General features: G+C 44.4%; 1 protein-coding gene across 1 annotated transcript; it reads right to left on the reverse strand.

The window, feature by feature from the left end:
* Positions 1–12,497: 12,497 nt before the first annotated feature.
* Positions 12,498–119,164, reverse strand: LOC147718297 (nicotinamide N-methyltransferase-like). The gene is made up of 2 exons (XM_086967184.1): positions 118,938–119,164; positions 12,498–14,159 (listed from the first exon to the last, which is right to left on the reverse strand). Exons 1-2 carry the CDS (start codon positions 119,162–119,164, stop codon positions 13,724–13,726), a joined length of 663 nt encoding a protein of 220 aa, XP_086823310.1. The 3' UTR covers positions 12,498–13,723.
* Positions 119,165–144,179: the final 25,015 nt, after the last annotated feature.

Consider the following 144,179-nt stretch of genomic DNA (forward strand, 5'->3'; position numbering starts at 1 on the left):
ACCCAAACACCACTGCCCTACACTAAACCCTAAAACACTACTCCCTACATTACACAAACCCCACTGCAGTACCCTAAACCCTAAAACACTACCCCCTACACTACACAATTACCACTGCACTACCCTAAACCCTAAAACACTACCCCAAGCATGACCCCCTACAGTACACAAACACCACTGTACTACCCTAAACCCTAAAACACTACCCCCAGCAGAAACCCACAAACACTACACAAACAACATTGCACTACCATAAACCCTAAATCTACCCCCAGCATGACCCCCTACACTACCCAAATACCACTGCACTGCCCTAAAAACAAAATCTACCCCCAGCACGACCCCTACACTACCCAAACACCACTGCACTACCCTAAACCCTAAAACACTGCCCCAGCACGACCCCTACACTACACAAACACCACTGCAGCACCCTAAACTTTAAATCTACCCCCACCATGACCCCTACAATACACAAACACCATTGCACTACCCTAAACCCTAAATCTACCCCCAGCACGACCCCATATACTACACAAACCTAGCTGCACTACCATAAACCCTAAAACACTACCCCCAGCATGCCCGCTACACTACACAAACACCACTGCATGACCCTAAAACACTACCCCCAGCATGACCCCTACACTATCCAAACACCACTGTGCTACCCTAAACCCTAAATCTACCCCAGCACAAACCCCTACACAAACCAAACACCACTGCACTACCATAAATCCTACAACACTACCCCATACACTACACAAACACCACTGTACTACCCTAAACCCTAAAACACTACCCCCAGCACGACCCCCTACACTACACAAACACCACTGCACTACCCTAAAACCTCAACCCTCATTCTACCACCAGCAAGACCCCCTACACTACCCATTCATGACTGCACTACCCTAAACCCTAAAACACTATCCCCGCTCGACACCAACACTACCCAAACACCATTGCACTACCTTAAACCTCAAATCTACCCCAGCAGGACCCCTTACACTACCCAAACATTACTCCAGAACAACCCAATATACTACACAAACACCCCTGCACCACCCTAAACTCTAAATCTACCCCCAGCACGACCCCCTACACTACATAAACACAACTGCACTACCCTAAACCATAAATCTACCCCCAGCATGACCCCCTACACTATACAAACACCATTGCACTACCCTAAAACACAACCCCCAGCACAACCCCTACATTACACAAACACCACTGCACTTCCCTGAACCCTAAAACTCTACCCACTGCATGACCCCCTACACTACCAAAACACCACTGCACTTCCCTAAACCCTAAATTAACCCCCAGTACGAATGCCTACACTAATCAAACACATCTGCACTACCATAAACACTAAAACACTACCCCATACACTACACAAATACCACTGGACTACCCTAAACCCTAAAACACTACCCCCAGCATGACCCCCCACACTACACAAACACCACTGCACAACTCTAAACCCTAAATCTACCCCCAGCACAACTCCCTACAATACCCATTCACCACAGCACTACCCTAAACCCTAAAACACTACACCAGCATGACCCCCTACACTAAACAAACACCATTGCACTACCCTAAACGTTATATCTACCCCAGCACAACCCCTTTGACTACAAAAACCCCACTGTACTACCCTAAAAACTATCTCAGCACGACCCCCTACACTACACAAACACCACTGTACTGCCCTAAAATCTAAATCTACCCCCAGCACGACCCCCTACACTATTTAAAAACACTGCACTACCCTAAACACTAAATCTACCCCCAGTGCAACCCCCTATACTACACACACACCATTGCACTGCCATAAACCCTAAACCCTAAAACACAACCCCCAGCACGACCCCTACATTACACAACCACCACTGCACTTCCCAAACCCCTGAAATACTACCCCAAGCATGACCCCCTATACTACCCAAATACCACTCCACTCCACTACCCTAAACCCTAAACCCTAAAACACTATCCCCAGTACAGCCCCATACACTACACAAATACCACATCACAACCCTAAACCCTAAAACACTAACCCTGGCAAGGCCCCCTACACTACCCAAACACTACTGCACTACGCTAAACCCTACAACACTACCCCTAGCACACACCCTATACTACCCAAACATCACTGTGCTAACCTAAACCCTAAAACACTACCCCAGGCACGACCCCCTACACTACCCAAACACAACTGCCCTGTGGTGTGTTTTAAGTTGAGGAAATAATTCCTCTTCAATCTTGAGGGTCCCTGGGGGGCAACTAGCCCACCAGGTTCCTCCACTATGTGCCAGGAAGCTGCGTTGCACAGAGGTGTTCTGAGGCCACGCCCCTTTTTACACCTCTCTGCAACGCCGCTCTGTGGAGCTTACTGGAGGTAGCTGGTGAGCTAGTTGCACCCCAGGGACCCTCAGTATTCAAGGGGAATTAATCCCCAAACTTAAAACGCTCCATGGGGTGCACTTGCACAGTGGTGAAGGGAGGGGGCAGGGCCTGAGATCACGTGTTCAAACACACCCTGTAGCGTGTTATAAGTTGGGGAATTAATTCCTTGTCAATCCTGAGGGTCCCTGGGGGCCAACTGGCCCACCAGGTACCTTCAGTAAGTAAAAAGGGGTGTGGCCTCCGAACACCTCTCTGCAATGCAGCCTCCTGGCGCATACTGGAGGTACATGGTGGGAATTAATTCTCCAACTTTAAATGCACCAGAGGGCGTGGTTGCAGTCATATCATCTCAGGCCACGCCCACTCCCTTCACCACTGTGCAAACGCACCCTGTGGCGCGTTTTAAGTTGAGGAATTAATCCAGTATGCGCCAGGGAGCTGTGTTGCAGACAGGTATTCAGAGACAACGCCCCTTTGTGCAACGCTGCTCTGTGGCGCTTACTGGAGGTACCCAGTGGGCTAGTTTTACCCTAGGGACCTTTAGGATTGAAGGGTCTTAATCTCTCAACTTAGAACGGTGACAAGGTGTGTTTACCCAATGATAAAGGGAGGGGACTGGGCCTGACTTGATGTGTGCAAACACGCCCTGTGGCGCGTTGTAAGTTGGGGAAAAAATTCCACTTCAAACCTGAGGGACCGTGGGGGCCAAGTAGCCAAGCAGGTGCTTCCAGGAAGCACCACCGTGCTGCGTTGCAGAGAGGTGGTGCAGGCCGTGCCCCTTTTTTACATCTCTCTGTTACGCAGCTCGGTGGCGCTTACTGGATGTACGACGAATTCCGATTTAATTACCTGTTATCAGGTGAGACCTCAGTGCTGCATCTTTGAGCCCAGTACTGATCCTGAAAAGTAATTCTAACCATACTTACCAGTAACTTGTATTTCCTTCCATAGGAATCCATTGTCTGGTTTTCACCAGAAAAGTTTCCAAGTGTTGATTTTCACAAACTCATATATTCCTTAAAAATCGCCTGTATGACTTAACCGCATTCTTTCAACTGTTTTCAGGAGAAGCATCAGTGCTGGATCCAGGATCCACCACTGAGTAAGAAAAAGTAACGATAACACTACTTACCTGCTAAGTGAATTTCGATCAGACCTGTCTAAAACAACATTAGACAGACAGTGGGAACTAGGTCAGAGGATGGAGGGGTTCAGGGCCCTGGGTGCAACGGTGCAGATGAGGTTCCCCGCATTTTTGAGGGTGATGTTTAACAACAAAATGCATAATGTCCGTTCCCGCCTCGAGGCAGATGAATTATTAGCCTCCATCAGGGACTATGGACGGTTAGACCCTGGATCCTAGATTCCAGATAATTTCCAGCTAATTTCTAGGGCTCCCAGCATTATTTCTGCGATATCTTTTTGTTTTTTCCGTGACATTTACAAGGTGAAAACCCTCATGTATAGATATTGTAGATAGATGCTACAATTACCTTGTATACATTAAACCTAACTAGTGGGGATTCTCTTGGATCGGATCAATTAGTAGTTGTACACTCTGTAAATGTATTAAAGAGAAACACACACACATATATATGGATAGATAGGCGGAAAAAAAGGGAAAAAAATATATATAATAAAAAAAAAAATGAGGGAAACATAAGGAAAATAATAATCACCTCAAATAGACATAAAAAATTAAATAAATAAATAAAAAACAAATAAAAAACAAGGAAAAACTAATCCAATAAAAAGTCTGGGAATTGAAATCATACTATAAGAGAAGGGCTACTATGCCCAGGCGTCTACTGCCGGTCCTTTAGCGTACACTTATATGTCAGCATGGCCTTTCCAGCTTTTAATGAGCTTATACTATCGGCAATCTATACAATCACTTTTGCACGCTAGACAAATAGGGCAGGGGTAGAGATTCTGTCAGACGACGTAAATCTGGCTATTCATCTAGCCAGGGAAAGCAAGGGGGGGTTCTCCAAGGGAGGGGGATGAAGGGGGGAAAATAAAAAAGAGTCCTCATATGCTCGTTCCTGTTCCTTTTGACTTGAAATCCTGTTTTTCCAAAAGTATTGCACAGCTTTTTGAAATGAAGAGTTTTCTAGGCACTATAGGTGACCTAGTGAGAAGGTATAGGAAGAAGTCATGACTGGGTTACAATTTTTAACCTGGAATGTTAATGGCCTGCGTGTGAGGGGTAGGAGGCATCGAATTATATGGTCATCATCATCCAGGAGACCCATTTACTTAAACCTGAGGTGAATGAAATGCTTAGGAAGCTTAAGTGGGTAGACACGTTTTTATGCACAGACCACAAGACCAACACACGTGGGATCCTCATCATTTTTAAAAAACAAGCAAAGGCTCAGATTATAGACACTCAGGAAGATCTCAGTGGGAGATGGCTTATAGCCAAAATACTGTTAGGTGGTAGACCTTATACCCTGGTAGGGTACTATGGTCCAAATATAGATGATCCCTTACACCTGAATAAAATCCAGAACCACTTGATCACCTATCAGGGTCCGGTGATATGGGTAGGTGATTTCAACCTGGTTCTAAATCCATCCTTGGACAAGTCCCCTAACTCTAGAGCAGTGACTCATTCAAACTCTAGGCAGACCCTGTTAGCAATTATGACAACTTTAGGACTTGCGGATGTATGGAGGGAGAGAGCTGGTAACATCTTGGGGGTTTCTTTCCGGAACCTCAAATACAATCACAAATCCAGAATAGATTATGCCCTTTTTAGCTACAGTCTTAAAGATTCTGTCAAGGACCTACTTTACTTGCCATCGCACCTTTCAAACCATTCTGCTATCTGTTTTACTCTAACCCTTTCCCAGCAGTCAAGACACCCTTCTTGGTCGTTTGACCGGTCAATTCTTCTAGAAGAGGAAGAATCTAGCTTTCTCATCACGCAGACCACCTTGTTCTTGGAACTAAATTTAAACTCTGTGAAGATTGCAACAGTATGGGACACATTAAAAGCTTATCTAAGGGGGTGTATAACTAACCAAGCCTCCTATAGAGCAAAAAAATATATAGAAGCTATTGCAAATATCGAACAAGAGTTAGCAATTATAGATCACCAAAGTGGTTCCAACGTTCCATCCAAGGTAGATCAAAAGAGAAGGGAGGAGTTAAAAATAGACCTAGAAAACCTACTTCAAAGCAGAGTGACTAAGAGGTGGGAAGCTAGCAAGCTTCAACACCTCGAATACGGAGAGGCTGCAGGCAAGGTGTTGGCCTGGAAAATTAAATCGGACCAGGCCAAAACATACATCAGGGAAATTAAGGTGGCGGGGGAAGCGACTGTTAGAACTTCACTCTCGGGAATCGGATGTGCCTTCCATAAATTCTTCAGGGATATCTATAAGGAGGAGATTACTGAGGATATAGTGGCCCAGGAGAATTGGTTAGACAAGACTGAACTACCCTCCTTTTGCACCAGAACAAAGGGATAGCCTGGACCAAGAAATATCAGAATTAGAAGTCTGTAATGCCATCAATCGACTAAAACGAGGGAAGGCGGCGGGACCAGATGGTTTACCAGGGGAGCTATACCGTGTTCTCGGCCCCGCGATTATTCCAACCTTAAGCAGCCTTTTTAATGATATCTTTATGAAAGGCGCAGTCCCTCCCGAGTCGTGGAAGAAGGCGACCATAGTCCTAATACCTAAACCAGGAAAGGATCCGTCTGATTGTGGGTCATATCAACCAATCTCGCTCCTCAATGACGATTATAAAATCTTTGCTGCAATTCTTTCAAAGCGCCTGGGGGGCGAGATTGGGTCGATAATACACGACGACCAGAAGGGCTTCATACAAGGGCGTCAGCTGGCAGATCTTACTTATGATCTGATCGGCACAATTGACATTGCCTCAACCTTCTCTCTCCCTCTGGGTGTCCTGACCTTAGATGCCACCAAAGCTTTTGACCGTGTCAACTGGTCTTACCTGATAGCTGTCATGAGAAAGTTTAGGTTTGGGGAAAGGTTTTCTCGAACAATTAGCCTCCTGTATAGGGATCCAAAAGCCAGGCTCATTATCAACGGCATCTGCACCGAACCTTTTGAGATTAAGAGAGGCACTAGGCAGGGCTGCCCGATCTCCCCGCTCCTCTTTAATATTTACATAGAACCCTTCGTGCAGGTTCTCAGAGAAGAGCCTAATATTCTACCATTTGAATTTGGGGGGTGGGGGAAGCGGGTAGGACTATATGCCGACGACATTCTTGTTTACACAACCAACCCTGTAGAAGCATTCCCCATCGTTGTAAAAAGAGCAAAGGAATTCGGGCGGATTTCCGGATACGAAATTAACGAGGGAAAGACAGAGATCATGACATGGAACTTAGACAATGTAAACCTTTCAGTGTCCTCTTCCATGCGATACTTGGGCATAAAGATCACCCAGGATATCAGTAAATTAGCTCATACTAATTTAGATCGGGTCTCTCGAGAATGCAGGGCACTACTAAAATCTTGGTCCTTATTCCCCTTAACGCGACTAGTCTGATAAAAATGTCCATCCTCCCGAAATATACGTTTATTTTTAACTCCATTCCGTTAACCTTCGATAAAAAGCAGGTTACAAAATGCCAGCAAGAAATCAATTCCTTCATTTGGAAGTACAAAACAACTAGACTTGCATGGAAGAAACTTAGGAGGAGGAGGGAAAAGGGAGGGTTAGCATTGCCGGATCTCCCATACTACGCTTGGGCCTTTCAACTGACCCACTCAAGGACGTTGTTAAAAGTTCCATCAGACTCCTCAAATGTGAGAATGTTCAAAGCCATGCTGGTTGGGGCCAATCTGCCACTAGATAGGTTCATGTTTAAATTTGGTGACCAGAGATTTTTAAAAAAAGTAAGATTAAAGACTCTACTATCCCTGGTAAAGGACTGGGTGCAAATAAATTTATAAAAATAAATTTCGCCCCGATATAGGACTCCCCAGGGCTCCCACCATGCTTGAATGACAGTCTAGCAGTCCCTATCAAGGAAGCTGAGATTTACAGATGGGGCGAACTTCTTGCAGGAGGAAAGTTGGTGGAGTGGGATAACTTATATGATAAGGCTGGTCCCGGTTTAACTAGATTCAAATACTTGCAACTCGTCAGCTGGGCCAGGGAGCTTTCTAGAAAAAATGTCCCACTTGGAAAAAACTGCCTCCTAGAAAAAGGACTGGTAGAGAAGCAAGGGGGTAGAAAGGAGGTAGCACTATGGTACTGGACACTACTAGAGGAGGTGGATGGGGATTTTTCTCTTTTTGAGGAGTTATGGGGCCAAGACATGAGTGTACAGGATGACCTTTGGACCAGATCATTCTCCTTCCTCTATAAAACGGTAAAACCCGCGTGGCTGAGGCGAAACCACCTGTTCACTGTACATCGTGCCTACTTCACACCACTAAGGCTCTCTAAATTCCTTCCAGGAAAGTGTTGCAACAAATGCCTCCTACCCGCAGCATCTGATATACACATGTTCTTGGAGTGCCCACATCTATCAGATTTCTGGGATAAAATTAAGGTCACCTTGGATTCAATCCTTAAAACATAAATAGCCATCACTCTGCCGCTAACAATTTTTGGGCTGGACGACTCGGTATCTGGGCCAGCAAAGAGTTTCCTATTCTACGCAATCTTGCTCGCAAGAAGACAGATCTGTAAATATTGGGTTGACTCCAAGGCTCCGTCCCATGCTGGCTGGTTAATGTCACTATACGATACATCAAAAGTGGACATGGCCAAAACATGCAGTAAACGTAATCTCACATTTTGGAATCTGTTGGAGCAATGGCGATAAAATCGCTCATTTGAACGCCCGGGGTTTTTTCTTTTTTTTTTTTCTTTCCCCGGGTCCGATGATTATGCCCATATACTCCATGGACATGGTGGTGGTAGGGCGCGATAATTAGACAACCACCCCAGTCCTGCAGGCAAACAGGCGCCTAAGATGGAGCAATCAAAAATTCCTTGTATAACATCTTCCGCCAATCTGGTACATTTGTCCTAAACTTGGTCATGAGAAGGTCCCAGTCTGTTTTCTATAGGACTCATATGGTGGTTGGTGCATATATTTCTCCTCTTAGGAGCAAGGGATGGCAAATGAGGACACAAAAAAAAAACATTGGTAATTCTATGTGAAAAAGTTTCTATCAACTTGTAAAATACAATATTATTCCTTAAAAATCACTACTGTAATCAAAACGCTTTTACTCAACTGTTTACAGGAGATGTCCTAGGACTAAATCTAGGATCCAGTCCAGTGGTTAGAAAAGTAATCCATAAAGTAACTAATTGCATTTACAAACATACAAAGGATCCATAGAGACCCCTTTTGCCTTAAACCTGGGAGAGAGAAACCTAGCAAAATTCTAGTGAACTTTTTAACTTACAGTCTCAAAGAAAAAAATCTGAATCTGGCACTAAAAGCGAAATCACTAAAGGCACAAGACTTCTCTTTCGAAGTTCGATCAGACCTGTCTAAAACAACTTTAGACAGACAGTGGGAACTAGGTCAGAGGATGGAGGGGTTTAGAGCCCTGGGTGCAACGGTGCAGATGAGGTTCCCCGCATTTTTGAGGGTGATGTTTAACAACAAAATGCATAATGTCCGTTCCCGCCTCGAGGCAGATGAATTATTAGCCTCCATCAGGGACTATGGACGGTTAGACCCTAGATCCTAGATTCCAGATAATTTCCAGCTAATTTCTAGGGCTCCCAGCATTATTTCTGCGATATCTTTTTGATCCAGTCCAGTGGTTAGAAAAGTAATCCATAAAGCAACTAATTGCATTTAACTAGAAATTCACATTGAGCTCAATGTTACATTGTATTTGAAATTGTGTTGCCCATTGCAACAACTGTAAGTACTATACTTAAAAGTCTATTGTCTCTTTCCAAAGTATTTAAACTAAAGTAATTCATTCGGAGAAGGTATAGTTTGTAATGTAATCTATATTGTATTTATATTGTAATTTAAAAAATAAAATATCTAAATATAGAGTAAACAAATTTAGTAAATCAGTATCAAAAAATAGATATAACAATTAAGACATTTAAAATTAGTCATTTATAAAACCTTTGAAATTCACTGAAAAAAACATAGGTTTCAGAAATGTTATAGGTAGGAATTGGCATTTAAAAAACCTTGAAATTCACTGAAAAAAACATAGGTTTTTGGGATGTTATAGTTAGGAATTAGCATTTAAAAAATCTTTGAAATTCACTGAAAAAACCATAGGTTTTAGGGGTGTTATAGGTAGCTGGACATTTCACTCGTACAAAACCATTGAAAATCCACCGACATAGTTAGTTGTACTAACTAAAACTCGCATGCCCGCAATACACTGCTGATGATGTCACATATTACATCATTCATGACATGGTCAGTGGCATCACTGATGACATCACTTATGACATCTCAAATGACATCACTGATGACATCATTCATGTGACAGCCTGATACATCTCATCATACACTAGTATAACCTTTCTGCACTCATTATAAAATATGGAGTACCATATCTGAAACCATTGTCACACCAATACAAGTTTCTAAAAACCCACTCAGTGATTACTACATCTACACACACATCTAAACACTTACCTACATATTCACTCATACATGCTAACAAAGATCAATAGAACACTATCGAATATACTTATACACCTACATCGACATTACAAACCAGCACACATCATATTGACTTATGCAGTCATCCTAATCACTTGATCATACTAACAAATACTCAGCTACACACTTATACAAACACCACTTTAATTATTCATATAGTAACTCAGATAGTAACTCAAACTCAATATGTTATAAAATCACTATTGCATGTATAATGTTTTCGATACAGTCACTCATACAATCACTGAGTCCTACGTATACTTATGCATATATAACAACTGTCACATATACTACCTTTTATATTTCTAGTTTGTTGGACATGTATCATTTAGAAAATATATTTACTCATTACCACGCCCATAAAGACATTCACTCATCTAAACAACTGTTTCCACATACAGTCTTAACCTCATATACCTACTAAATCAACTATTTACACATCTTCATCTTTTGACAGACACACACCTCCCACCCACCTACAGACACATTCACAATTCCATACAAATACTCACTTAACTAATTAATAAGTAATATAAACTTTCAAATAGCTGGTAACCAACGTATGTAGTAGTTTAAGCAACAAGAGATAGAGTGATATAGATATTCACACAGTTTAATCACTATCCCATATATTTAGAGAAACACTTTAAATTAGTCACTTAGACAGTGAATCACAGTGCTACTAAATCCTCCATCCAGACACCTATACATCCACTCAGTCTTCAATGCACAATGCTATATAAATAATACTTACTTAAATATCAAACCAAACCACATTCACTGGATGATGTCATCGGTGATGTCATCAGTGATGTCGTTTGAGATGTCATCAGTGATGTCATCAGTGATGTCACTGACCATGTCATGAATGATGTAATATGTGACATAATCAGCAGTGGATTGCGGGCGCGGAGTTATAGTTAGTAAATGTTTTTCTTTTCTCCTATGGTCTTTCCTTCATTTCTTCTGAAATTCCACCGATATAGTACAACTAACTATATCGGTGGAATTTCAATGGTTTTGTACGAGTAAAATGTCCAGCTAACTAGAACACCCCTAAAACCTATGTTTTTTTCAGTGAATTATATATATATATTTAGGAGGAAAGTAAGAATGAAAGTAAGAGAAGAAAGAAAGATGGGAATATGGAAGATTGGAAGCAAGGGTGGAAGCAAAAAAATTAACAGCCAGGAGAAATGAAGGAAAGACCATTGGAGAAAAGAAAAACATGAAACCAAAAATTAGTAAAGATGGAAAGGAGAAAAGCTAAATTTGGGGTAATCTCTCACTGCCAAAAAATACCTCTGGTGAATAAACACTTTCTTTTTCAGGAGTGCTTCATGACAAATGTCTGTAAAAACCTGTAGTGTTCTTGTTCAAATTGTTTGCAAACTGGTCTATGAGGAGCTCAATCAATCAATCAAGCATTTGTAGAGCATGACAAATCACCCACAAGGGTCTCAAGACACTGGGCAATTATCTGCTATGAGGGAGCAAAGGTGCAGTCCTAAAGTGCAGGTGGCGGTTGTTCCATGCCTTGGCTGCCATGTTGGAGGAGAACGTCCTCCTTTGCTGGTTCAGTGGATCCGCGGGGTGTTTGCAGGGGAGAGGCATTAGGAGTAAAGCTGCTGTCTCCATTTCTTTAAGTAGCCCATAAACATTTCTGACACAGTTCAAGTACAGTTGGCAGCCCTTGATAAAATGGTAATTTTTTTGTTAGTGTATTTGCAGAACTACTTAGAAAGCGTCTAAATAGGCCAAATTCCTTTTGAAATGAGGTGTGATATGCCCCATTTGGACACATTATTTCCTACTTTTCCCTGGGCAAGGAACAAATCTTATCCGCAACCAAACCTTCCATCAAATGAGTAGCAGCCCTGGTTGCCGCATTCACTTGCTCAGTGCCTTCAGAGGAATGTTTCAAAGAGGGGGTCAATTCTTTTTTGCCGTCACTCAGCTGCTAATATGTCCGTCTTCTGCAATGAATGCAGGTTTATGGTAAACATGTGTAAAATGACAGAATCAGTGCAATTTAAGGAGTAAATGAGGCAAAGTACTGGCTTTGCAATTGTTTAATCTGCTATGGGCCCTAATGCAAGGACGCTCAAGGATTGTGCATTTAGAGACCTAACAAACTGCCAACTTTGTCCTCTCCGTAAGCAGAATCATAAAATACTACACTTCAGTGTAAATCCCTGCCCCAAATTAACAAAAAGTATATAGCTAAATAAAAGAATAACATGACCTTGACATGGTAATGAAAATAACATAGCTAGCAATCATTGGTGGGTCCCAAAATCAATATTATGCAGTTGAAATTATTATCTGATCATGAATCATAGTTTGTGAAATTTCAAACAAATAGTAAACACGCATTGGAAAAGCCAATAGGTCTTTATTTAAAAGAATGTTGTATTGTCATGTGAAGTGTTACAGGTAGAGAGAGTGGATGAGTATTTGTGTAGAAGCACAAAACTGTAGAATAATATTGGTGTAGGTTAAACTACCAGGTGACTGCTGCTCTGTCAAGCCAGACTAAAAAATCCATGTAGTTTAATGACTATCCGTGTGCCATTTGTATTACTGTCTGAGAAAAACATCATCAATTATTTAGTTATCCAAGACAGTTGAATAGCATGCTTGGACCCTTGAAAGTTCAACACCAGGTAAAAATTATTATAGATATGTGGAGTGCGAGCACGTTTTGTGGATGCACAGATCTTCTGCTTAATCAACACATGTATTTTTGCTTTCCACATGTCATGCCAAAGCCTACCTCCGTGTATACTCACAGAATTGTCTGGCAACAGACAATTATGTGAGACCATATCCCAGAGTGATACCATAAAAACAGGAGAAGGGGATTTGGTTAAAAATCATGAATGATGATGCACTCTTAACATAATTCAAACTAGGCATACATTTTTGGAGTAAGATGGATAAACAAAGTCAATGGTCAAAGGCATTGCACAGCAGACTTAGATAAATGAGGGAGGAGGAAGTGGTTCTGACACATGTACCACAATCATCTTTGAAAATAAATGGAGTTAATATGAACTACGTACTCATGTATCTGAAAAATTGGCACTATTAAAGCCAGGCCACTGGTTCTTGGCGACATTTGTGAGAATGAGGATACAGATTGTTGGCTTTATAATAAAAAAAACATTCAAAGCCAGGTAAGTCAATACAAGGAGATTAGATGACATTACTATTTGTTGACTGGATTTATGCATCAACTACTCACTCCAACTATAACCACTCACACTTATGCATCAACTACTACAACAATTATTCACACTTATGCATCAAGTACTCACTAATACTTCAACTACTCACATTTAAGCATCAAGTACTCACTACTACTACAACTACTCACATTTATGCATCAATTACTCACTACTACTACAACTACTGACATTTATGCATCAACTACTCACAACTACTACAGCTACTCAAATGTCTGCATTAACTACTCCCTTTTATAACCCAACATTGTATGCTCAGCTTTATGGAACATTTTGTGCTTATAATTTAAAGAAAGGACTTAAGACATCATGGAAAAACTGGAAAAGCAGGAATTTGATATTATTCCAATCTCAATTTTCCACTAATTTGCCTCCTGACAGTTTTCTCTTTTTTATTTGAAGACTACATTTGTCTCTCTTTACGTGCTTTTAAAATGACAACATATTTATGATCTAATATATCATACAAACATTCTGTTTTCCGATTAAAAATGTAATCTTCCTCAATGACATAACCAGCCCCCTTGAGAGCATCCTTCAGAAAATCCAGATCCAAACAGAAAATAGGAAACTTGAAGTCGCCGCACATGTAAAACGTTGCTTCAAGGGCGGCACTCATTATTAGATGTCCTCCGGTCTTTAACAGTGAGGAGACATTTTTCAGGGCTTCGCAGTAGGACTTCTTGTCTGTGACAAAGTGCTCCAAACAGTGTGTCAAAAGCAGACAGTCAGCCTGGGGAAGGTTTACAGAAGACAGAGGATTACAGCTTGTGACATCATGTTTGAGAACTCTTTTGAATTTTCTTCGTAACATGTTTTCCTTCTCCATCCATGTGTCTCTGAAAGCAAAGAGATACAACTTGATTATAATGCTTTTTTTGTTGACTGACACATGTTTTGTAATGTGAAGATGATCATATTCAAGCTAATTGTATAAAAATGTATATCTGTTTTCAAGATGGTTGCCCCCTCAGGCTGTGCTACTCATTTTGTATCACACACTTCTCTGAAGCAAATCTCTGGTTTATGAACCATAAGCCAATACAGATGTCATTACACTTCGCTTCTGCCATAAACACTCAGACATCTGTTTTGCTTTCTCAAATTAGTTGTTTGCTGGACAAACAAAAACATTGTTTACATGTAGGGGAAGTATTTCCCAGAGATTCAAAAGCCTATGCAATGTTAATAAAATACATGTTTTTGGAAATGTGGTCATTGCCAGATACATTTACAATCAGGGCTTCTTTCTTCCATATCACACATGATGTGGGAACACTCTTCCCCCTCACCAGCAATCGACACTTCATTTGACTCCTACTCAACTGTGCTCTTCACCAACTCCCATAATAGCTTGGTCTGACATTCTCCAAGGAACGCACCCTAAAAGTCAAGTCCCAGATCCAGGGGAGTAACAAACGCCCCTGCAGCCCCCGTGGTGCGGGGGGCCTCACTCTAAAGTACATAAAGAGGGCCCCTCAGCTCTTTGGTGAGAGCTGTGAGAGAGGCTTGCGCTGAAGCAAGCCTCTCTCCCTTTAAAGCAGGTGCTGCAGCCTGCTCTTACCCCCTCGCCCCCTTCCCCTGACTGAAGAGAAACAAAGAATCAACATACATTGTTTCTCTTCAGTCACTGCCAGAGCCAGGCCTGTGACAAGGGTGGGGGCCTCAGAGACAGCAGTCTCCGCAGGGCTCATTTCCTCTGAGGCAAAACAGGATCTGCTGGGAGCAGAGAGGTTTTAAGGCATGGGCAACGTGGGCGCTGGCCCAGGGCCCCAGTTTTTCAGGGCGGCCGTCTGATAGAGCAAGCTCTGTTCTGCAGAGAATCTTGACCTGCTGACCTTGACTAATTCTTAAACTGATTGTTTTAAATATCGTTTTTCTTAAATTTATTTTTAATGTGGGTGATGAGCATGGGTGTCTGCAGAAATGTTTCTGGGGGGCAATTTTTAACTTCATCACCATCCCCCTTGCACCCTTCTCCCCCTCCCCATTCTACCCTACTCCTCTTCTGCCTTGCACCGCTTTCAACCTTGCACCATTGTCCCCTCTGCCTTGCACCATTCTCCCCTCTGCCTTGCACCCTTCTCCCATCTGCCTTCAACCCTTCTCCCCTCTGCCTTGGACACTTCTCCTCTTCTACCTTGAACCCTTATCCACCTTGCACCATTCTCCCCTCGGCCATGAACCGTTCTCCCCTCTGCCTTGCACACTTCTACCCCTTATGTCTTGCACCATTCTCCCCTATGCCTTGCACCCTTCTCCTCTCTGCCTTGCACCCTTCTCCTCTCTGCCTTGCACCCTCTCCCCTCTGCCTTGCACCCTTCCCCCCTCTGCCCTGCGCCCTTCTTCCCTCTGCCTTGCATCCTTCTCCCCTCCCTGTTGCACCCTTCTCCCCTCTGCCTTGCAACCTTCTCCTCTTCTACCTTGAACCCTTATCCACCTTGCACCATGTTTCCCTCTGCCATGTATCATTCTCCGCTCTGCCTTGCACCCTTCTACCCCTTCTGCCTTGCACCATTCTCCCCCTTCGCCTTGCACCCTTCTCTCCCTCTGCCTTACACCATTCTCCCCCTCCGCCTTGCACCCTTCTCCACTAGGAACTCATATCCCCCTTTGCCATGCACCCTTCTCTCCGTTGCACCCTTCTCCCCTCCCCTCCCCTTGCCCCTTCTCCCCTCTGACTTGCACCTCCCTGTTGTAATTTGGCAGTGGCTAGATTAAGCATTAGCAGTAGACATGCTGTATTCAGCAAGTATTGTAACATCGTGCAGAACTCCATTTTGTATTTGTGGCAGCCAATTTCTTCTTCCACATGTTGCCATGTGCTCATCATGTGCTTTGTCCTACCTCCTTGTTAACTGCACCTGAAATCTGCCCAGCTACAGGCTATATTTAGCATCTCCACTTTCAGCATGCTCAGGCATGCCCAGTAGGGTTTGCAGCTGTTACTAATTAGTTCCAGATAGGAATGTGTTTACTAGTTTCTGAAAACAGTTAACTTCGCCCACTCATCGATTGTGCCTTCCAATATGCCCTTTTATGTACATATTTTGTACCGCCTTCTTTTGAACACCTAAAAAGGAATTCCGTGTATTAGTCTGGCCACACGTGGTCCTAGATACTTCACGGATTCAAGAATGGGTCCTTCCACTTATTCAATTGAAGCAGGTCTGCAGTGTCTGAATAGATATATTTCAATATCTTATTAGATATGTGTATGTCAATTCGTTGTACATTGCATCGATATTACATATCACGCTACTGTTTATAACTTTCAACAGAGATAAAAGGGGCATTACATTCCCTATTTTTAACTGATGTAATGGCAAGTCTTTGGTTGCATATTGGAATTTGGGCAAAACAGACCCTGCTTGTTTTAATTAAAAGCTTGCCATATATTTACAGAGTTTGTGAATAGCCAATGACTGTTCGCAATCCCTGAGTTTAAATCGAAATAAACATTGTTTTCTAGTTTTTCAGAAGCCTATGTTCATGGCTGTTCATTCGGGAAAGCAAGGTACCTAGCATCCCTCAATTTAGAGCCAGAAAAACATTTATTTCGAGTTTTGTCAGGAGCCTGTGTTCGTAGCTATATACTTGGAGTGGCAGGTTGCCTAGCATTAAAGAAAATGGGTCCATAGGTCAGCCCCCCTAGATCTAAAGGTTCGCGTTTCACATACCTCTAAATTCAGCGAATGCTCTGTCCGTCCGGTCTCCTTGGTTGTCAATCAATCAATCAATCAGGAGTTTGTTAAAGCACGACTACTCACCCGTGAGTGTCTCAAGGTGCTAGGGGTAGGGGGGGGTAGGGGGTGCAGGTTCTATTCCATCAAGGAGGGGGTCTGTCGAAGAGCAAGGTTTTGAGGTTTCTTGCGAAGATGGGGAGTGATGTTGTCTGTCTAAGGTGGAGCGGAAGGGCGTTCCATGCTTTGGCCGCAAGGAAAGAGAAGGAGCGGCCTCCTGATCTGGTCTTTCTGGTGCGAGGGACCACGGCGTAGGAAAGCTGGGCTGATCATAGGGTCCTTTGGGGTGCGTGGAATTTGAGTTGGCTGTTCAGGAATGCTGGTCCGGTGCCGTGGAGGGCCTTGTGTGCGTGGGTGAGCATCTTAAAGGTGATTCCTGCCTCGACGGGGAGCCAGTGGAGTGTGCGCAGGTGCTGGGAGATGTGGCAGTGTTTTCGCAAGTTGAGGACCAGTCTTGCGGCGGTGTTCTGGATGTTCTGTAGCTTGCGGATGAGGTTTTTGTTTATTCCGGCGTAGAGTGCATTGCCGTAGTCGAGTCTGCTGGTAACCAGGGCGTGAGTGACTGTCTTTCGGTGATCGAGGGGATCCATTTGTAGGTCTTACGAAGGAGGCGGAGGGTGTGGAAGCAGGAAGATGAGACAGAGTTGATCTGGTCCATTTTGAGCTCGGATTCCCAGGTTGCGTGCGTGGTCTGTGGGGGTTGGCGGGTTTCCGAGAGCGGTGGGCCACCAGGTGTCGGGGTTTGGGCCCGTGATGAGTACTTCTGTTTTGTTGGTGTTTAGTTGTAGGCAGCTGTTTTTCATCCATTTGGCGACGGCTTCCATGCCTTCTCGAAAGTTGCGCCTGGCGGTGTTGGGCTCGTGGGATAGGGAGAGGATGATCTGGGTGTCGTCTGCGTATGACACGATGTTGAGTCCGTAGGTTCTGACGATGGGGGCAAGTGGAGCCATGTAGACGTTGAAGAGCGTCGGGCTGAGGGAGGAACCCTGGGAGACTCCACAGGTGGTCGGTGTGGGGTCCGAGAGGAAAGGGGGGAGTCTGACCCGCTGCGTCCTGCCAGAGAGGAAGGAGCAGATCCAGTCGAGGGCCTTGTCCTGGATTCCTGCATCGTAGAGTCTGCGTATTAGGGTGCGGTGGGAGACTGTGTCGAACGCCGCTGAATGGTCGAGGAGGATGAGGGCTATTGTTTCTCCTTTGTCCAGTAAGGTGCAGATGTCGTCTGTTGCTGCGAGGAGGGTGGTTTCCGTACTGTGGTTTTTTCTGAAGCCGGATTGGGAGGAGTTGAGGATGTTGTGTTCTTCAATGAAAGTGGCGAGTTGGCTGTTGATGGCTTTCTTGATGACTTTCACTGGGAACGGGAGCAGGGAGATGTGTCTATAGTTTTTGAGGTCGGTGGGGTCCGCTGAGGGTTTCTTTAGGAGGGGGTTGACCTCGGCGTGTTTCCAGTCATCGGGGAACGAGGCGGTCGCAAGGCAGCGGTTGATGGTGTGGCAGAGCATGGGTGCGATGGTGTTGGCGGCTCTGTTGAAGATGTGGTGGGGGCAGGGGTCCGTGGGGGCCCCTGAGTGGATTGACTTTTTTGTCTTCAGTGTGTCTTCGGTGGTGAGGGCTGTCCAGTCATCAATCGCTGGTTTCCGCGTGTCGGGGTGGTTGGTGAGGGTTCAGTGTGTTGGTTGTCTTCGTCGAAGTTGTCGTAGATGCTCTTGATTTTGTGGTGGAAAAAGATGCTGAGTTTGTTGCAGAGGTCTCATGAGGGAGGGATGTCGGTAGACTCGCTGGTGGGTTGGGCGAACTCCTTGATGATGCTGAAGAGTTCCTTGCTGTTGTGTGCGTGGGTGGAGATTCTGTCTTCAATCGATTTTTTCCTCGTTTCTCTGATGAGTTGATGGTGGGCGTTGGTGGCGGCTCTGAAGTTGTTGTGGGCTTCTGTAGATTTGGTGTTTCTCCAGGTCTTTTCGAGGCGGCGGCATGTGCGCCTGGACTCTCGAAGTTCAGTGGTTGTCGGTATCGGTTTAAAGCATTACGCTGAGTCATTGCTTATATACTCAGTGCGGTTTCAATTTCCGTATAATTAGGAGCCGCCTGTGATTAATTGAGCAGAATTAGAGTACATTGTTGTCGCCATGATTGTAGTTTTTTTTAGGCAGTCCGAGTCCGCAATTATAAACGGACTATTGTATACAAACCCGTATTGAATATTTCGTGGGTCCAATCCGACCCTATATCTTGTTAATAATTTTCGCGGGCTGGTCAAAGTAAATATTGTGATTTTTGATAAGCACACATGGCGAGTTTTGGCAGTTACTACGATCTCTAGTACATTGTAAGCGCGATGATTATAGTTTTCTCAACCACTATGAGTCCATAATAAAGAATTGACTTCTTTTAAATAAATATTCGTGTTCTTTTAATTCGGGGTATTGCTAAAGCCCCAAATCTTTCATGGTTATTTTTACAAATAATCGAGATAGCGATTATTATGTTGATGTAGAGAACCTATATGACTAATTTCGGCAGTTATTGTTTGTTTTCATAAATTCACAGCGGAAGTTATTGTTCGCCATTTTGGTAGTATTTTGTATTTCAGAGTTATCTCAAACATGCTCTATCTCCCTGAGATAACCACATGAGTATACATACATTATGGGTGACAGACATTTTTAGAAAAACAAGAAACCTGTTTAGTAAGGTTTTAGGGGTAAACATAATTCATGCATACCAAACGTTATCACGGCACATGGGAATTGGTGACCATAGATATAAAAATAATGAGCCCTCCATGGTAGTAATTAAATTTTGTGGGGGATGTATCAGTATAGTTTAAAGTCCCCGTTATTTCTTTAGATTAAGTACAAATTCCCAGATTAAGTATTAACGTCTGATTTACTGCCAATTATTTTCCATATAATTTACACATGTATGGCAAAGTCTGAGGGAACTCATCACGTCCTATATAGGGTACATTTTAATGAGCATCCCATTACTTCATAAGCAGGTTACAATACATAGAACCTATGAGTAAATTAAATGTTTACAAAGAGAGAGGATATTATGCGATTGGTGGTACGGTCATATATCCTACCAGGTGACTAAAATCTTTAACTACATTCGAGCGGAAATCCAGACAAGACATGTTTGAATGTGTGCGAATGTGGGTGAAAGAAGTGCAAGGGCTGTTTGAAAAAGAGCAACGGAAGAATGTGTATGAAAAAGTGCAAGAATTAAGGAAGAAAGAAGTGAAAGAATTGGAATAGAGACAGGAGAAGGAGCGCAGATTACAAATATCTGGCCCATATGCTGTTCGGCAACCTCTTTATCCTGTCCTTAGTAAATCACAAGATGATTTCTCATTGCTAGATCGTCCTCCGCCTCCGTATGCCGTTCTGTCTGCTCCATCATACGAAGATGACGATTCCAGGGCAGATCGAACCAAACCAGATACTCGCTCTATGCTGTCGGTCGAATGTGCAGAAGAACTTAGAAAGACTGTTTGTCAAGCACTTCGTGATTCTGTTACTGTTTCTAACATCTTAGATAGTTTATAGGGGTGGCAGGACACAGAGCGATTATATGTTACCGAGCATTTTGATGAAGAAGTTGTTGGCATGTTTCAGAAAGTCTCTGGTGTTTTAGAACCAGATGATGTAGCAGCCGATTGTAAGCAAATACGTAATGGGCTTTTTACTCTCCCCCAGGTGGCAGATACGATAAGATGGTTGTTCAAACTATGAACTGAGGCGCTTCGTATGCGAGAGGAGAAACGCAAAACAGATGCAGATGCACGGACGGATTTGCTTGGCGGTAAACAATCATCTATCTTTGGAACAGATAAGACCTCAATAGTGCATCCAAAGCCTATGCGAGAGGCTGCGCCTTTATATGTTGTTCCTAAGGGAGCGGGTACAAGTGATGATAAGTCCTCTGTAGATGCTAAAGGTTATTTTGTATATAATTGGATGTACACTCCCTGGAATAGGGCAGATGTAATGGCACTTAAAACTGCATTGCCTGACCCGCGGAAAAATCCAGCCGCTTTCTATGAGGAAGTAGAGGGAGCCATAAATTCTTGTACCATGACATTAGCTGATATCGATTTATTTTTCGGGCTAATATTACTACCTGCTATATGGAGATCCGTGCGTAAAGTTGATGATCGCGCAGCATATGGGGCATTATGGAAGGAGATAGAGACGGAAGATGAGGATAGGGAACCAGCAAAAAAGCCATGTCAGTTGATTTTAGACCTTCCTGTTGCAATACTAACTAAGTTAAAAACTATTATTAGCATCATGTAAACAGAAGAGAGATGAATAGGTTTTAGATTTCTTTACGCGTTTTGAGGAAGCCTTTCATGATTTTAGTGGTCAGTCGCTAACGGACGATAAGGGTCGACATTAGTTTGTAGATAAATATGTTACAAATCTATTACCAGGAGTGGCTAGCCGTTTAAAAGCGAGTGAAAGCTCTTGGACTACCTCTTCTCCGGCATCTCTCCTGACTCAATATTATGAGCGTCAGGAATTAGAAGTGAAGGGTAGTGAGGATAAGAAGTCTAAAGAACTAAAAACGAAGGTTATGTTATCTCAGGTTTATGGTCCACCTCCTAGAGGTAATGATAGAGGCGGACAAGGATTTTTTGGCTCTTTTTACACTCGTTCAAATTTGGCTGTTGATCAATGCGCATATTGTCGGAAATTTGGCCATTGGGCTATTCAGGTCTTAGGGGCAACATTAACGATCGCGCTAGGTTTGATTCTAATGTGCGGGTACAAAATGGGTTCAATACTTTTGACAGGCGCAACCAATTCCAGATGTCTGATTATGTGCTGCCTGATTTACATGATTCTGCTTATGCATAGGATTGCGTAGGATGGGGTAAGGAATCAGTTGAAGTTCCAGTAGATCAGAGGTGTCCTTATGTTGCAGCACATGTTTTGGGTCCTACTGATCAGTTTCTGGTTTATATAGGAGCTACTCGTAGCGCTCTGTCTAAACAATTGGTTCAGAGGGCTCCCCTGTCTGGATTAACGATCACATCGATAGGGTTCGATGGAACACCTTCCCTTAGCCTATTATCACAACCACTTGCATTTCATGTTGATAAATTTGCTGCTCCATGCCCGTTTTTGCTCTCCCCAAACACACCAGATAATATTGTGGGTCTTGATATGCTAGATATTCAGAGCTACAATAAGATGTTCCCCTGAAGGAGTACGTGTGATTTTGAATGATAAATAACCAGTGATGGACAGAGTTTGCATTGCTAAAGAGGATACTGCATTAGCCTCCCTACCTAAAACTTTGTGGGCTACTTCAGATACTGATGTGTGACAGATGGTTATTCCCCGGTGCATATTATTGTAAAGGATGGAGCTGTGTTACCACCTTTGCCTCAATATAGAATTTCACAGGAGGGTGAGGAAGCACTCACACGAATTGTACAAGATCTCATTGAAGTGGGGGTGGTTGAAGAAGTTCCATTTAATGTTTGTAACAGCCCGATTCTCCCAATTTTGAAGAAAGACACTGATACTAGGATTTATTGATTTATAATTGACCTACGGGAGGTGAATAAGATAGTGGTGCCACAATACCCAGTGGTTTCTGACATCACAACACTTCTTACTTAAGTTCCACCTACTGCAACCACGTTCTCTGTTATAGACTTGAAGAACGCCTTCTTTTCGATCCCTATTCATCCTGATAGCCGATATCTGTTCGGTTTCACTTTGAATAATTGATTGTAAAGATTTTGTAGAGTTCCCCAAGGCTATACTGAGAGTCCTAGTATTTACTGCCAAGCATTAAAGAGACAACTTGATACTTTTGTTCTGCCCGAAGGTGTGGCGCTGATACAATATGTCGATGATATCAGGTTGGCAGCTGATACCTCTGAACAATGTGAAAAATGCACTTTGTCCTTGCTTTCTTTCCTTGCTTCACAACATCACAAAGTATCGAAAAAGAAACTGCAGGATTGTAGAGCAAAGGTAACCTACTTAGGTCACCTTTTGTCTAAGGAGGGGTGTGCACTCACATCAGATCGCATTCAGGCAATTTTAGACACACCAGTACCTTCTACACAGAAAGAAGTTCGAGCATTTTTAGGTCTTACTTCCTTTTGTAGGCAATGGATATTGGGATTTTCATACAGTGATAAGCCTTTGTTAGCACTTTTTTTTCTAAAGACACTCCAATACCCCTTTCACAGACAGATGAATGTGGGAATGCTTTTCGACAGTTGCGACAAGCCCTTTGTTCAGCACCAGTGTTAGGTACTCCAGATTACACAAAGCCTTTTACATTGTATGTACACGAGAGAGATGGATGTGTATTGTCAGTTTTAGTACAGACACATGGTGATAAGCAACGCCCTTGTGCATATTTTTCAGCAGTACTTGATCCTGTTGCTCGAGCGTTGCCTGGATGTTTTCGCTCGGTTGCAGCAACAGTTGTGTCCATACGCCAGAGTGAAGGGATAGTCTTATCACATAAGCTGTTGGTGCTGGTACCCCATGCTGTTGAAGTCCTTTTGAATCAAACAAAGACGCAGCATTGAACTAGTGCTCGTCTGACAGGATATGAGCTGACCCTGTTAGCCCCTCATATTACATTGAGGAGATGTGCAACACTAAACCCAGCCACGTTGTTGCCATTTCTGGTGACTCAGCCTGAGGCGCAAAAAAGACATGACTGTATTTTCCTGACTGAGGAACAGACAAAGGGTCATATTGATTTGCAAGATATGCCCCCTCAAGATGTAGATGGAGAATTGTGGGTTGATGGGTCTTGTCTGAAGTTACCAGATGGTACAACTTCAGCCGCATACGCAATTACTACGCTTCACACAATAGTGGAGACAGCTCGCATACCACAGAAGTCAGCTCAAGCAGCAGAACTAATAGCTTTGATACGAGCATGTGAGCTTAGTACAGGTTTGCGTGTGAACATTTATACAGATAGCCGCTATGCTTTTGGAGTGGCACATGATTTTGGTCTGCTCTGGAAGGAAAGAGGTTTTATGACGTCACACGGGATGCAGATAATGCACGGAGAACTAGTGTATAATCTTTTGACTGCATTAACATATCCAAAGAAAATAGCTATAGTGAAATGCAGTGCGCACAAGAAAGTGACTGATAAGGTGGGACAAGGAAATGCTTTTGTAGATAGAGTGGCACGTGAGACTGCGATGCAGCCTAACACTACTTCTATGTATGTAGTGAAATCACAAGCTGAGCGGTGGCACGATGCTAGGAAAGAAATATTAGAGATACAGAGGACCGCTTCTGACAAAGAACGGGAGCAATGGTCGAAGGATGGAGAGTTGGATGATGAAGGTTGTTGGCGAAACAAACAGATGGATAGATGGAAGTTGCCTATAAGTTTTGTGCAACCTATGGTTTAGATGGCATATGGGCTAGCACATGTTGGAGCTTCCGCAATAATGAAATTGCTTACGCAAGTTTGGGAGCATCCAAAAATTGCTAGCACAGCTAAGAGAGTAGTACAGTCCTGCATGATTTGCCTGCAATTCAATCCTGGAAAAGGGTCACAAACTCCAGCAGGAGGGTTTGCATACCAACTGCACCTTTTGAAGTTTTGCAGATGGATTATATTCAGCTTGAACGCTGCAATAATCTGAAGTATGTCTTGGTGCTGGTATGTGCTTTCAGTAAATGGATTGAGGCGCACCCTACAATGGACAATACTGCAATTACTACGGCAAAGGTGCTTTTGAAGGAATTATTTCCTCGTTATGGTGTTTGTAGACTTTTGTGGAGTGATAACAAACCTCATTTTATAGGGAATGTTATCAAGTATGTCCTGAAAGGATTAGGGATCAAACAGAAGTTTCATGCAGTGTTCCACCCACAATCAGCAGGATTGATGGAAAGATACAATGCTACTCTGAAGCTGAAATTAGCCAAGATACAGGCTTCTACTTCTCTGACTTGGCCAGATGCGTTGCCACTGGCATTGTTGTCTATTAGATCAGTGCCTCATTCTGGGACAGGTCTCACCCCTTATGAGATCCTGTTTGGTAGGGCCATGAATATCTGGGGAATTTCTAAACCAAGTTCTCTGTATGATGTACCTTGTGTCTTTATGAATGACTATTTGGCACAATTAACTGATAACTTGGTTTCTATTCATCAACAGGTGCGGGAAGCACTTCTTGACAGATCTACAATTGAAGGCCATGCACTCCGACCTGGCGTCCATGTGATGATCAAGGTCTTCGAGAGGTTGAGCAGTTTGGAGCCAAGGTGGCGTGGACCAGAGCAAGTGCTACTTGCCACGAGGTCAGCAGTTCGAGTCACGAACCGGAAAAATTGGATCCACAGCACCCATTGTCGGTGAGTACTTCCGACCTTGGTGGAGCATGCTGTGTTGACCGACCATCGAGAGGTTCTGACTGCGGAGAAAGGTCGTGCTGTGACACCTGACGGATCTGAGGAGTTCTTCCCGGACCAGACAATCCCTGGAGCAACGAGATATAATTTGAGACCTAGAAAGGAGTCTGCAGTGCTTGTGAAAGTTGTCTGAGCATTCCCTGGGTTAGTGAAACGGAGAGCCGATTTGGCAAGGGGGGATCAGCCCTGTATTAGAGTAGTGACACCCGTCTTGGCCCGTGGTGAAGAAATCAACGGCTGCCCAGGGGTAAGAGCTCTGACAACTACTTTAGTTTCAGGAAGAATTGTTTTGTGCTTTTGTAAAAAAATGGAAAAAAGAAGATTGTTTGTGCTGTAGGGCTTTTTGTTGTCTTGGTGATTGTGGCAACAATAACATGGTCTGTTGAGGAGACAACTCCTGCTCGTGAGTTGTTTGTTGTTACTACACCGACACCTGAGGAGCATTATTTCTTCACACTCCCATATCAAGAATTGAAGCACCGACAATCCTACTTTAATAACACTTTTATTCAGATGCTACACCATACCCACATAGCTACAAATGCCACAAACTGTTGGATTTGTGGGATGATGCCTGCACATCAAAAGAAGGGAGGTACACCGTTTATACCTCTCCCTTTTTCAGATAATGGCTCCTGTCGAGCCTGCTATACCCTGATTTTTGAAACTAGGAAGCCTACCGTGGGCAGACTGCTTTTCCGGTTCAATAAAGAATGTCATCAAGACAAAGATGGGTATCCCCAAGCGAATGGAACTAAATGGGAGTGGGAGGAATATCGACCAGACAATATTTCAACGCCATATATCTTCACCAACACAAGAGACTCTATTGAAAGTGAACATTTTGTTATCTCTGCCACTCAGGCACAAGCAGAATTATGTGTACGGAGCATTGGACATATTCCTGTTGGAATTAGTGACTGTATTACTGTTGTGAATATAGATGGATTGAATAATAGTACCTTTTTAGCTTCACATAACACCTACTTTGTGTGTGGAAATCGTGGGTATTATCGATTGCCAGCTGGGTGGACAGGTGTCTGTTATGTGTCATTTTTGTTGCCTCCTGTGTTTCTGGCACCTCCATTGTATCATCAAGATCTTAAACTATTCAACAATATTACTGTAATTCGTTATAATGGGACCTTGAATACCATTGATGTAGACCAAACAGATACTAGCCTGCAACAATATGTAGATTTTAATTTAGGATTGTTCTTCTTTTTGAGTGCTGCATTAAATAGTAGAAAAGTGCGACGATTAACTAGAGTTGTAGAAGCTGGTACAGATCAAGCAACAGCAGCCCTAGGAACCGAATGGTTCTAGATGTTATGTTAGCAGATAGAGGTGGTGCATGTCGCATTATAGGTAGTAGTTGCTATGTGTTCATCCCAGATCACACACCATCAGTGTATAGAGCGATCAATAAACTCCATAAGATCGCTGCAGACCTCCACACAGAGAATGGTACGTGGACTCTTGCAGGATGGTTCTAGACTCTAATTTCTGCCTGGGGCTGGAAAGTACTTACTGCTCTATGTATAATAATTGCAATAGTCTTCACAAGTTGTGTGTGTATCCAGTGTAGTCCGATGATATGTTCTATGTGCATTACTGCTTGCATACCGACCAAAAGAAATGTTGCAGAAGTCAAAATGCAGAATAATTTGAACATGGAGATAGCTGAGAAGATGGACATTGATATAAGGGATGAGTATCTAGCTTATCCTAGGACATCGAATGTCTTCAGCTAATGCTGAAATTGTCGTCTGTGGTAATTTGGCAGTGGCTAGATTAAGCATTAGCAGAAGACATGCTGTATTCAGCAACTATTGTAACATCGTGCAGAACTCCATTTTGTGTTTGTGGCAGCCATTTTGTCTGCCACAGGTTGCCATGTGCTCATCATGTGCTTTGTCATACCTCCTTGTTAACTGCGCCTGAAATCTGCCCAGCAACAGGCTATATTTAGCATCCCCCACAGGCATGCCCAGTAGGGTCTCCAGCTGTTACTAATTAGTTCCAGATAGGAATGTATTTACTAGTTTCTGAAAACTGTTAACTCTGCCCACTCATTGATTGTGCCTTCCAATATGCCCTTATATGTACATAAAACTTGCTCTTCTATTTTGTACCGCCTTCTTTTGAGCCCCCTCATTGTATATAAAAGAGGCCATGTGCTTTAGTTCGGTGTGCTACTATATACAATACTGAAGGGTGTTGTGTGGACTGTGGTACCACCTTTAAAGGTTTAATAAACTATGCTTTTGTATTTTCCAGTTTCTGTGCCAACTTCTTCCTATGATCTGAGGACTCTGTGCACAGGAGGGCGAACCCCTTGCACTGGTAGGCCTAGCTGAGGCTTGCTTACTTCATCCCCCTTGCACCCTTCTCCCCCTCACCATTGTACCCTTCACCACATCTACCGTCCACCCTTTTCTATCTTGCATCATTCTCCCCTTTGCCTTGCACCCTTTTCCTCTCTGCCTTGCACCCTTCTCCGCTCAGCCTTGCACCCTTCTCCTCTCTGCCTTGCACTCTTCTCCCCTCTGCCTTGCACCCTTCTCCCCTTTGTCTTGCACCCTTCTCCCCCTCCCCGGTGCACCCTTCTCCCCTCTGCCTTGCACCCTTCTCCCCTCTGTCTTGCACCCTTCTGTACCTTACACCCTACTCCTCTCTGCCTTGCACCCTTATCCCCTCTGCCTTGTACCCTTGTACCCTCTGCCTTGTACCTTTATCCCCTCTACTTTGCACCCTTCTCCTCTATGCCTTGCACCTGTCTCCCCTCCCCGTTTCACCCTTCTCCCCTCCCCATTGCACCCTTCTCCCCTCTGCCTTGCACCCTTCTCCCCTCTGCCTTGCACCCTTCCACCCTTCGCCTTGCATCCTTCTCTACCTTGCACCCTTATCCTCTCTGCCTTACACCCTTTACCCCTCTGTCTTGCACCCTTCTCCTCTCTGCATTGCACCCTTCTTCTGTCTGCCTTGCACCCTTCTCCCCTCTGCCTTGCACTTTTCTCCCCTCTGCCTTGCACCCTTCTCCTCTCTGCCTTGCACCCTTCTCCACTCTGCCTTGCACCCTTCTCCCCTCCACCTTGCACCCTTCTCCCCTCTGCCTTGCACCCTTCTCCCCCTCCGCCTTGCACCCTTCTCTACCTTGTACCCTTCTCCCCTCTACCTTGTACCCTTCTCCCCTCTGCTTTGCACCCTTCTCTTTACATTGCACCCTTCTCCTCTCTACCTTGCACCCTTCTCCCCTCTGCCTTGCACCCTTCTCAACCACCCCCTTGCAGCCTTCCCACCTAATGGAGGGGGCTGCCACCCGGAACAATGGCACCATTTTAAAAGCATGATGGACTAGGGCCGGCCCTGACTGGGCCCACACCGGGCACACTAGTGTTCAGGGAGGGGAGGGGGCCTCCTCCTGCAGACGCCCATGGTGATGAATGAGAGTATGGTACAGGCCTTTTGCAGATAAATGTTGTGTTTATGTTTCATGCAAAACGTTTCTTTTATATCATAACAGGATTTCATATGCAATAAACGGAAGGGTGCCAGATAATATTTGCAGTAATATTATAAGCGGCTGCTATATTGCAATGTTGAGAATATGGGCTTGTGCCTGTGCACTGTCAGTTACCTGGCCAAAGACGGCAAGAAAGAGCTGAAACTGGAAAATAAATTCAAAGCTGCACAACACAGGGGCCCCCAAATATGTTTGGCCCATGACCCCAAAATGCTTAAGATGTCCTTGGCTGGGAGGCATTGGGAGCAGGGGTGTAAGCGGTGCATCGGGGCCCCGGGGTTCCCTACACTCGAAGGGGCCTGGGTCTCCCTCTGCTCCACTCTGAAGAGAGTACTGAAGCACAGGCCTGAGCAAGGCTCACCAGTTCTATTAAGTTGCAGCCTTTCTTTGGGCAGGTAGCAGAGTTCTGAAGATCTGGGGCACTGAAAGAAACATTTGCAATTAAAAGCTTTTTTTTTTTTGCTTGTGTACAGAGGCCAGGAAGGGAAGGCACCCCCGGTTTTATCTGTGAATCAGAGTGCTGGAGTGCAGAAAGAAACAATCTACAGAGCAGCAACAAGGACAAAGTCAAAAGGAAGTTTAAAGGCACATTGCTTGTCCTGAAATTTAGCAACGTGCTCTGCTCTTTGTGAAGAAGAAGTGCAATAGGTTGACACTGCTCTGAAGAAATGTAAGTAACACTTTATTGTTACATTCTAGAAAGCCACTGATTCTACAGTTAGCCAGGCCAGGGTTTTGTTAGTTGCAGGCGTGGGTGAAGGGCTCTTGCAGAAGGCCTGGATGAATGACTAAAGCAGGATTCAGTGATTGTCTGTGTACCCTCCCACATCCCGCCTGCACACTCAGTAAGTGTCTATTATCGGAGTCAGACTACAGAGGTGGCAAGCAGCAAAGAGCAACAGGGTCTCATGCGTCCTGCAACAGCCTTCTCCCGGCCATGCTGGCAACCTTCAGCTGCTGAAGGGCTGTGATTCCACGGGAAGTAGTGAGGCTAGCGTTGAACTACCTGGGGTCACCCAAACAGATGAGTCCACCAACAGCCCTTTTCTTTCTACCTTGATGTGTAATAAAGGGAGGCATGGAGTAACTGGCAGGCACTGGGGGTATTGGGCCGATACCATAGCATTTAATATGCCTCACCACCTGAGAACACCCCAGAAGCCCCCACTGGGGCCCCGGCAAGTACTGAACAAAGGCAACTGTTTTAACAATGCCTGAGAGTGGATGAAATCTGGATATGAGTGACTCCTTGCATTGCTTGGTCTGGATTTTCAGAGGTAGGTTCTGCTGCAACCCCATCCCCAGAACAAGTGAGATCTGACCAAGTAAATGCACTTGCTTTAGGATTTACAACCTCAATCAGAATTACATTTACCGCAGATACGGATTGAACATGTTGCTCTGGGATGGAGACGAGAGTCAAGCCATGTTCAGATCGGGTGACTGTGGCAGTGGCGCTGTCGGCTCAGACTGTTAGTGTCTAGGTATTGTAGCAGGGTGGCCCTACAGCTCAGAGTCCTGCCCTGCAGCTCTATCCCAATGATCCTCTGAATAGTGGACATTGCTCCTTTTACATGTATGCTTTTCCTCCATAAATATTGAAAGCTGGGTGAGAAAGATGGGAAAGATTTTCTATTTTTCAAACTGCACTAAAAAGAGTGCACTGCACTTCCTTAAAATATATGTTTTTTGTGTTGTAGAAAAGCACTGAAAACTTGTGTAAAAGCTACCAGATCTCGGCTACTCGAAATAAAGCAAACAGTCACGCTGCATTCAATGTACTTATTCCTTGTATCTTCCCATCATCATTCAAATCTCTATCTCAACACAACATCCCTCTTTTTCCCTGTTGGGTGCCTCACTTTTTATTATGTGGGTTACTTGATCTCCGTTATCTCCTAACGTGTAGTTTTCATCCTGCTTTCTTTCCTCCACTCTCTCCAGCTGCTACTATGATGTACTGTTCTTCTGTGATTCTTCCATATAGCTCCCTTCATGCAATGTGAATGACCCTCATGTCAGGTAATCTTACTCTCTAGACAGCATCTGCTCTGAAGGTGGTCACCCTTGACTCTCCATACCCCCATTCTCTTTCTAGCTCTCTCTTTTTTCTTTCTCAGTTTTTACCTTTCCTGTTTTCTTCTCTGTCCCATCAATGTACCTCCTTTTTACCCTTACCTCTCTGACCTATTTCTCTCACTCATTCCTTTATCTCTTTGCCAACTATCCCGACTTTCTAAGTAGTCTTTCTCTCTCTTTATCTCTAACTCTTTCACTTACTCTCTCTCGTAAACATTATTTAAGAGTGCTCCTTCATTACTCACTAACTGTCTATACCCACTTTTTGTAACGACTGTCCTTCTCGAACTCCTTTTCATTCTCTTTCCTTGACTGTATCAACTTGCATCCTCTTTCAGTCTCTCTTTCCTCTTATACGTCCATTATGGCCTGTTGTCTTGCTCTATTTGACCGCTCTTATTTTCCTGCTGCTTCTTTCCTCCTGTATTGTTTCTCGTCAATGATGGTCACTCTCTCCTGGCAGTCTCCACCTCCTACAGCAGCCTCCTCCTTATGAAAGTGTTTGGTCTAACTATGATTCTAATTCATGCTTGGCAATACATCTTTCATTATGTTACCTTGATTGTTAATTTTTGTTCCCCCCTCTGCACTATTCCCTTGTATTAATTCCTTGGCTCATCTGATTGGTGTTTGGAGCGTTGTGGAATAAATGAGGGTGCCAGTTAACTGTCACTGTGTCTAATGGCAGGGGCATAAGAATAGATCCCACAGCCCCTACAGCGCAGGAGGCCTGATCTCCAAGGGCCCCCCTATGGAACTGTGTACGTGCAGTTGGCCCCTGCTCTGAGACAGGCCCAAATTGGCAGTACCTGGGGTTTCCTAGGGCCGGTTTTGTTATGGGGGTGATTTTCTTTTTGGCGTTCTATATTACATCAAGCCACCTGGCCCATCCAAGGTGTTTGGCGCGGCTGAAATGCCAGCTTCAGAAGTTGCAGCACTAGGGTTAAACTAAACGCCGTTGTTCCTCTTTTATTTTCAAGTTAGTCATCACAGAAATAAAAGAAAGACAACGTCGCTCTGTGCTCACTCACTAGACAGCAGCTGACACAGCCTGTAGCGGAGCGGAGTGCCAGTCTAATCCTGAAAAGGTAATTGCGCTTGTTGGATTTGCAGGATGAAAGTTGTTTAGTAGGCTGCCTCAGTAGAAGTTCTTGAGTCGGGCTAAGTGAATGGGCATGCACTGCAAGGCAATGGTGAGCACCAGGACGTCCAGGCCCTGTGTCATCATAACAGCAAGAAATCAGCAGTCCCAGTTACTTATATAGAGGAGTTTAGCATGCGTCCACACCGAGTTAGACCAGTTAAGCATTACAAGCACATTTATAAGCGCAGGAGAGAACTCATATGCAGCCTAATCACCTGCAGTTTCCTCCCTGTAATATAAATTAAACATGCTAATATGTATCATTGTTTGTCGGAGGCCACACAAAGTCAGCCGACGTCTTATGTTGTCGCAGCAGTTGGCATGCGCACGTCTTCCTGAAAGACTTCAAGCCTTTCAGGATAATAAAAGACACTTGCTGCAAACGGCAGCAGTTTCAAGAAAGTTGTCTTAGTATGTTTTACTTTTTGAGTAATATTATTGTGTCATAGGCCACAACATTAAGATGAATACAGATTCAGATTAAACCACTATTCAATGAGTGCAACATGCACTGTATGAGGTGGATGTATTTGCTATTTCAGCCACTGATGTGTGCCTTTAGTGGTGAGAACCTGTCCGCTACATCCTATCACTGATCTGGCACTGGCTAGATCATCTAACTGTATGTTCTATAGCTAAGGTGGAGGATGAACCTGAGGCCCCTGCTTCTGCACTCCTGTTGCTCTTCTGTACACTATGAGACCATGAGCCCTAATCTGAGACCCAGACACAATATAACCAAGTGACACTCGAGTGTTGACTGCCCAGTGTTTAGGAGCCGACTCCTGTGAGCCAGTCTACATGTCCATGACAAGTCTCTGCGACACTGCTCTCCTGCCTGTCCACACCACACGTCCTCAGCACCTTTGCTAATTGTTATCTGCCTTTGTCAGACTGCCCTGTAGTGCACACACTTCAAATAAAAAAATTAAAAAAGCAATTTAAAAAAATCTTTACAATGCAGGAGACCATCTCCTTTCAACTTGAGAAAACTCAAGGTCGTCATATCAGTACAGGAACAATTTATTTTTTAACAAAAATGTGTACATTGTTATGATGAAATAAAAAAAAATTTAAAACGTATGCACGTCTTTCAAGATAGATCCCCGCTCCCCTCTATGACTCTGAAATGAACAAACAGACTGAGATTACACGAAAAGAGTGTATCTGCAGACAGAAAAACGCCTCCAGCACTTTCCACTAACGTTTGTGTAGGCTGCCACCTCCATAAATTACTTTTTTATTTACTTGAGCTGCACTCCCCTGGTGCAAACTGGTTTTTCAAAAGTCCATGCATCTTCTTTTTGGCCTGGGTTTTCTGTGCATCTGTCCATGGTGGTCATTTGGCACTGTAGCCGGTTTGCTTTTAGAACTGTCAGCTCTAAAATGTGCTCTAGTTAAAATTCAGCTCCACTTGAAATACAAAGCGTCTCTTACTACTTTTTCTTTCTGTGCCTCCTCGGAAAGAAATGCAAACGTTGAGTCTCTCAGGAGTGTCCAACATAGGTCTAGGAGAACTGGATCCATGCAAGATATTCAGCTATCCATGCGCTATGTAAACAAATGCAATTTAGAGTTATTTTATGTGGATGTCTTCTATTTGGGTATCCTAAATATTTGGCAAGTGTCCGGCCCTCCTGGACATACCTTGGATGCCCCTGTATTTTTGACAGCGCATTGTCTGCCTTTCCATCATAACGCAGTCGTAAAGTGGTGCTTGCCATTGCTAAGGTGCAAATGATTAAAAACTACACAATCTAGCTATTTTGACTTTACTGACTAAGGATGCTATGGTTTGCTACAAAGTTAGTATTATGTCAGTTCAACTATGCCAGCCACCGTTGACTATAATATTTGTTAAAAAGAGATACTTTCTCCAGCATGTGTGTGTTCTTGGCACCACATTGACAGTGCATTGACAGGAAGTGTGGGTGGGCATATTTATGATATGGATTCACAGTGGCTGAAAGTATTGATAATGTGGTCATAATAGTAAGAAGCATATCAGTGAGATGAATTTTATTGACATCATATTTGATTTAAAATTTTTTTAAAACTACCATTTTTCAGAAAAGCTGTTTTTCCAAAATCCTGACTGTAATGCCCAGCGTTGCATGGGTGAGGCTGACTTATGTGTTAGTTAGCTTGGCTGGGCTTTCGGATGCCTGATGATAGAATGTTTGATGAAAGTGCAACTCTAAAGATGATTTTGAAAACTTTAAACATCTGTGATCCTGCTGTTTTAAATGAAGGGCTATATTAATAATTAAACTATGTGAGCAACATTGAAAGAATTGGCCCATCTGCTATGTCATGTATTTTGGCTTATGGTACAATGAAATTGCATGATATGTTATGTTGTTAAATAGTATGGTGTGCCACGTTTTTCTGTGTTACGTTGTCATGCTTTTATATTGTGTTATACTACTGGGCTGTGATACGGCGTGCCATTGCTGATTTGAAGAGCGCACCAGGCAGATGGAGGTCTACTTAAGTGCACTAAGACACACAAGAGAAGGGGGAGGGCACAAGAAGGTTTAGACATCAGCTCCTTTGCTTGAGTGAAGGGCACCATCCAGCAGTTTTCCGGCTGCATCACCTCCGTATTTGTGGGCAGTACCAGATCCTCTGAGGCATATTTCCACCTGAGCAGGAAGTAAAATCAGAACCTATGTGCATTCTCCCTCCTTGGGGGTTCTTTATTTCTCTTCTCAGGGAGAGGTGATGGGAAAGAGTTGCTTCTATTGGGATGTTTACAGTGTCTGGAAGCCCCCAGTTGGGCAGGCTGCTTTCCAAATGAGGCTTGGTGGGAGGTAGGCTCAACCTGACCTGTTTCCTCTCTCCTGATATCCTGCTTCCAGTCGGGTGAAGGGCCTTGACCAGCCCCGGCACAGCAGCTAGATCGGACCCTTGTGCAGATGATTGTTGTGGCTCAGCTGTTCATGGTGGGATCTCCAGCACGAAAATGAGCCAGAATTCCATGTGACTTCTGTCTGCCACCCAAGTTCTGCCCTCAGGTGCCAAACATTACAGACAAAGCAGTGACCTTGATGGAAAACATGCAAATGAAAGTCCTACATATTTAGTGGTGCTTCTCTGGTCTATCTTCTATGTTCTCTGTAAGAATGTTGGTATGACTGGGTATCCCAATGCACTGTAAGGTCACCATTTGCTGTGTTTTAAAAGTTAATACATTTGAATATAAAATGAAAAATATGTTGTATAATGCACCATGTTTGCTATTTTAAAAAAACAATATTGGGGGAGAACCACCCCTTACCCCCCAAGCCCACTTGCAAGAGTCAGGCTGGCTCGCCACGTACCATAGAGAGACTGGTCTGACAAAATATGCCAGGGCTGTTTTGGGTTCCCAGTCTGGCCCTGGCCTGAGAGCTACTGACTGGGTCCAGAGCATGGGGGGCCCCCTCCTTGTACTTTGCAGGGGCGCCCCCTCAAGTTTTGTTACGCCACTGCCCAGATCCCAGTAGATGGGTCAGACCACCATTTTAATCCTTTCTCCTTCCTCCTTTCTAGAATGGTGACAACCATAACAAACAAAATGATGGGTCAAAGCCATCGATAGCCTTCATTTTCCTGCCTCTTCCAACCACAGCATTATACCAATTGAGCTTGGAATGCACTTTGATAACATTTCGAGTTTTAAATATCGAGTTACAGGAACATCAGAAAAGAATATCATGATACACAAGTGTTGTGATGCAGAAATATTGTTGCTAAGAACATCACGATTTGCTAATATCATTTTCAATAATATATTAAAAATATATATTATTTTTTAATGTGTTATGAGTTTTAGTTTTTATATTAAATATATATGTTATCATTTGTTTAATTGGTAATAGGATTTTTATTTTTAAATATACTTTGTAATTTTAAGTCATTTATAATCTTTAATGTATTTGCTAACAGTGATGTATAGTGTCAGAGCAGGTTGCAAGGTCTGCAGAGGCAGAGGGTGGGAAAGTATTTAAGTATAACTAATTAACAATTCATTATTAATATATAAATAAAAGTTCATTGATTATTAATTATGTAAATTATGTCACCATTGCATTTATAAGTTATATATTAGGTGTGGGCTGTGTGGGTTTGCAGGGGTATAGGGTGGGAAGGTAGTTAGGTAAAATTAGCTAACAATTAATCATTTATGTATTAATAATTATGTACGTGGTTATTAATTATGTTAATTGTTTTGTACTTTTTTATTTCAGTTATATTTTAAGTGTTGGCTGCTAGGTCTGTGGGGGTATAGTGCGGAAAATTAATTATGTAATAAGTAAACAAAGCATTTTAAATTGATAATTATTAAGGGCCTGATGTTTGACCCTTTTTTTCGCCCGCAAACAAGAGATCCTCTTGTTTGCAACTGCAAAAAAAGGGCAAACACTCGCAGTTTACCACCTACTTCAAGTAGGTAGAAAATCACTAGCAAACAGGAAGGAGTCCCCAAGGGACCCCTTCCCCTTCGTGGGTTTGTGAGAAAATATCCTAAGAGCAGCTCCCCTTAAAATAATGAAACTGAAAAGTTTCATTTTTCTTTTTTAAATGCCACTCGTTTTCCTTTAAGGAAAATGTGCTGCAATTAAAACAAGCATTTGCAATGCACTAGGTCTCGCATTGGCGTGCATTTAAGCTATTGGCATTGCAAATGAAAATGCCATTAATTTATGTTTTCTAGACGTAAATAAAAGGCATTGTCATTTACAATGCCAATGGCTCAAATTCTCACAAATGCGAGACGTAGTGCATCTAGGGGTTGGAAGGAGGATCAAGATAGGCATGAGAGCACATCCTTTTTAAGGACTACAAATCAGCAGGAATAACTATTTGGATTTTCATCAAAGACTGGGAGCCAGACTGGGAGCAGTCACAGTAACAGCTCGCTGACTGAGGCCACACTCAAGATTTGGGGCAGGGTTTGCATGAAGACAGTGGCTTCTTTTTGTGTTTAGAGATATACAATTTTTCTTCCTGGTCTATAATTTTTAGTGTGCAATTTTCACACAACTCTGATTCACACGAAAGCCACACCTCGTCGATGTCTATAACACATACCTGTTTCCTGCAATCAAGGTAAGGCTTGAATCCTTTTGTTTTCAGTGGGGACACAGTTCCCTAACACACTCAAAAAGTTTTTGAGTAGCTGAAAAATCAACAATGTCGGTAGTGGAGCTCATGATACAAATTAATGATGCAAAAGAAAGGAACTGATGTCAGAGGGAAAGGATGGTGATGATGTGCAACAGTGCTCCATCACTTCAAGGGTGGTATGGTGCCAACACCAAGCTTCATGATACTACTTAACAAATAACCACATCCAGGTCACACCTCTCTGTTGCCTCTGCCTCTCGCTACTCTCCAATTTCCCTTTAAAGATGTAGTCATCAGCTTTGACAGAAACTACTTTGTTGTCTGTCCCTTCTCACTGTGGTCCTGATTGAAGCCCACATAAAGCAGTCAGTTTCCATGCTGGTTGGCTGGCAGCAGATTCATGGCTGAAGGGCCAGCTCCCCGCACTTTGGGTGACAATAAGAGCATCTTGTGCCCTGTAAGGGTTCATTGGACGGAACCCCTAACAACAAGAAAAGAAGGAGGTGACTTCCGTCTCTGATGGGAACGAGCACTGAGCGCATCGACGCATAACCACTGATTCAAGATGGCCACCAAGCCTTATGTTATTCCAGTTCAGTAGTTGTTTTCCTTCGGCCTCGCCCTGCACCCATCTTAACATCTAAATGACAATATTGTGACCCTGTTTTGACTAATTTGTGGATCTTTTGATGGTCTAAAACATAACCTGATGCAAAAGACGCACTTTATTTCTATTTTGGAAGATAACGTACATAGTCTACGACTGGACTTACAGTCATGTGTGTACTAATGGTATTACAAAAGTAAGGACCGCGAAGTAAAGGTAGAATACCAACAGAACAGATTTGGGGTTTTCGCACTTTCTATAGCTCTTGATCAACGAATCATATGAAAATGCTGCCTGTCTGAACATGTCTTCTGTTTTGCTAACCACAGACCCAGGCTGTTTATTGATTCACTAAAGGGTTCACGTTAGTGGCGCAATAACGGACATATGCACTTGACACATATCAGTCAATGTGTAATAAACAGGCATTTGCAATGCAATAGGACTCGCATTTACGCAAGACCTATTGCATTGCAAACAAGAGTGCAGGCGGGCAACCAGACATGAAGGGGGGCAGGGGAGAAGACATCAGACTGCAGGGGTGGAGGGCACAGGAAGAAATAAGTCTGCGTAGTAAAGGGGCCAGTAGCCATGGAAGTACACGAATGATGACATGGCCATCATAGGTAGGGACTAAAAAGCCAACAGCCAATCGGAAGGCAGCATTTAAGACACAAGCCAATGAAAATGATGGTTGGAGAGTAGGCAGAGCTTCCACAAAGCTTCCATGCTATACTGAATACTGCATGCCTCGCAAAGCGAGCAGCACATGTGCTGCAAAGCTAGGCTCGACCTAGGTAATCCCAGACATCGTGGTCTGCTGTTGCAAGGGGGTCGCAAATTGCAACAGCCTCATTATTATTCATGAGGCATTCAATTTGCGACCCCATTAGGAATCGCTAACAGTGTCTGAGTCACAAATGCAACACAATTTGAGAGTCACAAATTGGTGAGTCATATATCTGGCCCTAAATTCTGTATTATTCCTGTCAATGTTTTTATAGTTGTTTTATTTTTATATATATTATTTTATATTTGGTAAATTAAAAATGATCAAAATACTTTTTATAATTGTTGTACATTAATAGGATTATTCAAATATGATATGTGTTTGTAGTAAAGTATTTTCCCTAGTGTTGCCCTGACTGGAATGGGAATACTAACTGTAACCCCTCTGAAGTCCAGCACTTTACCTACTGTTACATAGACTGGAGTTGGAATAGCAATTTTATTCGCTCTGAAGTCCAACGCCCTTCCTATTGTTGCTTAGATTGGAGCGGGAACAGTAAATTTGATCCCTTCATGGTCAAATCTTCTCCCTACTGTTGCACAGAATGGAGTTGGAGTAGTAAATGTATCCCCTCAGAAATCCAATGCTTTCCCTACTGTTTCATAGGCTGGAATGGGAATAGTAAATGCAATCACTTTGAGTCCAACTCTTTCTTTGCTGTTGCACAAACTGGAGTGGGATTAGTAAATTTAACCTCTCTGAAGTCCAATGCTTTCCTATTATCCCACAGTCTGGAGTGGGAATAGTCAATCTTACCCCTACAAAGGCCAACTCATTTCCTACTGTTGCACAGACTAGAGTGGGAATAGTAACAGTAATCCCTCCGAAGTCCAATGCATTCCCTACTGTTTCAAAGACTCGACTGGGAATAGTATATAAGTAAATGTAACCCCTCCAAAAACTTTCCCTACTGCGGGGAATAGCATATCTACTATTTCCAGACTTGTATACTTTTCTTAATATTATTTAAATATATCTATTATTATTTGCTTATTATTGAATTTGATGTATGTATACCGGTTGACAGTAGGTTGTTGAATTTAGGAGTATGTTTCCATAGGACATTTTTTTTTTGATTTGCCTATATCTTAGGTACTGGTTGACAAATCTTCACAAGTTTTTCTTTAAAAACCTGCACTGGTGATTCTTGTTGTGCATGGAAATTATCGGGTTGATCTGTCAAGCAGGGGCTGATAAAATGGCAGAGCTACATCCCGGAGTGCTGAACAGAAGTACATCAAATTTGCAGAAAGTAAGATATTGACCAAGGGGAGTACCTTTTTGTATTTTGGTATACATTTGTTCAGTAGTTTTGGAAATATTAAAACAAAAACCTAATATTATATATAGTGAAGAAGATCTTCCAAGACTTTGTGCTGAAATCTGATTTGTGTCAATATTTCAAACCAAGAAGTGTTGGTAGCCATCTTGATACCCAGCTGAATCCCACATAAAAAAGAGATGTGGGCAAGGTATGAATGCCCTGATACCCTAGGCTTCTTGGAGGGGGGTGTTCCAGAGTCTTCCTAGCAGTGGAAAATATTTATTTTTTTACTTTCTGCAGGATCCGAGCTGGAGCCATGGCTCTTGTAAAAAAAGAAACAAAAAAGAAGCATTGGCTCCCACATTTCTTTAATAATAGGCCCCCAGGAGGACCTGGTCCAGGGTGCATGTTGCACTTAAAGGAGGGGAGCACACTGTCCCCCCCTAGGGTTAATAAATGCCACAGGAACCAGCTCCTTCCCAGGACCTATGCATCTGTGGTTATGTGGATAATGTTGTCAGTAATGTAATTATTGTTATTGAATTCTTGTATAGTGCATAGCTAGCCATAGGGTTTCCCAGCACTTAGGAACACGTTCCACCACCTTGAAAGTGACCAAAAATAACCAAGTGTTTGCTTCTTGTGAAAAGGTTTTATGTTTGAGCTGATTTTGTGCATAAAGCAAAGAGACCTCGAGTTAACAGAGAAGATCAGAAGCAACAGAGTGTTTGGGAGGCAAAATAGGAGCCCGGTGGCAGACTTTTAGACTACCTGAAGATGTCTGATAACTGTCTCGGCAGCACCCAGGTATAGGATCTCACTATAGTCCAACCTTGATTATATCATGGCCTCATTGACAGTTCTCTGGGTAGAGAAAGGAAGTGTCCATAAGATCTTTTTGGGCGATGTCATAATGACAAAACAGGTGGAAGCAATTTTAGCTGCCTGAGACTAAATGGACAAGGTAGAGTCAAGCCAGAATCCCAAATTATTCACATTGGAGACAGGTTGACAGAGTGCTCTCAGAGTAGCAGGCCAGTGTTGGGGACCCCAAAACTGGGGTTTTCTGCCCAGCATTATGACAACAGTCTTGTCACCATTTAATTTCGGAGGAGACAAGACCAAGCAAGAGTTGAGGTCTTGCCCACAGTCTTCCTGCTCAGACGACAGAGAGAAAATCTTTTGTGTGTCGTCAGTATATGAGAACAGAGTCAAGTCACAGATTTCCACTCAGTCTGCCAGAGGGAGGACATAGATATTAAAAAGTATGCAGCTGAGAGCCGAACCATGAGGGACTCCTGAGGTGAGAAAGTTAAAACTAGACTTTGTGTTCGTGGAGAAAACCTGCATTGTGTGATATGCTAGAAAGCCTAACCTTGAAGGCCAAGTTGGGTACTTCTGACAGTAAGAGTATCTTGAGACACAGTGTCAAAGGCTGTGCTGAGTTCCAGTAGAATGAGCACTGTAGTACCACCCTTCTCCGGGAGTCACTGTATAAAGGAAGATGCTCTACTGTGCTCAGCTCTGAATCCTGGAAAGGATAGATAGAGGGCATTCTATGCTTCCACATATACAGTGATTTGGAAGTTAATGTGCTTCTCCAAACGTTTGGAGAAAATAAGCAGCAAAGAGATGGGTCTAAATTTGACCCAGTTGTTTCCTTGAAGGTAGAAAGAATAACGTTGGACTATAGGCTGGTATTACCAGTCTGATTCTCGTCAGTTTATGCTGCAGCCAAGGTAAGGCTAATGTTTCTTACTTCCTCCATGAAAAAGTCTGCCTGCTCTTCATATTGAACCTATGAGAGAGGGGGAGTGGTGTTGCTGGGGTCTGATAGGTTATTTAGATGATTTTAAGCTTTTAGTATTTTTGCAGAGTAGAAGGCAGCTTTAGCATTTCTGCAGTGCATATGAGCCATTTTCACAGCTGTTTATATTTTAATTTTGAATCCTGATCTCAAGGCTTCTGCTAGTGGAGAAGTGTGGCTCGCTGGTTAGAGGAGGCAGACCTGGAAGCAGAGGTCCGCCCGGGACCAGGGTTCAATTCCCGGCTCGGCGGGGTCTTGAGTCCTAAAATGTCCATGGACTCGACAATTCTCGCTCCGGTGCCTACTCGATTCACGGGTTCACACTCTGCGACTCTGGGCAATAGCTTGCTTAATCTCCACAACGGCCCCTCGCGGCAGGCGCCTGGCTTTCACCTTGCAATTACCCTGCCGGGGTTATCTCACAGGGGAATACCAGGACTGGTTCCCTAAGCAAGCGCTTAGAAATCGCTCGGTGATTTGCGCTATATAAATTCCTGTACATTTACATTTACATTTACGAGTATTAAGAGCAGAGAGGTCAAGTTTGGTTCTGTTTCTAAGAATAACTTTGGGCCTAGATGCATCGGGAATTAATGAGAAATTGGAGGGCAAAGAAAAGGCACTGTAAGTTGTTCTGACCTCAGTAGCTGAGGGTGGGCCAGAGGTAAGATCAGTGATGTTAGAGATAATGGGGTCCAGCAGGTGACCTGCTTTGTGTGTGAATGAAGAGTTAATTAAATTGAGATTTAGGCACCCAGGTCCTCTATCAGACTGTTGCTAAGTTTGCATGCAGCATTTTTTAGATACTTGTTTGACTGTCCTAGTAGGGGGAGTTGGCACATTTAAGTGTGTATGGGGAGATTATGGTTGGCTATTCTGGAGCCCCAGCTTTCAGCGTATCCTGGTGATCAATAAATTAAGAGACCAGAGACAGAAAATTTGGCTTAAGGCCTAGTGAGAAGAGAAGGGATTTGCAGGCTGAAGAGGGAAGCTCCTCTGTTTTCCACTGATAAATGTCTTTAAAGATAATAGCTACACCACCTCCTAACTCATCCTTATGGCCCCTTCTAGCAATACAGTACTTATTTGGTACTGCTGCAACTACATCTGGCCAAGAAGCTTCAGGTAATTATGTCACGAATGATGTAAAATGTGAGGTTACATTATATAAATAACTTATCCTAGGCAACTAAACGGTCCTGAGAGGATAACAGGTACTAAAGAACATCAATTTGTTGTAGCCAAATAGTAAATCACCTAAAGTAAATACGGTCCCTTTTCAGTATCTTTAGAACTGAACTAACATGTCTAATATGGCCACCGATGTAGTCCATCAACTATTTTTATATCTGAGCTTTGCTTCCCGCTGTCACCTATAAGCCTCCGTAACTATAATGCGTTAAATTAGAGAAGCGGAGAAACCAATTAACTCAAGACTTGCGCCTTTTTTCCTACAATTATATATAAAAAAGACGGGCGCTAGAGCAAACTAGACACCGCAACAGACCCCCACTTGAGGCCACGCGATCGGAGGCGAACAGGTAAGAGACTACGCAGTCCACTTTTAAGGGACGAGTAGACAGAAATAGCCGTTTAAAATAGAAAGGGGTGAGCCTTTAATGAGACGTTGTATATTCCATTTGTCCCTGTAGCTGTCAAGAAAGCAAAGGCAGCGAAGGATGTTTAAACTCGGATACATTGGTTAATTAAATCCTCACGTTAGACCTTTTCTCTAAATGCTGGGAGTTCATGAGGTCATTTAGGACGCGCAGACATAAATAGCTGTTTAAAATAGAAAGGGGCAAACATTTAATGAGAAGTAGTATATTCCATCTGTATCTGAGGCTCTCAAGAAAGCTAAGGCAGCAAAGGATGTTTAAACTCGGATACATCGGTTAATTAAATCCTCACGTTAGACCTCTTCACTAAATGCTGGGATTTCAGGAGGTCTTTTATTGGTTCATAAACAACCAATACTTGTTATAAAAAACGAGCTAGAGATATAGCCATGCCTCCCTACTCCCTACATAAATACAGACTAATAAGCATGTTAATAGCTAGGTATATAACTATAATGACCCTTGGTTCTCTTTGTCCTATCTAGATATCTAATCAAGGAATAGGAGGTCATCAATGCCCCTACTTACCTACATTTGGGAACCTCGAACTACCAATATATAAGGTACTGTCGGGGAACAGCCTTCCCCCTATTATATATTTTTCTAAAAAAAGAACCCTTGAATTAGGTGTATCCAGTTGGACTATGTTCATGACTTTAGCCTCATCATTCCCTGTTTGTATAGGTGCATCCCTAACCAAATTCAAGTGCGACCCTTTATCACGGCCGACTGCAGAAGCAATATCCTCTTTGATAGATTTCGACACATACCACGGTCAGTAATTATCAAGGTATTAACCACAAGATATACGGTAACATCAAAGATCCAAAACAACTAGTCGTATAGCCTAACATTAGCTTATCAGTCTCTGCAGTTCAGTTCTCCTGTAAACAATACCATTCAGCAGATCAACACATCGAGAATGATGATTCAAGTAACATAAAGAAACTAATCATAGACTTGGATTGCCATTTTTTAAGGTAATTATAAACATTATGCACTCCTCTACAAAATAGCACATATACACGTACACATACTTTTCAGTCTGAATATTGTAACTTTATTTCCTTTTCTCTGTCTATTTTCAATCAAAGGACACAATACTATCCCTCAATATCCCCATACAAAGATAAGATTTAGACCCAGCTTTATCCGCAAGCACATCCAATCGGGGTAAGATCCTCATGAAAAGTGTTGTGAAATTGTATATCTGTAGCTATATTTAATTATATTTTCTCAGGATCTTGAACCACATATGCTAGGACTTCACAGAGACTAACAAAATATCTTTTTGTTTTTAGATATATCTATCTGTTAGGAATGAAATAGTCGAACCGTTATATGTCTATAAATTGAACAAAATCTGTACCGTACATTCTAGCAGCCAGCTCTCTAAATAATGTATTTTATAGCCTCATGATGTTTATAAATGTAGCCTGTAGTCTGTAAATGTAGTGCACATAAATTGTAATCATATGTTCCATACACAGATGTAAATATATTTTATTCTTTTTTTAAAAACATCAAGTGGTTCTCCAGAAGAAGGCGTGAATACGCCGAAACGCGCATAGAGACAAATTAATAACTCCACTTGTTTGGTCTTTTTGACCCATTTTTTTTTTAAATATGTGTATAAATTGAAATTGTTGTGATTGATAATATTGTTATTTGTAATATTGTTATTTGTAATATCCAGGAGAAAGTAATTATATCCTTTTTTATGTTTAAAGTATTTTATTGAAAGGGTACACAGAACAAAAGGAATAACATTCAAGCAAATGCATTGTGCTGCAGTCCCGGGAGCCCATCTTCAAGTAAATGCTACATGTCCCGCAAGAGCAGTAGAGGCTGTGTGGGCTCCTCGTCCATCAACATTACATTCAATGACACCCTGAGGTAAAAGAAAGTGTCCGTGCCCTCCCCTTTTAAAAGAAACAGTTCCCCCCCAACTCCCCCCACCCCCCTCTTGTTCCCCAACCCCCTTCCAACACCCCCGTCCAGTGTCCTGTCTTTAGCCAAACCCTACGGCGTTTAGCCCCCCCCCACTACCCCCAAACCTTATCCAACCCATGATTATTGTGCAGTGAACTCCAGCGGTGGTGTCAATCTCAAGAGCCTCAAGTACCTCGGACAGGTCAGCTCCCTAAATTTGGTGGCCAGCAATGCGTGGAAGGGCTGCCACAACTCCCCAAATTGCTCCACCTCCCCGGCCATCATCAGTGACAGTTTTTCCATACCCAGAACGTGCCACAGCCTATGCAACCAGCCAGTGATAGATGGAACAGTGGTGGTCTGCCAATGGATTAGGATATTCTGAACGGCGGAGCCCAATGCTATTTGTCTGCCCCTACGGGATTTCAATGGATACATCAGCCCGTTGGGCAAGCCCAATAGGACATATGCCGGGAAGTGGGGCAACTCTATTTCAAATCGAGTATCAACCTCATCTAGCACCTCTTTCCAATAAAGGCTCAATACTGGGCACTCCTATAGGACGTGTGTCAATGTGCCCGGGCGCCCACATCCTCGCCAGCATGTATTATCGATATGCCTGTCCATCTCGTGTAACCGCTCCGGGGTGTAGTACCAGTACGTAGACACTTCAGTGAAAGTTTCAGTAAGTCCTACATGATATGCAGAGTGCTGTGCTCGATATAAGATCTGGTCCCACTCTTTATGGCTCAACGTTCTTCCCAGCTCTCTGTTCCAGCGTTCCCTACCTGGATTATGAAAGTGTAAGGGGGAGGGCTGCAGTAATTTATATAGATCTGTGATGAGTTTAGCATCCAAAGTACGCGTCACTAGCCACCTCTCGTACGGCAATAGTTTCCTAACTGCCAGCTCACGTACCTGCGGTTGCAAAGCCCAGTGGCGCAACTGCCAGTAACGCATCCTGTCTGTCTCAGCCAAACCGTACTCCTCCTTAAGCGCTTGGAAAGGGAGAACTCCGTCTGGCCCGTACACGTGGAAAAGTGACCTACATCCAGCAGCCCGCCAGTGTGCGAAAGACCCCTGAGCAACCCCTGGTGTAAAGTCCGGGTTGTCCGCAATAGGAGTAAACGGGGAGGGGAATGTGGTAAGCTTGTACGCCATGCTAGTAGCGTCCCACACCCTCAGCAGGACCCTTGTTACAAAAGATGCGTAAAGATTCGGAGGGCGATGAGCCCTACGCAAAAAAGACACCTCTTGTAAAGGGCGACCCGCTACAGCCTGATCTTGAAATAACCAATGCTTGTCCGACTCCCATCGGCTCCATTCAACCAGATATCGGAGCTGCGCCGCTTGAAAATACTTGCGTAGATCTGGGATTCCCAGCCCCCCAGACTCCAGTGCCAGCATGGAGAGAACTCTCCTCATCGGTGGTTTGCGGCCTTGCCAAATAAAACGGGATAGGATCAATTGTGTCTGCTGAAACCAGCCCTTAGGCGGGTGTAGCGGCAGGGCCCGGAATAGGTACAGTATCTGAGGGAGGACAGTCATTTTAACCACTGCCACTCTCCCTAGCCACGATATCAACCCTTTGCCCCATCTCCCCAATTCCTCTTTAATCTTCCTAGTCAAGGCCGTATAATTGGCTGTCACCATAGCCTGCAGCGTGGGTGCCAACAGTATGCCCAAATACTGGACCTGGTGAGCTGACCAATGCATGGGGAAAAGGTCCTGCAACTCTCGCCGTGTTGCAGGAGTCAAGGAGATATCCAGTGCTGTTGATTTGCCCATGTTAATTTTGAAGCCAGCCACCCGCGAGAAAGCCTCCAATTCACCGATACATGCGGGCAGTGCGCGTCTCGGTTCCTCCAAGGTCAAGATCACATCGTCCGCGTAGAGGCTGACTGTGTGGACATATCCCCCCATCTTCACTCCGGTAGCGTCCGTATTCTGTCGGAGCCTCTGAGCGAGTGGCTCTATATATAAAGCGAAAAGGAGCGGAGACAGGGGGCAGCACTGTCTAGTGCCACGCTCTATGCCAAACCTCCGAGAGCCATAACCATTCACCCGCACCACCGCCGACGGGAACCTGTAACAATTAAAGACCAGGGTCCGAAATTTCTCACCTATCCCCATCCTCGTCATAACCCGTTCTAGATAAGGCCAGTGCACGCGATCAAACGCTTTTTTGGCATCCACCGGAAGGAGCATCCTTTCTCCCGGAATCCGGGAGGCCTTCTCCAGAACGTGCACCACTCTCTTGGTGTTGTCCACCATCTGTCTTCCGGGGACAAAGCCAGCTTGGTCCGGTTCCACCAGGCCCGGCAAGTGAGGTGCTAAGCGCTCCACCAGAATACCCGTGTACAGTTTCAAGTCCATGTTCAAGAGGGAGATCGGGCGGTACGAGCCGCATTGGATCCGATCTTTCCCTGGTTTAGGGATAACCGAGATCGAGGCCTGTAGGAGGTCCGGAGGGATTGCCCCCGGCTCAGAGAATGAATTAAACAATTTGGTTAGTACGAGGGCCAACTTGTCACTGAACGTCCTGTAGAAGAGCACCGTATAGCCGTCCGGGCCTGGGGCCTTCCCATGTTTAAGCCTGGAGATGGCAGCGACCACTTCCTCGACCCATATCTCCCTTTCGAGATATTCCGTTTGTGATGGTTCTAGGGACGGGAGTGTGACCGAGTCCAGGTAGTCCTCCGACTCCTGATCCCGCAGATCCTCCCCGGCGTACAAGTCTGCATAGAATCGGCGGAAGGCCTCGGCTATCTGTTCGTCCCCCGTAACTAGTCCACCATTCTCAGTCGCAATTTTCTTTACCCGATGACGTTCATTGGCCACCCTGAGCTTATTCGCCAGTAGGTGACCACACCTGTCCGCCCCCGTGTAATACGCGTGTTTCAGTTGAAGTGCAGCGTATTCAGCCCTGGCCATGTCCAATGACGACAGGAGCTTTCTCGCTGCTTTCAGCTGTTTACAAATCCTAGGGGCCCCCGTACGGCGGTGTACATCCTCCAATTCCCTTACTTTTTGGTTGAGCTCGTCCCGCTTCTGCCTCCGGTCCCTGTTTTCCGCCGAGGAGATCGAAATAAATCCCCCTCTGACCACTGCTTTAAGAGCGGCCCATTGCAACGCCGCCGAGGTATCTGCGTTATCATTATGCATCTGGAAGTCCCTGATCACCTCCGTAACCTTCTCCTCCATAGACTTCCTGTGTAACAGAGCATCTCGGAGGCGGCAGACCCCCCGGGGGGCCCAGTCGACCGGCAGAGAGAAGCTCCCTGAGACCGGTGCGTGATCCGATAGAGATAAGACCCCCACCTCTGATGCCGTAGCTAAGTCACGTACCGGACCGGTAACTATGAGGTGATCCAGCCCTGCGTAGGTTTTGTGTGCGTGAGAGTAAAAGGAGTAATCTCGGTCTGCGGGATGCAGGTGGCACCAAAGGTCATGAAGATCTAGGTCCACAAGTTGGGATTTAACTGCTTGTGACATTTCCCCTGTCTGTGGAGAGCGTTGTGCCGACCTATCTATAGTGGAGTCTGCCACCATATTTAAATCCCTACCCAAAATGATGTGCCTGTCCGGAGATGCTGTTATGTCCACCAAAGCCGACTGAAAAAAGCTATCCTGAAGCTCATTCGGGCAGTAAATCGAACCAATAGTAAATGTCAAAGCCCCCAATTTGAATCTGTGTGCTAATAGTCTCCCTTTATGTTCCGCAAGTTTGTGGAGGACCTCCCCTCTAAAGGAGCTCGACACTAAGATCGCCACCCCCGCCGTCTTAGTGCTAGACGAAGAAAAAAGCTGTGTGGGAAATTTGCGGGATCTTAACCTATGGCAATCTTGTGCAAGCAAATGAGTCTCCTGTAAAAGACAAATGTCCGCTTGTGTGTTCTCTAGCAGGGACAGAATCGCCCTCCTTTTAACAGGGTTATTAAGTCCCTTAACATTAAGGGTTACTACTTTAAGAGTTGCCATCCAGAATCAAGACAGAATGTGACATGCAGTGGGTCCTGTGTGTTTGGGGGGGCCCATGAGCCTCAACTGCCCGTGCCTCCCCATTAGGCCATCGTGAAAAGATCAAGAACACTGAACTGACTGCCCTCCCCCCTCCCCTACCCAACTCCCGACCTGCTCTTCCACCAACTCCCCAACTCCCCTTCCTCCCGTCCCCTGTTCGGTCCCCCAACTCCCTCCCCTCCCTTCCCTCCCCCAACCCCCAAAACCCCCAACTTCTTCAAACAAATTGTCCCAGCCATGTCCTATCCGGACAAGTCTGTGGTAACTTATCGTAGTGGACGTCCAGCCACACCCGTCCCCTCTCTGCCCTCCCCAGCCCATCAAGGCTCTAAGCCGGCAAAAACAGAAATGCAAAGTCGTTCTCCCCCCGGAGCAGTCTTACGCTGTTAGTGCGACTCCGTCGTGCACCATTGTGTCTCTGGAAGCTTCTTGAATGGCACTCGCCATTTCAGCCCTGATGGTAGGCGAACTCGGACGTTGGGATGCCGCTGATGTTCTGCGTCTCCAGACTCTGTGCCAGCCGTCCCCGGAGGTGCGTCTCCTGTGAGATGTGGCGGAGGCCTCCTCTTCCGCAGTGATCCCCAACACCTCGCACGTGTCCTGTAGGGACCTCAATTGATGTAGCACACCGTTCCAACGGAAAATAAGCCTGAAAGGGTGACCCCAGGAGTACGGCGTTTCATGTTGTTTCAAGAAGTCAGTTGCGATTTTAAACTCCTTCCTTTTCTGGAGGGTGATGACGGACAGATCTTGATACAAGGCCACAGGGTGTCCTCTAAACGTCAGCGAGGGTTTTTTCCTGGCCTCCGCAATGAGTCTTTCTTTCAGGGGAAAGTCAGGGAGAAACGCAAAGATATCCGGTGGTGGGCCCGAGGCACGTCTACGAGGCCCCACTCGATGAGCTCTGTCAATTCGTACCGGAAAGTCTGCTCCTTCGCCCAAGATGTCCCTGAAGAGCTCCCTCAGATATTCCGCCACATCTGTCCCCTCTTCCGTGGATGGTACACCCCGGACCCTGATGTTATTCCACCTAGAACGGTTCTCCAAGTCTTCGTTGTGGGCCTGGAGGTCCATCTGTTGGTCCATCAAATGCAGAACCTCCTGTTGTTGTTGCGTGATCTCTTCGTCCTGCCTCTGAGCGGAACTTTCCACCGTGACCACTCTCTCGCCAAGGCCGTTGACTTCTCTCCGGATCTCGCGGACTTCCCCGGCCACCTCTTGCTTCAGCGCCTGGAAGTCGTCTCTCAGCGTCCCAAAAAGCGACTCCAGAATGGACCGAGTGACTGGGGATTCACTGCCGCCTGTAGCATTGGAGCCACTCGCTGCGTTCGGGGACGGTTGGCTCCGGTCACCCCTGGTTTGAGACCTTCCAAGCATCTCGGGGAGTGGGCGGTCGCTCCGTTTATTGCCCTTCTGACTCGCCATCTTGTATTCCAGGCCACCCTGGCAAGAACTGGCACCTCGTCAGCTGGGCACCGGGGCACCGGGGCAGCGACTCCACTCGCCTCGTCTGGCTAGAAGGGCTCCGCCTCGTGTCACAGGATGCTTCTCCGGGACCCTCCGTGTCCAGGGGGCGACTACAACGGCTGGGCGCTGTCGCCTCCGGCCTTTCCACAACCAGGGGCAAAGGGTCGACCCCAGCTGCGCAAACCGGGTCCTCTGGTCTGTCTCGTTCCTCGGTTACTGCCCAGTGAGCTGCGGTGAACCGGTTATCCCCGGCGTAGGTCTCAAAGGCTCAACACCTCGCCGTCCGACTCTTCACCATCACCGAGAGCCAAAATGGCACCTCCGAGTGCTCCTGTAGGCCTCCAGAGGGTACCAGCCATGGGCGTCTCCCCGCCCGGCTCAAAGTCAGTCACTAGCCGGCCAGACGCGGACTCCTCCACAGCAGCAAGAGGGTCCCGGTTCCCGTCTCGTCGCTGCAACACCGTCGCTGCTTATGCGTCCAGTGACCCCGCCCTTCCGGCTCGCGGGCCTCCGATCAGCTAGGCCGCAGCCGCGGCCTCAATTTCGATAGGGATCAGCAGCTAGGGGTGCGTCGTCTCCGCGAGCAGCTCGTCCCCTTTCCAGGTCGCAGGTCTCATCAGAGCACCCAGTGTGGTGCCTGCCGCCCTCCGCCGTACCACCGCCGGCTTCTACGTGCTTCAGGGAAGGAGCTCAGGGCAGCCACAGCCAGGACGCCATTTCTATTCGCGTCTGGTCTCTGCGTTGCTCAGAGTTCCGGGCCGGATCCCAATCACTCCGAGGCTAGATCACGGCTCTGGTACAGCCCAAACCAGTCCCGCACCTTTCCCCACCCGGTTTCACACCGATGGGGGGGAGAACAAGCTATACAAAAGGCTCAGGGCCCGGGCTGGGTCGGGAGCTCCGGGAGAAACCGTCTCCTCACTCCGCCATCTTGGCCACGCCCCATTATATGCTTTTTTAACTGTGTCAAGGACTTGATTAAATATTGTTTATATTTTTTAATAAATTAACCATGAATAATACTCTTTCTTATTGTCAATAATTGTATGTGCACTACTTCAGGTGATTTACTATTTGGCTACAACAAATTGATGTTCTTTAGTACCTGTTATCCTCTCAGGACCGTTTAGTTGCCTAGGATAAGTTATTTATATAATATGTGTGCCCTGACCTAGGAACTATCTAGCAGTATCAGGGGGTCCCTTTTGCTATATATTATATGTGAGGTTATAAGCAGTGCATTGTGGGGTCATAAGTTATTGTTAGCTTAGGTAACTATAGCTGCTGAATTTCTTTGGTTTTGGATGAGTGAAATCTGAGGCTAACTATAACGTCCCTATTACCTTTGGTTTGTTTAACACATTTCTGAGTTTGTTTTAATTCTATTTCCTAACTATAATGCCACTGTAAACTTTGCAGTGAATAAATATTTTTGGCAAACAAATTGCACACATGGTAGATATCCCCAGCCATCAGCGACAGAAGCCACCTTCACCTGGAACAATTGGAATCACCCAAAAGCATTTCTCAAGAACCCCCAAAATGGACATATTGGATAACATTGGACATTGGCACTTTAGAAACAATTATTTTTTTCCAGTTCCATTTGTCTGATCATTTTTACACTTGGAGGGACATAAACCCCCCTGTCCCTGACTATCCTCCAAGCCCCATCATGATTGAAACACAGGAAGGGGGTATGAGTTTTAATGCAAAGACCAAAATTTTGCCAAAACAACTCAAAAACACACTCAAATCTCACTAAACACCTAAGCCCTACAAACTAGCCAGAACACCTACACACAAAGCCTAGAAAGTTCTGAAGGCAGTCAGAGGATGAAGGGCCTATGACTACTTGGTCAAAATTGCATATTTCTGGAGGAATTACCTCCTCCGAATGAGAAATCAGGGAAGACGTAGAAGAGCCACAACTGCATGAAACCAAAAAGAACCGCATGGAGCCAGAAAAGGCAAAGAAAGAGGTGACACAAGTGGAAAGAAATGATGAATATCAATATACAAACCACAGAGAATGGCTTGGTAAATAATCTATCAGCAAACAAATTACAACACAATCTGATAAATAAAGGTTTGACTTTCTGTCCAAACACCAGAATGAACTTAGCCAGTGTGGATGTATACAACTGTTGCCCTGAAAGAACACACTATGAAAAAATCACTGTTTCTCAAGTGTTTACTTGGGATAGGTGGTAAGCGCTGCTCTGCCAACAGAGTTTGCAAGTTTTTGCGACTCCGAACTCCTCTTGGAGAGTGAATTCAGCAAAAACATCACCCACCGCCAAATGGCAGAGGTTTACCGGTACCGCCGTCCTCCCCTATAATTAGGTGGTATCGTAATTGTAAACAAAGCAAAAACTCAAGCCAGAATGAGGCTTGGAATGCATACAGCACCTCACTGTGTGCAGTCCAGTTGGTGACGATGGTACACATCAACAATGTTGTATTAATTGTGCACTTGCATACTCCCCTACCCAGAGGCACTGCAGCAACTGAACAGAGCTGCTGGTTTGAGCCATGGAAAGAAGATAGGAGATGGAAAGGAAGACCCAGAATAAACCAAAGTCAGAGGAGGGCACATTAACCTGGAGGAGTAGGAGCAGAGCCAAGTACTACTGTGCCTTGTTAAAGATTATCCTCTTTGTAATCCCTTTCTTACCCTTCCCTGTGGCCCCTGCATCAGGAGCCACAAAGTCTGAGTGTTGGGTACATAACCTCTAGGAAAATCTACATGTGCTCATCAGTCATCACCAAGGGCACGCGGTGCCAGTAACCCCTGGCCCCCAGCACTCTGTGGTCTCTCTTAATTAATAGCACTAAAAACTAAGTGAAATTATTGCCCAGTAATACTGAAATGCCGCAATGGGCACACTCCTGCGGGAGATCTAAATTAGGCAGAGCTAAGTTTTCCTCTATTAGACTGGTATCAAGCCTAAAAATGGAATTGGACACATCAGAAAAAAGTACATAATATGAAGGAAATATCAGATCAATAGCATTGAAACCAATAAAGTGGTCCCCTGCAGATGTAAATTGAAATCAACGTTTTTCCCTCAACTCCTACCAGGGAATAAAATTGATCTATTGCAGGAGTTAATGGCAGAGGAGTTAAGAGATATATCTTAAAAAAAAAAGAAGGCAACATAGAAACATGACTACAGAAGACTGAAGGGCCCTTAAAGAACTACAAAATGACAAGAATATTGTGACAACATCTTCTGATAAGCGAGGCAACATAGTAGTTATGGATCATTCAAAGTATTATCAAGAAATAAAAAGACAACTTAATGACCAAAACTACTATGAAAGACTGAAAGAAGACCTGATCGATAAAATTAAGTTGGAATTGCATAAAAAAAACTATAAGGCTGGCTTGAGCAAGAAGTATTCAATGATGAGGAACTACAATATTTGAAAGCAACCCATCCCACAACATCAATGATTTATGTACTACCCAAAGTTACATAAAGTTTGGAAAATCCCCCAGGACCAATAATTGTGAGTTCTTGTGACACTTTGCTTAAGAATGCATCTAGATTTTTTGATATTTTTTTATTTCTATACTTAGCAAATTAGGAACTCAATGGATTTTTAAATCTCATCCACATCATACCATGAAAAACAGAATAAATAATGGCCACAGTAGATGTTGATTCTGTATATCAATATTTCATGAAGATCGCCTGAAAGCTTGTAAATATTTTTTATAGTCATGATCATTAAGTTTACTTGAACAAACACACATGCTTTTAGATATTATGCGTTTCTGTTTAAAAAACAATGTACTTCTCTTTGATGGCAATTGTTATATACAGAGAAAAGCTGCAGCAATGGGACACATATTTTGCCCAAATGCAAGTGAATATGATTATAGGACTTTGGGAAGCGGAATATGGATGCACTGAGAAAAACAGTGTGTATTTCTCAGTATCAGTGTATATCTTTATATGGTCCCCCTGATTGAACTGATCTCCTCTTTCAACATCAGCACAATAGCCTATGTTGATGACACACAGCTAGTCCTAGTCCTGGATGAGGACTTGGCAAATGCCAAACAGACCCTGAAGGAATGTTTGACGGCGACCATTACATGGATGACAAATAATCATCTTAAAGGTAACTCCGCTAAAACGGAAATTTTGCCGTTTGGTGTAAACAACTACTTTTCCCCCAGACATGCTGGCCAGAGGATGCAGAACCCCCGCCTTATACCATCATGGCAGCACGTAACTTAGGGATTAAATTTGATGAGGCACTCATGTTTAAACAGCAAGTAAAGGAAGTAGCTGGTACATGTTTCAATACTATAAAGGGTCTTAGGAAATTCTTTGATTTTATTCCCATATCAGCAAGACGCACAGTCGCAGTAGCACTAATTATATCTAGACTGGACTACTGCAATAGTCTGTATGCAGGGGCGAATAAATCGGCCCTGCACAGACTGCAGATGGTCCAGCATGCAGCGGCAAGATTAGTACTTAGATGGCCATGGAAATCTTCAGCCTCTGCTGTGCTGGATGCCCTTCATTGGCTAACAATTCAGAAGCGTATTTTGTTCATAGTCCTGACGATTGCCTATAGGGCCTTCCATATGCAAGGCCCATTGTACCTCTGCATAAACTTCAAGGATACCATCCCATGCGAGAACTGAGATCCGCTACAGCCAATCTGATGATAGTTCTGAAATTCAGATTGGCGACAACGGGAGGAAAATCCCTGGCAGTAATAGGTGCAAAGGCATGGAACAAACTTCCCTACCAACTTTGCACGATTACTCCTGAACAGAAGTTTAGGAAATCCCTTAAAACATGGATTTATATCCTGGCAGACTCAGTATGCAAAGTTCTAGTGTGAACCTGCTCCCTGGTTGAGTAAAGGAGAGCTGTGACCATCTTGCAGCTGCACAAGTCAAAGCGCCAAGATGCTCCTTGGAGTGGTAGTAGCGCTACATAAATGCATATCCTATCCTATTTGAAAAAAGTAATTTTATGGATTTCATTTATCAATGAGCTGTTTCCATTTTGGGAAGGAGAAACAGATGAATTTAAATGTTTTTTACAACCCCTCAAATAGAAACCTCAAAGACTACAGTTTACACATAAAATAAGCAGAGACAATTGATTTTCTGGACAATTGAGTCTATATTGAGAACAACAGGATTTGCACTAAACTGATATGCAAGCTGACCAGTTCTATCAGTATTTATTTTTGCAAATGGTGCACTTCTCAAGACTATGACATGTAGAGTATGTTACAAATAATTTTTAAGAGCCAGAAGAAATTGCTCTGCAGAGGACATGTATGAGATACATATAAAATAAATGTATTACAGTTTTAGAAGACATAATTATTCTACTTATGTCTTAGAAGATGCCATGACAAGAACCAAGGCATGGAGAAGAGAGAATCATCTTGTGCCCGAGATCACTAAACAAGACACAAATGAGAAAATAATGAGATACAAATGGATTTTAATCTTTCAGATAAAGATGAAAAAAATGTTTTATGGAATCATTGGAGAATTGGAGGAAAGAAGAAGATGTGAAAGAATTGACAACAGAACATACAAATGTCAAAGAACCGAAACAATGTCCTCTCTTGTTGATATGCTGACTCAAAGACATATTTCAACACAAAAAATAGACAGAGGAAACTGGCTCAAGAAACTTATTTTTTGGAATGTCAAAAATGCTGGGTCTCTTAATACGGACAAAACAAGACAGATTTTGGAATTTAAATGGTATAATCATGAAAATTAAGGAATATATATTGTGCGAACCTTTGCATGTTGGCTTTGTCCTAGAGTATAGTGGCAAGACACATGTTGGAAGTTTGGCGAAGAAACTCAATAGGGAGAGCAAGGGTTCTGAGGGGCGAGTCCTGTCCCCAGGTATCAGTTTAAGTATCAATGTGGACTAGCCCACAGTTTTTGGTTAAATATCAATTGGTATTTAGAGTCACTATTAACTATGACCTTGTGGCTGGACCCAACAGATCTTGTATAAAAACCCCTCACGCACCAACCTGGTTGGTGTCATGCTTCATCATCTGGGTCCAACCAGGCAGCCGAGTGCCGCCTGGTTGTGCTTCCACGCCTGACTACAGCGGAGCGGGTGTTATGCCACAATGTGATGTGGATGAAGGAGTGGTTACTTTAAAAACACCTCTGGGAATCCTTACCTAGAGCTTTATTCGTGGCGGCCCAGGGTGTAGGTTAAAAACTATGTGATGCAACTACAATTAGAGAATTCATGACTACGAGTTGACTGTGTGTTGGTGGTCTACATGTTTCAGTCCCTGGGTAAAATTGAGCGGGACTTTCGTCAGGACTGAGAAGAACGTGAAGTGAGTTGCAAAAGGTGGTGCCACGTGTTGTTTTCTCCTACACACGCGCTAAGGTGTGTGGCAAAAGTAAAAGGTTAGTGCTGCTGTATTATTACAGGCACTTCATTGTTTGTGCGAGGAAAAACTTCGCTACAAGAGTTCTATCCAGAGATTCGGGGCGTGGGGAAGAGGCCCTTCTATGACTGATTTGATCAATGGGTGGCCTCTGCGGGAAACCTGAATCGGGTCCCTCAGCATCCCGGCTGGTACTCGTGGTTCCCTTTTCTAATTAAACACTTTTTAAACTAGGTTTCTTAGAAAAATGCATCCTTTTATTTGTTGATGTTTATGTATTTTTTGTACATTGGTTCCCCAGATAAAACAGAAAAGAAAGGCGAAAAAGTACTTGTAGATCATCAGCCATTACAATATTGATTACTTTAATCTCCAGATCTGAATGACATTCCTAATAACTTCTCCGTTTTTATAAGATACATTTTCATTATTTTAAGTTGGTCAGATATATCTTGGCATATATTTCTAGGTCTCTTTTAAGATGGGTCTTTTTACCATATTCTTTCTCTTTATAGGAAATATTATTATATGCATGTAATATGTGCAAACTTTTGCCTTTTATGAGTACTGAATATTTGAATGTTTTTCCTTTCTAATACGCTCAAACATTTTAGCACTTTATGAGAAGCACTTTAACGTCAGTTTACTGTATTGAATGTGGATCGGACTTTATCTTGAAGCACTATGCATTGTAATTCAATTTATTATTAATAATTTGAGAAAATGTATGATATGTTAGATTTTCAGGAGCATGGTATTTAAAAACAATACAGCACTTAAATAGAACCATGACATACTTCACCTTGTATTCATAGGTGCATGAATTATTGTAGCTCATGTATAGGAATTAGATGCTGGCTTTTCGAATGAATACTGGATGGAAATAGTATGGTTAAAAAACATTGCACATGTGTCAAGATGATCTCTGCTAATTGTCTCTGCATTGTTATTATTATGCAGACTGTAGTTGGATGATGAGATTCAATAAAATGTTGCAGATATGTTGATAGAATTAAAAGCATTCAACATCGGTACTTTAACTATGGATTCTAATTAGAACATTGTCCATTGAATGATTCAGCTGGGTCAAGTGGCTCAGTGGAATATTGCTTGGGTCTGTGTTCAACCTTATGGTGACAGGTTCTAAATCCCAGCTGGTCCACTCAGCCTTTCATCCATTTGAGGTCAATAAAATGAGCACCATTGAGTTGGGTAACAAGAAACATCTGATATTCAGCGCCAACATACCTCTGGGTGAACGTGCGCTTTATAAATACACATGTTATGTCATGTTATGAATATCAACTAAAAGAGCTAATATGTGGTACATTGTAATGATATGAGTTACCAGATATGAGGAACAACAATTATGTGATGTATTCCAGCATTTTGAATGCTCTGTATTAACAGGACAAAATGAACACTTTGAAAATGTTAAATGATTGTTGATCAATATATAGTAAAACCAAAGAGGATGATGGACGGAGTGTTGAGCATTGCACGCACTCACCCCCAATCAACTGATCTGGGTTTAATCTCTCATCATTCTTTAGCTCACTCCGCCACCTCAGTTCAGAAATGGCCATGTGCAAATCAGTCTGACCCTGTGCCTCATTGGAACAGTCCAGCCCGAACTGCCAAGCCATGTCTTCCCTGGACCGGAAACAAGCATCCTGGGACAGGTTTCTGGCTAATCAGCTGTCATCAGCCAGGCTAGCTTGAATCCAGTGGCAACGTGAGCAAGGGACCCAAGTCTGGGCATACCTTGGCTGGGTTCAAACTGGAATGGCATGGTGAGCAAAAAAAATGATGAATTTAGGCCCAGATATTTGTACTGGGGTGAATGTATGACATTGTCCTGCATTATGTCCATCAACTGGTGTTTTTGCATTTGTCACCCCGAGTGGGATTGGTATGCTCAGACGTGAGTCCCGTGCGCTCCATGCCACTGGAATCAAGCTATCCTGGCTTATGAGGGCTGAAAGCCCAAAACCAGTCCTAGGATGCTTTTTTCCAGTCCAGGGAGTGCGAAGGGAAAGAATTCCATCTCACCTGAGTAGGTATTACTTGTGCATTGACAGTAGGTTATTCAAGCTTGGAGGATTAAAAGCTGTCCTCATTGTGCATACCATATCTCCATAAAATTAAAAAAAATACTTTATTTCTTCACACAGTGTCTGTAAACGGGGAAGAGGGTGAGGACATTGAAGAACAGGTAGGTACTATGAAACTGTTACAGCATGGCCTCCTGTCCATGGGTGGAGATGTCACCTATGTGGTTGAGATGCACAAATCATTCAGAACAGAGTTATTCTACTTTTGGGTAAAGTTCGCACCAGCAGATGCACACATACAGCTGTTTCTCATTTAGATTGAAGATGAACCACCTAAAGAATAATTTTCATACGTGGATATAGAAGTCCTATTAACTTACCAAGAGCAAATTAATTGGTTTATAGTTTATAGTTCCCTATCCCATAGCACAGAAAATGTGAGACTCGGTCTACTCAGTATAGACGGAGTGACCTGGCCAGTCTTAGCTTCCTATAAACCGCACCCAGACATTGCAACTTTACCAGCAGCAGGAACGTGTACACTTGAAAGAGATTTTCGTAAAAATTCATAAGAATCTTACACAATACATAATGAAAACACTGACAGTTCAACCTGCGAGGGCTGCTCAACCTCAATTGACTACCACCGGTATTAGCCCCCAAACACTGAACGCCATCATGGCAAATTCCTTTCAGCATGAAGCAGTTTTTCTCCATATGGGTCCACAGGAAAAGCACAGCATATTATCAATATGCTTGCTAATCAGGATACCTCCCCGATAGAAGACTGTGCCACTTGAGGTACAATCTTCGATGCTGTTTATACCAGAACTCATGGTACCCAGTTATATCAGATGGACTGAAACAAATATAGAATGAGTATGGGGCCGAGCATGCCCTGGACCTGGGGCTGAAACTATGAGGCAATTTTGCCCAAGTATCTGTAATTAGTTTAAGTAAAATTAAAGGGGAACAATGCCTGAGGGAGTTCACTCCTGCACAGCAGGTGCAAAGAAACAAATGTTTCCCTAGGTAGAGATCATTTGGGAGCTAGACCTAGAAAGCAGTAGCAGAAATTCTGAAAAAGATAACTATAAGCAAGCATCTGATTCTTCCAAAAAGAAATGGGATAATAAACAAAACCAAGCAAAACACACTCATGTGGTGTTTCACTCCAACTGGAACACACTGAGAGAAAATACAATTTAAGAAATCATGACAATATTAGGAAGCCTGACCGGTATCAGGAAGCGAGTCAAGCTAAAAAGGGTACGTACGGGTGAATTTTGTGAATTTGTGGTACGCAAATTCGCGCAAAAGCGTACTCGCGGTCTGCAAAGGTGGCAAACTTTCGTTCGATTGAGGATTTATTTTTGCGAGTTCGCTGGATTTTTTTCATCCCGGCTACTGCAAACTTATTCATGCGGTCTTCTCTGGGCGTGGCCATCTTCTTCGCGTTGCGTATTTCTGTTTCTGGTCGCTAGTTGCATGCTCGCATTGTGCATTTCCAGTTTAGGGGCGCAAATGAGTGTTCGCATCTGTTTTTGAGTGCTCGTGAGGGAAATATTTCTCGAACTTACCCACGTGGTTGCAATGGGCGCGGCCATCTTGTTTGTCATTCATTGTTATGGTTCTGGGCATGCCTTTTCTATCATGTTTCAATCTTTGTAATCCTGTGTTTCTTTGAACTTTTTTTATTTTTTACTCATTATCTATCTATTTTTCTACATCTATATTTTGTGTTTTTTTCTACTTTTTGTTACTTTAATACCTATTTTTTTTAGCCTTTGTCTTTTATTTTCTTTTTTTCCCTAATATTTCCTATTTTTCCTTTCTTTCACCCAGGACCATGGCAAAGGGAGCTGGCAAGTCCAAGGGGAAGAGTCCCGCACCCCGTAGCTGGCTCCCTTGCGGATGTTTAAGGGGGAAGTCTGTAAGTCCCTGGGAGATCTTAAGCACGGTGGAGGTGGTGGAGGTGGCCGCACTGGTCTTCTTTGTGCAGCGCCACCTCCACAAGACCATTGCGGCAGGCCCGGTGCCGGGTACGGCCTCCGGGAGCGTCGCCAGCTATGGGGTAAGGTGTGCCGGGCCATGTATCAGTAGTCTGGGGTCTGGCGCACCTACAACCAGGTGACGCACTGGACCGGGTACAAAACCTGCTCGACCTGCATGACGCCGAGATCCCTGGGCTTGGTGAGTACTAGTAGCTATTTAATAATGACTTTGTTTTCTTCTGCTCTGTGTTATATTGCAAATATATGTTTTTCCGAAGAGCAAGAATGCTGCTGATTACATTGCAGGTAAATTATGTTTCAAAAGCTTCTGTGATTGCAGGTAATCTCCTGCTCAGTGGCGGTGCTAGTATGCTTACTTGTTTTCAATTTTGTGCTCATTTGGCCTGAGTAATTATGTATGAGTGTACTTTGCAGAACTGCATAATGCTAGAGAGACTAGAGGCTCAAATCCAGTCCTTACTTTGTACTCCTGCCAGTAATAAGAGATAGTGCTGGTGGATTGATAGGTTGAGTATATTATGACTTGTTATTTAGTAGGACATTTTTTTGTGGTCTACGATCATGACGGACTGTGTCTGTCACTTCACGTGCTGCTGAGTGCTGCCAGTACTAGTAGAACCTTTTTATAGTTAGTTTACTGAATTACATACCTTTCCAAGTAGATGGTCTGCGAATCCAGCAACACTATGATATCCTAGTAGACCTCATCAGATAAGTCAATATATTTAGTGCAATTGTTGTTTATTTCCCCGAAATAATTTGTTATTGTTTTTTTGAAATGTTTGATTTTGTTGACAACAATCATCCAGGTTTGTGTCTTTCTTTCATGTACATCGGCTGTCCTCTGTCCTCTTCCCAGGGGCAAGAGGACAGAGGTGGCGGTGGCGGCACCGGCGGAGCAGGAAGGCCAGGATCGGTCCGCCAAGGGCTCTTCTGCTGGCCCAGGAGTAAGTTTTCCTGGTAATATTAATAATTATACTTTTCTAACTTTTACAGCACCTATTTATTCCAAACATTCATCATAATTCGATTTTACCCTAAATTGACTTTGATCTTCATGTAGACTGTTTATAAATTCTTATCCTGCCTCTACTGTGACTCTATGTTCTGCTACTATTTTTTTAGTCTGCCTGTGTAGCTAGCTAATCTTCCACAGTTGGAAAAAGGTGTAAACAAAACTCCTATTCAGCAATAGCTCTAGGAACTGAAGGTAGTCCTCTGGGTTGTCCATAATTTCTATTGAAGTTTTCTTAATGTTTATGCTTTGACAATTCCCAACAATAAAATGTCAATGGCCACCAAGAATAAGATACTAGTTTTCTTTTTGATTGGATAGGAGGACCTACTACTACTGTTGCAGGGACTATTCTGCACATACAGAACTATGGACAAGGAATAGGGCATTGGTGATAATAGGCACAGTTAAACTTTTCACATACCTCAGTCAGAACAGAAGTTGAACCCCCAATCTCCTTACTGACTAGCTAGTGTGTCAGAGTCATTATTTAACTCCCGAATGCAGCGATGATCCCCAATGATTATATAAGCCAGACCATAAGACTACGGAGTCCCGACCTCTCAGAGTTACGGAATCATGCTTGCAAATTGCAAACACTTTTGCTCACTCACTCATGACCAAATACCACAGAGTCTATGTAAGTTTTAAAGCTTTATTAAAAATAAAATAACTAGCTCTGTGCGTACTCTTTATATTAAATTTCAACTGTGCATTATATAAAAACATTTATTAAAATCAACTTCATATAAGATCAATGGTGAACTCTTGAAAACTGAACAGTGGCTGATTTTACACATTATTTAGTTGTGGGAGAGCCCTCACCCGGTTGGAACGTAAAGTCTTGGTGGTGATGATGACGACTCGGAGTAACGTATTGCTCTTGTTTGTAGAAGGGAAGCTTCTGTCTGTTATGAGAAAAATGGTGCGTGTTAAAAAGCAAGCATTCATCAGTTGTGCTAAAAAGTGTAGCATGATATGGTTAAGCATAAATAAAAACACCCTCCCCTTCTGAAAGGGGAATTTTTAGTTTAGACTAGAGAGTCACAAATAATTAAATTTGTTTATGTAGTAAAAATGTTTTATTCCTAGACAAAATAGGGAGTGGTGTATATGGCATCTAAAAATATGAAATGTGTTTTCTAGGCGGAACACCATCTGCACAGCCCACCACCAGTGCCGGGGCCAGCGCGGAGGTGGTCACTCCAGGGGCGGATGCGGTGCCAGCAGGAACTGCTGTGGGGGATGCCACGGAAGTGGCAGGCAGTGGTAAGCTCTTATATTCCTTACTTTTTGAGATTGCAGAGTAGGCTCGCTGCAGGGGTGTATATGTTGAACAGTACACATACACTCTACTGTTAAGAAGACTTACAAATTTAGAACTAAGTTTTTGTCAACTAGGTAGAAGACAGTCACCCTTGACTTTGCATTAGCAATAGCATTAGCGGCGGGATTTGACAAGTAACCAATGGCCTCCTCTAAATTAGACTTCAACTCAGCTGTGAAATTTTTATCGAGAAGCCAAGTCAGATCAGAGATTAACTTGATGGATGGGATGAACAAAAAGGGAAAGAAGGGTTTAAGGAACGACGAGCGAGTTAAATTAATGACTGGCAAAGAATGATACGTGCATTTGAATGCAGGCACAGGTGGCTGGGAATCTGATGCATGGCCAGTTGAAGGCTGAAGCAAGGATGGGTGGAAGGAGAAAGAAAAGAGGACTGCCTGGGTGGGTGAAACAGAAACTGTATGTGTGTGCAATATATCCTTTGGGTCAAATTCAAATGCAAGCCTAGCATGGATGCATGGCTGGCGGTTTATTAAATAAAATTATAAGGGTGTTTTTAGGTGAGAAAAAGTAAGGTTTGTCCAGTTGAGACATTAAAAAACATTTACTTTGAATGGATGGATGCCTGTATGGTATCTTCCTCATAGATAGAATAGGTGTATGTAGAGTAGACAGAATAGACGGTCACTGGATGAAGAGTGTTACTTTGAAGAGCATTTAACACGTCACGTCCGTGCCAGAGAAGCAAAGCCGAGGAAAGTAGAAGTTGTAATTTTTCAGAATACTCCCTTGACTAACAGTAGTTTGCAAGCACAGAATATCTTGTGTATCTATATTGTATAGATCACATTATCAAGTCAAGTCACAAGTGCCTTCCTCTGGCGATTACGGGGACAACTCACTACCTCTGTTAATAATTTGTTTTCAACTCTGTCATTCATATGTGGCCTATCGTAGTTAACTCAATCAATAAAAACAAAGCACCTAAAGTCATCACTTATATAAGCACATATCCTGTGAAAGGATAGATGATCATATTATCTTCTTCATTTTACCTTTGTAGTAGTCAGGGGCAGGGCAGGGTGAAATTAATTGAGCAGTAGCCTCTGTAACAGAGTATGGCCAGTGCCACTCGTAATAGAAAAGGAAGAGCTTCCCCACCTGCATGTACTGGACTGGTAACAGTAACGCGAGTCTGCGTCATCATGGCTTGCGTTTGTTTTTTATTGGATGCAAGCTGACTGCGCTGGCATTATGCCGGCTTCCACAAGTTTACGCACTAATTTCGCTAAACAAGAGAGAAGAAGAAGACTGGTATACTGAGTCTAATGTAGTGAGTCCATATAGTGCTAGTAGAATTCCTGAAACTCCCACTAATGTTAGAGCAGAGGCCGACGAAGTGGGAGGTTAGATAAATACATGCCACAAATGTTATGTACTGTGCTTGCAAGTTGCTAGTGCTACTGTGACACAACTTTCTGTTGAACTATTTTGTGTTAATCTTAAAGAGTATTGGTTACAGTATTTTTTTCTTTCTTCATATAGATACTCCTTCTAAACTATCAAGGAAGGAGTTGGCTATCCGGGCCAGGCAAAATAAGTTGGAGGCAATTGTTGCCGAATATCGGCGGCTGGTGGCTCAGGAGGAGGAGGATGACTCTCAGTCAACCTCAACAACAGCTGCATCCTCCTCCGCTGCCCCTGGGAAATACAGCCAGCACAATCCTCCAGCGGTACGGCGCTGTGGTCCTGCAGCCACCCGCCGCCGCTGAGCAGCCAAACCAACAGCTTCCCCCCACAGTACCTGCAAGGCTCGTATCCACCGACTAACCATGCAAGCGGCCTACCTTGAGGTGGAGAGGCAGAAATCCCTGCTCAAGGCCCTCCGAAGATAGCTGCATGACCTCCTGGCCACAGGAAACCGCCGGCAAAAGTAGAGAGACTGTCCCTTGCCCTTTTTTTAAAGACTTTTGGTGGGGTGGGAATTGGGCGGTGGGGTTTTGGAACTTTTCGGGACATTTTTTGGACATTGGTTGGATTTAGGGAGGGGGTGGATCAGGTCTTGTGGGATAGTTTATTTTTGTTAGGGTCAAAATAATTATTTATTTTCCACTTAAACATAGCATACACGTCTTTACTGTTTTATGGGGGAGGCAGGGGGGGGTTAACTAAACTTTTGTTTCCCTGAAACTTAACTGGCTGGTTGATTCAAATTGTCTAAGTAATCGCACTAATTTGTGCAAAAGTGCCACTGACAGATTTAGTGAATTCAATTTTCCTACTACTTTACTAGTTCTACCGTTAGTCTTTCCTCAGTCCTCTCCTCCTACTCCATTATTCTTCCTCCTCCAAAATGCTTATCTTACCTGTGATTCGTGTTTGAGAATAGGGCTAGGCACAAGGCTGGCTGCATGGCAAATGGTGATTAAGGTTGGCTATAGAATCCGGTACGGATGAAATGGCATCCTTGTGGTGGTAGTAGTAGTGGTACACACTGGCAGTGGCAGCATATAAAAAGAGGAAATGAGACATTGAGTGGCCTGAGGAGCATTAGAACAGTACGATAGTACATAGTACAGTACACAAAAACAGTGCCATGAATTGAAGCCTAAGCAATGCTAAAGTATTCAATCAAAAGTTAACTACAAGTTGCGTGGATTATGGCTACTACAAGAACTAGTACTAAAGGACACAGCAGCGTAAGCTTTCGTCACATGTAGGAGGATGTTATTGATAAATCTACTCAATGGCAGACATGAAATTCTGAATTAATTTGCAAATACTCATGGGTGTGTGTCAAGCAGAATATGAATATGTATCCTCAGATTCCTTGACCTGCCTTGAAATTGATTTTCTGTTGCTTTTGACCTTATCCTTCCCAGCAAGCTTGTGAAACTATTGGTGTCATTTAGTCACACCTCAATGAAAACCACACAGCCAGGGGGAAGAGGGTTAGGGTTTTAAAAATGGATGGGAATGGGGGTTTTTGGGAATATTTTTGGAGAGAGAAAAAAAAACACAGCATGAACAAACAACAAATGAAGAAACACGAATCTTTGGATACAAACATATCCATGAATCTTTTAAGGGACATAAAGGGAGTGCATGCATGAAGTTGTTTGCTAAATGGATGGTTAGCTCACTGAAAAGTAGTACTTATACTACAACTTACTAACTAGTACTAAAAAATAAAAAAGTACAGGGCTGCAGTAATTACGCAATTTCATTTGCCTATCTGCCCTCAGAGAGAAAAAGCACTTAGTAGTACATTACATTAGTTTTAAAAATAGCAAAGAAACATATCAAATAGCTGTAGGGATGAATTTGAAGCAGAGAGCAAACGCACAGAGTTGCACTCACAGAAGTTAACAACAATAACATTATTTAAAAGATAAGGACAAGTGAAGTGGATACTGTAACTGTATGTTGTAGTTGTCCTGGTCAAATTGGGAAGTTGCATGCGTCCAGCCATTCCTCCTATTCGCGGTACTCCTCCATTCCATCGGGCGCTCCGTCGATCAATCTTGGTGACCACACTGTCCACTGCCTGCCTGGCAGATGCTGAATTGCGGATTGCTATGGTAAGCCTGAGTTAATTTTTTTCCCATCGCACAGGGTGAGTGCCGGCCTGTAATTGTCCATGGAAAAACAGAAAGGGATATTAAAACACCCCGGAGGAAAAATAAAAGGTATGTTGTGGAGTGTAAAAATGACACTTTCACTTTCAGAGGCAACAGTATTACATACATGCATAATTTCTTAAGTGCCTACTCTGAGTCTCTGTTTCCAGGATAATAGTTAGCACACAGCAGGCCAGGTTCATGAAGAAGGTCAAGGCAGGCCCCACTGAGTGAACTAACCTCTTTGTAGCATACCTCTTTGACACAGACAGACAAAGCAGATCTAATTTTATACATCAAGCCACATAGCCGCAAATTTACATGAACCGCTGTCTGGACTCTGGCATAACACTAAACTGGATCGACCAATCAATACCACGACTAGACAGACATGTAGTTCTGCTGTGGTTGTTCTTGACTTGTTTACCTGTTTGCCACTCACGAATTGGCCATAGTTCTTCCGTAAATCAATGATGATAATCCATCCATCCCAGTGAGTGACTGTGAAGATATTACGTAACTTTGGTCATCATGACTCATCATCATCATGGTGCTGGCAAACTCAATGTTGTTCATGCAATCACAGTCTACAGTACACACAGTGAGTCCAAGGACATTTTCCATAATAAAAAATGCAACGTAGTGGCCCCTGCAGTAGAAGTACAATTTGCTTTAAACAAGGTAAACAGAGTAGACTTGAGTTACATTTAGTGTGTAAAATATTAAATAATAACAGAACACATAGGATTAATTTCATGCACAAGAAACAAACAGCAATTTCTTTCATCAGAGCCAGACAGCCAGTGTTGTCCACTACATGCCATCTCATCATTCATTACCTGTTCCACGTTTTGTCAGCATCTTATTCTTAAGTGAAGGGCCACAGGGCATTCGCTCATGTCAATTTCAGAAGTAACAGTCAGCATAGTCAGTCGTTCCAGTCCACGAAGTAACAGTTTCTTGGGGAGTCTGGAGGAGGAGGAGGAAGAGGAGCATGACTGAGTTGTGATTGTGAACTTGTGAACTTCAGGAATGCAAACAGTGGCACCTTCAATATGGCAATAAGACAAAGACAGTGCTGCTGATGGATTTGTTGTGATTAAAGTTTTGTTGTGCTAAAAGTTGCAAATCAAAGAAAGACACACAGAAATAAAAGTGAATAAGGGCGGGAAAAAAGTAAGTATTTCAAGCCTAGGTGTCAGGGAAGTAGATATTGTCCTGAAACTCTGGGAATTGAACCGGGAGTAGGTCAGCTAACAGTGAAGAACTTCTGTCACCTAAGTCGGTGTCCTCGTCTTCCTGAGTGGATTCACGTATTTTGTAATCTGGTGATATGAAGTGCTGATTCATCTTGATATCTTGATCATTGTTAAACTCTCCACATTTTGGGCGAGAGGCGGGTCCTTTTTGAAGTTACAATGGCACCAGCAGCACTGAAAACACGTTCAGAAGACATGCTTGCGAGTGGGCAAGCCAAATAATTTATAGCCAGCTTGGCGGCCAGTGGCTATTGAGGCCTTTTCCCATACCAATACACCAATGGGTTCTGATCATAGAATACCTCTGTTGGTTCATCCAGATAGGCCTGCACCATCCACTCAAGGTCCTCCAGGGGTGCTCCACTTTGGGTACCATCTGTTGCCTTTGCATCAACACTGGAACGAGCAAACCCTTGATGAGTTATCCAATCCGCGTCCGACAATATTATGGCTGGGCCTGGTGCAGGTGATGATACGGTTGCTGGTGTCGGTAACGGCTGTGAAGGAAAGTGACTGCCTTGGGCCACAGAAGTGGACCTTGTCTCCGGATGGCCTGCTGATTCAGTAGTACTTGTGGTGGTTCCTTCAATTTCCTGACGCTCTTTTTCGTACAGAGTGGCTGACAGAGCTAGCCAATGTTTGTACTTGGAAACATCTTCTTCATATATGTATTGTTGGCCAGTGCCTTTTTGTACCGTGGATCCAGAATAGTGGCACAAATGTAATGTTGTTCTGAATTTATTGCTTTAAGCCTTGCATTGTCAACTAGGCGACCTAATAAGCTCTCCGCCAACCGATATGTGTCTTGTTTTTCAGCATCAACTCAAAACGTAGAAGACACCGCCTTCAGTTGGTGCTCTAGCATGCGTAACGATGGGATAGCTTTGCCTAAAGTACAGCCCTCCCTGCTGACTTCACGGGTGAAGATCTCAATAGGACGAAGCATGTCTGTCAGGCTTTTAACTAGGTCCCACTCCTCCACCCCTAGCCTCATGTCTTTCATAGAAGAAGCATGTGTGTTAAAAAGACATACTCATTGATTACCAAGTACTGCTCAAACAGAAGCTCAAGCATGTAGAAGGTTGAGTTCCAAAGTGTTGCCACCTCCTGGATGAGTCCTGTGACTGGCGCTCTACGGTCACGTTAAATGATCCTCAGATGCTTCCGAGCCTTAAAAGAATGACTGAAATGTGTGCAGGTTCTTCGGCAGGTGGTCAGTAACTTGCTGACTGTGTTTTCTTTTTTCAAGAAATCTTGAACAATAATGTTAATGCTGTGCGCCAAACACGGCACTCTGAACTAGCCATGGCCTTAACTATATTACTGCCATTATCCGTGGAAACATAATTAATCATGCTAATATGCGGTCAGCTGTGGGTTTTGTGATCAGCAGTTTATTTTTGGGTGTTCAGGCAGTGCAGTATGTAGTGGTGGGCGATGGATATGATCGTGAAAGTAATAGGACGGTGCTGCCAGTATAGAGGGGAACCCTAAAACCTCTTTGAGGAGCCAGGCGGGAGAGGCCTAGGCACCATACAAATACAAATATGCAACAGGTACTGGGCACACGTACAGTCAACACTATGGGTACAATTGGGACCCATCTGTACCCACAGCACCGGCGTGACCCGTCACCCCGAGGTAGCCGCAGAGCAGACTAACCAGACTGCGTTCCCTCCTGTTATTTCTTGCCTCGTACTTATGACCAATGTTCCCTCTAATTTTTTTCCTCTGTGTGCGGCAGTGTGGGGTCTCTGTGCGCTGCAGCCATGGCTATGTGCGCCAGGAACCAGACCGTGCGTGTGGGTGCAGCGCCAAATATCACTCCAAACTCATGCTTAAACAAGTGAAAAGACTGCATTTTCACACATAAATCGGCACGTTAAGTGTCTTATGGCAGGTTTGCAAGTTAGACACACACAATTACATGAATTGGTTATACAGGCAAGTACACTTCGGGTTTAGAAAAGCACAAGGCTCCAATGATAGTACCATTATAAGATTTTACTGCTGTAGATGTAATATTACTTGTTGTATTGTATATCTGGATGCACAGACGGAAAGAAGCAACAAAATACCAGCCAGGTGGCACACTAGGCTAAGCAGAGAGATTTCTATCTTGCGTGATATCTAAAAGAAATGTAGCAAGTCCAAAAGAACGACGTGTGCTTTACATGTTGTTCAATTGGACTTTGGTCAGCCAACTTCAACTAGGCACAAGCCAGGCCGTCTTTAACACTGGTGGAGCCCTGTGTGACAATGTTTGTTGGCGCCCCCCAATGGCCACCTCTACCATGGATTCCCTCACTAGCACCCTTTAACAGCGGCTCTCAAGTCTCCAGAACCACTGGCTCGCTGATTCATTTAGTATTATAGCACCACTCATACCAGTGTAGGGTGTCAGAGCACTTTACATAATACACACATTGCACAGAGACAATCATAGTTGTGTAAATCAGTGTATTGGAAGTGTTACATCAGACAAGACTACAAGGTGCAGTGAAGGAGTCATCGATACTAGTAGGCAATATAGTTTAACAATGCTTATTCTGGAAAAGTATGAATTCAGAATTCAAAATGTGCCCCCATGTGTTAGAGGTTCTTTTAAAAACAAGAATTGTTTTTTTACCCAAATAAACCCTTTTGGAAAGATTAGGATAATAAAAGACTGGGCAATAAAACATAATGCTCTAACACAGAGGTCTTCAAACTTTTTGCTGCCGAGACCCCCTTGTAAAACCTTTTTAGGCGTAAGGACCCCCTTCCGACAAAAAATTCTAGAAACTGGTACTCATCATCAACTTTTGATAACCATAAATGCACCTGTTAGACCTCATCACATCGATCCATCATTCATCCACCCACACTTTCACACATCCATCCATCCTTTCATCCTTACATCCATCCTTACATCCATACATCCACCCTTCAACCATCCACCCTTTTATCCTTCCATCCATCCTTTACCAATCCACCTTTCCATCCATCCACCCAACATTAATCCACCCACCTTTTCACACATCCATCCATTATTCATCCATGCAACCTTTTATCCATCCACCCTTTCATCCATCCATCCATCCTTCATCCGTCCACCCTTTCATCCTTCCATCCATCCACCCTTTTATCCATTCATCCACCCTTTCATCCTTACATCATACATCTATCCTTCATCCATCCACCCTTTCATCCTTCCATCCATACATCCATCCTTCCTTCATCCATCCACCCTTTCATCCATCCATACATCTATCCTTTACCCATCCACCCTTCCATCCATCCACCCATAACAATTTTCGATCTAATTGTGAAATAATTCAAGAGGTGCACTTGTCTGGCTATTTAGAAATGAGGCACTACTATTACTGCAATTAACGGGGTGCTAGATGTGATATCACGACTCCAAGAGGATGCGGGCCCAGTAATTTCAAACGCGGTATCATAACATAGACAGATAGTAAAGAATTGAGCAAAGAGTTGAGTTACAAAGCAAGAATCTCTGTATAGGATGCCTGAAATATAAGATCTTGGGTCTTTTATTTCCTCAATAGGAACTAATGCCACGCTACAATTAAAAAGGCAGTGGATGCTCTTTTATCAAGTGGGATACCGAACAGGCTCCCAGATTTTATTATTAAACCTACGAGGGAATTTCCAAGATTACCAGTGATTTTCACAAATGGTAAGTGTTCCTTGACCAATCGGATAGATATCATTAACATCCTGATGTTAAGAAGAAGTCAATAAATATATGTATATTTACAATGTAGGCTGGAAAAGAAATTAAACAATAACTGCCAGAATTGAAGGGAGGTATCACTAAAAGACCTAACAGCATCACTTATTATGGAAAGTGGGAATTACATGAAGCCCAGTTTAATGTGAGTATAAAAGTAAACAACTACGGCTACACCCAAGTGTCTAAGATAATATGGCAAGTGTAAATATACCTCTCTTTAATGTTATTGCCAACAGATTTTAATATAAAAACCTCGAGAACAAACGCACCTGGAGATTGAAGGGAAAAATATATTCACATTTGCTCAGCGTAGATTTTCGTTTGAGTACCAGCCAATTAAAAAGAGTAAGCACTATGGTACATTGTTGATTTAAATCGAAGTGCAATAGGCCCATAATAGATAATAGTGAGCCTTAAGATAGCACTAGATATGGCCTAAGTGAGTACAAGAAAGTATTATGGGCTGTGGCTGCGGGCTGTTTGTGGCCCTTTGTGAAAACATTTGTTAATTGCAGCGCCGTCATGCGCTGCAATTAACAAACATTTTCACAATGGCTCACAATCAGCCCCCGACCGCGCTCCCTTAAGAGAAGACATTTAGCAAGTCCAAAAGCATGACTTTTCGTGCTTTTGGAATGCTTTGGAATTGCCGTTTTCGCGCCGCTCGCGTTTTAAACGCGGCGGCGCGAAAGCACTCACAGGATGTGTGCGCGCTTTCCTCTGGACTCTGCGCGCTCGACTTCAGCAACGTGCGCACGCGCGCTCGCGCGCACGTTACAGGGAACACTGCTTATGACCCCTAACTAACCTTGACTGGGTTGGAAATATCACCGGTCTTTTGATTCTGTGCCACGCCATCTCAGCCCTGATGAGTTACAGGTATCGCCCTGTTGATGAAACACGTGTCGGCTGGAGTTGTAAAATCTGAAGAAAAGATCTACCTAAAGCTAACGTGTTGTTTTTACCATATCACTGGTGTCAATCGACCTTGTTTTTTACTGTTGTGTTATCAGAACTGTTGCCTATACGTGTGCCCAGTACCTGTTGTATAATCAATCATGCTCCTTCTTGGATGCAGCCATTGAAAGACCTTACTGTTAAACTCCTCCAAAATGTTTACTGCAGTATGAGATTTCCCCATGGCAAACATGGCTACTGTTGCATGTTTCCGAGTAGCTTGAAAAATTGTGACACTGTCAACACCTGCAGCTATCTTCTCAATAACCCCCGCAAAAGAGACCCAGTGTGCAGTGAAGCACATGTAATCATCGTCTTGGCAACTGGTCCACATGTCTGTTGTCAGGTGGATAGTGTGAACTGCAGTCTTCTGCAAAGCTGCCCCAATCACGTCCAGCACATGTTCATGTAGTGCTGAAACCGCAACTCTGGCAAAATAGGACCGGCTAGGAACCTTCCATATAGGGTAGACTGTTGGCACAAATTCTAGAAAACCCACCGCTTCCAAGAAAAAAAAGGGATAAGGTCCAGCGCTAACATTTTAGCCAGCATTGCATTATGCAGATGTGCCGTTGGGTGGTTGCGTTCAAATTGGCCTCCGACCAACACATACTTTTAATGGTATTCTGGACCGTTTTCATATGTGATGATGATTCAGACTTCTTCAACCCAGTTAGGCTCATCGATGTACTTTTTCCCATTGGTGTCTCTACCAGACTCTTACTGTGCCTCATAGATGTTGCTGGGGTAGAGGGTGTGGGCACTACCACTGCAGTGCTGCTGCCAGGGGTACTGTGTGTACCAGAAAAAATGTCTCTCGCTTCTTCACCTTCCCCCTGCATGATCAGCTCCTCGTCATCAAATGCAATATCAATGACTACATTTGGATTTGTACTTTTGGCTTTCCGGATGTTACTTAGGGGCGCCTACCACTGGATAATGTGGTGTTTTTGGAGATGACCTCTCTGGCCTCCGGTACCATAGTTGGTACCAAGCTTACCATGACTAACTATTTGTTTACAAATCGAACAAATACTAGGTTTTCCGCCCTTTTGCTAATACTAAAGAAGTACCAAACTGGGGAGTTCAGATTTCTGGTGGTGGTGGAGGTGCCACTTACAATGCCAGATGAAGTGGAGGATGGGCATGGTGGAATTTGACTCGGTTGGGCACTTACAGCACCACTACTTGAGGTAATGGAGGTTGAGCTGGATGGACGTCCCTGTCGGCCCTTCTGAAGAGCAAATATGGAAGCTGTAGGTCGTGTTGGTGGTGGTACCAGTGCCACGCCGCCCACATCGCTTGCAGCATTTCGAGATAGGTTAAAAATATCTGTCTGCTGCATGCCCGCTGGGGCTGAAGTGAGGACTGTGATGACTGGGTCGTCATCATCAGAATCTTCAACAGCAGCAGAATACACCACTTCTACTCCTTCTTCGTCATCACCCATAAGTGAAAGGCTTGTGGGAACCTTCCTTTCACTTAGCTTTGTCGGCTCATGGTGTGCCTCCCTCTCAGACTGGATTGGTGGGTGCCAATTAAGATCTAGATCATCAGATGGAAGGGGGCTTGAAGAAGAACGTGTACTAGCCCTCCTTTTCCTTGAAGGGGATCTGGAATACAATGGATCATCAGGAGTGGCTTGCTCGGCTGATACCTCTACATGAATCTCGATTTCCTGATGTGCCGCTACTTCAGGAGGAACAAGCATTGTGGGCAGTTGTGCCTCTCCTTGCGCCTCTCCTTGCGCCTCTCCTTGTTGCACCTGTGGTTGTTGTTGCTGCTGTGGTTGAACACTCGTCAGATGAGTTTTCACACTGCGTTGATTGGATACTACTTTGCGATGAATCAACCCCAACATCACTGATCAATGGTGAAAGGGCAATTACAGTGGTTGCCTCTGCGGCACTCATAGGTTTGGGCCTAACTTGAGATGGTGGTGGCAGTGAGACCAATGAAGCGGAGGTGCTGTTCCCAGCCTGGTCCCCGGCGGACACCGCTGCTTCAGGCGTAGGTTTTTTTTCCCAAAAAAAGTGTTGGTCGGCACACCAGTCTCCTTGGTAGTGGCGTCACTTGCTTATTCTGCTCCTTCTTACTGGCAGTGGCACTGGGAACTTTCTTGGTAGAGGAGCTACGGCCACTTTTCTCTGGGCCCATCTTCTTCAGATGTCAGAACAGCAGGACGCAGTTGCACGAGTTGCAGAGTTGTCTTTGGCCACACGTGAAGTCGCGTGACGTTGTGCACACACCGCAGCAGGACTTCTTCTTTTTCTTCCTGGCACTACAACAAGTGATGATGATGAGGATGATTCCTGCTTCTCAGTCTTTGTGCACCTAAAAGCAAAGAAGCCAGAGGTACATCAGTTAAATAAATGTTGCTGATATCCTGCTTCAATTAATACTATTGCAACTAGGCATATATTATTATTAACACAACACACCCACAAATGGAAAGACCCAAAATAAAAATTGCAAATCTAATCAAAAATGGATGTTTAAATTAATAGAAGAGAGACCACACGGAGAGAGTTGTTTCATGCAACCATTCATAACCCAAGGCCTACTGTCCAGCAAGCTTTCCGGCCTGCAGCAAAAACTTCCTGGCCTCAATATGCCCCTCCCCCACCCACATGGCCAGGCCCTGGAACAGGCCCCAACAACAACACCAAAAAAATCGAAATACACACAAAAATCACCCCAGGCCAATGCCATTCATGCCCTAAATGATGTTTAAATTCAAGAGACCCCACAGAAACACTTGGTCCATGCACCACTGAGTACAAATGGGAATAATGGATGAAAGCAAGGCAGACTGGGTGCAGGCCTATGGCACACAGCACACTGCCTGGCTTCAAAATGGTTCCTAGACCCCCAACAACATGGCCAGGCCCTGGACCAGGCCTCAAAATGCCCCCTCCCACATGGCCAGGCCCTGGATCAGGCCCCAACAACAACACCCACAAAATCAAAATACACACACAAATCACCCCAATCCAATGCCATCAATGCCCTAAATGATGTTTAAATTCAAGAGACCCCACATAAAGACTTGGTCCATGCACCACTGAGTAGCCCTGGGCATAATGGATGAAAGCAAGGCAGACTAGGTGCAGGCCTATGGCACAATCAATCAATCAATCAATCAATCAGTGACACTTATAAAGCGCGCTACATACCCGTAGGGTCTCAAGGCGCTGGGGGGGGGGGGGGGGGTGCCGCTACTGCTCGAACAGCCAGGTCTTCAGCTTCTTCCTGAAGGAGAGGTGGTCTTGGGTCAGGCGCAGGTCGGACGGGAGGGAGTTCCAGGTCTTGGCGGCCAGGTAGGAGAAGGACCTTCCTCCTGTGGTTGCTCTTCGGATGCGGGGGACGGCGGCGAGGGCGTGGTTGGCTGATCGGAGGTGGCGTTTGGGAGCGTAGAAGTTGACTCGGCTGTTGAGGTAGCTCGGGCCTTGGTCGTGTAGGGCTTTGTGTGCGTGGGTGAGGAGGCGGAAGGTGATTCTCTTGTTGATGGGGAGCCAGTGAAGGTCTCTCAGATGTCCGGAGATGTGGCTGGATCGTGGGATGTCGAGGATGAGTCTGGCTGAGGCGTTTTGGATCCGCTGGAGTCTCTTCTGGAGCTTGGCGGTGGTCCCGGCGTAGAGGGCGTTGCCGTAGTCCAGTCGGCTGGTGACGAGGGCCTGGGTGACGGTCTTCCTGGTCTCTGTGGGGATCCACCAGAAGATCTTCCGTAGCATGCGTAGGATGTTGAAGCACGCCGAGGAGACGCTGTTGACTTGCCTGGTCATGGAGAGGGAGGAGTCCAGGATGAAGCCCAGGTTACGTGCATGGTCTGTCGGTTCGGGTGCGGTGCCCAGGGCGGGAGGCCACCAGGAGTCGTCCCAGGCGGAGGGAGAGGAGCCCAGGATGAGGACCTCCGTCTTGTCCGAGTTCAGTTTCAGGCGGCTGGTCGTCATCCACTCGGCTACCTCTTTCATCCCTTCGTGTAGGTTGGCTCTGGCGGCGGCGGGGTTGTTGGTCAGGGAGAGGATCAGCTGGGTGTCGTCGGCGTAGGAGATGATGCTGAGGTGGTGTTTGCGTACGATGGCCGCGAGGGGGCTCATGTAGACGTTGAAGAGGGTGGGGCTCAGGGATGATCCTTGGGGGACGCCGCAGATGACTTCGGAGGCCTCTGACTTGTACGGTGGTAGGCGGACTCGCTGTGTTCTTCCGTCGAGGAAGGAGATGATCCATTCCAGCGCCTTGTCCTGGATTCCGATGTTGCTGAGGCGCCGTATTAGGGTGCGGTGGCAGACCGTGTCGAATGCCGCGGAGAGGTCTAGGAGGATGAGGGCCGCTGTTTCTCCATTGTCCATCAGGGCTCGGATGTCATCGGTGGCGGCGATGAGGGCGGTCTCGGTGCTGTGTTTGGCTCAGAAGCCGGACTGTGAGGGGTCGAGGGATCCGTTCGTCTCGAGGAAGGCGGCCATCTGCTTGTTGACGGTCTTCTCGATGACTTTGGCTGGAAACGGGAGAAGCGAGATGGGGCGGTAATTCTTGAGGTCGGTGGGGTCCGCTGTTGGTTTCTTGAGTAGAGCGCTGAGTTCGGCGTGTTTCCAGCTCTCGGGGAAGATGGCGGTGTCGAAGGATGTGTTGATGATGTCTCGCAGGTGGGGTGCGATGACAGCGTCGGCCTTGTTGAAGATGTGGTGGGGGCAGGGGTCGGTTGGTGATCCGGAGTGGATTGAGTTCATCGTGCGGATGGTGTCTTCTGTGCTGATCGGGGTCCAGGCGTGGAGGGTGGTGGTGGGGGGGGGTGGCTGGTCGGTCGTGGTGTGCGTTGGTTGGTTGTTGAAACTGCTGTGTATGTCTGTGATCTTGTTGTGGAAGTAGGAGGCGAGGGAGTTGCAGAGGTCTTGCGATGGGGTGATGTCGTTGTTTCCTGCGTTGGGGTTGGAAAGCTCTTTCACGATGTTGAAGAGTTCCTTGCTGTTGTGTGCGTTGTTGTCCAACCGGTCCTTGAATGCTGTTCTCTTGGCGGCGCGGATCAGCTGGTGGTGTTTCCGGGTGGCAAGTTTGTAGGAGGTCCTGTTGTCCGGCGTCGGATCCCTTTTCCAGACTTTCTCGAGGGCTCGGCAGTTCTTCTTGGAGCTCTTGAGTTCGTCGGTGAACCATGGGGCCTTCTTGCTGCCGGGTCTGCTAGGCGGGGTCCTCAGCGGGGCGAGTTCGTCCGCGCAGTTGCTGATCCACTTCGTGATGTTATCGGCGGCCTGGCTGGGGTTCGCTGAGCTGGCAGGAGGGTGTTGGCTCAGGGAGGTGGCGAGCTGGTCTGCTGTGATCTTGTTCCAGCTTCTGCGGGCGGTGTGTTGCTGGTGTTGGTGGGTCGTTGTTCTCTTGAAGGTGAAGTGGACGCAGCTGTGGTCCGTCCATTGAAGCTCTGTGGCGTGGCTGAAGTCGATGTCTGTGCTGGATGAGAAGACGGCGTCGAGTGTGTGTCCGGCGAGGTGGGTGGGCACAAAGCACACTGCCTGGCTTCATATTGGCCCCTAGACCCCACCCACATGGCCAGGCCCTGGACCAGGCCCCAACAACACCCAAAACATTGAAATACACACACAAATCACCCCAATCCAATGCCATCCATGCCCTAAATGATGTTTAAATTCAAGAGACCCCACAGAAAGACTTGGTCCATGCACAACTGAGTACCCCTGCGCATAATAAATAAGAGCAAGGCAGACTGTGTGCAGGCCTATGGCACAAAGCACACTGCCTGGCTTCAAAATGGCCCCTAGACCACCACCCACATGGCCAGGCCCTGGACCAGGCCTCAATATGCCCCCCCCCCCACATGGCCAGGCCCTGGTCCAGGCCCCAACAACAACACCCAAAAAATCGAAATACACACAAAAATCACCCCAATCCAATGCCATCCATGCCCTAAATGATGTTTAAATTCAAGAGAGCCCACAGACAGACTTTTTCCATGCACAACTGAGTACCCCTGGGCATAATGGATAAGAGCAAGGCAGTCTGGGTGCAGGCCTATGACACAAATCACACTGCCTGGCTTCAAAATGGCCCCTAGACACCCACCCACATGGCAGGGTCATGGACCAGGCCTCAAAATGCCTCCCCTCCTCACATGGCCAGGCCCTAGACCAGACTCCAGCAACAACACCCAAAAAATCAAAATACACACAAAAATCAGCCCAATCCAATGCCATCCATGCCCTAAATTATGTTTAAATTCAAGAGACCCCACTGAAAGACTTGGTCCATGCAAAAACTGAGTACCCCTGGGCATAATGGATAAAAGCAAGGCAGACTGAGTGCAGGCCTATGGCACAAAGCACACTGCCTGGCTTCAAAATTGCCCCTAGACCACCACCCATTTGGCCAGGCCAAGGATCAGGCCTCAAAATGCCCCCCCCACATGGCCAGGCACTGGACCAGGCCCCAACAACAACACCCAAAAAAAACGAAATACACACACAAATCACCCCAGTCCAATCCCATCCATGCCCTAAATTATGTTTAAATTCAAGAAACCCCACAGAAAGACTTAGTCCATGCACCTCTGAGTACCCCTGGGCATAATGGGTTAAAGCAAGGCAGACTGGGTGCAGGCCTATGGCACAAATCACACTGCCTGGCTTCAATATGGTCCCTAGACCCCCACCCACATGGCCAGGCCCTGGACCAGGCCTCAAAAAGCCCCCCCCCCCACATTGCCAGGCCCTGGACCAAGCCCCAACAACAACACCCAAAAAATCAAAATACACACACAAATCACCCCAATCCAATGCCATCCATGCCCTAAATGATGTTTAAATTCAAGAGACCCCACAGAAAGACTTGGTCCGTGCACCACTGAGTACCCCTGGGCATAATGGATGAAAGCAAGGCAGACTAGGTGCAGGCCTATGGCACAAAGCACACTGCCTGGCTTCATAATGGCCCCTAGACCCCACCCACAGGGCCAGGCCCTGGACCAGGCCCCAACAACAACACCCAAAACATTGAAATACACACACAAATCACCCCAATCCAATGCCATCCATGCCCTACATGATGTTTAAATTTAAGAAACCCCACAGAAAGATTTGGTCCATGCACAACTGAGTACCCTCGTGCATAATGAATAAGAGCAAGGCAGACTGGGTGCAGGCCTATGGCACAAAGCACACTGCCTGGCTTCAAAATGGCCCCTAGACCACCACCCACATGTCTGAGCCCTGGACCAGGCCTCAATATACCCCCCCACATGGCCAGGCCCAGTCTATGTATCGCTTTATCTCACAGCTCTCTGGCGCACTCTACTGGACACACTGCTTCTGTTCTTCCTGTCCTGCAGTGTGAGTGTGACGTGTGGCCTAGGCTGGGAAACGGGAGCGTGTGCTAACCACCGATATGACATGCTTTCTCTATGCTCTCTCTGGGCTCTCTCTCAAGGCTCAGGGCTCTCTTTCAGGGCTCAGGCTCGGGGGTTTGAAGCTCGGGCTTGGGGTTTGGGGCTTGGGGCTCAGACTCGCTGCCTCTGCCTTTGCCTTTGCTTGTCCCCGGTCGAGGATCGCCAACCAGCCCGCCAGCACACCTACCAGCACTGCGCTCCGTGACCCGCCGGTCTCGCCAACTCGTTGGTCAGTGGCTCAGGAGGACAGGAAACCAAGCCAACCAGCCAGGCTTGCAGCCTTGGAGTTTGCCTGCGGGTACCCCTAGCTGCTGCTGCGGCGGTGTTGTTATCACAGCGCGACTGGGGTCAGCGCTCACAGCCGCACGCAGCTCTCAGCCAGTCTGGGTACCGCTCTGCACTCTGCGCTCTGCGGCTCTCCGACGGTGTTTTCTCAGCTACTGCGGCGTCCACTTGTCCGCATATGCCACAGGTGCCGGTCCGTAGTTGCCGTGAGAGCAGCGGTGAGCGCAGTGGTACTGACGGCTTTCGCCTGAGCGGGTCTCCATGGAGATGCGGCGTGGATGCGGGTGCGGGTGCAGCTCAAATGCCGCCTTCCCTCCTCCGTGGTCCAGACACCAAACGCCAAATTCGCACCAACTCGCACTCCGCTCCATCCACTTCCGGTCAGCAGAGAGATCCGATTCAACTCGCAGCGGCTCGCAGCCCACAATGCAACCGCTCCGCCGCGTCTCCTCATGTCACCTCAGCTGCTTGCAGCTCACAGCTCGGCTGCTCCGCCGAGTCTCCCCTCACGTCTCCACAGCTGCTCGGCGGGACCTGTCGTGGCACGGTTCATGCAGAAAACGGGGCCCCTCAGACCGGGTTAGGTCGGGTCAGGTCAGGTCTTCCGACTCGTGGCTCACGACTCACATCTCGACCGCTCAGCAGCATCTCTCCTCGCGTCTCCTCGCTACTCGCAGCAAGGCGGAACCGGAAACAAATGACAGGGTGATCCACAGCCGTTACACTCACTGGAGTGGGAACAGTAAGTTTTACCTCTCCGCTATCCAACACTTTCCCTACTGTTGAAAACACTGGATGGGTAATATTAAGTATTTTCCCTATGCTATCAAACACTTTTCCTACTGTTTCGCTCACTTGAGAGAGAATATTTATTTTTACCCCTCTGCTATCCAACACTTTTCCTTCTGTTGTACGCACTGGATTTGGAATAGTAATTTTTACCCCACCATTATCCAGCACTTGTCCTACTGTTGCACTAACTGGAATAGAAAAAGTAATTTTTACTCCCTTGATATCCAACACTTTCCTTAATATTACTCTCACTGGCGTGGCAATAGTAATTTTTACCCCTTATATATCCAACACTTTCCCTACTGTTGCTCTTAAGCAGTGGGAATAGCAACACTTTCCCTAGTTTTGCACTCACTGGGGTGGAAATGGTAATTTTTACCCCTCCGCTATAAAACACTTTTTTTAATGTTGCACTCATTGGAGTGGGAAAAGTAATTTTTGCCCCTCTGCTATCCAACACTTTCCCTACTTTTGCACTCACTAAAGTAGGAATGTTAAGTTTTACCTCTCCACTATCCAACGCTTTCCCTACTCTTGCATAACACCAGAGTGTTAATAGTAATTTTTACAGCTCCGCTATCAAACACTTTCCCTGCGATTGCACTAACTTGATTGGGAATAGCAATTTTTTACCCCTCCGCTATCCACATTTTTCCCTACTGTTGCACTCAATGGTGTGGGAGCAGTACGTTTTACCTCTCAGCTATCCAATACTTTAAGTACCGTTGCAATCAGTGGAGTGGGAATATTATTTTTTATTCCTCCGCTGTCTAATACGCTCCTTAATCATGCACTCACTGTAGTAGGAATACTAATTGTTGCCCCTCCCCTAACCAACACTGTCTCAACTGTTGCACTCACTGGAGTGGGAGTAGTAATTTTTACCCCTCTACTGTCCAACACTTTTCCCACTTTTGCACTGACTGGGTTGTGAGTAGTAATTATTACCCCTCCGCTATATAACACTTTTCCTACTTTTGCACTCACTGGAGTGGGGATAATCATTTTTACCACTCTGCTATCCAACCCTTTCCCTACTTTTGCACTCACTGGAGAGGGAATAATACTTTTAACCCTCCCCCAACCAACACTTTCCCTACTGTTGCACACACTGGAGTGGGAAAATTAATTTTTACCCCTCCGCTATCCAACACTTTTCCTACTTTTGCAATCACGGGAGTGTGAGAATTAATGTTTACCCCTCCGCTATCCAACACTCTCCCTACTTTTGCACTCACTGGATTGTGAATAATCATTTTTACACCTCCGCTATCCAACACTCTTCCTACTGTTGCACTCAGTGGAGTGGGAATAGTAATTTGTACCCCTTTGATATCCAACACTTTCCCTACTGTTGCTCTTAAGCAGTGGGAATAGTAATTTTTACTCCTCTGCTATCCAACACCTACCCTACTGTTGCAATCACTGGAGTGGGAGTGATAATTTTTAATTCTCCGCTGTCCAACATTTTTCCTACTGTTGCACACACTGGAGTGGGAATATTAAGTTTTACTGTTCCGCTATCAAACACTTTCCCTGCTGTTGCACACACTGGAGTGGGAATAGTAATGTTTACCCCTCCGCTATTAAACACTTTCGGTACTGTGGCACTCACTGGAGTGAGAACAGTAATTTGTATCTGTCCTCTATCTCACATTTTCCCTTCCACTGCGTTCACTGGATTGGGAATAGTAAGTTTTACCCTTTCTCTATCCAACACTTTCCCTACTGTTGCACTCACTGGAGTGGGAATAATAATGTTTACCCTTCAGCTATCCAACACTTTCCCTACTGTTACAATGACTGGAGTGGGAATAGTAAGTTTTACCTCTCCGCTATCCAAAACTTTCTCTACTGTTGCAAACACTAGAGTGTGAATAATAAATATAACCCCTACGCTATTAAACACTTTCCATACTGATGAACACACTGGAGTAGGAAAAGCAATTTTTACCCTTCCACTATCAAACACTTTTCCTACTGTTGCACTCACGGGAGAGGGAATAGTATTTCTTACCCCTTTGATATCCAACACTTGTCCTACTGTTGCTCTTAAGCAGTCGTAATAGTAACTTTTACTCCTCCGCTAATCAACCAATCAATCACTGGAGTGTGAATCGTAATTTTGAGACCTCCACTATCCAACACCTTACCTACTTTTGCCACCACTGGAGTGGGAATAATACGTTTTAATGTTCTGCTGTCTAACACTTTCCCTACTGCTGCACACACAGGAGTGTGAATATTACGTTTTACCCCTCCCCTATTAAACACTTTCGATTCCGTTGCACTCACTGGAGTGGGAATAGTAAGTCTTACTCTTCCGCTATCCAACACTTTCCCTATGTTGTACTCACTTTAGTGGGAATAGTAATTTGTACCCCTCTGCTATCCAACAGTTTTCTTGCTGTTGTACTATTTAACACTTTCCCTACTGTTGCAATGACTGGAGTGGGAATAGCAATTTATAACCAACCACTATCCACATTTTTTTCACAGTTGCACTCAAAGGTGTGGAAGCAGTAAGTTTTACCCTTCTGCTATCCAAAACTTTCCCTACTGTTGCACTCAGTGGAGTGGGAATATTATTTTTTAAACCTCCGCTATCCAACACTTTCCTTAATGATGCACTCACTGGAGTAGGAATAATAATGCTTTCCTCTCGCCTAACCAACACTGTCCCAACTATTGGACTCACTGGAGTGGGAATAGTAATGTTTACCCTTCTGCTATCCAACAGTTTTCCTACTTTGCACTCACTGAAGTGTGAGTAGTACTTTTTACCCCTCCACTATATAGCACTTTTCCTACTTTTGCACTCACTGGAGTGGGCATAATAGTTTTTACCCCTCCGCTATCCAACACTTTCTCTCCTTTTGCACTCACTGGTGTGGAAATAATAATTTTAACCCTCTCCTGAGCAACACTTTCCCTACTATTGCACTCACTGGAGTGGGAATAATAATTGATACTCCTCCCCTAACCAAAACTTTCTCAAATGTTTCACTCACTGGAGTGTGAGTAGTAATTGTTACCCCTCCGCTATCCAACAATTTCCCTACTTTTGCACTCACTGGAGTGTGAGTGGTAATTTGTACCCCTCTGCTATCCAACACTTTCCCTACTTTTGCACTTACTAGAGTGGGAATAATAATTGTAACCCTCCCCTAACCAACACTTTCCCTACTGTTGCAATCACTGGAGTGCGAATAGTAATTTTTACCCTTCAGCTATCCAACACTTTCCCTACTGCTGCACTCAGTGGAGTGGGAATAGCAAGTTTTACCTCTCCACTAACCAACACTGTTTCTACTGTTGCAAAAACTGGAGTGGAAATATTAAGTTTTACCCCTCCGCTATCCAACACTTTCCCTACTGTTGCACTCAATGGAGTGGGAATAATAATTGTAACCTCTTTGATAACCAACATTTTCCCAACTGTTGCTCTTAAGTAGTTGGAATAGTAATTTTTACCCCTCCGCTATCCAATACCTTCCCTACTTTTGAACTCACTGGAGTGGGAATAATAATTTTACCCTCCACTAACCTACACTTTCCCTACTGCTGAACTCAGTGGAGTGGGAATAGCAAGTTTTACCTCTCCACTAACCAACACTGTTTCTACTGTTGCACACTCTGGAGTGGAAATATTAAGTTTTACCCCGCCGCTATCCAACACTTTCCCTACTGTTGCACTCACTGGAGTGGGAATAATAATTGTAACCTCTTTGATAACCAACATTTTCCCAACTGTTGCTCTTAAGTAGTTGGAATAGTAATTTTTACCCCTCTGCTATCCAACACTTTCCCTACTTTTGCACTCAGTGGAGTGGGAATAGTCATTTTTACCCCTTCAATATCAAATACTTTCCCTACTTTTGCTCTTAGGCAGTGGGTATAGTAGTTTTTACTCCTTCACTATCCAACAATGTCCCTAATTTTACACTCACTGGAGTGAGAATTGTAATTTTGACACCTCTGCTATCCAACACCTTCCATACTGTTGCAATCACTGAAGTGGGAATGATACGTTTTAATTCTCCGCTGTCCAACATTTTTCCTACTATTGCACAGACTAGAGTGGGAATATTAAGTTTTACCCCTCCGCTATCAAACACTTAACCTACTGTTGCACTCACTGGAGTGGGAATAATAATGTTTTCCCCTCCGCTATCCAAAACTTTTTCTACTGTTGCACTAATTGGAGTAAAAATTGTGAATGTTTACCCTATCGCTATCAAACACTTTCCCTACTGTTGCACTTACAGGAGTAGGAATGGTCATTTTTACACCTCTGCTATTCAACACTTTCCCTACTGTTGCTCTCACTGGAGTGGGAATAGTAAATTGTACCCCTCCGCTATCCAACACTTTCCATACTGTTGCACTCAGTGAATTGAAAATAGTTAATGTTTACCCCTCAGTTATCCAACACTTTCCCTACTGCTACACTGACTGTAGTGTGAATAGTAATTTTACCCCTCTGCTATCACACACTTTCCCTACTGTTGCACTCACTGGAGTGGGAATATAAATTTTTACCTCTCCCCTATCAAACATTATACCTTCCGTTGCACTCTCTGGAGTGGGAATAGTAAGTATTACCTCTCCGCTATCCAACACTTTCCCTACTGTTGCAAAGACTGGAGTGGGAATATTAAGTATAACCCCTACGCTATCAAACACTTTCCATACTGTAGCACACACTGGAGTGGGAATAGTAATTTTTACCTCTCCATTATCCCACATTTTCCCTTTGGTTACACTCTCTGGATTGGGAATAGTAAGTTTTGCACCTTCACTATCCAACCCTTTCCCAACTGCTGCACTCACTGAAGTAGCAATTGTAAATTGTACCCCTCTGCTATCCAACACTTTCCTTACTGTTGCACTCAGTGGAGGGAAAATAGTAAATGGTTACCCCTCAACTATTTAACACTTTCCCTACTGTTACACTGACTGGAGAGGGAATAGTCATTTTACCCGCCTGCTGTCAAATACTTTCGATACTGTTGCATTCAATGGACGGGGAATAGTGAGTTTTACCTCTCCGCTATCCAACACTTTCCCTGCTGTTACTCTCACTGGAGTGGCAAGATTAATGTTTACCCCTTAGGTATCCAACACTTTCCCTACTGTTGCTCTTAAGCAGTGGGAATAGTAATTTTTACTCTTTCGCTATCCAACACTTTCCCTCTGTTGCACTTACTGGAGTGGGAATCAACATTTTTACCCCTCCACTATCCAACACTTTCCCTACTGTTGCACTCACTGGAGTGGGAATGGTAAGTTTTACCTCTCCGATATCCAACACTGTCTGTACTGTTGCACACACTGGAGTGGGAATATTAAGTTTTACCCCTTCGCTATCCAACACTTTCCCTACTTTTGCATTCACTAAATTATGAATAGTAAGTGTTACCTCTCCGCTACTATTGCACACACTGGTGTGGGAATATTCAGTTTAACCCCTACGCTATCAAACACTTTCCATACAGTTGCACTCACTGGAGTGGGTATAGTAATCTTTACCTCTCGCCTGACCCAAGACCACCTCTCCTTCAGGAAGAAGCTGAAGACCTGGCTGTTCGAGCAGTAGCGGCACCCCCCCCCCCCCCCCACCAGCACCTTGAGACCCTACGGGTATGTAGCGCGCTTTATAAGTGTCACTGATTGACCTCTCCGCTATCCAAAATTGTCCCTAATGTTGTACTCACTGGTGTGGGAATAGTACGTTTTACCACTCTGCTATCCAACACTTTCCCTACTGTTGCACTCACTGGAGTGGGAATAGTAATTTTTACCCTTCAGCTATCCAGCACTTTCCCTAATGTAGCACTCTTTGGAGTGGGAATAGTAAATGTTACCCCTCGGCTAGCCAACACTTTCCCTAATGTTGCACTCACTGGAGTGGGAATAAAAAATTTTACCCATCCGCTATCCAACACTTTCCCTTCTTTTGCACTCACTGGAGTCTGTATAATAATTTTTAACCCTCCGCTATCCAACACTTTTTCTACTTTTGCAATCACTGGAGTTGGAATAATAATTTTAACACTCCACTAACCAATTATTTCCCTACTGTTGCACTCACTGTTGTAGGAATAATACTTTTTACTGAAGTAATGTTTACCCATACGCTATCCAACACTTTCACAACCTTTGCACTCACTGGAGTGGGAATAATAATTTTTACCCCTCTGCTAATTAGCACGTTCCCTACCGTTGTACTCACTGGAGAGTGAATAATAATTTTAACACTCCCCTAACCAACACTTTCTATACTGTTGAACTCACTGGACTGAAAATAGTAATTTTTTACCCTTTTGCTATCCAACACCTTTCCTACTGTTACACTCACTGCATTGGGAATAGTATTTTTTACCCTTTCGCTATCTAACATTTTCCCTACTGTTGCACTCAGTGGAATGGGAATAATTTTTTCTAAACAATTGCTATCCATCACTTTCCCTACTGTTACACTGACTAGAGTGGGTATAGTAAATATTATCTCTCCGCTATCCAACACTTTCCCTAATGTTACACTCACTGGAGTGGTAATAGTACATTTTACTCCTTAGATATCCAACACTTTCCCTACTGTTATGCTTAAGCAGTGGGAATAGAAATGTCTACTCCTTAACTATCCAACACTTTCCCTAAAGTTGCATGCACTGGAGTGGGAATAGTAATGTTTACCCCTCCGCTATCAAACACTTTCCCTACTGTTACACTCATTGGTGTGGGAATAGTACATTTTACCCCTCAGCTATTCAACACTTTCTAAACTGTTGCACTTACTGGAGTTGGAATAGTAATTGTCCTCCCTCCGCTATCCAACACTTTTCCTAATGTTGCACTCACTGGAGATGGAATAGTAATTATTGCCTCTATTTATTTATTTATTTATTTATATGCTTGTATAGCGCAAGAATCCAGCCCGAAAGGGTTATCTCCGCGCTTTGACAGCAGCAAGTCGCAAGAAACTGTAGAGACAGCAATCCAAAAGTTATATCTCCTCAAACAGCTTCGTCTTCAGCATTTTTCTAAAGGCAAGGTGTTCGGGGACCTGTCTTAAGTTGAGGGGCAAATTGTTCCACAGGGCCGGCCCCACAAATGAGAGGGCTCTGCCGCCTTGTCTGGTTTTTTTGACGAAAGGTGTGTTGAGCAGGAGTAGATTGCTTGACCGTAATTCTCGTTCAGGTTTGTAGGGTTGGAATAGTTTGGCTAGGTATTTGGGGCCGTTTCCAAATATCTCTCTGCTATCCAACACTTTACCTACTGTTGCACTCACTAAATTATGAATAGTAAGTGTTACCTCTCCACTATCAAACTCTTTCCTTACTATTGCACACACTGGTGTGGCAATATTAAGTTTCACCCCTTCGCTATCAAATACTTTACCTACTGTTGGACACACTGGTGTGGGAATATTTATTATATTCCCTACGCTGTCAAACACTTTCCATACAGTTGCACTCACTGGAGTGGGTATAGTAATCTTTACCTCTCCGCTATCCAAAATTGTCCCTAATGTTGTACTCACTGGTGTGGGAATAGTACGTTTTACCCCTCTGCTATCCAACACTTTCCCTACTGTTGCACTCACTGGAGTGGGAATAGTCATTTTTACCCCTCCGCTATCCAGCACTTTCCCTAACGTTGCACTCTTTGGAGTGGGAATAGTAAATGTTACCCCTCCGCTAGCCAACACTTTCACTAATGTTGCACTCACTGGAGTGGGAATAATAATTTTTACCCATCTGCTATCCAACACTTTTCCTACTTTTGCACTCACTGGAGTTGGAATAATAATTATAACACTCCTCTAACCAACTCGTTCCCTATTGTTGCACTCACTGGCATAGGAATAATAATTTTTACTGAAGTAATGTTTACCCATCCTCTATCCAACACTTTCACAACTGTTGCATAATAATAATTTTTATCCCACTGCTATTTAACACGTTCCTTACCGTTGTACTCACTGGAGAGAGAACAATAAGTGTAACCCTCCCCTAACCAACTCTTTCTATACTGTTGAACTCATTGGAGTGAAAATAGTAATTTTTACCCTTTTGCTATCCAACACCTTTCCTACTGTTACACTCACTGCATTGGGAATAGTATTTTTTACTCTTTTGCTATCCAACACTTTCCCTACTGTTGCACTTACTGGAGTGGGAATCAACATTTTTATCCCTCCACTATCCAACACTTTCCCTACTGTTGCACTCACTGGAGTGGGAATGGTAAGTTTTACCTCTCCGATATCCAACACTGTCTGTACTGTTGCACACACTGGAGTGGGAATATTAAGTTTTACCCCTTCCCTATCCAACACTTTCCCTACTGTTGCACTCACTAAATTATGAATAGTAAGTGTTACCTCTCCGCTACTATTGCACACACTGCTGTGGGAATATTAAGTTTCACCCCTTCGCTGTCAAATACTTTACCTACTTTTGCACACACTGGTGTGGGAATATTTAGTTTAACCCCTACGTTATCAAATACTTTCCATACAGTTGCACTCACTGTAGTGGGTATAGTAATCTTTACCTCTCCGCTATCCAAAATTGTCCCTAATGTTGTACTCACTGGTGTTGGAATAGTACGTTTTACCCCTCTGCTATCCAACACTTTCCCTACTGTTGCACTCACTGGAGTGTGAATAGTAATTTTTACTCCTCAGCTATCCAGCACTTTCCCTAATGTAGCACTCTTTGGAGTGGGAATAGTAAATGTTACCCCTCCGCTAGCCAACACTTTCCATAATATTGCACTCACTGCAGTGGGAATAAAAAATGTAACCCATCCGCTATCCAACACTTTTCCTACTTTTGCTCTCACTGAAGTGTGAGTAGTAATTTGTACCCCTCCGTTATCCAACACTTTCCCTTCTTTTGCACTCACTGGAGTATGTATAATAATTTTTACCCCTCCGCTATCCAACACTTTTTCTACTTTTGCAATCACTGGAGTTGAAATAATAATGTTAACACTCCTCTAACCAATTATTTCCCTACTGTTGCACTCACTGTCGTAGGAATAATACTTTTTACTGAAGTAATGTTTACCCATACGCCATCCAACACTTTCACAACCTTTGCACTCACTGGAGTGGGAATAATAATTTTGACCCCTCTGCTAATTAGCACGCTCCCTACCGTTGTACTCACTGGAGAGTGAATAATAATTTTAACCCTCCCCTAACCAACACTTTCTATACTGTTGAACTCACTGGAGTGAAAATAGTAATTTTTACTCTTTTGCTATCCAACACCTTTCCTACTGTTACACTCACTGCATTTGGAATAGTATTTTTTACCCTTTCGCTATCCAACATTTTCCCTACTGTTGCACTCAGTGGAATGGGAATAATTTTTTCTAAACCATTGCTATCCATCACTTTCCCTACTGTTACACTGACTAGAGTGGGTATAGTAAATATTATCTCTCCGCTATCCAACACTTTCCCTAATGTTACACTCACTGGAGTGGGAATAGTACATTTTACCCCTTAGATATCCAACACTTTCCCTACTGTTACGCTTAAGCAGTGGGAATAGAAATGTCTACTCCTTAACTATCCAGCACTTTCCCTAAAGTTGCATGCACTGGAGTAGGAATAGTAATGTTTACCCCTCCGCTATCAAACACTTTCCCTACTGTTATACTCATTGGTGTGGGAATAGTACATTTTACCCCTCAGCTATTCAACACTTTCTAAACTGTTGCACTTACTGGAGTGGGAATAGTAATTGTCCTCCCTCCGCTATCCAACACTTTTCCTAATGTTGCACTCACTGGAGATGGAATAGTAATTATTGCCTCTCTGCTATCCAACATTTTACCTACTGTTGCACTCACTAAATTATGAATAGTAAGTGTTACCTCTCCACTATCAAACTCTTTCCTTACTATTGCACACACTGGTGTGGCAATATTAAGTTTCACCCCTTCGCTATCAAATACTTTACCTACTGTTGCACACACTGGTGTGGGAATATTTAGTATATTCCCTACGCTGTGGTAAATAAAATTACCTAGACTATTTTTCTATACATTAATAATAATAAGGATAGCTCATAAAATGAGAGGCAGAGTCCGTGGTATCTGAGTCAAAAGGGTTTTAATTCGAATGACTCGAGTCAATGAGAATCGGGTTCCATCACCACTAAGGTTCAGGAAGGAATATCTAACGTTTTATTAACATCACACATTATATATAGTAAAACCACATAATTGCAATGAATACAGTAGGCGGAACACTCCAGGCGGAGCAAGTGAAAAGAGAGAGATAAGAACACATGGGCGTAAAGGAAGGCGTACACGTGGGTGTTCACTTGATGAGTCATAGGAGTGTCATAGGTGGGTGGATGCATTGAGGAGGTCTGCAGGGTCAGCAGAAACCTTTGCCCTGAATGTGCGCGCAACTGATCATGACGTGAAATTGACGTGTAACAGGGGAGAGCTGGGGGGTTGACTTTAGCACTAGTAGAGGAGTCTGGAGTCTGGGATGTCATAACGACCTGCACCTTTGGCATATCTGATATCTTGTGTTTGGAGGATGTATTGTCTGAAGTAAAGGTCTCTCGAGTAAAGGCTGTTCATCACTAAATGCTAGTGTGTGCCTATATTTCTTCGTGCATTGCGCGGGGGCCATGGGCCTACTATGGCAACGGGTTCAGTAAATCACCTGCATGGAGACAGGAAGGCTAGGCCCTATGCTCTGCAGGCAGAAAATGTTTACCTATTTCACTAGACTGGAATGTGTTTTTGCGGAGGCTGAGCAGATAACTGTAGGCAAAATACCGTCTTGGCAGGCAGGCCAGGCCGGGCACCTCTCGGCTGGGCAGAGAGTAAGGGAGAGGTCAGGGATGCATACCTAAACTGCAGCTTTCAGAGACAGAAGAGACTCAGAGCCTGAATTCAGGGCCTGGCTCGGCTGGGCCACAAAAACGTGTGCTTCTCGATACTTAAATGTGTACCATGTAAATGCATTGGCAACGTAGGCCTCAGTGCAGGATTAACGTTTCATTCATGGAAGGCCTAATAACTGACATGCTAACATTAGACGGAAATGCAGGGGCATTGTTATGACAGGCACGGGAAGGGAATTACATGATAACATGAACATACATGGGGCATAGGTACGTGGATAGGGTGCGAGTGGGGGGGACACACTGACCACATAAAATTTCTGTTTCCTCATTCCCTCCTTGTCCCCTACTGCGCCCTTTAGGATATATCTATTTTCATGAGTCCATCTATCTGTTCATATAGCATCATTTGCTCGTCTTTTCTCATTCGAGCACGGGAACGTGAACGTGAACGGGGAATACAGGCAGTGGCACACAAGCCGCAAATCGCTGGGCCACATTGCAGACAGAGACAGCAACTGAATACTATGAGCAGTACTATCCCTAGAAAGGACAGTACCGTCCAGCCCCATCCTGCTATTACATTCCAGAGCCATCCGGTCCAAGACCATGGGTCCTGATGCAATTCACGAGCTATCTTATGGAGTCTTGTTATTGCTGCATACACTGATGGTGCGTTATTAGGAAAAAAACACAACAACTGGAGCCGATCACTCTACAAGCTCCGCCCCTATCGGCCAGGATGACATCAAGAACAAGGCGGTTCTGAAGAACAACAAGTCTCATAGCAGACTGCTCTTCGGTCAAGTTTCCTAAGGCAAAAGTAGTCTCGTGCACTACTGCTTCGAGAGTTCTTGTTAACCTGCGTATTATTTTACTATTTTGGACGGGACCTATGAACCAGAATTATCCTTTAATGTAATCCTTGTACTGGTCCCACGCTGACTCAGTGTAATCGATAACTGGAGGAAGGTCCCTCTTATGTCTAACATGTACAAGTCGGGAGTCTCGATGATAATTGGATGGGGCTAGAAAAACTGGTGGCAGTAGGAACGCAATATAACACGTTCCACCCCAATCTAAGGGCAGACGTACATAAGCTGTCTGACCACAAATAAAATAGGAATGGCGGGAAGCTTTGAAAGTAGACTTTCTTTTATCACTGAATTCGACCACAGTATTACAATCACTGTGTCCTAGGTGCACTGAACCATTTTTCCAAACGCATAATTCACCTTTCACTGGTAAGACTGTTATAAACGGTGAACCTGTATTGGTCTCGGACTGGACGTTCAGAACCATGAGGTTGAGGGAAACGTTCCCTAATTCGTACACTTCATTTTCTAGATCGGTCCCTTTCCTTTGGGGAAGACCGTCTTTGTCTAGAAAACATGCCTTATTCATAACTGTATTCAGGTCTCCCCATATCCAATCGCCCAGGGAAACTGTGGACTTACTGTCTAGTGATGACATTAAAGCAAACCATGCTCCGCACGAACCATTGTGCGAAAACGGATAAGGAAAGAGGGGCAGAGCTCCCTTCATTTTCTGGTAAGGTGGGAGTCGGCCGCATACCCAGCAATTTGTTACATTGCTGGTCTGGTGAGAGTGGTGTAACATACGAATAAAAGTATTGTTGCGCAGCAGTGCTAGTCGATAGGATAGTTCATGGGGTGGCAGGTCACTGAATGTGTGCTCAATAGTGGCATTAAAAGAAGGATGTATGTGTGAACCAAGAGGAGGAAAGAAAACATGTAGTGTCAAGCTTATACATATAATCGATACACTTAGAAAAAACATAATGATCAGAGTTACTATGCATCTACTGCGTAGGTTTTTGCAGTACTTCTTTTTCATCTCTTTCTGCCTATCTCTCTGGCTATTTGGGTCTACGATCTTATACATGTCAGGAACCTGTCTAACCGCTTCACCCGAAGGGGACTTAAACAATTAAACGCTGTCTGACTTACTAGACCGTAACTTCTGTCTATACTCCTGTTGCGGAGTCTTTTCTAGCAAATGGAGTTTAGTGTCAATATCGGAACAGTTCTCAGAAACCTTCGCGGAACAGTTCTCAAACTCCTTTACCAAACCAAGTCCATGGAATCGTTTAACATGATGGGCGTGGAGCCAACCTTTGCGGCCCTCGACCTTGACGGCGGTTCTCGTTGTTAATAACACCAACTTCGGCTCACGCCATCGGGGCTCCAGAGGGCTTGAACGGTCAAAGTTGCGGACGCACACCAGGTCTCCTGGAACGATTTTGTGGCTCTTCACCTGGGTGTTGTCAGGGAAGGCAGCGGTAACCTGTGAACGACAAGAAAGTAGTGCAGACATCAAGGAAGCCAGGTAATCTGTCAGCATATTACTGTCAACATCGGTGATTTTGCGCGGCATAGGCGTACCCCACATATTCGGCGGTCTACCAAAAACCACCTCGTACGGAAATAGTCCGGTTCTGAAATGAGCTACCATACGCATGTAAAAGAGGGCAACCGGCAAGACTACCATCCAATCCACGCCTTTTTCTGCACAGACCTTCGCTAACCGTGTTTTTAGAGTCTGATTGTGTCTTTCTACGAGGCCTGCTGCCTCTGGGTGTCGTACGCAATGGAATTTCCACTGGTACCCTAACAGGAGAGATACTTGTTTCATTAATTCAGAAGAGAATGGCTGTCCATTATCTGAGTACACGACACGGGGCAAGCCGTATCGCGGGAAGAATTCACAGACCAACTGGTTAGCAGTGGTCACAGCAGTATAATCTGGGACTGGGTACGCTTCTGTCCATCTAGATAGTGCACATACAACTACGAGTACATACTTGAATCCTCGACATCTGTCCATCTGAATATAATCCATCTGGAGGACTTCAAAAGGGTGGTCAGGAGGATGAAATCCACCTTGTTCCACGGGAATGCCTTTGCCTGGATTGAACTGACAACAGATCATGCAGGTACGCACTTTCTGTTTCGTTGCTGCACGTAAATGCTTGTTGAACCAGATGTTCTGTATACTGTCTAACATGGCTTTTTCTCCTAAGTGTGCTGGACTATGTGCTGTATTTATGATAACTTGAACCATGGAGTCGGGGAGAAACCATGTAGCTTTGCCTTTTGTCATCCATCCCTGATCTGTCTGGACCCCTCCTTGTTCAGTCCATTTCTTGATTTCGTCTGGAGTGGCATGTGTCTGTATGTCGAGTACATCTTGTAAGGGATCCCTGACTGTCATGCAATTTGTCAGTGATGGTACTTCAGTCTTTGTCGTGTCAGCTGAAATATCTGTTCGAGTCTGTGCTGCAAGTTTGGCTGTTCGATCTGCCAGGTCGTTACCCTGGGAAATAGTGTCAGTGACTTTAGTATGTGCTTTGCACTTCATGATGGCTATGGCTGTAGGCAAGTGTATTGCATCTAACAGAGCTTGAATGAGGGGACCACTGGGTACTGGGGTATTATGCATTTATTCAGTTCTCGGAGATCAATCACTAATCTGTAAACTGGTGGTGCATTTGGGTCAGTTCGTTTAAGAATCGGAATGATAGGAGAATTACATACATTGGAGTCAGTTTCTACAACCACTCCTTGTGCAATGAGTTTGTCAACAATTTTCAGTAAGGCTACTACAGCCTCAGGTGGTAACTTGTATTGTCGGATTTGCGGCAGTACAACTCCTGGCTTGAGTGTAACACGGTATGGTGTAATGTGCATGTAACCTACATCAGTCGGACCTTGTGCCCATAAATGCTGTGGTACATTCTGAAGTCTGGGATCAAAATCTCTCAACACATAATGTCCTTTAAAATCACGTAAAAACAATCTCACTCCTTCCGGAGAACAACAAATCACTGCTCCTAGTTCTTTCAACGTTTTTATACCAAGCAAGTTTTCTGGACATGATTTTGTAAGCAACAAGTCTGTAGTGCGGGACAATGGACCAACTTCTAGGGAAACTGGCTTTGACACTTCGTTAACAATAGGCTTTCCTGAAAATCCCAGGGAAATATTCTGTGAGCCTGAGAGGGGTACCCCAGGAACCTCGTCGTGACTGATGGTAGTTCTGCTCGCCCCTGTGTCAATCAGAACTTTTCTGTCTTTCCCCAATACATGACTATGCACATAGGGACCCTCTTGATCTACAGGAACCTCGATAAGGGGCAAGCCAACCTCCCTCTCTAGGCTGTTTCATGAGTACTGTTGATAATCTGGGTAGTCTGACTGTGCATACTGGTACATTTGTTGTGTGACATGTTGTGTGGCAGCAATAGGTTGAGGTACAGCTACTGTCTGTTGTTGCGCATTCTGTGGAGGTTGCGTGTTCTGCGGAATGTGTTCCTGTCTAGGAGGACAAGGTCTTTCTTTCGTCTTGCCTGTAGCTATATTGTGTTTCAGGACAGCACATTCATTTATATAGTGACCTGGCTGCTTGCAGTAGTTGCAGTTCCCTTTGACAGGTGCCGCGCCCTTTCTCTGGCCATCGGCGACTGGAACTGATTGAGCAACTAGTACTTTCATTTTTGTGTCTTTCATGCGTCTCTTTTCGTGTTCCTGTTCTTCTCTAATTCGGTTCTGGTGGTACTGTAACATTTGTAACAATTGGGAAGGGCTATTTGCTTGCCAGGTACTCTCAACCTTCAGTACTCTATTTTTAATCTGGGGTAAGGAATTCTCTACTAATTTGGTCACAAACAGATGTGGGTACGATTCACTACTTGTCTTCAGGCCACTATTAATAAGAAAACCTTTTTCAAATCTAGAATAAAAATCACTAGTGTCTTCATCTTGATTCTGTTTGCAGGCTGAAATAGCATCCCAATCTTCCTTTTTAGTAGTCAATAATCTCGGCAAAACCTGTATCAATAGCTAGGGCAAATCTTTAGCTTTATCCCTGAGACCAGTACCAGGGGTTCGTGTATTATCTTCGTCTTCTAATTCTGTCCAGCTAATCTTTTTCTCTCCCACCTCCCATTCTTTTTCTTTCAGTTTTTCGTAAATGCCAGCTGGTAACAGTACTTTCAACATTTTAATCGTATCAGCATATGTATACTCCCCCATGCGGAGCATGTCTTTTAATTCACGGTGGAACCCTGCTGGGTCTTTATCATGACAGGGCAGTAATTTCTTCATTTCCAATAATTCCATCTTCGTCAAAGGTGTGTAAACGTATACGTATACTCGTTGAAGCACACCCGCGTTAGTTCTAACGGGATGAACCTCTCGTAGGGGATTCTGTCTGTCTATGTAAAAGGTTTTTCTTTCTCGGTGTGGAACAGTAATCAAGTGTGGGGTCAGAAAAGTTAAGTACTTATGTCGTTGATCTAGAATGACGACAATCAATTCGGTGCCTAGGCCTCTCCATCTTGCTAGGAGTAAATCGTCCAATAATTTATACAGGGGTCCTGGATCAGAATGCTGACTCTCATACAGTGTGATGAGATGTTGAATCATGTAAATACCAGCTAAACGCTGTTCTTCCGGAGGAAGACTCAAAAATGTTTGTGCTACTATGTCATCCTTATATATGTTAGAATTGCCAGCCCATTGAACTGCTGACCGGGCTAGCTCCTGTTCATGCATAGTACTAAGTTCGCTACTCCCTACTCGTGTTTTCAGGGCTTGGTCAGTGGCTTGGAATATGTGTTCAAGGGAATATCGTTCTGGTATGGGAGAGAGAGAACGTTTATTGTATTCTAGACGTATGGGTCTATCAAATGGCTTGCCCTACCTACATAATGTATTTTATTAATTTCCCCTGTTACTATATCATCGTCCTCTGAGACTTCGTCGTCCTCTTCATCAGCTTTTTTCTCGGCCTGTTCTTTCTTGTGTATCTCAAGTATTTCTTTACGAATTTTCCTGTACATGCATTCTACTCTATTCTGTGTATCATGTTTACCAATAGCTATATTGTCACTCCAGTTTGTCATACCTTTAGTTACTTCTTTATTTGGCTGGTCTTGTTCCCTGATCAAACAATTAACTAAAAATTGTAAGAGCAAGCGTTGAAGCTCCACTTTTCACTTTGCCATGGCCTCATGTATACTTTCACGTCCCTCCCCCGTTCTAATGAAGTGGTATATTTTGTCTAAATGGTCCCTCATGCCTGGTAGAGTAATCAAATAGTCTGCAACGCGTCTTAATCGTATCGAGTATATGAGCATTGTGCCCTCACCCAGTACTGGATCATATATACAATCAGTGAGGGACTGTCTAAGGGTTTGGTATGTTGCTTGTTTTGGCGTGTGTTGTAGTGCTAAATCTCGTAGTGTTCGTTTTATTGGTGGCGGGGTGTGCTGCATATCTCGAGAGGGCCCCCCTCCTGATGCTCCTAGACTGGAATCGCCTTGGCTTGAATCAGCTTTTACTGCCAGCGCTGTCGCTGGTAATGTGGGTTGATCTTGTACTACGGGTGCTGTGCGAAAAGGGTTGGTAGGGTCGGTGGCAGGAGGATTAGGAGGAGGATTAGTAGGAGGTGCATTTACATTTACATACTCTGGAGCAGCGTCATCTAAATAGGAGGAAAGAAAAATGTCCGCTGCGGTCTGTTTATGACTAGGGAGTTTAGTCGGGATCAGTGGTGGCGGCAAGTTACTAGGTTCTTCCGGGGTCACTTTAGGTAAACCCTCGGCGAAGAGGGGATACATGCCTTTAATAAGGGCATTTCTTTGTCTCTCTAATTGTTCTGCTTTAACCCGTTCACCTTCTTCTTGCAGCTCTTTTTCTTTGGCTTTTTCTGATGTTTCTCTGCTTCTCTCTGCTTTCTTAATTTCTTTCTCTGTTCTTCTATGCGCTTCTTTACGCCACAATTCTATGGCATCTTTCTGAGATTGTCTAGCTTTCTTTTTCGACAGTGCTTCCTCTACTCTCATGATGCAATCAGCATCCCATGTCCCTGAGACAGGCCATCTATATTTCTCTTCCAGATCCTTCGTATAATCCACCCATAGATCTAAGTACAGTATGGCATCTAGGCCATGCTTGTGATACATAAAATGTCCAGGAGTGTCCCTAGGCGGGACGGGAACTGCCTCTTCGAGTATCCCTTTCCTGGTTCCTATCTGACGTAATTTCGAAAACAGCGGCATGTTTGAACTAGCTTGAACGAAAACACAATAAGCACAATAATAGACTGCAAACAATCATTCATACCACAACATTAAAACATTACAGATACTACCTAGTACATAGAATAACACAATTCTAAAAATCCTAAAATACAATACTATACTGGATGCACTGCTAGAACAGTACAGTCATACCGGTCTCATAAAGAGACACGTCATTACCGCATCCACCTAAATGGACACGTCTTTACTGGATCTGTGTACCCAGACCCGTCTTGACCGGGCTCTGATAAATGAACCCGTCTATATGAATTCCCAACAACGGTACTCACCAGGAAGCAAAACTGAAGGCCTCGGAAACTCGATACTGGATTGGACTGCTACGGCTTCTTGCTGCGCATGCGCCTCGGAACAGGTGGGCCTCGGGATACCTCGGACCTTGCTCTCTCGGCTTGGGCTCTGGTCGGGACAGTCCGCAATCCTCACCGCCTCGTGTGGATGCCTGGTCGCAGTCTCCGTCCCTTCCGTGGGCCTGAGGGAGTTAGCAGGAAAACCCACGGATGTGCACAGAATGGGTCCGTCACGGCTGTAGAAGGGGTCAGGGGGCTGCGCTTACATCGCCGGCGCGTGGGGAAGGGGACTTGTCCCTATTCGGGCGCCAGAATTATGTGGTAAATAAAATTACCCAGACTATTTTTCTATACATTAATAATAATAAGGATAGCTCATAAAATGAGAGGCAGAGTCCGTGGTATCTGAGTCAAAAGGGCTTTAATTCGAATGACTCGAGTCAATGAGAATAGGGTTCCATCACCACTACGGTTCAAGAAGGGATATCTAACGTTTTATTAACATCACACATTATATATAGTAAAACCACATAATTGCAATGAATACAGTAGGCGGAACACTCCAGGCGGAGCAAGTGAAAAGAGAGAGATAAGAACACATGGGCGTAAAGGAAGGCGTACGCGTGGGTGTTCACTTGATGAGTCATAGGAATGTCATAGGTGGGTGGATGCATGGAGGAGGTCTGCAGGGTCAGCAGAAACCTTTGCCCTGCATGTGCGCGCAACTGATCATGACGTGAAATTGACGTGTAACAGGGGAGAGCTGGGGGGTTGACTTTAGCACTAGTAGAGGAGTCTGGAGTCTGGGATGTCAGAACGACCTGCACCTTTGGCATATCTGATATCTTGTGTTTGGAGGATGTATTGTCTGAAGTAAAGGTCTCTCGAGTAAAGGCTGTTCATCACTAAATTCTAGTGTGTGCATATATTTCTTCGTGCATTGCGCGGGGGCCATGGGCCTACTATGGCAACGGGTTCAGTAAATCACCTGCATGGAGACAGGAAGGCTAGGCCCTTTGCTCTGCAGGCGGAAAATGTTTACCTATTTCACTAGACTGGAATGTGTTTTTGCGGAGGCTGAGCAGATAACTGTAGGCAAAATACCGTCTTGGCAGGCAGGCCAGGCCGGGCACCTCTCGGCTGGGCAGAGAGTAAGGGAGAGGTCAGGGATGCATACCTAAACTGCAGCTTTCAGAGACAGAAGAGACTTGAGCCTGAATTCAGTGCCTGGCTCGGCTGGGCCACAAAAACGTGTGCTTCTCGATACTTAAATGTGTACCATGTAAATGCATTGGCAACGTAGGCCTCAGTGCAGGATTGACGTTTCATTCATGGAAGGCCTAATAACTGACATGCTAACATTAGACGGAAATGCAGGGGCATTGTTATGACAGGCACGGGAAGGGAATTACATGATAACATGAACATACACGGGGCATGGGTACGTGGATAGGGTGCGAGTGGGGGGTACACACTGACCACATAAAATTTCTGTTTCCTCAACGCTGTCAAACACTTTCCATACAGTTGCACTCACTGGAGTGGGTATAGTAATCTTTACCTCTCCGCTATCCAAAATTGTCCCTAATGTTGTACTCACTGGTGTGGAAATAGTACGTTTTACCCCTCTGCTATCCAACACTTTCCCTACTGTTGCACTCACTGGAGTGCGAATAGTCATTTTTACCCCTCCGCTATCAAGCACTTTCCCTAACGTTGCACTCTTTGGAGTGGGAATAGTAAATGTTACCCCTCCGCTAGCCAACACTTTCACTAATGTTGCACTCACTGGAGTGGGAATAATAATTTTTACCCATCCGCTATCCAACACTTTTCCTACTTTTGCTCTCACTGACGTGTGAGTAGTAATTTGTACCACTCCGTTATTCAACACTTTCCCTTCTTTTGCACTCACTGGAGTGGGAATAATAATTTTTACCCCTCCGCTATCCAACACTTTTTTCTACTTTTGCACTCACTGGAGTTGGAATAATAATTTTAACACTCCTCTAACCAACTTGTTCCCTAATGTTGCACTCACTGGCATAGGAATAATACTCTTTACTGAAGTAATGTTTACCCATCCGCTATCCAACACTTTCACATCTTTTGCATAATAATAATTTGTATCCCTCTGCTTTTTAACACGTTCCTTACCGTTGTACTCACTGGAGAGAGAACAATAAGTGTAACCCTCCCCTAACCAACACTTTCTATACTGTTGAACTCATTGGAGTGAAAATAGTAATTTTTAACCCTTTTGCTATCCAACACCTTTCCTACTGTTACACTCACTGCATTGGGAATAGTATTTTTTACTCTTTCGCTATCCAACATTATTTCTACTGTTGCACTCAGTGGAATGGGAATAATTATGTCTAAACCATTGCTATCCATCACTTTCCCTACTGTTACACTGACTAGAGTGGGTATACTAAATGTTATCCCTCCGCTATTCAACACTTTCCCTAGTGTTACACTCACTGGAGAGGGAATAGTAAATGTTACCCCTTAGATATCCAACACTTTCCCTACTGTTACGCTTAAGCAGTGGGAATCGAAATGTTTACTCATTAACTATCCAACAAATTCCCTAAAGTTGCACTCACTGGAGTGAGAATAGTAATGTTTACCCCTCCTCTATAAAACACTTTCCCTACTGTTACACTCATTGGTGTGGGAATAGTACATTTTACCCCTCAGCTATTCAACACTTTCTAAACTGTTGCACTCACTGCAGTGGGGATAGTAATTGTCCCCCCTCCGCTATCCAACACTTTCCCTAATGTTGCACTCATTGGAGTGGAAATAGTCATTTTTACCCCTCCACTATCCAAGACCTTCCTTACTGTTGCACTCACTGGAGTGGGAATAGTAATTTGTACCCATCCGCTATCCAACACATTTCCTACTGTTGCACTCAATGGCGTGTGAGTAGTAATTTTTACCCCTCCGCTATCCAACACGTTCTCTACTTTTGCACTCACTGGAGTTGGAATAGTAATTTCAACCCTCCCCTAACCAACACATTCCCTACTGTGGCGCTCATTCGAGTGGGAATAATAATTTGTACCCCTCCCCTACCCAAAAAGGTTTCAACTGTAGCACTTACTGGAGTGGGATTAGTAATTTTTCCCCTCCACTATCCAACACTTTCTCTAAATTTGCACGCACTGGGGTGGGGATAATAATTTTAAACCCACCCTAACCAACACTTTCCTTACTGTTGCACCCACTGGAGTGAAAATAGTAATTCTTACCCTTCTTATATCAAACACTTTCCTGACTGTTGCAAAGGGAGAAGTGTGGCTCACTGGTTAGAGCCGCAGACCCTGAAACAGAGATCTGACCCAGGACCAGGGTTCAATTCCCGTCGCGGCAGGGTCTTGGGCTCAACTGTCCGTGGACCTGATAATTCTCGCCACGGTGCCTACTCTAATCATGGGTCCCACTCTGCAACTCTGGGCAATAGCTTGCTTAATCTCCACACCGGCCCTAATCGCTAAGGATGCCTGGCTTTACCTTGGGGTGCCCAGGAGTGGGCGCCTCACAGGAACAGGCCAGGATGGGTTCCTCAGTGGTACAGCGCGGGGACACACTGGCTAGTGTAACCAGGCACTTTATATGCTCAGTTACAGTGGAGTGGGAATAGTATTTTTTGCCTCTCCTCTATCCAACACTTTCTCTACTGTTGCACATACTGGAAATGTAATATTAAGTTTTACCCCTCCTCTATCCAACACTTTCCTTAATGTTGCACTCACTGGATTGGGAATGGTAATCTTTACCCCTCCGCTATCCAACACTTTCCCTAATGTTGCACTCACTGGAGTGGGGTTAGTAATTTTTACCCCTCTGCTATCCAAAATGGTCCCTATTGTTGCACTCACTGGAGTGGGAATAGTACTTTTTGCCCCTCTGCTATCCAATGCTGGCCCTACTGTTGCATTCTCTAAAGTAGGAATAGTGAGTTTTACCTCTCTACTATCCAACGCTCTCCCTAGTGTTGCACACGCTGGAGTGGGAATATTACGTTTTACCCCTCTGCTATCAAACACTTTACTTACTGTTGCACACATTGGTTTGGGAATAGTAATTTTTACCAATCGGCTATCAAACACTTTTCCTACTGTTACACTCACTGGAGTTGGAATAGTAATTTGTATCCATCTGCTATTCAAAATTGTCCCTACTGTTGCACTCATTCGTTGGGAATAGTATGTTTTACCCCTCCGCTATCCAACCCTTTCCCTACTGTTGTACTCACTGCAGTGAGAATGGTAATTTTCCCCCTCCGCTATCCAACACTTCCTTAATGTTGCACTCATTGGAGTGGAAATAGTCATTTATACCCCTCCACTATCCAACACTATCCAACACTTTCCCAACTGTTGCACTCAGTGGAGTGGGAATAGTAATTTTTACCCCTCCTCTATCCAACACATTTCCTACTTTTGCACTCAGTGGCGTGTGAGTAGTAATTTTTACCCTTCCGCTATCCAACACGTTCTCTACTTTTGCACTCACTGCAGTTGGAATAGTAATTTTAACTCTCCCCTAACCAACACTTTCCCGACTGTTGTGCTCATTGGAGTGGGAATAATAATTTTTACCCCTCCCCTAAACAAACGTTTTTCAGCTGTTGCATTCACTGGAGTGGGATTAGTAATGTTTCCCCTCCACTATCCAACACTTTCTCTACTTTTACACTCACTGGAGTGGGAATAATCATTTTTACCCTCAGCTATCCAACACTTCCCCTACTTTTGCCCCACTGGAGTGGGAATAATAATTTTAAACCCACCCTAACCAACACCTTACTGTTGCACTCACTGGAGTGAAAATAGTAATTTTTACCCTTCTTCTATCAAGCACTTTCCCTACTGTTGCACTCAGTGGAGTGGGAATAGTATTTTGTACCCCTTCGCTATCCAACATTTTCCCTACTAATGCACTCAGTGGAGTAGGAATAGTTCTTTTTACCCATTAGCTATCCATCACTTTACCTTCTGTTGCACTCAATTAGGGGTGGGTGGAATTTGCATAATCGTGTTACCCAATCTCGGCGAAACAGTAAAAATCTCTTCGAACACACTGACATTCCGCGAACATGTGGAATTGCTTGTTCGCAATGCTTTTTTACTGTTCACAATCGCTGTTTGCATGCTGGGGGGGGTATTATCTCGCGAACACGCATTTGAGAACACGAACAAGCAAAAAATGTCGCTAAGTCGCGGAACGCAGAATTTTGGGCAATTTCGCGTTCTCTGTGGAACGTGAAATTACCCAAATTCCACAAATTCCGTGAACGGAACGGAATTTACCGCCCAGGCCAACACTCAACGGAGTGCAAAATTTATGTTTAAAGACTATTAAATATGTTAATGTTTTAATTTATAATATAATGTTATTTTTATTAGATTTTAGTTATAAGTGTATGTATATATATAAATGTATCTATATTACCTACTGGTTGTCACCAGTAGGTAGTTATAGTTAGGACCTATTTTCCATAGGAAATTCACAACATTCTATTCCCAATAACTTTAGCATAGGTTGACGAATATTCATAACATTTTTAAAACTCGTGGGACGCTCGGGTCCGCTCCTATCTTGAAAATTTCGTGATGATTCATCAAGCGGGGGCCAAGAAAAAAGGGGGGTCCCAAAACGTGTTTTCACCAAGCAATTTCCCGCAGGAAACTTTAGAAACGGCTACAGTCCGAATTGCTGAACGGAATTACACCAAATTTGATAAATAGGTAGCTCTTGGTTCAGAAAGATCCCTTTTTATTAAATGGTGTAAATCTGTTCAGTAGTTGCTGAGAAAATCAAAAGTAAAAACTTTATAAATCTATGGCCGTGCAGGATCCGGGCACCTTCCCGATCACGAGGTTTATGGTAATTGGCTATCAACACTCCAAACCAGGAAGTGTTGGCAGCCATCTTGTGTCTCGGTAGAAAAGAGGCACAAGAAATCAGTAAAAGAAATACGCAAAATGCAAAAAAGGGGCAGGGTAGAAACATCCTGACCCCCTAGGCCTGCTTAGGGGTCCCACAAGGACCCCCAGGGCCAATTATTATTATTATTTTTTTTAAATCAGCAATCCGTTACAGAGTGTTGTAAAAAGGGGCATGGCCTCGGAACACGTCTCTGCAAAGCAGCTCTCTGGGTCCTACTGGCGGTACCTGGTGGGATAGTTGGTCCCCAGGGACCCTCAGGATTAAGGCGGGAGTAATTCTTCAACTTAAAACACGCCACAGGGCGTGTTTGCAGACACTCAGGCCACGCCCCCTTCCTTCAATATTGTTCAAACGCGCCCCTTGGCGAGTTGTACATTTTGGAATTAATTCTCTTTCAATACTGAGGGTCCCTGAGGGCCAACAATCCAAACAGGTATCCCCAGTATGTGCAAGCGAGCTGCATTGCAGACAGGTGTTCAGAGGCCACACCCCTTTTTACACCTCTCTGCACTGCAGCTCTGTGGCGTTTACTGGAGGTACCCAGTGGGCTAGTTTCACCCTAGCGAGCCTTAAGATTCCAGGGGACTTAATCTCTCAACTTAGAATGGCCACAGCGCCCATATACACAGTGGTGAAGGGATGGGACGGGCCTGAGGTGACGTGTGCAAACACGCCCGTGGCGTGTTTTAAGTTGGGGAAATAATTCCCCTTCAATCTTGAGGGACCCTGGGGGCCAACTAGCCCACCAGGTGTTTCCAGTAAGCACCACTGCGCTGCGTTGCAGAGAGGTGGTCTAGGCCGTTTTACACTTCTCTGCAACGCAGCTCTGTGACGCTTACTGGAGGTACCTGGTGGGTTGGACCCCAGGGTCCCTCAGGATTCAAGGGGACTTTATCCCCCAACTTTTGCGTTACTAATGACAAAAGCCATTTATCACTCCAGGCACAGTATTACAGCTTTGAATTGGTAAAATACCAACCAAGACAACCTGAAATGAGTAAAAGCAACCCCTGACACAGTGTTTCGCTCTACTTAGAGCTCTTCAGAGAGATATAGCTGTGTACAGACACAAGGGAGAACTCAGTATAATTCAAAACAATATGTTTTCAGGAATAGAATGAAGCATAAATTATGCAAAAAAGAAGCAGAGAACACTGGTTAGTTCTCAAGTTTAGGTGGAAAGCATCTCCTGTCTAGAACACCCTCAATGCCAGCGCCACTCTAGATCTGCTCACCTCAAATGTCTACTTTTCTATCAAAGACTTTAAGCATAGGATTAGCAAAGTGATATCCACGCTGAGATAGAAAAGGATAAAGTATTTTGCCATTGCTAAATAAAAGTCTTTAAGCATAAGACTAGCACAGTGCTGTTAATGCCGCATCGTGAAATGACACAGGCCATGTATCTCTCCGGGCATAGTATTACAGCTTTGAATTGGTAAAATACCAACCAAGCCAACCTGAAATGGGTAAAAGCAACCCCTGACACAGTGTTTTGCTCAACTTGGAGCTCTTCAGAGAGGTATCACTATGTCCAGACACAAGAGAGCACCCCGTATTAGTCAAAGCAATACCCTTTCAGGCATAGAGTGACACGTTATTATGCATTTCAACAAAAAATTCTATGAGCATAGTACTAGCACAGTGCTGTCCATGCCGAGCTGTGAAATGACAACAGCCATTTATCACGCCATGCATAGTATTATAGATTTGAATTGGTAAAAAACCAACAGAGCCATCCTGAAATGAGTAAAAGCAACCACTGACACAGTGTTTCGCTCTACTTGGAGCTCTTCAGAGAGGTATAGCTTCCTCCAGACACATGGGAGCACCCAGTATAGCCTCTTAGGTATAGAGTGACGCTTATATTATGCAAAAAAAGAAGCAGAGAACTCTGGGTAGTTCTCAAGTTTAGGTGGAAAGCAGCTCCTGTTTAGAGCACTCTCAACGCCAGCGACACTCTAGATCTGCTCACCTCAAATGTCTGCTTTGCTATGAAAGTCTTGAAGCATAGGATTAGCACAGTGCTATCAACACCGAGATAGATATGGACAAAGTCTTTTGCCATTTCAACAAGAAATTCTTTGAGCATAGGACTAGCACAGTGCTGTCCATGCCGAGCTGTGAAATGACATCAGCCATTTATCACTCCAATGCATAGTATTACAGATTTGAATTGGTAAAAAACCAACAGAGCCAACCTGAAATGAGTAAAAGCAACCACTGACACAGTGTTTCACTCTACTTGGAGCTCTTCAGAGAGGTATAGCTTCCTCCAGACACAAGGGAGCACCCAGTATAGCCTTTAAGGCATAGAGTGACACATAAATTATGCAAAAAAGACACATAGAACTCTGGTTAGTTCTCAAGTTTAGGTGGAAAGCAGCTCCTGTTTAGAGCACTCTCAACACCAGTGACTCTCTAGATCTGCTCACCTCAAATGTCTGCTTTTCTGTCAAAGTCTTTAAGCATAGGATTAGCATAGTGCTATCCACACCGAGATATAAAGGGACAAAGTCTTTTGCCATTTCTACAGAAAAGTCTTTAAGCACAGGACTAGCACAGTGCTGTCCATGTTGCGCTGTGAAATGACAAAAGCCATTTATCACTCCAGGAATAGTATTACAGCTTTGAATTGTTAAAATACCAACCAAGCCAACGTAAAGTGAGTAAAAGTAACCCCTGACACAGTGTTTTGCTCTACTTAGAACTCTTCAGAGCGGTATAGCTTTGTCCAGACACAAGGGAGCACCCAGTATAATTTAAAACAATACCCTTTCAGGAATAGAGTGACGCATACATTATGCAAAAAAGACACAGAGAACTCTGGTTAGTTCTCAAGTTTAGGTGGAAAGCAGCTCCTGTTTAGAGCACTCTCAACACCAGCAACTCTCTAGATCTGCTCACGTCAAATGTCTGCTTTTCTATCAAAGTCTTTAAGCATAGGATTAGCATAGTCCTATCCACACCGAGATAGAAAGGGACAAAGTCTTTTGCCATTGCTTCAGAAAAGTCTTTAAGCATAGGACTAGAACAGTGCTGTCCATGCCGCGCTGTGAAATGAAAAAAGCACAAAACACAGTTGATGTAAACAGAATGTAGAACAATGTCATACATTCACCCCACGTACAAGGATCTGGGCCTAAATCCATCGTTTATTTTCACTCCACACCACCCTGGGTTAGACACTGGCTATATGCAAATCAGCTCTGACCCTGTGCCTCATGGGAACAGTCCAGTCCGAACTACCAAGCCATGTCTTTCCCAGAACGGAATCAAGCATCCAAGGACCGGTTTCTGGCTATCAGCCTTCATCAGCCTGGATAGCTTGACTCCAGTGGTGTGGAGAGCCAGGGACTCACGTCTGAGCATACCCAGCCCACTCGGAGTGAAAATTGCAAAAAACACAGTTGATGGACAGAATGTAGAAAAATGTCATACATTCACCCCAGTACAAGGATCTGGGCCTAAATCCATTGTTTCTTTGCACTCCACACCACCCTGGGTTAGACACTGGCTATAGGCAAATCAGCTCTGACCCTGTGCCTCATGGGAACAGTCCAGTCCGAACTTCCAAGCCATGTCTTTCCGAGACCGGAATCAAGCATCCAAGGACCGGTTTCTGGCTATCAGCCTTCATCAGCCTGGATAGCTTGACTCCAGTGGTGTGGAGAGCCTGGGACTCACGTCTGAGCATACCCAGCCCACTCGGGGTGAAAATTGCAAAAAACACAATTGATGGACAGAATGTAGAACAATGTCATACATTTACCCCTGTACAAGGATCTGGGCCTAAATCCATCATTTTGTTGCACTCCACACCAACCTTGGTTAGACACTGGCTAAATGCAAATCAGCTCTGACCCTGTGCCTCATGGGAACAGTCCAGTCCGAACTACCAAGCCATGTCTTTCCCAGACGGGAATCAAGCATCCAAGGACCGGTTTCTGGCTATCAGCCTTCATCAGCCTGGATAGCTTGACTCCAATGGTGTGGAGAGCCTGGGGCTCACGTCTGAGCATACCCAGCCCACTAGGGGTGAAAATTGCAAAAAACACAGTTGATGGACAGAATGTAGAACAATGTCATACATTCACCCCAGTACAAGGATCTGGGCCTAAATCCATTATTTTTCTGCACTCCACACCACCCTGGGTTAGACACTGGCTATATGCAAATCAGCTCTGACCCTGTGCCTCATAGGAACAGTCCAGTCTGAACTACCAAGCCATGTCTTTCCCATACCGGAATCAAGCATCCAAGGACCGGTTTCTGGCTATCAGCCTTCATCAGCCTGGATAGCTTGACTCCAGTGGTGTGGAGAGCCTGGGACTCACGTCTGAGCATACCCAGCCCACTCGGGTGAAATTTGCAAAAAACACAGTTGATGGACAGAATGTAGAACAATGTCATACATTCACCCCAGTACAAGGATCTGGGCCTATATTTATCGTTTTTTTGTACTCCACACCACCCTGGGTTATACACTGGCTATATGCAAATCAGCTCTGACCCTGTGGCTCATGGGAACAGTCCAGTCTGAACTACCAAGCCATGTCTTTCCCAGACCGGAATCAAGCATCCAAGGACCGGTTTCTGGCTATCAGCCTTCATCAGCCTGGATAGCTTGACTCCAGTGGTGTGGAGAGCCTGGGACTCACGTCTGAGCATACCCAGCCCACTCGGGGTGAAAATTGCAAAAAACACAGTTGATGGACAGTATGTAGAACAATGTCATACATTCACCCCAGTACAAGGATCTGGGCCTAAATCCATCATTTTTTTGCACTCCACACCACCCTGGGTTAGACACTGGCTATATGCAAATCAGCTCTGACCCTGATCTTTTGACTGGGTGTGAGTGTTTGATTGGTTCAGATGCTCTGTCCATTACCTCCCCCTTTTGTACCGCTTTTGGCCGCCATAGGTGTGGCAGGGTACAATCTTCTCGATGACACACAATTTGGCTTTAGAAAAGGCCATGGGACGGAGACAGCATTAATAAAAGCGGCAGATGAAGTCAGAGAGATTATGGACCAGGGAGGTGCAGCTGTGCTCATCCTGCTGGACTTATCTGCTGCCTTCGGCACGGTTGATCATAACATCTTGATCAACCGTGTAGGCAAACTGGGCATCATAGACAAAGCCAAATCTCTTCTGGCTTCTTTTCTGTCAGACCGCTCCCAAATTGTTAAACTGGGTGACTTCTACTCTCCTGTCTTCTCACTACGGTGCGGTGTTCCCCAGGGCTCCTCGCTGAGTCCGACACTATTTAACATCTATGTGTCGGACTTGGCGAGGGTAATTAAGTCCTATGGAATAGGGTTAACATTGTACACTGATGATACGCAGCTGATATTAGCCATCCATAACAACGGAGAAGCAGTGGCAGCAAATTTTCAGGATGGAATGATGACAATCAGTACGTGGATGGACCATAACTGTTTAAAGCTGAATTCGGAAAAGACCGAGGTCCTGATCTTTGGCCGGTTGACTACATCTTGGTCTCCCACTTGGTGGCCGACAGATCTGGGTTCTCCCCCAACTCCAGTTAAAAAGGTTAGAAATCTAGGGGTTTTATTTGATGAGAAGCTGTTGTTCATGAGTCACGCAAACGCAGTGGTCTCATCATCATTCTATACCCTCCGAATGATCAGGAAACTACTGCAGTTTCTTCCGCTGTATGCAGGCAAGACCCTTATGTGCACGTTAGTACTATCCAAAATGGACTACTGCAACGGACTATTGCTAAATGCTTAGGAGCGAGTCATGAGCAAAATGAAGCTAATCCAAAACGCTGCTGCTAGAATTCTGACACGGACACCTAGATTTGTATCAATCTCCCCTATTGTTCGACAACTACACTGGCTTCCATTTCGAAGCCGTACAAAATTCAAGGCCTTGAGCATCACATATAAGGCTATGAATAATATAGGGCCGCATTACTTGAAAAAAGCCCTATGCACATACATGCCAACTAGAACTCTACGTTCTTCTACAGCCCATCTACTGCCAGTTCCCCGTACTAAGAAGGTAAATTGGGGAGACAGGCGCTTCATTGTCGCGGTCTCTAGACTGTGGAACACACTTCCTTTCCACATAAAAAAGAGCCCTTCACTGTTAACATTTCGTAAGCATTTGAAGACTTGGCTTTTTGATCAAGCTTAGGCTACCTTTCGATCAACATGGATCTCTCCTCAATAGCGCCGAGACACCTAAGGGTATGTGTGCGCTCAATAAATAGCAAAAAATAAATAAATAAATAAAATAAGGGTATGCTCAGACATGAGTCCCTTGCTCACTTTGCCACTGGATTCAAGCAAGCCGGGCTGAAGACGGCTGGAATGCGAGAAACCGGTTCTCTGAAGCTTGTTTCCGGTCCAGGGAAGTCATGGCTTGGCAGTTCGGGCTGGACTGTTCCCATGAGGCACAGGGTCTGACTGATTTGCATATAGCCATGTCTGAACTGGGTTGGCAGAGTGGGCTAAAAAACGGTGATGGATTAAACTTAGATCTTTTGACTGGGTGTGAGTGTTTGATTGGTTCAGATGCTCCGTCCATTACCACCCCCTTTTGTACCGTGAAATGAAAAAAGCCATTTATCACTCCATGCATAGTATTACAGCTCTGATTTGGTAAAATGCCAACCTGAAATAAGTAAAAGCGACCCCTGACACAGTGTTTTGCTCTACTGAGAGCTCTTCCGAGAGGTATATCTTTGTCCAGACACAAGGGAGCACCCAGTATAAGTCAAATAAATACCCTTTAAGGCAAAGAGTGACACATAAATTATGCAAAAATGAAGCAGAGAATGCTGGGTAGTTCTCAAGTTTAGGTTGAAAGCAGCGCTTGTTTAGAGCACTCTCAACACCAGCGACACTCTAGATTTGCTCACCTCAAATGTCTGCGTTTCTATCAAAGTCTTTAAGCATAGGATTAGGACAGTGCTATCCACGCCGAGATAGAAAGGGACAGAGCCTTTTGCCATTTCTACAGATAAGTCTTTAAGCATAGAACTAGCACAGTGCTGTCCATGCCGAGCTGTGAAATTACCAAAGTCATTTATCACTTCAGGCATAGTATTACAGCTTTGAATTGGTAAAATACCAACCATGCCAACCTGAAATGAATAAAAGCAACCCCTGACTCAGTGTTTTGCTCTACTTAGAGCTCTTCAGAAATGGACAGCTTTGACCCTACACAAGGGAGCACCCAGTATAAGTCAAAACAATACCCTTTCAGGTATAGAGTGATTCATAAGTTATGCACAAAAGAAGCAGAGACTTTTGGGTAGTTCTTAAGTTTAGGTGGAAAGCAGCTCCTGTTTAGAGCACTCTCAACACCAGTGACACTCTAGGTCTGCTCACCTCAAATGTCTGCTTTTCTATCAAAGACTTTAAGCATAGGATTAGCAAAGTGATATCCACGCCGAGATAGAGAGGGATAAAGTATTTTGCCACAGCGTCATAAAGGTCTTTAGGCATAGGACTAGCACAGTGCTGTTAATGCCACATTGTAAAATGACACAGGCCATGTATCTCTCCAGGCATAGTATTACAGCTTTGAGTTGGTAAAATACCAACCAAGCCAACCTGAAATGGGTAGAAGCAACCCCTGACACAGTGTTTTGCTCGACTTGGAGCTCTTCAGAGAGGTATCACTATGTCCAGACACAAGAGAGCACCCTGTATTAGTCAAAGCAATACCCTTTCAGGCATATAGTGACATGTTATTATGCATAAAAGAAGCAGAGAACTCTGTGTAGTTCTCAAGTTTAGGTGGAAAGCAGCTCCTGTTTAGAGCACTCTCAACGCCAGCGACACTCTAGATCTGCTCACCTCAAATGTCTGCTTTGCTATGAAAGTCTTGAAGCATAGGATTAGCACAGTGCTATCAACACCGAGATAGAAATGGACAAAGTCTTTTGCCATTTCAACAAAAAATTCTATGAGCATAGTACTAGCACAGTGCTGTCCATGCCGAGCTGTGAAATGACAACAGCCATTTATCACTCCATGCATAATATTACAGATTTGAATTGGTAAAAAAACAACAGAGCCATCCTGAAATGAGTAAAAGCAACCACTGACACAGTGTTTCGCTCTACTTGGAGCTCTTCAGAGAGGTATAGCTTCCTCCAGACACATGGGAGCACCCAGTACAGCCTCTTAGGTATAGAGTGACACATAAATTATGCAAAAAAAACACAGAGAACTCTGGTTAGTTCTCAAGTTTAGGTGGAAAGCAGCTCCTGTTTAGAGCACTCTCAACACCAGCGACTCTCTAGATCTGCTCACCTCAAATGTCTGCTTTTCTGTCAAAGTCTTTAAGCATAGGATTAGCATAGTGCTATCCACACCGAGATATAAAGGGACAAAGTCTTTTGCCATTTCTACAGAAAACTCTTTAAGCATAGGACTAGCACAGTGCTGTCCATGTTGCGCTGTGAAATGACAAAAGCCATTCATCACTCCAGGAATAGTATTACAGCTTTGAATTGTTAAAATACCAACCAAGCCAACCTGAAGTTTGTAAAAGTAACCCCTGACACAGTGTTTTGCTCTACTTATAACTCTTCAGAGCGGTATAGCTTTGTCCAGACACGAGGGAGCACCCAGTATAATTTAAAACAATACCCTTTCGGGAATATTGTGACGCATACATTATGCAAAAAAGACACAGAGAACTCTGGTTAGTTATCAAGTTTAGGTGGAAAGCAGCTCCTGTTTAGAGCACTCTCAACACCAGCGACTCTCTAGATCTGCTCACCTCAAATGTCTGCTTTTCTGTCAAAGTCTTTAAGCATAGGATTAGCATAGTGCTATCCACACCGAGATAGAAAGGGACAAAGTCTTTTGCCATTGCTACAGAAAAGTCTTTAAGCATAGGACTAGAACAGTGCTGTCCATGCCGCGCTTTGAAATGAAAAAAGCACAAAACACAGTTGATGGACAGAATGTAGAACAATGTCATACATTCACCCCAGTACAAGGATCTGGGACTAAATCCATTGTTTTTTGCACTCCACACCACCCTGGGTTAGACACTGGCTATATGCAAATCAGCTCTGACCCTATGCCTCATGGGAACAGTCCAGTCCGAACTACCAAGCCATGTCTTTCCCATACCGGAATCAAGCATCCAAGGACCGGTTTCTGGCTATCAGCCTGGATAGCTTGACTCCAGTGGTGTGGAGAGCCTGGGACTCACGTCTGAGCATACCCAACCCACTCGGGGTGAAAAAATGGAAAAAACACAGTTGATGGACAGAATGTAGAATAATGTCATACATTCACCCCAGTACGAGAATCTGGGCCTAAATCCATCATTTTTTTTGCATTCCACACCACCCTGGGTTAGACACTGGCTATGTGCAAATCAGCTCTGAGCCTGTGCATCATGGGAACAGTCCAGTCCGAACTACCAAGCCATGTCTTTCCCAGGCCGGAATCAAGCATCCAAGGACCGGTTTAGTCCTGTTAACACTGTTCTAGTCCTATGCTTAAAGACTTTTCTGTAGCAATGGCAAAATACTTGGTCCCTTTATATCTCGGTGTGGATAGCACTATGCTAATCCTATGCACAGGGCACAGTCAGAGTCAGTTACCACCAGTATCAATCAGAAAATGGGGGTGATCAGGGCAAAATGGATGACTTTCTCACATTAATTCAGATGGCATACAAGAAAGCTGATACTAATCCTGATGGCATACATATGATGCAATGCTCACTCATTAGCCACAAATGACATAAGATGTATAGCGTATTCATGCAGTTCAATCTGATAACAAGTCACAGAATATAGTAAGCAAAGTGAAAGACACTGCTCCCTTGGTTGTGTCTCGCATTTTGTTAATGTTTGGGAGGCGTTGGCAGTCCTCATATGTATTACAATTCAGATCATACAGATGCACATGTAACCTCAATAACCTATTTCTTTTCCATGCCAATACAATGTAAGCCAGCTATTCAGAATACATTCAATTATGCCTAAAGGACACAGTTTTTTTAATTTAGCTCTCAATTGTTTCCATACAAACAGTACAGCACTGTTTTTCCAAATTATGTGGTGTTAAAAACTGGTTATTTTACGCAGCATATCTCTGGGTACTCATCTACTAACGTGGTGTCCCTCACTATATACACTCAAAACATCCAACAGAAAAATAGTTTCTGGTTCTTCATCACTTAGTCTAGATGGTTGGGATCAAAAACTATGTTGAAATTACCTTGAACTTTTCAACCAAATACATTTCAGTCATGTTTCTTTATAAATACCCCACAGGTCTGGCTACATTATTTTTGTTACAAAGTAAATTATTGCTTGGGGTGGATGGAACTCTACCACAAGTAGTCAAGTCACTATCCTGTTTGTCCCACTGTAAACAATCATACAGTGCACCTTACTCCCAATAAATAAGTCTGTGTGCCTCTCCCTCTTCTCTCAGGAATACAAAATTTGTGATAATAGGTTTATGCAACAGGTGGCTTTTACCAACTTACAAATGCTTCATATTTCGTGCTGCTCCAGGTCAGTGACCAGAGGCGACACCAATGTGGAAGTGGTAGGTATGGCATGGAAAACAGTGAGAGGGCACATGCTTGAATCAGGTAAGGCACCTTCCCTGGATCCAAGTGCAGTGCAGTGTCCTCTTCTTGGTAATGGATTGTTTGTTTATTAAAAAACACGCAGTAGACTTAAGCTGCCCTGCTTGGCTGGATTAGACTAACCGCCTGTGTGGTTCCTCTAACAAATATTTAGAGTTCAGTGTGAGTTGTTCATGTTGACTTATGAATAATTAAGGGTGCACAGTGTATTTTCTTTTTGCAGAGCATGCTTTCTGCAGCGGCTCACTCTGCACGCCTCATGGGTTAGATAGGGAAGCATTATAATGCATTACTTGTGCACACCACACTTAAAATAAAGCAGTCTAGCCCCTGATGTGTGGTACTTGGCAAGGGGGGACTTTTTTTCTTCTTTTTAGTGGGGAAAGTGCGTTCATTAATGGTGTCATGGTATGATTTGAATATCTCATGCCTCTGCTTTCAATTCAAAAACAGTGTTCTAGGAGTTCACATGAAATGAGAAGGATCTGAATGTGTTCTTATGTCCCATGAATTGCCCTTCAACAGAGAAGATGCTCATTTACCAGGTCTACCATGCATTATTCTATTCTATTCACCAGGACTTAAAAAGTGCGTGGCTGCCAACAACAGGTTTCCCATCACTAAGCAGATAAGGGGTAAAAGAGGGAAAGTAATTATTAAAATAGAAAAGTATTTAAAACATTTCTAAAAGAGACCTTTGATTAGAATGATTTTAATGACTATGCAAAAATGGGTGAAATCAGCCAAATGTTTTCCACGTTTTAAAAATGTACATAAGAATTGTTAACAAACCAGAAATATATCCTATCAAACATGCAGATTCATACGCACTGATGAGTGTTTCTCTGCAGCATTCATATTTATGACTTAATATTGAAATTAATGGGGATTGTCTGTTATTTTTAAAATGACCGCCACATTGACATAATGGGCCACATTGTGGCTTTGCTCACATGTTTAAAGAAGGCCGCATTGTGCTTCAGAGGTTTCTATAGGTGGTTAAACTTGTGTATGTTGTGCAGCCCGTACAGAAGCATGACACAACTCGTTGAGGGGATTATGACAGGCCTTCGGGATGGTCAATTTATAGCCATGGGGAGGGGCTTTACCGGCAGTTGGATCTCCTCAGCCTGAAGGGTCAGTTTTAGCCGCACTGTGGTCCTGAATATAGTGTGGGGTGGGATTTCCTTTTCAACTTTTGGATAGGGATTCTTTGATGAGGCTGTATATAAAGATTAAGGGCCATATGAAGTCATTTATGTTTTGCGATTCTCAAATTGCGATTTTTTGGGGAATCACAATTAGAGAATCGCAAAACGCAATGTAGGTAGGATTAGCAACATTTTTCGCAAATCCCAATTATTCCTTATTTGCGAATCGGAAATTGAGATTCCGAATTAAGGAATACCTTCTCATTCATTCCAATGGGCTAGAAGGCCCATAGGAATGAATGGGAAGACATTCTCAATTTGTGATACTCAATTACAGAATCGCAAATTGAGAATGCAATTTCAGGGTTGTAAGGGTGTCAATAGGACACCCTTTTGCACCCCTGAAATTAACATGTGTGCACATGTGGTCCACATACATGCCCTAAGGGCATGTATGTGACCCACATGGCACTTTGAAAAATGCCAAAATGTGAATTTTTCAAAGAAATCGCAAAATAGCAACAACCTGAAGTTGGTGGTATTTTACGATTCCTTAAGCCAAAATTTGCACAACTTGGGTGCTTCCTACATTGCATTTAAGGAATCGCACTTTGCGATTCCTTTTTTTCCTTTTTTTGCATGTGGGTTTTCTTGTGCTACATAGCACACTGCCCTAATTGCGATCACAAATGCTGAAATTCTGCGAATTTGAGCATTTGCAAGCACAATTATGCTTCCTACATATGTCCCTAATTGACTTAATTGGAACGGAAGACAATGACACAGAAGTGTGCTGCCATCAGGGAGGTGCTTCAGAGCCTCTGTGCGGCCAGGAGGGGTGATCTAATGAGGCTGGTGGATGCTGGAACAGGGATGGGTTGGCCTCACTAGGCTGAGACGTGAGGTTGCAAGGGAGGTGGCAGCAGCCATGTTAGTCTGCTCAGCGATGAGTGAGCCACCAGGCCACTGCTTTACTTTGTAGCAATTTCACAGCCGTCAGGCCCTGGCACAGACCAGGGCTTTAAATAAAAAGATCATCAATCGCTTGTTGTCGCCCACTAACTATAATTACTGTGTCTGCCTGTTATTGGCCATAGCCAACCTCGGCCCCCTCTCTCTAATCAGCCCCCTTCACAAGCACCACGCAACAAAGGGTAGACTCACTTTCTTTCTAAGGATTATAAGATGAGAGTCTGAAGAGAACATAAGGTTTAATAGTGAGGTGGATCCTTACCCACTGCCCTGAAGCTCACAAATCATCTTTATTGTATGACTCGAGTTCACAGCATCAGGTTCATTCTTCAGCCATTTCTGTACCTCCTGGATGGATTTATGATCTGCACAAGCAAAGGTGATCTCGTTGAAATACTCACAGGCTGGCAGAGTGTAATGGATGTAAGGGCCATAGGAAAGTGCAACCAGGGAGTCTCCTTTGACCTCACCTGTTTGGAAAAAGTTCATACTTGAGTGAACAGAAATCGATTAAGTGTTACACGTAATATTTTTATCAGCTAGAGAGAAGAAATGGACATGTGCATTTTACTCATCCTTAATATTAATATGTTACATATTGTGTTCTACTCAGGACATATGAGTCTACCGCATCCCCTCTTAGGCTCTGCCTTGACCCTCATACCTCACCAAATCTGCCTTAGGGTCAAGGCCCTAAAACCTCTCATATGAGATGCAGCGTTTCAGTGGTGAGAAAGAAAGCAGAGTGTCAATTCCTTGCATATTTTTTTGTTTCAGTATTCAATGAGGATGGGTGGATTGTGGGTGCCCTGTCATTGTTTTTTTTAGGTATTTAGTTGATGGAGTTGCCTCTTTTGTCAATGACAATAATCCGCTATACTACAGCATCCCACTTCTTTACCATTCTTGCAGTGATTATGCAACATATTTATCAACAGAGCTGTGGTGCTGTCATAAAAAGTTAGGCATACAACATTATTTCCCTTTGAGGTATGTTTCTTTTCTCTTCTCACTCTCTATCCAATCTTATATTAATATGCCCCTCTTTTATTTTTTTTACATTCCCTGTTCTTTCTCCTGCTTCACTTGTTTTTTTCACCTTTCATTGTATGCAGTTGTGTTGCTTCAGTCACTTTCACTCTGTACCTTACCTTCACAACCTTTCCTTTACCTGTCCTCACATTGCTTCTTGTTTCTTTCAATAGCAGATTCAACCCCTACATAAATACTTCACCTTCTTAGGGCAAACTTACTACAAAAGTGTAAGCTACATGTCTCCATCCCCAGTGTAAAGCAAATTCTTTTCTCTTGTGAGGGTGGGTGACCTACCTCCCTAACCCCCTCTCTGATCCTCTCTAAACCCCTCTTTCATCTCACTAACCCCATCAGTTTTAGTGATAAGTCTGCCTCTTTTCCTGAAAAACCCCTGTGACCCAACTGCATTTACAACCAACATCTTTACTTACATGTGCGGAGATTCCTCAGTCGGGTCAGAGAATTCAGCACATTTAAGTATAGGCAAACTTTACATTTTATAGTATGTTTTAAAGTACTAAAAATGTACCACAAAGTGTTTTTGGGGAATCAGGCTGCCAACTCTGGAATGAAACAGGGACAGAAATACAACAGGCTTTTAGGCACAGAGGACAGTTATAGAAATATTGGTTAGATTATTGTCAGTATTCATGAATAGCCCGCAGCAGCTCATGGTACTCAGTTACCTGTAGTAGAGCCACACTACTGGTCAGGTGGCAACCCTACTTCTTGACTTTAAAAGGCAGAGACATTTACATCTAGAACTACAGGTAACATGGTGCTTCCTAGTGTTTGGGATTAGAAGACAAGATTCCTCTTGCATCGAGCTCAAACAGTACTTGCACTTGGTCGCTTACTCTCACCAAGCGCAATTCACATAGGTAAACTTAAACTTTGTTTAGGTTTCCTAAGGTTTGGGAATCACAAAGGTAAACATAGACCAAAAAATCAACCTTTACTAGTTTTGGATATTCACAAAGGTAAAGTTAGACCAAGGGTTATGTTATGTTATGATATGTCATAGGCACTTGCAGAGTGCTCGTACACCAAAAGGCTTCATGGCGCTATGGGTAGCGGGGATAGAGGAGACGCGCAATCTAAATTAGGTCACTATATGCTCGCGTGAACAGCTGTGTCTTGAGTAATTTCATGAACTGGGCCTAGGAGGGCACCAACCTTAACTCCTCTGGAAGGGAATTCCAAAATTGTGGGCCCAGGAAGGCAAATCTGGATTGCCGCTCGTGTGAGGAGCCCTTTGCCTGCCAGAAGCATAATCGCGCTACAGGAGTAGCATTTAACTGTTTCCTGCCCCTGGACTGACCGGCGTGAGGAGGTGTGAGCAGTGAGGCCGCAGAGGAGGTGGGAGGAGCGGCCCGGGACTGCGAGGACAGCATACATCATCCACAGCTGTGTCCTCTTCCCGGCGGAGCCGTGCCCCCTCACAGTGCCCGCCCCCACCAAAGTGCCCTTTACTCTTCGCGGCCCCCGCTTCGCGGGAGCCGCTCGTCTGAGGAGCCCTTTGCCTGCCAGAAGCATAATCGTGCTACAGGAGTAGCATTTAACTGTTTCCTGCCCTTGGACTGACCGGCGTGAGGAGGTGTGAGCAGTGAGGCCGCAGATGAGGTGAGAGGAGCGGCCCCGGGACTGCGAGGACAGCATACATCATCCACAGCTGTGTCCTCTTCCCGGCGGAGCCGCGCCCCCTCCCAGTGCCCGCCCCCACCAAAGTGCCCTTTACTCCTCGCGGCACCCGCTTCGCGGGAGCCGCTCGTGTGAGGAGCCCTTTGCCTGCCAGAAGCATAATCGCGCTACAGGAGTACCATTTTACTGTTTCCTGCCCCTGGACTGACCAGCGTGAGGAGGTGTGAGCAGTGAGGCCGCAGAGGAGGTGGGAGGAGCGGCCCGGGACTGCGAGGGCAGCATACATCATCCACAGCTGTGTCCTCTTCCCGGCGGAGCCGCGCCCCCTCCCAGTGCCCGCCCACACCAAAGTGCCCTTTACTCTTCGTGGCCCCCGCTTTGCGGGAGCCGCTCGTCTGAGGAGCCCTTTGCCTGCCAGAAGCATAATCGCGCTACAGGAGTAGCATTTAACTGTTTCCTGCCCCTGGACTGACCGGCGTGAGGAGGTGTGAGCAGTGAGGCCGCAGAGGAGGTGAGAGGAGCGGCCCCAGGACTGCGAGGACAGCATACATCATCCACAGCTGTGTCCTCTTCCCGGCGGAGCCGCGCCCCCTCCCAGTGCCCGCCCCCACCAAAGTGCCCTTTACTCCTCGCGGCCCCCGCTTCGCGGGAGCCGCTCGTGTGAGGAGCCCGTTGCCTGCCAGAAGCATAATCGCGCTACAGGAGTAGCATTTAACTGTTTCCTGCCCTTGGACTGACCGGCGTGAGGAGGTGTGAGCAGTGAGGCCGCAGAGAAGGTGAGAGGAGCGGCCCCGGGACTGCGAGGACAGCATACATCATCCACAGCTGTGTCCTCTTCCTGGCGGAGCCGCGCCCCCTCCCAGTGCCACGCCCCCTCTCCACCAAAGAGAATATCAGTAAGCCCAGTGACGCGCAGCGCGGGACGCGCGCGGGTCGCAGCCCGGGGCTAAGCCCGGGGCTAAGCCCAGACAAAGGGCGGGCCATTGTGTGGCCGTTAGGTGGCTGGAGAGGCTGGGCTGGGCCCTGTCCCTTACATCCCCATTGTTTTGCCCTTCAGACTTGAACTCCCCACGTTTACAACAGCACTTATCTTATCCCCTTGCGTAGTTCTGTGCGGCTGACATCACTACTCTGTGCCAGTAATTGTTTCACTGCCATTGCTTGATTGGTCCATCTATTCATCTTCCTTCTTCCCCTTCATCCGTAGGTCCAAATTTATTCCGTTCACCCTTCAGGTCCTGAACTGACGTTCTTGCTTAAGCCCCATAGTTTTGCCCTGTCAACATGGATACTGCTTCACCTGGGATTGTGGGGGGGAAATCCTACTAAGGGCACTTTAGACAACTACTTCAAGAAATCTACTTCTGAAATTGAAAGGGAAGAAGCCCTAGTGGAGAAAAGGATGGAGCGCCGCCGTTCCATCGAGGGATACAAGGCCAGACATTCAGTGACAGCATCCCCGCAACTTATCACATCCAGTTTAGGGGTGGCCCCTATCACTGAGGATCCTTTCGCAACCCAGGGAATTCCTGAACTATTAAGGGATATCTCTCCCACACCACCCTCTCCTAGGGCCTTACTTAGTCCACCCACTATCGCTTCTTCACCTTTCTGTACTTCTGTGGTAGGTCAGGAAGCTACACCAGTTACCCCCCGCACTGGCAAAATCACCGCTAAAAAGCAACCGAGGAAGATAGAGGCCCCGAAAATTCATGGTCCTCCACCCAATAAGAGAAGGAGGAAGGGGAGTTCCATTCAAAAGGGCAAAATTAGTCACTCTGAATTTGGCAAGGGGAAAGGGGGGGTGTAGCTCCTGTTTCTAAACCTATAGTGGATTCAAGATCTGTAATCACTTTAGTGACCACCCAAGAAGCACCATCACTTAAAACTGTTATTTCCCTCTCAGGTGCCAAAACCGAGGGTATACAGCCGATTGTCCCCACTTTTGAGCTACTCGAGCAATTGCTCAAGACGCTCACTTCTCCTATCCTAGATAGATTATTGGCCATTGAACAACGGCTAGGGAACTTGGAACAGGCTATTGTCAACAAGCCGGACAAGCAGAAGGCCCCCTTTATTTCTAACTCAGCATTGGCTACGGACAGTTTAACCAATATCTCAAAATCTACTTTAGCCGAAGCGGCTCATACAACATCCACTACTACCACAACGGCCTTATTCCCTAAGCCCAATGCTCTCACTAAAAAAGTGAACTACAATCCTCAAGGGTCTACATCCTCTACTATTTCCCCCCGACCAGCCATGCATACGGAAGGAGCTATCCCGAAGGGTGGAAACAGAACAGCTGCAAGACCATCCCAGCCGGCTGGAGAGAGGGAACCCCCAAGTAGAGTAGTAAAACGCAGAATTCCTTAGGTTGAACTTCCTCCGGAAGGACTACCCTATGTAGTGGTGCTTACGGGTGTCCCCATTCTTGACCCAGATAAGCGAGAAGGTCCCCAGCAGCTTAAAAACAAAACTATGTATTGGTTGTCTAAGAATAGGCCACTCCCAGGTAATGTCAATGGGGACATAGTTCACGTGCGCCGACTCCCTTGGTTGGGGGGGCGGGAGAAAGACATTGAGGGTGATCTGATTGTGATTAACTTTAGGGACCCAGAAGCTGTTAAGCATATTTTGAGTTGGATGCCAGGGAACCTTGGCAAATCAATTATGCCGTGTGACTTAACTTATTTCTATCCCAGAGCCCTAGTAGCCACCCTGACATGCCCCTGGCCTTCTATGGCCCTGACTGGTACACTATGCCCAAAACATAACAATCATTACTTCCCCCCGCAGCCTGGCCCTACGGCTTCAAAGAATGCATATGGGTGGGAATCCATACTGCAAAGGGGATATGGTACAAACTTTAGGAGGTTGGACTACCCTCTTGAAGTAGGGGGGATGGACCATTTGCTTCCTTTTACACCCCTGGAAGTTAGTAATAGATTCGATGCTTTTTCTGGCTTGGACTTATGTGATTGACGCCTTGGCACTTCTCCTAGTCATCCTGCTCTGGAGAGGGGGCTAAGTGCACGGGATGTTAATTCCTATTCATCTAGTGCAAACTCCCCTCCCCAGATGCTAACTGATTCCCATGGCATGATTCAAACTCTTTCACCTACTTCCAGCCATAGTCCATCTCCTTCTTTAGGGATTTCAATCTCACATGTAAGCAGTGATAGTGACACTAAAGGGGGGCAGGGACTTACATTGCATACTCCTTCTAGAGCTCTGAGGGTACTGTCATGGAATGTAGCAGGCATTGTCAACAAATTGCACACTGAAGACTGGGATACCCTAATAACAAATAGTGACATTTGTCTCTTCCAAGAGACATGGGCGAGGGAACCCGTGCACAAAACTGGATATGCAACATTTGAAATTCACGCTACTTGGAATGGCCAGGGGAGGCCCTCGGGTGGTTTGGCGGTGTAGATAGCGTGTCATATTGGTTGCACAGCAGAAACTTTAGCCACGTCCTCTCAAGATATCCAGTGCGTTGTACTGAATTGGTCGGGCGTCCCCAAGCTGGCAATTATAAATGTTTATTCTCGCCCAGTTGGCCCTACGGTGCAGTCCACCACACTAGAAGATCTTACGTCCTTTTTGGGCCAGCTGCCGACGGATTATAAGGTGATAATGGGTGGAGATTTTAACTGCCACTTTGAGCCCTTAGAGGGCCTGAGGGAAGGGGCCCTTACGGCTGAAGACGACGTTTGGGGCATTCCAGTGTGTCAATCGCCCCACCCGAGATCTTGGTCCCCACTTGCGGTCCAAATCATGTCGCTGACCTTAAACTTTGCGTTAAGAGCCTGCAATGGACGCACACCCTCAGACACCCCCTCAAAATGTACATTTAACAGGAAAAATCATGAGTCACGACTGGACTACATTTTTCTAGATACCAGTCTCTGGCCAAAGCTTGAGGATTTTAAAATAATTCCCCGCACAGATAGTGACCATAACGCTCTCTTACTTTCTCTGGCCTATCCTCCAGTATATCCCAGATCACCTACACCTGAGGATAGAGATGATCGGGGTTATTTGGTTCTAACCTCTAATAGGCGTAGGGTGAAATTGCAGAAATTCTCCAAGTCAGATGAAAATATTGGGAAAATCTACGACTTGGTGCTGCCCAAATTCGAGGCCCTGAGTGATTTAGTTAGCCTATCCAGCCCCCAGGATTTACTTAAAACTCTACCTCTCATCCATGAAGATCTAGTGGGAGTTCTAGGTGAGGTCCTTAACCCTGAGGTGCCTAAGTCCAAGCAAAAGACCAGGACCTCCTCTTGGTACAACTCCGACTGCAGAAAGGCCAAATCTGACCTTATTACTGCAGTCAAAGATGGTGTTGCTCGGACCAGGGTGGCCGAACTGCGGCGTCAGTACAAGGCCACAATGGCCCGTGCGAGGGCTGACTGGGACTGGGATCGATGGCAGGATCTTTCAGCAGCCTTGACAACCAAGGATTTGCGAAGATTCTGGTCTCTAGTCACCACTGGCACAGGGGAACCCAAAGCTGCAGTTGAACCTAATATTGCTGCACACATATGGGAACACCACTTCAGCAAACTTTATGCAGATACCCTAGAGGATACTGATGCCGTTGTTGCTACACTCCTATCCCTTCCAGGAGACACCTTAGAGTTTACGCTTGGGGAAGTGGTCCGTGCAATAGATGGTCTGGCCCTGGGAAAGGCTCCTGGCCTTGACAAACTACCAGGTGACCTTTTTAGGTCCGAACCAGAGATCTGGGCGCCTTACCTTCATATTCTCTTCAATTCAATTGCACGTGGAATGGCGATCCCCTGTACTTGGTTGGAGGCAGAGATAGTCCCAATCTATAAGAAGGGCTGTTCTCTGCTCCCATCCAACTACCGGCCGATCAGCCTCATAGACATCCCCCAAAAGCTTTATTCGCGACTACTTTTGGACCAACTACTGGACTGTATGGAGGATAATGAAATCTTAAGCCCTCTCCAGGCTGGCTTCAGGAAAAATACGTCCACCATGGACCAAGTCTTCCGCCTTGTCCTCCTTTTTTGGAAATCGGTGAGCATCGAGGGAGGGAGACTGTACATGGTGTTCGTAGACCTGAAGTCAGCTTTTGACTTGGTACCACGGAAAAAACTTTGGGAGGTCTTGAAGGAGATGGGAGTGCCCACTAATTTACTACAGGCTATAATAAGACTCCATCAGGGGAATTTCGCCCAGGTACGATGTGGGCGTGGTGGAGTTTTGACAAAAAGGTTTTGTGTGCTCCGGGGGGTTAGGCAGGGATGTGTCCTGGCCCCTACTCTCTTTTGTCTCTACGTGAACAATGTTATCTCACATCTAGTTAACGTTAGGGACAATGACGCCCCTGTTTTGGCTGGCAGGAGGGTGCCGGCAATTATGTTTGCTGACGACACCCTCCTGCTCTCCAAATCCCCCATGGGAATTCAGCGAATCCTAGACGGATTTGGTCTTTTCTGCAGGCAGTATGGCCTTGAGATAAACACAGGGAAGACCAAATTCATGGTTTTCAATCCCTCTCCCACAACCAGACCTAACCCATCCCTAAATTCCACGGAATTGGAAAGGGTTAAAACATTTCAGTACCTGGGTGTAACCCTTCATGAAAACCTATCCTGGGGTCCTCAGATTTCAAGTTCGCGAATAAGGCTTTCTCAACTCTCTGGGGCTATCTTAAGGGCTACGAACACCTCAACCTATAAACCTATAGCTCCTGCAGTTGAGATGTACAAGACTCAAGCGAAATCAGCTGCACTCTACGGTAGCGAACTATGGGGACATCAAGCTGCAAACGAGTTGCTGCGTGTTGAAAACAACTTTCTGAGGCGTCTTTTGGCCCTCACAACTGCAACTCCTCTGTTTCCCCTACGCCTAGACTTGGGTTTACCATCTATCAGGGAGGACCTTGATTCCAAACCCATAAGATTTTGGCACAGACTTTGGTCAACAAAGGAGCTCAGTCACTAGAGACAAGATCTTCTGCATGTTATGAATTTAAATTACAGTGATAAGATCCCTTGGCTATCCTTTGTAAAAAGAGAACTGTTCCGGCTCGGATTTAACGAGCTGTGGGAGGCCCCGGAAATAGGATGTTCTATGGTCCCCCGGAAAAGACTTGTGGTGGCTTACAAGGAACAAAATCTTGTCTCTCATGTGACTGCACCCTTCATGGGCACCCTTACACAGCGTTTTATTGAATCCAAAAATTCTTATAAGTTCGAAACTTTTATGGATTTTATTTACCCAATCATGGCAAGGAAGCTATTTTTACAGTGGCGGTTTGGCACTCTTCCTTTCAAATCCTTTACCAGTAAATGGACCAATGGAGGGGACAAAACCTGTCCCGGCTGCAATTCCTGCGATGAAGAGGAAATTCACGTTCTGTTTTTTTGCCCTTCCTACAAGTCACCTAGGAAATACTGGCTTGTGCCCTTATGCAGGAACATGGCAATAAGGAACTGTGAAACATCTTTCAGAATACTGAAAACTGATTCCTCCCCCCACATTGTCTTCGCGTCGCAAAATATCTTTTAGCCAAGTGGCGCATTAGGTCCAAGTTGATCAAGGCAAACACACCCGCGGATGTATGCCTACACCAGTGAGACATTGTAAAATCTGGCCCCTGTCAACAACGCTCCCTATCACACTTCATCTATTTTATTTCCAATGATATGAAATGTTGTTGCCTATTTCTTTTAAGTACTCCATCTTACCATCTGACCAACAGTCATGCACCTACCGGTGAAAATAGTAGTAGCACCCATATGTCACCTATAGCTCACTTACACCCAGCAGCCCCTTCCTCGGGTGGTTTCACATCCACAACGACAAAACCGGTTACTAAAGTCAGTCGCCTGATAAAGAGCAAAACTAGGTCTACTGGCACACGAGGTAAACCCAAGTCATCTATTGCAAAAAAACAAAAATATCACCTCAAGGCCAAACATCTCAGCTCAGCTAAAGACATTTGGTCTACATTTAGACTGGCTAAACCTGCCCCAGAGAAGGTGACCTTATGTCCTTTCATAAGCAGTCAAAACCCAGACCTGTTCTTGAATAAAGAGACGACAGTACCCACAAACACGTCTATACACACCATAACCTGGGCTGATCATACAATGATAAATACAAAATCACTTCTGAGTGATCTCGAAAGTTTGATCAAGTCCCTTTTGTTACCTATTAGTGAGAGAGTCCTTAACATTGAGAATGCCTTAGGGAAGTTTGAAAGGGCCCAAAATGACGCAACATCCACCTTGCTAAAAACATTGAAGGTATCACAACCAATTTCTACCTTCACACCAGCCAGTAACTCCCTTACTTTGATTAGCAATAAAAATCCCAGGGTAAAAAAAGCCATAGCTAACCCTACCCTTGCTAGTAAGCAAAACCAGCCAAAGACTCCTCTAACCACCCCAGCAACAACTCAAGATAGTGGTACCATTATATCCCACCCAGTGGCAGCCATACCAAGTAGCTCTCAAACCTTACAAGATGCAGAGACAGAAGATTGTGAATGGGCCGCTGAAAGTTCCCCAATCAAAATAGTAACTACCCAGGTAGAACAAACGAGACTAACCAAAAACCCCAAACAGGGCACATCCTCAAAACAATTAGGTGCTACCACGACAAAATCGATGGTAGTAAAGAGTCCACCTCATGTTAACCTCCCGCCTGAATGTAGCCCGTACACCATTGTAATGATTGGGGTACCTAAATTAACGGGGGATAGGGTAGAAACACATGGGGACCTAAAAAATAAGGTGAGCCATTGGCTCACAACTCATAGACCGATCCCTAAACATATCAATGGTCATATTGCACAGGTAAGAAGAGTAGACTGGGTGGGAAACAGATTTAAATCGACCGAGGGTGACTGTATAGTGGTAACATTTAGGGATAGTCGTGCTGCCAGCTTTATAAGCAGCTGGAAAAGCGGTGTGACAAGTAGCTTGATCCGTACCATGGCTTTAAGTTACTTTTATCCAAATAACCATGGTCATCGTCGTACTCAAGTGCAGTCAACCTACGGACAGGAGGGGCTGCTTGAGCCGATGGTTGATAATCAATCAGGGGCCTATACACTGCCTATTGGTCCATATACTCGAACAAATCACATTGACTATAGGCATGAACAATCATGGCAGAGCAGACCTAACAACCATCCTGGTAGATATCAGGAGAGAAGCGAGCTTTTTACCCGTCCACAGCAGCAGCTCTTCTCACATCCCCAATACTCAGACACACAATATGGGGTACCTATTTCTAACAGGTATGATGCTTTTTATAATATCGACTATTTAGATGAGATCGATTGACAAATCGTATCTCCATCCTCCTACCTTATCTCTGTTGAGCCCCCAACTAAGGCAGCTTCCCTTTACAGAGTATCAAGCATGCGTCCAGAGTGCATAAGTGTCTCCTCCCCGGAGGCCAGTGATGCGCCTAGGGCAGATCCTTTAGTACAACTTAAAGAAAACACATCGAATGCGAGTGGGCGCAGCCACTCAAGTTCCACTAATTTAACTCAATGCATAGTGCACAGTGGTGTAAAAAACCCTCTAATTGTTAGTAATGTATCGCAAGAACACTTAACAACGGACCATGGGGTTCAAGCAATCTCTCCTCCCGCAGATCAGGCCCTGATAGCAGGCTTGGGCCTCACTGAACAACGCTCCATACATCTTTTATCCTGGAACACAGCCGGCTTAGCCGTTAAGGTTAATGATCCTGTGTGGTTAGCCTATGTAAAAAATTATACCATTCTATGCTTCCAAGAAACCTGGTTAGCAGACGCAAATGCACACATTGAGGGCTTTCAAAGTTTTTTCTTACCAGCAACCCCATCAAATAGCGGAAGATCCAAAGGGGGCCTGGCAACCTACATAAGCCTTGCACTCAGCTGCCAGGTTACAATCAAAGCATCGGACAACAAACATATCCAAATCTTAGTGCTCAGGAATGGTAAAAAGGCACTGACACTCATCAATTTTTATAATGCCGTGTCATCAAACAAGGAGTGTAACATTCTCAAACTACAAAACCTTTTAGAAACAAAAGCGGATGGTCTACCTCGAAACATCATTATTGCTGGAGATTTTAATGCTTATCCCTGTGGCAACCCTGAAACGACACCTATTGGCCTCTTAGGCTGCAACAGGAGGTCTGGCTTTCATTTTGATCACTCGCCCCGAGGCACCAGTATCAATAACTTAATAGATGGAAGGAATCTAACCGGCGCAATGGCCACACTGGAGGACTCATACCAGTTCAACGTCCCCACGTATAAAGGCCACGGTAAAGGCTCCTACATAGACCACATATTCCTTTCAAGAGATCTAGTCGATATAGCCACAGACTTTGAAATTCTAACAAGCATTTTCAGTGACCATAACCCTTTGTCGATCAGGATTGGAGGTGACCTTTTTGATCAGAGGAAGCCACGACCTGATCACGGTGTTTTAAATCCCATCAACGGAAACCGTCGCCTGAAGTGGTCAAAGGTCAACAGCGATTCCTTGTATGATTCAATTACCACTAGCTGTGGTAATGACCTAGATCTTTGTGTTTCTCCATCTACTTTGCCCGAAGCGACTCTGATCGCCTTTGCTGCTGTTGTTGAGAAAATTGGCCAAATGTTGTCAGTTCCAATAAAGGGACGTTATGAACATCAACCAGGGTGGTTCGATCAAGCCTGCTCAAAGGCCGGTCGAGACTTAAAAAAAGCACTCAAGGCTACCCCAAGAGACCCTGTTCTTATTAAGTCACTGCGATCTAACTACAAGTCAGTCCTGGCAGCCCGGAAAAAAGAAGTAAAAGCCGGTGTCTGGGAGGAGTTATGTGATCCTGCAATTCTGGGTAATAGCTCCAAGTTCTGGAGCATTGTAAACAAACCTTTGTTTGATGTCCCCTTAAACTCTATTGTCGGGACCAATATACCTGAGGAAGAGTGGATGTTACATTACAGCACAATTTTTAAAAGTGATAATTTGCAAGCAGACTTTGTTTTTAAATTTTCTGACGAAAATGCATTGTGTTTCACAGTGGGGGAGGTGGAAAAGGGGATACAAGGATTAACCTGTAACAAAGCACCTGGCCCCGATGGTATACCACCCGACCTATTTAAATCAAACATTTCTTTATGGGCACCAGTCATTACCGCAGTTGTAAATGCAGGTATTCTGGCTGGTTGCCCAAAAGCCTGGGGGTCCTCCACCATAGTCCCTGTTTTTAAGAAGGGTGATCGTGGTAGTGTTACATGTTATAGACCCATATCCCTGATTAACTCAGTCACAAAGGTGGTGGGGGGTATCATCCTAAACAGATTAACAGCCTGGGCCAATGATAATAACATACTCTCTCCAATACAATATGGGTTCAGACCAGGCCACTCCACGATAACCCAATGTCTGAACCTATATTTAATAAACAGTAAATACACCCTAGCAAGAAAAGGGACGATCCATATGGCCTTTATGGATTTATCGTCCGCGTTTGACTGCGTAGACAGAAGCAGGCTATGGGAGGTGCTGTTAAAAATGGGGGTGGAACAAAACCTGGTCAACCTTCTTGTTGACCTCCACTCGGACACAAAAGCAAACGTCCGTTACACCCATGACTTAAAGGTAACCAGAGATTTTAGAATAACCCGAGGTGTCAGACAAGGATGCATCCTTGCCCCTTTTCTTTTTAATCTTTATATTAATGAGTTGGAGGAGCACCTACTAAAAACTGGTACAGACTTTCCTTACATTGGCAAGAAGGGCATACCGGTCCTATTATATGCGGACGACGCCGTGTTAATATCTAGAACGGCGCTTGGTCTCCAAATCTTGCTAGATTCTTTTAATGACTTCATGAACTCCCGTGGCCTGAGCATCAATAATTCAAAATCCTTTACAATGACGACAGGTGTATCTCCAAAAAAAGTATATCCTCACTCTGTAAATGGAGATAGAATACCCACTACAAAGACCTTCTCGTACCTTGGTGTTCTTTTTGACCACAAACTAACTTGGGCACCAGCAATACAAAAGAAAAAGGGCGAGGTAGTACGGGCCAACGCAGCAATACTGGACTTCACTAGAAAAATGGGTAATAGTCCGGTGGCTGCTGTCTTGAAGTTATATCAAGCCAAAAGCACCGCTATTGCACGTTATGGGAGTGAAATTTGGGGATCAGAATCACTAGGTGCCCTTGAAGTTACTGAGAATAACTTCTTAAAAAAGGTCCTAAGGTTACCCAGGGGGACGGCCAATTTTCCGGTACATGAGGAACTTGGCATTCCACACCTAAGTGACAAGCTGGCCGTGAATCCCTTGTTATGCTGGCTGAATAGCTGGCTAAACACAGCCATACCTCTCACCAGAAACATTCTTCAAGAGGCACTACAGTGGGATGGTAGACTTAAGATCCCATGGTTAAAATACGTAAGAATGTGGCTTTTTGAATTAGGCCGACCAGATTTATTTTTATCCCCCGAAACAATAACAAAAACTGATGTAACCTTTGTAAGGAACACTTTTATGCTGTCTAGGTGCATGACACGGGAGGAAAATGAATACAAGAAAAGCAGTGTGAGACAGTATGCCTTAACCAAAACCTGTTTATATATGGAACCCTACCTGTCCTGGCCCATGTCTGGTTATGACCGTTTTCTATTAACAAGGTTCCGATTTGACATGTTCCATTTTTTATTAGCTGTACCAAGTGGAGCGCACAGAGGACAAGTGTTGCCAGCTTGCGGCTGCGACAACACGTCTCCGCAAGATCTGGCACACTTTTTATTTTTCTGTCAGTTTTATACACTCCCCCGAAACTTGTTTTTAAAACCTTTACTTAAGCACCTGAATTTTGTACAATATAGACCTGCACTGTGTCACCTTCAAATGCTAAACAGTGAATGTACCATGTTTGTATGTAGTTTCTTAAAACTCGCAGTTAAATATAGAAAAAGCATGGAAGGGTAACTAACTCAGCTGCTGATTGCACTCTCACTTTTAATGTATTTTATTCTTTTTAACCATATTATTGTGTATACGCCTGTGAATGTTTTGCTGTAATACTACTCTCCCTATTTTTATCATTGTATGGATTAATTTGTATGAAATGCTCTTTTATGATTGTTACATGTAAACAATCGAATAAAGATATTCTATTCTATTCTTAAGTACTCCATCTTCCAGATTTTAAATGTCACGAATGCTGCCACTTGCTCTCTGTTGCACTTTATATGCTTGAATTTTAAATGTATATATGTCTTTTATGCTTCTTGTATGGCCTAAATGGCCGAAATAAAGAATTTGTGGATTGGATTGGATTGGATTTGTTGTGCTTCTTGAGGTTGAATGAGGGCGTAACTAACAGATTAAGTTGGGAGGAAATCTTGGGTGGGAATGTAACGTTCGATCCTGGACGAAATAAAGGATGGGCTGTTACCATGAAGAGCTTTGAAGCTAGTGCATCCTCATTTTAAGGCAAATCTATTGGCCACAGGAAGTCAGTGTAGCTTCTTCATGAGAGATCTGATGTGTTGCCATTTGGTTAGACGAAAGATAAGTCTGGCTGCTTGGTTTTGAACCAATTGGAGGCGTCTAAGTTGGTAGGCTGGGATGCTGACATACAGTGAATTGGCGTAATCCAGACGAGCGATGACAAAGGCTAAAATAACCAGGGTCAGAGTTTCTCTGGGCAGGAATCTGCTAATTTTTTTAATTCTCCTCAATTGAAAGAAGCCAGCAGAAACCACAAAGCCGATCTGGGCATTTAGTGACAAGTCGTTAGAAATCACTATGCCCAAACTTTTAGCGGAACTGGCTGGCACAGGGGGATTGACCAGGGATGATGGCCAAAAGTTGGAATGCCATGGGTTGGAAGATCCACCTGTCAGAATCAGCTCATTTTTATCTGGGTTCAGCTTGAGTTGATTGTCACTGATGAATAACATGGTAGCTTGAAAGTTGAGAATAGAGGATGCTGATGCATTTATGTGGAACACCAGTTGAAGATCATCAGCATAGTTATATGTGCTAATCTTTCTTTCTCTGAGAGAGCGGATTAGGGATCAAAGGTACCGATTGAAGAGAAGGGGGGACAGTGAAGAGCCCTGGGGGACCCCACATGTCAATTCCCTTTTACCGGAGAAAAAATGCCAAGCCGTACTGCTTGGAACCAGTTGCTAAGAAAGGAGGATAGCCACTTCCAGACCCTGAATTCCAACATTTCTGACACAGTTGACCAAAATGTTATGATCGACCGTGTCGAATGCAGCAGATAGATCCAGAAGGATCAGGGCCTGGGGGGCATTCCTGGTGGCTCCCTTCCTGAGTTCGTCCAGAACTGTCAGGATGACAGACTCTGTAGAGTGGGCGGATCTGAAGCCTGCCTGATGGGAATCTAGAACTTGACACTGTTCGACGAATTAACTGAGGCAGATAGCCACTTGATCCTCCAGAACTTTGCTCAGATAAGGTAACAGGGAGATAGGGAGATAGTTACTGAGAACTGTCAGGTCCGCACAAGGTTTCTTCATGATAGGGAGAATTTCTGCATTCTTTAAAACATCAGGTACCATGCCAAGGCAGAGAAATTTATTCAGAAATGAGAGAGGGGGATCAGGGCAGAGGGTAAAGGCTTATTGAGGTATGAGCGGGGGGCAGCAGTCCATAGGGTAGCCAGAGCCCACCTTTTTGAGTAAGACAAGGAAGGTCTCTTTGGAGATTCACAGGATTTGATCCAGCAGCTTTGTGTTCTGACATATCTTTGAGACCGCCATGGGGGTGTCAATGAGGGGATGCTGGCTTTTATGACATTGATTTTCTCTGTGAAATATGCATTAAGGGAGTTTCAAAGGAGCTGTGACGGGGCTAGTTACGGCATGACCCTGTATGGGTTAGGGAGCTCATTCACTATGGCAAAAATCTCTCTAGATTTGTTAGAGTATTTAAGAATTTTGTGGGAGAAGTAATCTTCCTTGGCCCGGAGAATCTCTTTTTTGTATTCTTTCAGGAGAGTTAAGTACAAGGCCTTTTTATCAATATGATAATGGTGTCTCCAGGTTTGTTCAGCCTGTCTCATGCAAGTTTTATCTTTTTTAAGTTATCCGAAAACCAGCTTTGCACGTGATGGGGTCTCATGGTCTTGACTTTCTTGAGAGGGGCGACCCGGTCCCTAGCTTGCAGGAGCCAGCGCTTGATGCTCTCTCCCTGAGTTAGGAAGTCCTCCTGATCGGGGGGCTGCGAGGCAGTTAATAATGCACCAAAGGGATCCATGTTTGCATGTCTCCAATTTCGTAGCATTAAGTTCGCTTTAGGTTGAGGTTTAGAAAAGGGAGCCATAGGAAGGGAGAAGGTTATAGTGTGATGATCTGACAAAGTACAGGGAGAGATCGAGGATGAGGAGATCTCAAGGTTGGCTGTCCAAATTTGGTCAAGGATGTGCCTTTTTATATGTGCAGCAGTCCTAACATGTTGGGTGCAATTCATCCCTGTTAATAGGTCTGTAAGTTCGACCGAACTAGAGCTTTCTCTGATATCATCAGGCCAGTAGTTGAAATCCTCGATAATCAGCATTCTGGAATGGTCGATGACGAGATGGGCTATCATTTCACCTAACGCCTGGGGAAACGTAGGCATGTTTTGGGGGGTCTGTATAACAAGCTGCAAATGAAAGGTGAGGAAGGGGACTCAAATGTCAAGATTAAGCTGTCAACTGAGAGAAGGCCAGTGACTTTTAGAGAAGTAACCTGGAGGCCCAATCGGATAATAGCTGCATCCCCGCCATCTGCTTTCCCTGAGGTCGATTGGCCTCTAGGATATAGAAGTTATCAGGTATGTCCTCCATTAGCCACGTTTCGGTGAGGAGGAGGATGCAAGGCTTTACGGATTCTAAGAGCTAAAAAATATCTAATTGGTGCCTAAACATTGACCGGGTATTAAGATAACAAACTTTAAAGCCTTCAGACTCCTCATATTTGAGACAAACAGAGGCTGGTGGGAGAATAGGCAGTGTAAAAGGCTGATTAGTATCTATTTCAGGGAAAGTCTGTCTTAGGATCCAGATGTCATTTCATTCTAAGATATCACGGGTTGTGTCATTGATGCAGGGATATCCCTGGAATTTTTTTAGCTCACTGGCCAGGTAGGAGTAAAAATGGGCAGGGGCTGGGGCCGGGCAGCCCCCGGCCCCGTTTGTGATGCGGACAGACGCAGATGGGCTTGCCTTTGGCACACCATCAGCGCGTCTGCTGCTCACATCCTGTGCCCGTCCAGTTCAACATAGATTATAGTGGATGGTCGGCAGTGGAAAACTAGCGCTTCCGCCTTCCCAGGCAGAATTCAGGGAGGCCGGGAAGGTGGCCTCCCTAACTTCAATACACCTTGGCCTATATATATATATAGGCCAAGGTGTATTGAAGAACAAGTGGGTGTATGAGTGTCTGAATGATGATTTAGTGGGTGAGTGACTGACTGTATAAGAGAGTGATTAAATGTGTCTTAGTAAATGCATTGGTGAATAACTAATCTGTTTGAATTACTGTATCCGTCTGTCAGTTGGTGTGTAAGTAGCTACATGTGTGTCTATATGGGTTCATGATTAGTTGTCTAAGTACCAGTATGGGTGCCTGAGTGTCTGCATGGGTGGGTGTGGGGGTTGTGACTCCCTGCATGGATGTGTGAGTGGGTGATTCACTGGGTATATGGGTTCATGAGTGCATCTGCGTGGGGCTGTATTTGTGAGTGAGTATCCGTATGGCTGTGTTGGCGAGTGAATGGATGTCTCAGTGGTATATATATGAGTAACTACATATGTGAAAGGCAGTTTATGTGAGTGTTGGAGTATATAGGTGACTATATGTGAGTGATTGTATGAGTGACTGCATGGATGACTGTGTGATTGTGTCAGTGATTGTATAAGAGAGTCATTGTGTGTTAGTATCTGGAGGAATACATTGAGGGGTGTGTGTATAACGGTATAGGTGAGAAAATGGCAGTCTGTTTGAGTCTTTGGGTGATGACTAGGTATGTGAGTTACTCCATAGGTGAGTGGCAGTGTGTGAGAATCTGAATGGGTATATGAGTGCATATATCAGTGGCTTTATTGATGAGTGGCATTGTGTATGAGTAGTTGTATGGGTGAGTGAGAGAATGAGTATGTAGACCTATGAATCAGTGAGTGGGTATGTACTATCTGGTATTGGTGTCTATGGTTTTGAGAATGTTAGTCTGAATTTTAGAGTGGGGATATGAAAGGGTATTTTAGGGTGTGAGGAGGTTCATCAGATATTAAGTGGATAATGTCATCAGAGATGTCACATCAGTAAAATCACTGACCATGACATCAGTGATGTAATATGTGACGTCATCACAGTGCATTGTGGGGGTGCGAGTTATAGTTAGCTTAGCGAAATGTCAGCCCAACTGGAATGTCCATAAAACCTATGTTTTTGCAGTGAATTTCTAAGTTTTTTTAATTGCTAATTACTAACTGTAAAGTCCCTGAGACCTCTGTTTTTTTTCAGTGAATTTCGAATGTTTTTAAAATAGGAATTTCTAACTATAACATCCTTGAAACACATTTTTTCCTGTGAATTTTTAAGGTTATTTAAATGCTAATTTCTAACTATAACATCCCTGAAACCTGTGTTTTTTTCTGTGAATTTCTAAGTTTTTTTAAATGCCAATTCCAAACTATGCCTACATAGGTAGGACATGTGCAGAAAGAGGAAGAAAGCTGCAGAAATAAGCAAGAGAGGTGCAGCAAGAGGCAAGAGAGGTGCAGAAATAGGAAGAAATGTGCAGAAAGAAACAAAAGAAGCGCAGAAAGAAGCAACAGAGGTGCAGAAAGAAGCCTACTTTGACTGTATCTTTCCACCGACTCATACAAAGAAGCCTAATCACTAATCCTTCTCCCAAGATGTCTTAAACCTCACTTTTCTCTTGAAGGTTCACTATTCACATCAACTGCCAACCAAATGCATACTGTAAATTTGCGTACAGGAAGATGTATGTATTTCTTTCTGCTCATAATACAGTGCACATTGGTATTCAATAGTATATTTATGGGGATCTAGAACACCTACATACGTATGACATGTCTGCCTGTGCAACCGAATGACAGAGCCAAGAGATGTGCAGAAAGTGGCAGCACTGACCCCCTCCCTAATACAAATGTAACAAAGGTTACTCAGCCTGGCCAAGGGCTGACTGAAGGGGACCTACCTTGCCAGCAATAACTACCTAAGACGGAAGGAGTTATGCACCAGGCAGGGCTACCTTAGAACTTTACTGGAATACTTAAGCACCAGCCACAACAAACTCTCCATCTCCCGCCTGCCGCTGCACCACTGGCCCTGGTTTTGGCAAATGTCCCTCCCCTTCAAGAAAATCAAAGCGAAACCACAAGACAATTAATGGACAATGGTCTTCATTGGTTAATATGTAATGTCCATATGACCGAGGGGGGGGGGAGGAGGAAACTGGCTAATGAAGTTATTATGACCAAGAGAGTTCGATGGGTGGGGTGGTTCAAGAAAATCATTTGGTGGCAATTGTGTGGTAATTAATTTTGACAATGCGTACACAAGTGCCTCTCTTTCAGCTAACTCCCATAGCTTTTCTCAAAAGAACTCCCAAATATTACCTTTACCCCTGGAATTCTTTTGTAATGGCCAGGGTGTAACCATGGGAGGGGAATACAGGGGCAGACAACTGAAAACGCCCTCTGGTACGAATGAGGGACCCTTTTAAATCCTGGGATTAGGCTATATGATCGATTTGCACCACTGTCGAACTTGGAGGAATGCGAATGACTACCAACATCACCGCCCAAACTACTAAGTAGGGCAACTACTGCGGGCCTTGCAGAGGTTACCTCGTTGGGGATTTCACTGATTCCATGATCCTCCAAGGCTATAGTGGCCACCGAGGCCACTACAGCCTTTTAAGGAAAGAATAACTGATTTATTCATTAAGAGATCAAAGTATGCCCGAAGAGAAAAGAAACATATTCAGCATTTCTCCATTCTTTATGATGTGGTAAGATCGGGGGAAGGTGTTCAGTATTTATTATGCATACATAATGCGCAACACAGATTTATCCTTTTGCGTTTCCGCATGAACATGATCCTGCTACTCCTGGGTTACCCCCAATTAAATATAAATTAGCAGACCTCTTACCCTGTCCCTGTAACAACTATGCAGTACAGTCAGATCTACACATTGTATTATTTTGCAGAGGAAAGGAAGACATTCATACTCCCAATCCTGAGGTACCTCAATTTTAGGCAGTGCCGGGTGGCCATGTACTTTTTAAAAACTCTACTGGATCCATTTGCATGCAGTTCTGTTGCCTCATTTTTGTGGGTTTGTCTTAGGAAGAGGAAGAAGGTGGGATGACATTTTAGTAGTAGTAATTAATTTTAAATTCGGAACTGTTTTTATCATAAACGTTTTTATATGAATTTACCCGGATCACTGCAACTGTTTAAATCTGATTTTAAATGTGTATATATGTGTATATATTGTGTTGGAATTTTTAGCTAACTTGTGCTTTTATGATCAATTTTAAAAAGATTGAATAAAGCTGTGTGACTGACTGACTGGGTATTCAATAGTATATTTGAGGGGCTCTATAACACCTACATACGTATGACATGTCTGCCTGTGCAACGGAATGAAGGAGGCAAGAATGATGCAAGTGAGGTGCAGAAAGAGGTAAGAGATGTGCAGTAAGAGGCAATAGAAGTACATAAAGTGGCAAGAGATTTACAGAAAGAGGCACGAGAATTGCAGAAAGAGGTAAGAGGGGAGAGAAAGAAGAGAGGTAAGTAATAGAAAGAGGAAAGAGAGGTGCAGAGAGAGGTACGAGAGGTACAGAGAGAGGCAAGTGGGGTGCAGAAAGAGGCAAGAGAAGTGCAGAAAGAGGCAAGAGGGGAGCAGAAAGAGACAAGAGAGTTACAGAAAGAGACAATAGACGTGAAGATAGTTGGAAGAGAAGTAGAGAAAAGGGAGGTACATGAAGAAGATAGTGAGGTTTAGAAAGAGGGAAGTGAGGTACAGAAAGAGACTAGAGAGGTACAGAAAGAGGAAAAGGTAGTTTATATAAAGATGTAAAATAGGTGCATTAGGAGGCAATAGAAGTACAGAAAGTGGCAAGAGATGTAGAGAACGTGGCAAGAGAATTGCAGAAAGAGGTAAGAGGGGGAGATAAAGAAGAGAATGAGGTGTAGCAAGAGGAAAGAGAGGTACAGAGAGAGGTAAGAGAGGTACAGACAGGGGTAAGTGGGGTACATAAAGATACCTGAGAAGTGCAGAAAGAGGCAAGAGAAGTGCACAAAGAAGAGAGTGAGGTGCAGAAAGAAAAAGTGAGTTGCAGAAAGAGGCAAGATAGGTACAGAAAGAAGCAAGAGAAGTATAGAAAGAGTCAAGAGACGTACAGAAAGAGGCCATTGAAGTGAAGTTAGAGGCATGAGAAGTACAGAAAAGGGCAAGAGAGGTTCATAAAGAAGAAAGTGACGTGAAAAAAGATGGAAGTGAGGTGCTGAAAGAGACTAAGGAGGTGCTGAAAGAGGAAAGAGAGGTGCAGAAAGAAGAAAGCTAGGTTCAGAACTAGACAAGAGAAGTACATAAATAAGAGATTGAGGTACGACAAGAGTGCAGTGAAGTGCAGAAAGAAGAGAGTGGAGTACAGAAAGAGGCAAGTGAGGTGCAGAAAGGTGAGATTGAGGTACAGCAAGAGTGAAGTGAGGTAGAGAAAGAAGAGAGTAAGGTACAGAAAGATGCAAGAGAGGGATGCAAAATGAGAAAGCGAAGTGCAAAATTAGACAAAGGAAGTGCAGAAAGAGGCAAGAGAGGTGCAGAAACAGGCAAAGGAAGGGCAGAAAAAAGCAAGAGAAGAGCAGAAAGAAGTGAGAGATGTGAGGAAGAGGCAAGGGAAGAACAGAACAGAAAGCAAGAGAAGTACAGAAAGAAGCAAGGGAAGTGCAGAAAGAAGCAAGAAAAGTACAGAAAGTGGCAAGAGAAGTGCAGAAAGAGGCAAGAGAGGTGCAGAAAGAGGCAAGAGAAGTGCAGAACGAGGCAAGAGAGGAACAACGGGAAGAGTGAGGTGCATACGAAGTAAAGAAAGATGCAAGAGTAGTGCAGAAACTACAATGAGAGAGCCCTGAGGAGAATCTGCGATTTTTTACAGATTCGAAACGCGTCGGCAAACAGCAGACAGGCACTATAAAATATCTGCCCCTGAAAGGATTATTCATTATCTCTGAATTGATTGTAAAACATAAAATTCAATTCTTGTTGCCATTCTTTCACCTTGTGGGTTTTATAGTGGTTTGAAACTTCGCAAAGAGTAATTATTTGTGGACATAATCACTATAATCTTTTGTAAAAGAAGTTTGTGCATAATTGTTTGTTTAATTGTATATATGTCAATTGTATAGTAGTTGTAAATATGTGTTATTGTGTTTTGTAAAGCTTTTTGTAAAGTGTTCTTCTCACCTTTGAAATAGGTAAATATTACCAAAACAAGTTCAGAAGGGTTAAATAAAATTACCCTCACAAACAATTGACTCATTTTTGTTTGTAGTCTCAAAATGTTCAGAGACTAAACGATTGAGAGGGCCAGCAACTTTCTTTCTTGTAAGAGTAGTGCAGAAAGGCATGCTAGGTGCAGACAAAGACAATAGAGGTACAGAAAGAGGTAAGGAAAGTGCATAAAGATGCAAGAGAAATGTAGAAAGAGGAGAGTGAGGTGAGAAAGAGGCAAAAGAGATACATAAAGAGGCAGGAAAAGTACAGAATAAGGCAATGGAAGTGCATAACAAGACAAAAGAGGTACAGAAAGAAGAGAGTAAGGTTCAGAAAGAGGCACATGAGGTGCATAAAGAGGCAAGAGAGGTGCAAAAATAGGCAAGAGAGGTACAGAATGAAGAGAGTGATATGCAGATAGATTCAAGAGAGGTGCAGACAGAGGAGAGTGAGGTACAGCAAGAGACAGGTCAGGTGCATAAAGATTCAAGAGAAGAGCAGAAAGAAGAGAGTGAGGTGCAGAAAGAGGCAAGTGAGGTGCATAAAGAAGCACGAGAGGTACAGAAAGAGGCAATAAAAGTACAGAAAGAGGCAAGTGAGGTGTAGAAAAAAGAGCATGCGGTTAAAAAAGAGGTAAATGAGGTGCAGAAAGAAGAGTGTGAGGTGCAGAAAGAGGCACGTTTGGTATAGAAAGAGGCAAGCGAAGTGCAGAAAGAGGCAAGTGAGGTGCTGAAAGAGGCAAGAGAGCTATAGACAGAGGCAAATAAAGCATGGAAAGAGGGAAGGGAAATGCAGAAAGTGGTAATAGAAGTGCATAGAGAGGCATGGGATGTGTAGAAAGAAGCAGGAAAAGTGCAGAAAGTAGTAAGAGCTGTGCAGAAAGAAGCAAGAGAAGTGAAGAAAGGTATAAGAGAAGTGGATAAATGGGCAAAAGAAGTGCAGGAAGAAGCAAGAGTGGTGCAGAAAGAGGTAAGAGAGGCATAGAAAGAGGCAAGTGAAGCACAGAAGGTGGAAATTGAGGGTCGGAAAGAGGCAGGAGAGGTACAGAAAGATGTAAGAGAAGTGCAGAAAGAAGCAAGAGACGTGCAGAAAGAGGCAAGTGAAAAACAGAAAGAGGCAAGAGAGGTAAAAAAGAGACAAGAGAGGTATAGAAAAAGAGAAGAGAGGTGCTGAACGTAGAGAGAGAGAGCAAAAAGAGGCAAGAGAGGTGCAGAAAGAAGAGAGTGACATGCAGAAATAGACAAGAAAAATGACAAAAGAGGCAAATGAGGTGCAGAAAGAAGCAAGAGATGTAAAGAAAGAAGCATGAGAAGAGAAGAAAGAAGAGAGTAAAGTGCAGAAAGAGGCAAGTGAGGTGCAGAAAGAGGAAAATTAGGAGCAGAAAGAGGCAAGAGAGGTACAGAAAGAGGCAAGAGAAGTACAGAAAAAGGTAAGAGACGCTCAGAAAGTAGCATCAGAGATGCAGAAAGAAGAAAGAGAGGTACATAAATAAGACAGCGAGGTGCAGAAAGATGCAAGAGAAGTGTAGAACCAAGCAAGTGAGGTGATGAAGGGAACAGGCAAAAAAAGTACAGATATATACAAGAGAGGCTCAGAAAGAAGACAGTGAGGTGCATAAAGAGGCAAGAGAAGTGCAGAAAGTGATAGGAGAAGTGCAGAAAGGGGAAATGAAGTACAGAAAGAGGCAGGAAAAATACGGAAAGTGGCAAGAAAGGTGCAGAAAGAGGCAAGAGATGTGTAGAAAAAGGGAAGAGAAGTGAGGAAATAGGCAAATGAAGTGCATGAACAGGCAAGGGAGGTACAGAAAGTGGCAAGAGAATTGCAGAAAGAGGTTAAAGCAGTGCAGAAAGAGTCAGGAGAGGGGTAAACCAAGAGATTGAAGGGCAGCAGGAGCAAAATGAGCTACCGAAAAAGAGAACAGAGGTAGAGAAAGAGGCAGGAGAAGTGCAGAAAGAGGCCAGAGAAGTGCAGTAATATTTAAGAGAGGTTCATAAAGAAGACAGTGAGATGCAGAAAGAGGCAAGAGGAGTGCAGAAAGTGATAAGAGAAGTGCAGAAAGAGGCAAATGAAGTGCAGAAAGAGGCAAGAGGGATTCAGAAATAGACACGGAAAATGTAATAAGAGGCAAGAGATGTGCAGAAAGAGGCAAGGGAAGGGCAGAAATAGGCAAATGAAGTGCAGAAACAGGCAATAGAGGTACAGAAAGAGGCAAGAGAATTGCAGAAAGGAGTTAAAGAAGTGCTGAAAGAGGCAAGAGAGGTGCACAACGAAGAGAGTGAGATGTA

Source organism: Lissotriton vulgaris, chromosome 4_1 (assembly GCF_964263255.1).
Source record: "Lissotriton vulgaris chromosome 4_1, aLisVul1.2, whole genome shotgun sequence".
Classification (NCBI taxonomy): domain Eukaryota; kingdom Metazoa; phylum Chordata; class Amphibia; order Caudata; family Salamandridae; genus Lissotriton; species Lissotriton vulgaris.

Bases quoted from the DNA above. Each gene is read 5' to 3' on its own strand.
- LOC147718297 (XM_086967184.1), bottom strand. From the start codon at position 119,164: ATGAACTTTTTCCAAACAGGTGAGGTCAAAGGAGACTCCCTGGTTGCA. The intron at 14,160-118,937 runs GTAAGGATCCAC...CTTTGCTTTCAG, and splicing joins TGTGAGCTTCAGGGCAGTGG to AGACACATGGATGGAGAAGG.